At 53.0% G+C, this 121,921-nt stretch overlaps 5 protein-coding genes and 2 long non-coding RNA genes across 14 annotated transcripts; 3 read left to right on the top strand and 4 right to left on the bottom strand.

The window, feature by feature from the left end:
- Nucleotides 1-7,665: 7,665 nt before the first annotated feature.
- On the bottom strand, nt 7,666-11,416 carry LOC122487111. Its single transcript, XR_006298308.1, has 4 exons — nt 11,053-11,416; nt 10,797-10,857; nt 8,536-10,113; nt 7,666-8,167 (listed from the first exon to the last, which is right to left on the bottom strand). It is a non-coding gene; the product is annotated as an uncharacterized LOC122487111 (long non-coding RNA).
- On the top strand, nt 9,561-13,743 carry LRRC25 (leucine rich repeat containing 25). Its single transcript, XM_043587086.1, has 3 exons — nt 9,561-9,666; nt 10,246-11,039; nt 13,305-13,743. The coding sequence occupies exons 2-3, from the start codon at nt 10,255-10,257 to the stop codon at nt 13,441-13,443; spliced, it is 924 nt and encodes a 307-aa protein (XP_043443021.1). The 5' UTR covers nt 9,561-9,666; nt 10,246-10,254; the 3' UTR covers nt 13,444-13,743.
- Nucleotides 13,744-16,999: 3,256 nt separating this feature from the next.
- On the bottom strand, nt 17,000-19,998 carry GDF15 (growth differentiation factor 15). Its single transcript, XM_043587067.1, has 2 exons — nt 19,172-19,998; nt 17,000-17,901 (listed from the first exon to the last, which is right to left on the bottom strand). The coding sequence occupies exons 1-2, from the start codon at nt 19,452-19,454 to the stop codon at nt 17,255-17,257; spliced, it is 930 nt and encodes a 309-aa protein (XP_043443002.1). The 5' UTR covers nt 19,455-19,998; the 3' UTR covers nt 17,000-17,254.
- A 25,391-nt stretch (nt 19,999-45,389) lies between these two features.
- PGPEP1 (pyroglutamyl-peptidase I) lies at nt 45,390-74,735 on the bottom strand. 4 transcript variants are annotated; one of them, XM_043587063.1, is made up of 5 exons: nt 74,608-74,735; nt 72,579-72,631; nt 56,940-57,056; nt 53,703-53,935; nt 45,390-49,807 (listed from the first exon to the last, which is right to left on the bottom strand). In XM_043587063.1, exons 1-5 carry the CDS (start codon nt 74,639-74,641, stop codon nt 49,615-49,617), a joined length of 630 nt encoding a protein of 209 aa, XP_043442998.1. In that variant the 5' UTR covers nt 74,642-74,735; the 3' UTR covers nt 45,390-49,614. The 4 variants fall into 4 exon arrangements, with proteins under 4 accessions (XP_043442998.1, XP_043442999.1, XP_043443001.1 ...); XM_043587064.1 differs by lacking the exon at nt 53,703-53,935; XM_043587066.1 differs by lacking the exons at nt 72,579-72,631; nt 74,608-74,735 and adding an exon at nt 70,054-70,198 and having other exon boundaries at nt 56,897-57,056.
- Nucleotides 74,736-84,332: 9,597 nt separating this feature from the next.
- LSM4 (LSM4 homolog, U6 small nuclear RNA and mRNA degradation associated) lies at nt 84,333-98,198 on the top strand. Of its 4 annotated transcripts, none has more exons than XM_043587058.1 (5): nt 84,333-84,545; nt 89,163-89,204; nt 92,413-92,511; nt 95,503-95,686; nt 97,507-98,198. In XM_043587058.1, the coding sequence occupies exons 1-5, from the start codon at nt 84,543-84,545 to the stop codon at nt 97,596-97,598; spliced, it is 420 nt and encodes a 139-aa protein (XP_043442993.1). In that variant the 5' UTR covers nt 84,333-84,542; the 3' UTR covers nt 97,599-98,198. The 4 variants fall into 4 exon arrangements, with proteins under 4 accessions (XP_043442993.1, XP_043442994.1, XP_043442997.1 ...); XM_043587059.1 differs by lacking the exon at nt 84,333-84,545 and adding an exon at nt 84,836-84,855; XM_043587062.1 differs by lacking the exons at nt 84,333-84,545; nt 89,163-89,204; nt 92,413-92,511 and adding an exon at nt 93,051-93,473.
- An 11,701-nt stretch (nt 98,199-109,899) lies between these two features.
- LOC122487101 lies at nt 109,900-114,658 on the bottom strand. 2 transcript variants are annotated; one of them, XR_006298306.1, is made up of 3 exons: nt 110,999-112,589; nt 110,291-110,661; nt 109,900-110,165 (listed from the first exon to the last, which is right to left on the bottom strand). It is a non-coding gene; the product is annotated as an uncharacterized LOC122487101 (long non-coding RNA). The 2 variants fall into 2 exon arrangements; XR_006298305.1 differs by lacking the exon at nt 109,900-110,165 and having other exon boundaries at nt 110,196-110,661; nt 110,999-114,658.
- A 285-nt stretch (nt 114,659-114,943) lies between these two features.
- Nucleotides 114,944-116,845, top strand: JUND (JunD proto-oncogene, AP-1 transcription factor subunit). Its single transcript, XM_043587050.1, has one exon. It carries the CDS (start codon nt 115,096-115,098, stop codon nt 116,137-116,139), a length of 1,044 nt encoding a protein of 347 aa, XP_043442985.1. The 5' UTR covers nt 114,944-115,095; the 3' UTR covers nt 116,140-116,845.
- The last annotated feature ends 5,076 nt before the right edge of the window (nt 116,846-121,921 follow it).

Raw genomic sequence — 121,921 nt, 5'->3', positions numbered from 1 at the left:
TGTGTCCTGCGCGCGTCCCTCGGCCTTTCTGAGCCACGGTTCCTTGAGTCGTGATCTCCAGCCTCCCCACGAACATGTATTGAGCATCTGCTGTGCGCAGGGCTCTTGTGGGGGCTCTGGGGACCCAGCCAGCACGCTTTGCTGCTGCTTGTGGAACTGAGATTTTGATGGGGAGGGCTGACCGTCAAACGCTGGCGTGTCCGTAGGATAATTTCAAGGAGTACCACATGCTGGGCAGAGGGAGGGGTTCCCAGTGGAGAGGATCCAGCGATGGCCAAAAGGGCCGGGCTCCCAGGCAGGGTGGAGGCGGGCGGGGGGGGGGGGGTGGTGGTGGTGGGAGGATGGAGAGAAGGAGGGAAACGCAGCGCGAGCTGCGAAGGGGGAGGTGCGGCGGGCTGAAGCGACAAGCGCGGTTCTCATGGCAACCGGGACGGATCTCCAAACACAGCCTCGGTGCCCGCGGAAAAGTCCGAGAAAAGGGAGATCGGCCCCACGCGGCGTCAGGGAAGCGGAGCCGCTCGCACATCCAAGCAGGGCGCACTCCTTACAAGAGCAGAACCCACAGAAGGGCCTTACCCCCACCGCACCCAGAAGAGGGAGGGGGTTGGGGGGGGGGAAGGAAAGTTTTCGTGTGTTTTTTTTGTTTGTTTGTTTGTTTGTTATTTTATTAAGGGGAGGGGTGGATCTGAAAGATCTGAAAGCAAAATGTTCAGATTGCAGCACAGAAGTGCAAAGGCCCTGAGGTGGGTACACGGTTAAGGTGCTGGAGGCAGAACGAGGAGGGCAGTGTGGCTGGAACAGGAAGAGGAACCGGATCACTCCCGAGGGGACGGGTTGGGATTCGTTCTAAGCAATAAGGAGCCACGGGAAAGTGTGTAGCCTTGAACGGCAATCCGCAACAGGATTTTAAGAAGCTCCATGGGGCTGCTGGGTACATTGAGATAGCATGGAGGATGCAGAAGGTTGCCCGCGTAAGAAGCCCAGGTAGACAGGGGCCCTGGGCCAATGGCAGACCCGGGAATTGATTGGGGTCCCGGTGGGGACCCGAAGCAGAGAAGACTTATTAAAAGTCTGGTCGGAATGCTAGACCCGCCATTCCTTCATCGGCTCCCGACTGCCCCTGTGTGGCTGTGCGGGGACTGCAGCCTTGAGCCAGTTCTCTGCCTCGGGATCACCACCGGGTTGGAGGCGGTGCCTGGGCAAGCCCGTAGCGGACTGTGCTGGTAGGGCTGGGGCGGGGTGGGAGTGGGGTGTTGAATGGAGGAAAGTCTGTCCCACCCCACTCCCTGCCAGCCCTTCCATTCTTCATACCCGCCCTTCACAGGCCCACCTCCCGGCCTTTGCACGGGCTGTTCCTGCTGCTGCCTGGAGGGCTCTTTGGCTCCTGGCCCTGCCTATTCTAGTTCCTTCTTCCCGCCACCCCCCTCCTCTCCTTCCTTCCCCTCTTTCTCCTCCCCTCCCTCTTCCTTGCCTTCCCTGGCCATCTCCCCCAGATTACTGGTTCAGCACTGGTCTTGGTTGGATTTGTCACTGTTACGATAAAATGATGCATCAAATAATCTGTTGACAGCCTCTGCCTCCCCCCGGATCTGTCCTCCCTGCGGACACAGCCCTGGCGGCCGGTGAATATGTTGCAGAAGTCGCTGGGAAGCCTGGTTTGGGTTTTCCTGATGATGGTTTTTCCTCTCCACTGGAGATGAAAGGAGCACCCCCCCCCCCACTTCTCATTAAAGTGGCAGGCCTTGGGAGGGGCCCGGATTCGGGATGGGGGCTCCTCCCCAGCCGTGCGTGGGAGGCGGGCCACAGCTGGGAGCAGGGTCTGGGCCCTGAGATGTTTCCTCTCAGAAGCTGTAATTATGGGTAATTTTCTAACTGCAACACAAAAATTAAAACCCAAACAACATCGGGAGGGGAGAAGCCACAGCAGCTGGCCCGAGTGCTAGAGCAGGAGTGGGAGTTCTAGCCTAGACCTGGTGGGAGGAGCAAGGCCCCCAACCTGAGCGCTGGGGGGGGGGGGGGGGGGGGGGGGAGTCTCAGGTTTCCTGTACTCCAAGACTGATCACCTGGAGGTAGAAGTCCCCGGATGGATGGAGGTTGGGCCTGGGTTTGAATCCTGGCTGCGCAGGTCCACTGAGAGTCTTGGAACAGGAGGCGACTGAACCCCCCAGCTTGCAGAGCTGCTGCTGAACTCTAGGCAACCGAGGGGACCCAGGATGGCTAGGAGGAGGAGCCTCAAGCAATTCTACAGCTCCACCCATCAGCACCATCCTCAACAAAGCTCTGCCTGAGCCAGTAGGCTGACCTACCTCCAGTGCCTTCCGTGGGCTCCAGTGCCCATAAATTAAGTGCCTGTTCCTTCTCATTGCATTTGAACTCCAGGGCCAAACCAATCGTAAGGAATTGGTGGGCTCAGCCCGGATCAGATCATCCCTGGATGATGCTGGAAAATTCGCCCAGCAGCCTCATTCCCATGTTATAGACTAGAATAGGGCTCTCGGAGCCCAGAGAGCTGCTAAAAAAAGTCACACGGGTGATGCAGAGGCAGCACCTCACCCACTGGCATGGGTCTGGGATACTCACTCTGAGAAACTGGAGGCATTCTGCGGAAACTTCAGGCCTGGGGGGAAGGAGCGGGGAAGAGAGGAATGAAGGAGGGAAGAGCCTGTAGCAGGTACAGAGAAAGTTCCACAGATAAAATTGAGGCTCAGTACAGGGAAGCAACTTACCTGAAGACACACAGCAGAGAGTGGAGAACCAGGTATCTCTTTGGGCAGTAAAGGGGAGGGGTCTTCCCCCCACCCCCCATTTGGGAGTCCATCACTGAATAATAACACTGGGGAATGGATGCTTGCTAAGCACCAGAAGCTGGGTGCCTTGTGTCCACGGTCCTGTTGTATGCATCCAGCTCATCCCCACCCCAGGGCCTTTGCATGGCAGTGCTCTCTGCCTGGGATACCTCGCCCCCAGCCCTTCCCCATGGCCTGCTACTCTTCATCCTTAAGGCCTCAGCTCCCACATGTCTTCTCAGAGAGGCCCTCCAACCCGGGTCACATTGCCCCGTTGGATTTTCCTGAAAACCTTGTTTTTGCACGTTGATTTCCCACATTTTCAGTAACCCATGAGTTCCACGAGGGCAGGGAGTCTGAATGTTTTGCTCAGTGCTTAGAACAAGTCTTGGCACACAGCAGGAGCTCAATAAATACCTGCTGCCACACACATGAATTAAAAATGATCATTGTCCCCTCTGCGCTGGGATCTGAGGCCTTCAGTGTCCTCAGTGAAGTGGTCTTAGCCTGACTGTGACACAGACCATCATTACCATCCTCCCTGGCCAGGGTGGAGTCCAGGGTTCAAAAGGGCCAGGGACCAATTTTCTGCCTCTCTGCCCAGGCCACCGAGGACTTACAATCCCAAGTATGGCCACACGAGGGCAGCAGAGACTCGCAGCACCAGCTCCTAAGGGTCTTCCTCCCCCGCCCCCCTCCCCCCCTCAAGCCTCACCTTGGTGCACCTTTGGAACAGCACTTGAGATCTCAAGCTTCAGGCTTGGAACGTAGTCAGCTTCTCTTGACCTTGCCCATGCCCCCAAGTCGGCTTCCAGATATATATTTACATATTTATGTGTTGAATTATTTCATAGTAAAAAAAAGAAGAAGAAAAATACAGAAAAAAATCACCCGGTTCCTCCACCCCCATCCCCCAAACTTCCCATTTTGAACTCTGCCCTGCATATCTTTTTTTCCCCCTCACTTTATTTTCTCCAGAGGTCTTTCACCAACTTTTCCAAGCCATGAACCAAACCCCTCTACACTCTGTTTAACTTTTTCTCCACTGCACTCCTATTTCCTAATCATTGCACCTTCCCCACGGAATATCAGCTCCTCAAGGAAGGGCAGGAGTTTTGCTGCATTCAGGAGGCACTCAGTCAATATCTGAGGGATGAATGTAATCTTCGTAAAAAATGTAAAAATTAGGGGCGTCTGGCTGGTTCAGTCGGTACAGCATTCCACTCGTGATCTCAGAGTGTGGGTTCAAGCCTCACGTTGGGGGTAGCGGTTACTTAAAAATAAAATCTTGAAAAAGAAAAAGAAAAGAAAACCTAACAAATAAAACGAAATACCCTCCTTAGCCCACAGCCCCAGGCAATCGCTACCATGAACTCAAGTTCAAATCCATGCATCCAGGAGTGACCTGGAGACCTGCAGACCCCGCCAGGTAGACGTACGCGAATGCATCTTGTGTTTGAGCACCGTGCAGCCTCATGGTCAACAACACGGATTCTCGGCTGACCCTCAGTTGCTCTTGAGCCTTGGGCAAGCTACTCAAACACACCATGCCTCAGTTTCCGTGTCTAAAATGGAGCAGGGGTCTTTTCAGTTCCTATGAAGCGTAATGACAGTTCCTATCTCGAGGGGCTATCGTGAAGATTGCATCCTTTTTTTTAAAGCTTATTTTTATTTATTTTAAGTAATCTCTACACCCAATGTGGGGCTTGAACTCATGACCCCAAGGTCAAGAGTCAACATGCTCTACTGAGTCAGCCAGGTGTCCCAATCACTCCACCTATCTTAATTTGGGGTCCCTAAGAAGCAGGTTCTAAGAACAGAATTCAAGAGCATGGACTGTTTAGGTGGTCATTCCGAGAAGCCCTGGTCGAGGAAGAGACAGAGGTCAAGGTGAGGAGAGAGAAGGAGCCCTTCAGGGGGGTACCAACCAGGGGGTTCCCAGGGGCTGGTTTCCCAGGGGGCCCTCAGGGACACAGCCCAGAGCCTGCCTCAGAGATGTCCTAAGTGAGGTAGGAGGAATCTGAGGCATTTATAATCAAGCTCCTCCCTCTGTGGCGGAGGGCTATTCCCAGGGGAGCCCTGTGGCCCAGCAGCTTGGCCTCCCGCAGCCTCCCACAGCCAGACCAAACTTGGCTCTTGCAGGTGGAACGTGCTTGCTGACCGCAGCTGCCTCAGCGATATATTTTTGTTTGCCCCCCCCCCCACTCACCTCACCCCCCCTTACAACAGCATTCACTGACTTCTAAAATTTCACCGTAACCAACATGGCCACGTGACTTCAGACTCAGTCTTTCTACTCATTCAAAATCAAGCTATACCTTCTGATTCAATCTTTGTCCATTCGATGGACCATCATTGACCCCCTCCCCGTCCCCCGTGGGACACTCAGCCAAGTGTCCCCGGTGCTGTAGGCAGGCTCGTGTTCACACCTGCTTCTCAGCCCTTCACAGCCACCCTCTAGGGTGGTTTTCGCTGTCATTGTGGAGAGGAAGCCGAGGCATAGACAGATTAAGGTACTGGCCTTGGGTCACACAGCGGTGAAGTGGCCAAGGAGACCTCAGTCATCGCTTGCTGGATTAACGCCTGGTCCGCGGCCGCCCACATCTACCCACAGTCCGGGCTTGCCCCTAAGTCAGCTTTGCTGCCCCAGTGCAGCCTCTGCTTGTCACACCTGCCTCTCTGGTCCTGACCTGCTGGCTCCAGAGCCCCTCAGACACCTCAAGATCCAGGCCTCTAGATGGCCTCTGCTGCTGGGTTGGGCTGCCTGGCACCCTGCCCTCCACCCTCCCCCAGATGAGACTGGATCTTCAGAGCAGCCAGACCTGGAAGGAAAGGGGGGGGGGGGGGAAGTCTGGTGTTCAAAGGCTGCACTTTGAATACATGGAGATTGGAAATGGTAGGACAGGGGTTAGGGCAAGAGATCTGGGGGCCTGGACCCCAGGGGTGGAGAGAGGGGCAGATTCTGGATAAGTGTGAGAACCCAGGAGCAGGATGGGAGGTGGATAATGGGAGAGAGCAAACCCTTGATCCCACTTCAGCTCCCAGTCTCGGAAATATTGGGGGCAGGGCCCAGGCCGAGGCCTTACCCAGCATAGGTGGGTACATGGGGGTCAGAGGATGTTGGGCAAATATGGCTAAGTTGTGGGGGCCACACATTGGTGGCCCTGGGTCTGGGTTTACCCCCAGGGAACTCTGTATATCTATCTTTGTCTTTAGTGGAGGGTCCTTTGAATTTTTCTGACTATTGTTGGGGGTGTCTGAAGGTCTGTAAAGGTCTCTGGGCATCCCTGGGGTCTTGGGGATGTCTGAGTTTCTCTGGGTATCTCTGGAAGTTTCTGTGGGTCTCTAGGTGTCCTTGAGTGTCTCTGGAATCTCTCTGTCTTGGGCTATCTGTGAGGGCCTATAGGTATTTCTGGGGTCTTGGGGATTCTGAGTTGTTTTAGGTATCTCTGGGGGTTTCTGAAGGTCTCTAGGTGTCTCTAAGGATCTCTGGAAGTCTCTGTGCTGAGAGACTGGCCCCGCGTGGGACTCAGACCTGTTTCAGACTCAGTCTTGGGACATGTCAGCCTGGAAGGAGAGGGAGTATGGAGATGTACCCTCTGGAAGCTTCTGGTCCCCCTCAGGCCGTGGAGCCAGAGCTGCCCTGCTCCCCATAGCCTGGCCATGACCTTCTGGGGCTGCAGCAAGCAGGTCCAGACCCCAAGTCCCCCAGGCCCCAGACCTGTCAGACCCCTGCCATGCTCCAGAACCCAGGACCTCCCCAAATGCCGGGAACCTCCAGACTCCTAAGCCCCAGGACCTAGGCCTCCCAAACTCCAGACCCCTCTAAATGTTCCAGACTCCAGGACCCCCAGGTCCCCCTGACCCACCTCCAGAACCCACTATCCCAGGCCCCACGCCTGACCCTCCCCCCCCAACACCCCCAGCCCTTGTGTCTGGTACTTCCTCATTTTCTCATTTCCTCCTATTCTAAGAGGACTTAGCCCTTAACTCTGCGGATTCCTCCCAGGGTGTGGGGCATAGGGGACATCCACCCCCACCCAGGCCCGAAGCTGGCTGGTGCCCCTCTGTCCCTCTTATCCCCAAAGCCAGCGTGTCTTACATGTGTTTGCTGGCTGATTTCTGTGTTTTGCATGAAAAACCTACGTGGTGAATTTCTCCCTCCCATCTGCCCGCTGCTTCGAGGTAACCACGGGTATGTGTTTTCCGTGTTTCATCCACGGTTTCTCTGGAAGAACGAAACGAAATCTAGTAGTTTACTTTTTTGGCTTTTTTCAGTTAATGTTTTCTCTTGGAGACATCTGCTCTCACCTAGGTCTGCTCCCACCCCCTCCACCCCTCCCCAGGCCTTTGCCACAGTCTGTTCCATCCCCTGGATGCCCCTCTCCCACCTCCTTACTCAATAAGTCCCCCTCATCCTTCTCCCTAAGGCCTCGGCACACAGTAGGAGCTTAACAAAGGTTTGTGGGAAAAATAAATGAGTCTTTGCTTCTCAGTTCATAGAGACCCGTCATTTTGTTTCTATGACTCTGTGGCACCCCCCCTCCAGGATGGATAAATCATTGTTCATCTACCCAATCCCTTAGATTGCTTCCTTTTTTTCTCCCCCCCCCCATATAACAACATTGAGATGAATCATCCTTAACCGCGTCATCTCTTGGCCCTCCCTCTTTGTTAAAATTGTTCAAAACACACTTAACATGAAATTGACCATTTTCACCATCTTAGAGTGAACGATTGCGTGAGTTTTTTGTACGTTTACAAAGTGTTTTGTGAGCACCACCTACCTCTGGCTCCAGAACATTTCCATTGCCCTAAATGGAAACCCCATCCCCCCCGTTTCGCCTCCCCACCCTCACCCCAGCCCCCTGGCGACCACCACTCTGCTTTCTGTCCCTAGGGATTTGCCTGGTCCGGACGTCTCGTATCAATGGAGTCATAGGCTCTGTGGGCTTTTGTGACTGGTTTCTTTCACTCACCCTGATGTTTTCAAGGTTCATCCATGACCAAGGGAGCGTCAGCACTTCACCACTTTTTGTGGCTGAGTAACATTCCGCTGTCTGGAGGCACCACGTTTCGTTTATCCACTCCTCAGTTAGTTCACGCCACTGCCGCCCTTGTCACTTTGTCAACATGAAATATTCAGGACAGTCCCAGCAGCGGATGCTGGGGCAGCAGGCACAAGTGTTTGGAACCCCCGTGGCCTCTGCCGGTCAGTGTGCCTTCCACTGGGACAGCGCCACATGTGATCCTGAAGCATGGCACGGGCTTCCCTGTTTTCCCATAGCCCAGACAGCGCAGAACATCGGCACACTTCTGAATCTTTGCCAGTCTCATAGGGGAAGACAAATGACGCCTCAGAGTTGTGATGTGCAATTTTTCTGTTAGGAAAAAGTACCTTTGGGTGTGTTGGAATGACAATTTCCAGCTCTTTCTAAAAGTCTCGGCTCAAAACCTTTGGCCATCCCTCTGAGTCTGAAGAGGGGAAGGGGCAGAGTTTGAGGAGAGGGGGAAGCATGGGGGAGTGGGGTTCAGCTTCTCACCGTCAAGAAGGCTCTCAGAATTTATCCCACTTTACAGATGTGGAAACTGAGGCACAGGGGGGTTAAGATTGCACAGTGAGTCAGGGTCTGGAAGGGAGTTGAACTGGGTCTGCCTGATGCTAGGACCCCAGGGAGGTGGAAACCCTCTCCTAGCCCACCCTCCTTCATCTACTCTTGTCAGTACACTTTGGGTCTGACTCAGGTACCTGTCTCCTTCTGGAACGCTGGTCTCCTGCCCAGGTTCCCCACCTCCAGACAGCAGGCTCGCTCACTCTGGAGGAATCTTTGGACACAGCACTCCTCCACTGCTCACACATCTTCCTTGGCTCCCCACGGCCCTGGGAATAACCCCCCACTCCTCGGCCTGGCTTCTGAGGCCGGCACTGCCCACTGCCTGCCCACACCACCACTTCCTCCTCTTAGCCTGTCCATCTAGCCACTCCACTCCTAAATGCACAGTCTCAGCCCACCATGCTTTCTCAAGCTGCAGGGCCTCCACGCCTATTGTGACTTCTGCCTGGAATCTGCTATGCATTTATTTCTGCCAGCTACTGTGACTCACCCCCAAGTCCTGAAATCAACATCTCCTCTCCCAGGGAGCCCTCCTCGCAGCCCCCTCCACGGTGGAGGCATCACTGTACAGGAGGAGCAGGAGCTCTGAGTCTGTCGGGGAGGCTAGCAGCTGGGAGAGTCAAAGGCAAGTTTTAGGAATTCTTGGCAAAACTCTACCCACGTGTTGAAGCCCCAATTCTAATGCTCCCTCCTCTAGGAACCCTTACCGGACTCTGTTCCTCCCTCTGACCCTGACCCGACTCCACTGGACTGGGTGTGTCTGTGGCTAGCTCTGTTCTCTCCAAAGACTGGGTTGCTCCACCAGAACCTGGCCATAGCCGAGGCCTTTTGGAAGTCCAGCATGGGTGATTGTTGAATGAATATGTGAATGCATGGCTTGGGCGGCAACCGAGTTGAGACCAGGAAGCGAGCTGATGAGACAGCAGTCATTCGGGGTGTTAATGGGGGACATGTAGTCACTGGGTTCCAGCAAAAGAGAAGCAGGTCGCCCCTCCCCCTCCCGTGAGAATCCTGGGCCTGAGGTCTTGCAGGGGGGGGGCGTGTCTCTGTGTCTTCATTCTTCCCCTCAGCCTTGCACCCGGACACCAGTTCCTCTTCCCCTGAGTCTCTGGGTGCGGATCCTGAGGAGCGCCCGGGACCAGAGCGAATCCGCAGAGGGTGCTGACCGCTTGGGCCCTCTCGTGCAGGTCAGCCACCACGCAGCCGTCCCGCGCCAGAGCCTTCCAGCACCGCCGAGGCAAAAGCTTGGCGGTGGGACCACAAAGGTAGGACGGAGGCGCTAGAACTGGGGTCCGAGAAGGGGCCTCAAACCAAATGGTAGGGGGTTCCCTTCAGCAGCCCCACCCCAGATCAGCCCAAGACTCCCAACACTTCGCAGTTCCGGAAGAAACAATTAGTTGGGCCAGGGGCGGGCCGTTTCCGCGGCAACCGCTTATTTTGCATATGGTCCCGTCTTGGCCAATGAGGGCGCCCGAAATATTCGGGGTGGGGAGGGGAGGGGGAGGGGAACTTAACCCGAAGGGGCTCCACGGGGAGAAGGGGAGGGGCTGATTGGGTCGGGTCTCCTCCTCGCCTTCCAAGACCTTTGGGCCCTGGAATTACGCACCCGTTTCCCAGAGGGGGCGACTGGGGCCAGACAGAGGCTAGAGCCGACCAGAGGGGAGGCACACTAGAGGCTGCATTTAATCATTTCCGAAGGAGCCTGAGTCACTCTGAAATAAGAATAATATTAATATTAACATTGACATTAATATTAACATTGACATTAATATTAATACACAGGCAGTGAGGGTGAAGTGTCCACAGGCTAAGGTCGGGGCTTGGATTCTGGTGTCTCTGCCTAGGTTGCTTGGATGGGGGGCGCCCTGGTGTGGATGCTGTTGTTGCCGCTGCTGCTGCAGGATCCCGGCAGCCAAGGATTGTCATGCAACGTGTCCTCGTGGGACGTGGACTGGACCACAGAGTTCACAGCCACATGCCTGAATTTCAGCGGCCAAGGCCTGAGCCTGCCCCGGAACCAGTCTCTGCAGGCCAGGAACGTGGTCCTTCTTGACCTGTCTGGGAATGGTCTTCAAGAGCTACCACTGCCCTTCTTTGCCCTCCTGGGAAAGCTGGAGGTCCTAGATGTGACAAACAACCCACTGGACCGAGTGGACAGGGCACTGGCCATGCGCTGTAAACTTGACCTGAAGGCTGACTGTAGCTGTGTCCTAGAATCCTGGCACCGGGTCAGACGGGACAACTGCTCTGGCCAGCTGCCTCTGCTGTGCCTGGACACAGCTACTGGTGCCTGGCACAATATCTCTACCTTCCTGGGGGTTGGCTGCCCCCCTGGCCTGTCCGTGATGACCATCGGGGCACTGGTGGCTGGTTGTAGCCTGCTCCTTGGGCTCACCATTGCTGGCCTAGTGCTGGCCTGGAGACTTCGGGGACGCTGGATGGTCAGCAGCCACGACCTGGACAAAACATGGGCTGCTCAGGATGGTTCCAGGTCTGGCTTGGGCAAGCAGCCGAGGTATAGTAGCCGAGGCCTCAGCCCTAAGCCCCCAGAGGCTGTCCTGCCCAGACCCTCCACACCCGACTATGAGAATGTGTTCGTGGGCCAGCCAGCTACCAGGCACCAGTGGGCCGAACAGGGGTGAGTGACTCACATCTGCCTGCAACACTCTGGAGGCAGACGGCCGGGATTCAAATCCCCGCACCGCCTCTTGTAGGCTGTGTGATCTTGGGCAAGTAGTTTCACCTCCGGGCCTCAGTTTTCTCATCTGTAAAATGGGGGTAATAAACAGCCCCCACCTCATGGAGTTGGGATAAGAACTGAGTTCCCGTATCTGAGACACGTTTCCCCCTTCGTGACCTGCAAACCCAGTTTCTGGCTATCATGGATGGGGAGAGGGGAAGCGCGTGCTGAGGCAGAGTAGGGGCTTTGCAGTAGCAGTCAGTGGCCTGGGCTCAGTTCCTGTGTGACCCAAGGGCTGTCTCTGAACCTCTGTTTCAGTCTCTGTAAAATGGAGACAGCTCCCCTTTCCCCATCTGCCTTTGGCACATGAGATGCTAAGAAAGCTGTGTCCCTCTCCCCACCCCCCCCCCCGACCCAACAAAGCCCTGTCACCTTCAGATCTGGCTGGACTTAGATGGGTTCAACTTTTCCAGGTTGGCTGAGGGAATGAGGGAATTTCGGGCGGCAGCACCAGCAGGGGCAAAGACCTGGAGGTGGAAGGGAATAGAGCATCTTCCGCGAATCGGTTTTGCGAAAAGCAAGACATCAAGAGCGGAGGCTGGAGGGGGCTGGGAGAACCCCAGCAGGAGTGGAACAGGATCATGGATGGGTTTGGGCAAGGGAATCCACAAAGTGGGGAGGCTGCTGGGAAGCTGCTGGTGAGAGATGAGAGAACATGCAAAGCAGATGCAAATTTGGCTCAAAAGCAGAAGTGGTCCGTGGTGGGGAGCTGAAAGGCACTAGACTCCATAAGGCAGCTCATGTTCTGATGCTCGCCTCTGCCTCACTGTCAGCAAAATCTCAGGGCCAGTGTCCGCCAAAAACATTGTGATGCGACCCAAATGATATCGGATGTGTCATTCCCACCCTACGTTTTAGTTGTACAGGCGGAGGCTCTGGGAGACAGGGGCATGACTTGCCCAAGGTCACACAGTGAGTCCAAAGCAGGGGCAGGAAACAAATCCTGGCTCTGAGTCCTGTCTCTCCCACATAAGCATTTATGTATTTTGAGGGATTCATTCTTTTTTTTTTTTTAAGCTTATTTATTTGTTTTGAGAGAGAGAGAGCAAGCAGGGTAGAGGCAGAGAGAGAGAGAGAGAGAGAGGAGAGAGAGAGAGAATGCCAAGCAGGCTCAACCCTGACAGCCCAGAGTCCAATGCAGGGCTTGAACCCACAAACCATGAGATCATGATCTGAGCGGAAACTTGAGAGTTGAATGCTTAACTGACTGAGCCACCCCGGCGCCCCTGGAGTGATTCATCGTAAAGCATGAATGACTGATAGACACAACTTGCCCAAAATAGCCTTTGTTACAAGAGGTAACAAGGAAGTATCCCCCAGGGGCATCTGGGTGGCTCAGTTGGTTGAGCTTCAGACTTCGCCTCAGGTCATGATATCATGGTTTATGAGTTCGAGTCCCGCATCGGGCTCTGTGCTGACAGCTGGGAGCCTGGAGCCTGCTTCGGATTCTGTGTCTCCCTCTCTCTCTCTGCCCCTCCCCCGCCTGTGTGCATGCACACACACACTCTCTCTCTCCCTCTCTCAAAAATAAATAAACATTAAAAAAAAAAGAGGTGCCCCCCCCCAACCTGGGATAGGGTTCCAGAAGCATGTTCCAGAGGCAGGAAAGTTCTTCTCTGCAGGTCTTGCCTACCATAGCTAGACATTGCCAAGAAACTGCCTCCTCCTCTATGGATCTGGGACTCCGAGATTTATTTCTGTACCGAGGCCACAAAGTCAGTTGCTTCAGGAAACCTAGTGAAAACATTTCCCATTTGAAGGGGCACTGGTTTGGCTTTAGCCACTTGTGTCCGTGTGGCTGGTGCAGCTGGAACTTCTGACTTTTCAAGAGGAAACTGAAGTCTAGATTTAATGGAAAAAATGAGCAATGATCTCAACTTTAAGGGGGAAGACGATTTGACCATGGGCTCGAGGTCCTTATGCCACAGCATTACAATGCTAAATCCACGGAATCTTCCCTGAATCTCTGGCCCCCCCCCCCCACCTCCTTTCCTCAGAGAAACTTGAGAGGCTGGGAGAACACTGCCCTGTGCCTCAGTTTCTTCGCTTGTAAATACTAGGGGGCGGGGGGGAACTCAGCTGCCCAGAACTTTCTTTGCCTCTCAAAGCTGACGTGCCTGCACCCTGAGTCCTCCCTCCCCTCGCATCTGTTTGTCTCCACAGGGCCCACCCATCAGAGGATAGCGACTTCTACATGAATTATGAGGGCCTCAACCGTGCCTCCCAGCCTGTCTACTGCAATCTGCGGTCGCTGGACCGAGCCCCACTGGACGAAGAGGAGTATGTGATCCCCGGGCACTGAGTCTTTGACGCCCTGAACTCACACCTGCTGCCTTCCAGCTGACTGGGAGCATTCTGGCTCTTCCCTGGCCTCTGTTTTCCCACCTGAGGAATGGGGACAGAGAAGGACCGTCCCTAAAGCCCCAGGGAGGCTCTGTAGCTCCCTCTCCAGCCCCCGCTCTGCTTCTCACCTCCCGCAGCTGCTGGAAGGGGAAGAGGAGAGGCCCTGGTATGGGGACAGGAGGGTCAATTTGCGAATGCCACTGTCACCCTCCTGGGAGAGTACTAGACGTGCTCAATAAATACTGCAGGGCTGACAAGGCTGCTGGCTCAGGGTGAGTGGGTTCCTTGAGGTGGGGATTTCCTTAAGCTACCCAAACCAGATCTCTGAGACTCCTGAATTGTTCCCCACCCTTGGTCTCTCCCCTCTGTCCCTCTTAGGCTGCCTTCCCGGGTACCTGATACCCAGGCTCAGCCCCCAGGGCAGCCCATACCAGCCCCAGAGGGATCATTATAACTTATGAAGGGTACTGTGTTCCTCCCCTGCTCACATACCCTCCATGGATTCCCCAGGGCCCCCAGGACCTCAGCCTGGGGGTTGAGGCCTGCGTGATCCTGCCCTGCCCAGCTCACTGTCCCCTCCCATCCCTCTGTCCTCTGGTATAGGCCTCCTCACCACCAACTCCACCTTGCTCCTGAAGTTGTCATTTGCCCATGCCATTCCTTTCACCCAGGATGCCATCCCCTTTCACTTTGTCGCACTGTTAAATATCTTAATACAGGTGCAGAACTCTGGTCTCTGGGTGTCAGGGGGCACGGGTCCAAGTCCTGACTCTGCCATTAACAGGACCTCAGTTCCCCCATCTGTACAAGGCAATTAGAGTTAGTGTCTCTGCAGCTGTTGTAGCTTGAATATGCTGAGATATCTTAACTCACCCTGCAAGGTCAGGCTCAATGCCACTTCCTCTAAGAAGGCTTCCTTGGTTTCTTGTCAGGAACTGAGTCTCAGTGTCTTTTAAGAGTTTGTTCAAATTCTCATGCCTCAGCTGGGTGTCCTGTCAGCTGCTTCCAGCCTGGCTCCTGCCAACCCTCCAATCTAGGGGAGACAGCTGGACACAGGCCCCCTCAGTCCTGAGAGGTCAAGCCTGGCCTGGAGGGAGGGATGGGGTCAAGGGCCCCAGAGGGAGATGAACGAAGGAGCTGAGAAAAGGCTGCGTATAAGAAGGGAATCCGGAGTGGGTTTTGAAGAATGCGTTAAGTGTTTGAGAAGTGGAGAGGACACGCGTACTGGGTAGGGGGACCAGCCTGACAAGCAGCAGCCTAGAGGGATAAAAAGGCCCACGGGCAACACAATGTTCAGCAAAGGCAACAGCTGTTATTTGGGGAGAGGCTCAATACGGCATCTGCTGGCTTTGGGTGACCTTGGTATTCATTTTGAGGCTCCCTTGGGTTCCCCAACACTTGGGAATGATCTGGGGCGGGAGAGGGAAACTATGAGGGTCTTTACTACCTTAATTCCCTGCATGCCCACCCTAGACACTGTTCAAGTGGCCACTCCTGTCCCCAGTCATCTTTCTTGCCTCTGGCACGAATCAGATCCCAGCCCTCCCCAGCTCCTATGTCTAATTCATGGCTCTTCAACTAGACCCACACCTTCACCATCACCCATGAGGTTTGGTGGCTTCTACCCCCCGCCCCCACCTCTCTGGCCCCATCTTCAACAGTTTTGCTGTTGAACACTGAGCTTGTTTCCACCCCAGGGCCTTTGCACCTGCTCTTATGCCACAAATGCTTATCCTCCGACTCTCCCGGGTCCTGTTCTTCCAGGTCTCAGTTCATATATCATTTCCTCAGGGAGCCCCCCCCACCCCCTCCGCCGACCATCTAAATCACCTCGGACTCCATTCATTAATAGATGGGCCTGGATTGACTTCTCAGCACAATTCTTCCCACCGCCCACTACTTTCTCATTATTTTTCTTTGCACTCACCTATCTTCCTCACTCGACTGAGCTCAAATGGGATGCTTTTTTGCCTGTCTTGGTATTTCTGTGTCCTCAGTGCCCAATCAAGGCCTGACACAAAGTGGGCATTCACTGAATACATTCAGGGGCACCTACAGTCACCCAGGTCTGCCTCTGGGTGGCAGCATTCATAGGGGACACACCTCACTCACCGCTGGAAGTAGGCACTCTCTTCCCCGGGCCCCCGTAACGTTTCCTATCAGAGATTCTCAGGATGGACAGGCAGTTGGGTGTGGGAGGGGCCTGGATTTGGCACATCTTGGGGATTCCAAGATCCTAAGTAGGAAGACTCATAACACTGGAGATGCAGTGTGCATGAAAATGTTCCTCACAATGTATTTATTTCCCCATTTTTTGTTTTTCACTAGCTGCTTGGAGTAGATTTTCCACTTGGTGCAAGGCACACAATAACAGAGTGTCAGAAAGGCATGCCTGTGGCTTGGATAGTAGAGAGTGGGATTCTCTCAACTTCCTTTTTAGTGTTTTGCTGTTTTGATAGAAAAGAAACCACTGGTCTGCTTGCTGCAGCCTGCCTAGTCTACGGGGAGGGGAGGGATGGGGTCTGATGAGCCTACCGCCTCCTGAAGACTGGTGCCTGGCGATGCCCACTCAGGACTGGGGCCAGGCGTTAGCCTTGTCAGGCTGGCCACCAAGCTGCGTCCTCATATAGCTTCCAGAGCCAAGTCACAGGTGATCCTGCCACTGGAGGCCTGGAGAGATTCTGAGGGTTCTGGGGACTCCAACACTGTGGCCGTGAATGGGAGAGTGGACTTCCCCAAAGAGCAGCTTGCCCACCAGTGACCCGGGTTAGTCTTGGGGAACTGGGGTGGTGAGGGATGGCTTCCCCAGGATACTCTGCCCTTCCGCAGGAGGTGTTACTGGAAGTGGAACCCAGGCGGTGCCAGTGATAGTCGAGGGTGGCCACGAGCAAGACACTGCAGGGGATGGCTGCCATGCTGTTGTTTGTGGGCTGGTGGAAACCAAGTGCAGGCAGAAGCCTGGGACTCCCGGCCGCCTCTGCCATGCAGGGTGCGGTCCTCCCCACCCCCCGCCCCCAGCCCAGCTCTTTTTATCGGAAAGAATAGAGGTACCCTTAACATAGAGTGATGTGCCACAAATAGAAGTGATGGGGCTCTTCGAGGTCAGGGACGACATCACACACAATATGCCTGATTGCAGGCGGATGGCTGCCTGTGTTTGGAAAGGGGACTCCAATGCAAGGAGAGCCAGCAGGACAGTGATAGAGAGAGGACCGTATCACCACAGAAGCAGGAATACTGAGAGGTGAGATATGGAGGGAGAGGGACACCCAGCAGGGTCTCAGAAACAGAGGAACGAGAGACAGAGAAGCACAGAGACAGAGAGAAGGGTGTCTTTGAGGGGCACTGGCGTCATGAGCACCATCCAATTGCTTGGCATCCCAGAACGCCCCACCACCCGTTCCCTGAGCAGTTCCACTCACCCTAATACCAGGTCCCCTGTGAGAACTGAGCTCAGGGGGCGGAAGGTTCTTCCCAGGGTCACCAGCTCCATCCTGGACGACCATCGGGGCTCCGGTCAGACAACTTCATTTTTATTACCACGGTTTTAAATAAATGCACACCGTCAGACCAGCCCCTCCAGTCCCCAGGCAGATCACCCCAATAAGTTAATAATAAATACAAACATAAATACAGCGGTCTCCGCCGGACGGGGTAGATAGCAGTGGTGGGAAATCGGGTATCTCAGGACCCACAAGCCCCTTCGACAGGCAAGGACCTCTGAGGTCACTTCCACTGCGCACGAGCCGTAAGCGAAAGACTAGGACCGCTCATAGGCAGTGGCAGTCCTTGGCCACGAGGTCGTCGAAGGGCGTAAGCGACACCCGACCGTCGCTGTCTTGGTGCATGAGCACCACCGGCTCGTAGCGGGCGGGCACGCAGCACGGCGCCGGCGTCGCGTCGGGGTTCAGGCCGTGCAGGCGCGCCTGCATCTGCGCGTGCGTGTTGGCCGACCGGAACTGGCTCGGGCACGCGCCGATACACATGCGCACGTCCAGCTCGCGAGGCGCCACCACCCAGTTGGCCCATCCCAAGTCCTCGAGCGACGCGCGCAAGCTTTGCAGGCGGCAGCAGCGCCCCGCCCCCAGGGGGCAGTCGTCCTTGGAGCGCGCATGCGCGTTGCGGCGCCCTCTGGCCGCGCGTGGCCGCCAGTGCAGCTCAAGCTGGGGACGTGCAGAAGAAGGCAACGCCGCCGGCAAGCGGTCCCTCTGAGGCAGCAGTCGCAGGTGGAGGGTGGGCGCCCCGGAACCTCCAAGGCTGAGCTGACGCCGCAGCGGCCGCGTCACGTCCCACGAGCTCAGCTCCGTCGGGGACAGCCTGAGCAGCGCGCGATGCAGGCGGAAGGATGCGGGGAGCCCCTTCGTCAGGTCAGCCCGGGCGATGCGCAGGTGCAGGTGGCCGCCCAGCCCAAGTCGCACTGAGGGAGAGAAGAGAGCCAGTCAGTCAGTGACGGGCCTATGTGCACCAGGCGCAAGTGCCCATTTCCAACCCCCACACCAACCTGGATCCTACCTCAGGGCCTTTGCACTAGCTGCTTCCCCTTCCCGGCACACTAGTCCCCTGAATCTCAGCATGGCAGGCTACGTGTTCCTCCAGCCTGCCTAACATAGGCACTGCCCTATTTTCTTTCATTGTGTATCATTTCATCTCCCCTACTAGAATCTTAGTAGGAGTTTCAGTCTCCCCGGTCACCACCATGCCTGGTACACAGTGGGGTGCTTGGTACGTACTGGCAGGAATTCATGCGGATCTGATTTTGAGAGGCACTAAGAGCCAAACAGTGGTTCTGCCTCCTCTGGAAGTCAAAAACGTTTTATTGAAGGGCTACTAGGTGCCTGGGGCTGGGGCTACAACAACCAGCTACTGTGTTTTCAACTCTCTGGATCTTGGTTTCCATGTCTGAGAAATGAAGGGTGCCTGGCTCCCCAGGATCCTCAGGTCCCCAGGCTGGTACAGGTGTTGGGGATAGGGAGCAGACTAGGGTTTGAGGGCCCTGGACTCAGTCACCAGGCTCACAGAGAGCAAGAGGCATACCTGGAGTCTCACAGCACACGTAGGGTTAGGGTGGGATAATAGCGCCCCCTTCTGGTTTGACGCTCTTTCCCTAACCCCTCCCAGTTAGCGCAGCCCAGATCTCCTTCCGCCCTCTCTACCCCCTAGAGCCTCCGTGGAGGGGGCAGAAAATACCCCCCCCCCCCAAGGCACCTGCTACGTGAGACTTGAGCAGTGGCTTGTCAAGGGATTGCATCAGACTGGGAACCAGTACGGGCAGATTCGGCCTATCCCTGGGCTGCGCTCCTCTCGTCCCCGCCCCTGCATCCCTTCTCCTAGATTGCGTGCCCTCCCCCACCCCTAAATCCAAGGACAGGGACCCCACCCCGCACCCGATTTTGTTTCTGGAAATTCCAGGCTCTGTGAGTTTTCAAGAGACTCGCTGGGCCTCAGTTTCCCCATCTGCGATCTTTAACATCTCACTTTGGCCACACCCCGCCTAGTCTTGACATAAACCCGGCCACCACCTTCCCCCCCCCAACCCAACCCCCGAAGCCCCTAGGGGGGATGTTCTTGTCCGGTTCACAGATAAGGAAACTGAGGCTCAGTGGCAGGTCTGGGTCCCTGTGTCTCAGAACCACTGGTTAGATGACGGTGGCTGCACAGGGGGCGCCGGTCTCCTAGATTTCACTCACGCTTTGGAGTGAGTATCCGGACTTGGGCTTCAGAGATGACTCGGTCAGGGTTTGAATCTTCCCAGCTTTGGTTCAACCGCAACCTGGTCTGCAGGTGTTCGTAGAGTTTCCGAAACTCCTCGAATCTGGAGACATCCGTACCGGAGCGAGCTTCTGAGGGTCCCGGAAAGGCCGGGAGGTGCTCCTGGGCCAAAGACAGGGCACCTCCCGAAGGCAGCCAGCAGAGCATCAGCAGCATCAGCAGCATCAGCAGCATTGGTGGTGTGGGTCCAGGCCCAGGCATGCCTGTGCTAGCTGAGCTCTGAACTGAGACACCGGACGCTGCTGGACTGGCCTTTATAATCCCCGGACTTTGTCCGCCCCCGCCTGCCTGGTCCCTTCCGCTCTGGGTGCAGAGTAAACACTCCAGGGACCATACATGGCTGAGTCTTGGGCTGCTTTTAAGGGGGAGGCCCTTCTGGGGAGTTCTCCTGGGGAAGTGGGGGACGCCCTCCCCCCCCCCCCAGAAGCCTCTTTGAGCCTCAGTATCCTCTATGAGATGGGGACTTCCTTCCAGCTTGGTGGACTGGTGAAAAGAATGCTTTTGTCAGAAAAAGACTTATTTCTATGTGCTCCACTCCATAGCAAGCCCTTAAGAGGAGGTCTTCTCCCTCATGGGATTTTCTCTCTCCCTTCCTGGTTAGGGTCAGAGGCTCCAGATGCTGAAAACCAAAGGAAGCAGAGGAGAAAGAGCCAGGAGGTACAACCTTAGGCAAGTCACTCCCCTTCATCCCACTTCTGTTTCTTCATCCAGAAAACAAGAACTGAGACTTTCACCGGAGAGAAGTTCAAATGGGGCATAAACGACAGGGCCAGACCCATAGGAGGTTGTGTGATTGACTGAGTGTTTTTGCAGTCCCTGATCCTTAGGGGGAACTCCTGCTCGTTCTTCAAAACCCTACCCAAAGAGCTCCTCCTCCAGGAAGCCTTGCCTACCATTACCTTTCCAGGCTCAGCTGCACGCTCCCAACCCCCATCCTTCAGCGCAGACCTGACCTCACAGCACTGGGAGTATCTGTGCTTGGCTCTGTCTGCCCCAGACTGGAGGCCCTTTGAAGACTTAGACAGAGATGAAGCTACTCTGGGGCCCAGTCCAGAGTGGAGGGGGCAGGGAATTGGAGGGCTGTTATCAGGCCCGCCACCAGATGGCAGAAGGGCAAGGGGTGCCCTAGGAAGACCCAGGCCTTCCCCTCAGACCCTTCTCTGGCCCCAGGCACTGGCCCCTGTGCCTGTTTCTTGGCCACAGGGAAGATGGGCAGCAGTTGAGGCAGATCGTGGGGATGTGTAAAGTGTGACAGCGTGTGCAGGCAAGAGGTGACAGGGGCTTGCTGCGGGTCACACAGCAAATCCCCACACTGCAGGAACACGGTCGGGCCTCCCCGCCACCCCCAACATGCACCCACTGGCTGTGTGAGCCTAGCCAAGGCTCAGCAACCCCCCCCCGCCCCACCTCCGCCGAGTCTCAGTCTCAGCCTCTCTGCAGTGGGATTACCGCCCAGCTATGGGTCTCAAGTATCCCTCTGTGATGCCCGGGGCATTCAGGTGCTTAGTAAGCAGACCGGCTCCTGCCACTGTCACTACCATGTTGACAGGGGCTGTTGGGAAGATGGGCCTCTTGCCCCACCAGCTTGGCCCACACAGTAAGAGCTCAAAAAGGGTCCTGGACTGACTAGACAAGGGGCTGGGGCCACTGTGCGGCCGCACTGCTATGCCCTCCGCAGAGGCCAGGCGCCGAAGGTGAGCCAGAGTGCTGAGTAATCCTAACGTGGTAAGGGCAGGTCAGCAAGGGTCACCAGTGCCTAGGTCTGACCTCACCTGGGGTGGGTGGGGCAGAGGGGGCGCTTTCAAGATCAATAATGGTGAGACGCCAACTTTCACCAGAGTTCACGCTGCAGGCACCGTTCATGCACTTTTCTCTTAAGGGAACCAAACCAGGAGGGGCAAGTAAGATTGTAGGGGGCAACTCCACACTGGAGACCAGCCTTTGGCTGACTGTTTTCCTGGCATTTCTAAGCCTGTGATAGGATTCTGAAGTTCCCTCTGTCTAGGACTGTTTTCCTTCCTTCCTTCCTTTGTCTCTCCCCACCCCCCCCCCCCAAATTTAAAAGCCTCATAAAGAGTTTTTCCTGATCCAGGTCCCAACAGACTGGACATTTGTCAGCTCCAGAGAAGCTGGCCTGGGTTGACATTCTGGCCCACTTCTCCCTGGCCATGACTTGTGGGACAAGGCATCAACCGGCAGGGCCTCGGTTTCCCCATCTGTAAAAAGTGGTAATGGCATTCTGAGTCAGGGCTGTGGGGAGAACACAGAGGGAGTGGGGATTTTTGCACACGCTGTGGGTCAACACGGTCGTGATTCAAAGCCTAGTGCCACCCACTTTGCTGTGTGACCATAGGCAAGTACTCAAACTCTCTGTGCATAGAACAAAAGCAGTGTGGGTTGTGAGGAAGAACATTAAGTACAGAAATCTTACCATTCTTAACTCAGCAAACTCATAAGAGCCAACACAAACTGGGCACCAGGTCACACGCCAAGGACAGAGATCCTTGTGAATCAGGGCCCCCTCTGCCCACTGATGCCCCCAGGCAGAGGACAACCCTGGTGGAGGCTAACCTCTCACGAAGACGTGAGAAATCACCTATTTAAGCTGTTTTATTTGCCTTCCGGGGTGTCAAGGTTGGGCAAAGTCCAGCAGACCCTGGGGTCCCAGGCACAGGGGCTTCAGACAAGGCATTCACAGGAACTCTGGGCGTCAGGAAGAAGATGGCCAGAGGATGTAGGGCCCAAACCCTCCTTTGGGGACAAAAGACACAGTCACTTTCAGCAGGAACGGTTTGTCCTAAAGAGAGATTTCGAGCGGGATAGAAACCTGAGACGTGAAGGGAGCCCCAGAAACATGCCAGGTACCCCCAAGGCAAGCAGAAAGCCACCTCTGCTCCCCCAAAGCCAGATGATGCCTCCTGTATTGTCCGGGGAAACTGCATGCCTTGGGAGCAGGGAGCCCAATTCCAAACCGACTTCCTCTGGGATTTCCTCAGGACAGAGTGTGTCGCCACAAAAGCCACTTGCCCCAGACCCCACCCCTTTTGAACCCTTGGATGACCCCAACCCAAGCAGTGGGGAGCCGGCCCCCTCGCCGAGCCTGGGGTTGCTTCTCTCTTTCTCATCGTGTCCCCTTTCTCTGTGCCCCATGTGTACTGGGGAGGCAGGCACTTCTGTGGGTCTCTGGGTAGCTGAAGGTAGGTTTGATGAGGAGAGGAAGAAAGAGAAATGAATTTGGGGGAAGGAAGAGCAGCTAAAGGCTGGACTGTTTTCCCTCATGATCTGTGAGTTCTCAACCCCCAGCTTGTGATAAATGAGCCTCAGTTTCCCTGTCCGTAAAAGGTGGTAATGGCACCCCCCATCGTCTCTTCACAGGGATGTAAGGAGGACTCATAGGCAGGGGGGGAGTCAGGGGACAAGGTCTGTTGGAATGTGCACTCAGGATCTGTTAGGAATTAAGTTTCAAGATGTGGACATTAGCTAGTGCCTGCCTCACCCTCCTCCTGGGGTGCCCCAGGAGGACCCAGGCCTTCCCCTCAGACCTTTCTCCACTGCTGAGGACCCCTGGCCCCAGGCACTGGCCCCTGTGCCTGTTCCTTGGCCGCAGAGAAGATGGGCAGCTGTGTGAGGCCGACCGTGGGGACGTGTGAAGTGTGACAGTGTGTGCAGCAAAGGTACAAGGGCTTGCTGGGGATCACAAAGCAAGTCCCTGCTGGGGGAGCAGGGCCAGGCTTCCCCCAACGCCCAGCATGCACCCACTGGGGAGACTGGGTTTCCCCTGAGTCTGTCTCAGCTTCTGTTTCTTGGGATTACTGCCTGGCTTTGGGAGGGGCCCAAAGTGTCCTGGGTGATGTCCCCAGCCAGCAGGAGGTGCTTAAACTTGCTCCTGCCACCGTCATTTCCAGCCTGATTGCAGCTGGGCAGGAGGTTGGACCCAGCCTCTTTCCATTCAGACCCATTTGCTTTCTAAGATTAAGGAAACCAGGGTCGGGGTGCCTAGGTGGCTCAGTTGGTTAAGTGTCTGACTCGTGATTTTAGCTCAGGTCATGGTCTCACAGTTTGTGAGTTCAAGCCCCACATCAGGCTTGGTGCTGATGGCAGGGAGCCTGCTTGGGATTCTCTCTCTCTCTCTCTCTCTCTCTCTCTCTCTCTCTGTCCCTCCCCTCCCCTTCAAATAGATAAGTAAACTTTAAAAAAAAAAAAAAAAAGAGGGGCTCAGTCGGTTGAGTGTCTGACTTCAGCTCAGGTCATGATCTCGTGTTCCGTGAGTTCAAGTCCCGCATCGGGCTCTGTGCTGACAGCTCAGAGCCTGGAGCCTGCTTCGGATTCTGTGTCTCCCTCTCTCTCTGCCCCTCCCCCACTCATGCTCTGTCTCTCTGTCTCTCTCTGTCAAAAATAAATAAACATTAAAAAAAAAAAAAAAAGAAAAGAAAAGAAAAAGAAGTCCAGGGCCCCGGGGACAAGTAAGGTAGGTAGAGTAATAGGGAGCCATCCTACCATGGGATTTTGCACATGTCTCCACCGGCCAGGTAAGACTTCCCTGTGTCTTGTTAGAATGCCTGGGTCCCCAGGGGCACAGAAGTTGGAGGCCTGGGAAGATTTCTTTGAAGACATCTCCACTCACCACCTAGCTCTCCTGGGAGGCCGTATGAGGCTCCACGGAAAATTAACAGCTCAACATTTCCAAGCGAACAATTGAATGACGTAGCATTTATGCCATCATCACCTCGGTTGGTTCCAGAACATTTCCATCACTACAAAAAGAGACCTCGCTCGTCCCCATGAGCAGTCGGTCGCTCCCCATGCCCCTCCCCGAGCCCCTGGCAACCACCAATCAGCTTTCTGTCTCCATGGATCTGCCTGTTCTGGACGGTTCATATTAAGTATATACTGCACCCAATGTCCAATGTGATGGGGCGGGGCGGGTAGGGTTCCACACGCCGACAATTCTCCAACACAGGTGGATGTCCTACAGGTCAACTTAATTCTGACACTACCTCCCTGTGGGAGATCCCACAGATTAAGGGTTCAGTCCTCCACTTCAGATGCCCCTAGCAAGGTTGTTAATTGTGGTCCTTCTAGACTGGCTATAAATCACAGGCTCCCAAGACCCCCTCCTTGGGTTCAGCTCCTTTGCTAGAGCAGCTCACAGAACTCAGAAACCCATTTACTCACTAGATTACTGATTTACTACGGAGGATATAAAAGAATACAAATCAACAGCCAAATGGAGAGATGCATTAGGTGGGAAGGGGTGCCATCTCCCTAAATCTCTATGTTGATCAACCCGGAAGCCCTCCAGGGAACCCTGCCCTTTGGGTTGTTATGGAGACTTCATGACGTAGGCATGGTTGATCAAATCATCGGCAGTTGGGGGCTGACTCAACAACTTCCAGCCCCTCTCCCCTCCCCTGAGGTCAGTGTGGCTGGGACTGAAAGTTGAACTCTCTAATCACACGGTCAGGTGCCTTCTAAAAGGCACGCGTATAGCTCTTGAGGCACCTGGCTGGCTCAGTCAGTAGAGCATGTGACTCTGAATCTCAGGGTCATGAGTTCAAGCCCTACATTGGCATGGAGCGTTTAAAAAAAAAAAAAAAAAAAGACACGTTTATAGCCCTCATCACAGGAATTCCAAGGGTCAAAGACCAAACACATATTTCTTATTATAAGTGACAATATCACATATATAGGTGAAATCATACAACAGATGGTCTTTGGTGTTTGGCTTCTTTCCTCAGCATGCTGTTTTCCAGGCTTATCCACGGCGTGGCGTGTGTCCTTCATTCCCTCTTATAGCTGAGTGATATTCTATTGTATGGATGGACCACGTTTTGTTCATCTACTCACCCATTCATGGTCATTGGGATTGTTTTCACCTTTCGGCAGCTTTGAATAGGGCTGCTGTGAACAGCCCTACAAGGATATACAAGGATTCAAGGACCTGTTTTCTTTCCTTCTTTCTTTTCTTTTCTTTTCTTTTCTTTTCTTTTCTTTTCTTTCTTTCTTTTTTCTTTCTTTCTTCCTTTCTTTTCTTTCTTTCTTTTCTTTCTTTCTTTCTTTCTTTCTTTCTTTCTTTCTTTCTTTTCTTTCTTTCTTTCGTTCTTTCTTTTTTTAAGTTTATTTATTTATTTTGGGAGAGAGCACACAAGCCGGGGAGGGGCAGAAAGAGAAGGAGAGAGAGAGGATCCCAAACAGGCTCCTCACTGACCGTGCAGAACCCAACGTGGGGCTCGAACCCACAAACCGTGAGATCATGACCTGAGCTGAAACCAAGAGTTGGATGCTTAACCGACTGAGCCACCCAGGCACCCCTTGAGGACCTGTTTTCAGTTCTCGTGGGGCTATGCCCAGAAGTGGAACTGCTGGGTCACATCGTTATTCTGTGTGTTAACTTTTGGAGGAGTGCCCGGAATATTTTCCACAGCCTCGGCCGTTTTCTTTTTAAACTTTTATTGAGATACGACTAACATGAAGCAGAAAAGAAGTCATCTTAGTGTTCAGCTCAATGACACTTCCCATACAGTAGGCCTGCGGGGCGACTTCCCAGATGAGGTTCCAGAACATTCCCAGCCCCAGGAACACCCTGGATGACCGCGATGCCCACTTCTGTTACGATGGCTGAGTTTGCCTCTTTTCCAACCTGATATAACGGAACCAGCATTCTCTCTTCTGTCTGGCATCTTTCACCCAACATCACTTGTTCTTCATCTGTCAGAAGATAAAGACTTGTTCTTTATCTAGTTCACCCCTTTTCCTGGCTGCTTAGTAGCCCACTCCAGAAGGGAGTGGAGCTGCTGGCTCGTGAGTGGGCATCTTATCACTTTACAAGCAGAACCACTAATTAGTTTATTTATTCCTGGAACTTCCCAAGGGGACACAGCACCACCGAGGGCCTGGGGGATGCCCAGGGGCAGCGAAGGGGAACATTAGCTCCATGGTGTTTCCAGTTCACCAAACTCTGGGATGAAGGCATCCGGGCCATTCTGGCTCCCCTTCAGAAAATCGTTAGCTGATGACCTCATGGCCAGCCCCGTGGCCAAACTGGGAGGGGCGGTGGGGCGGGAGGTAGGCAGGCAGCCATCAATGAGCTCAGTGGGCCAGGGCCCTGCATTCCTCTCTGGCAGCTTCCATGGGTCCCCAGGGGCCAATCCAAGGTAGAAGTAAACAGCATGAAGGCCAGGGGTCAGGCCGTTCCGCCACCTGGCTTGGCCCCAAACCTCCCAGAATTTTCCCTCGCCACCACCTACTTTTGGCCATGGCCACCCTCATCAAACACACGCAACACACAAGAAAACACACACCCACTTTTATTATTTGTTTCTCATGACATGAAACAAACACAGTCACGGCAGGAGGTCCGGAAGAGGCCAAAAAAAAAAAAAAAAAAACCAGTTATTTTAAAATTTCCTATGAGTTTGCAGGACAAGGAGAATTGCTATCCTATTACGTGAGCTTCCTTCCAGGCCAGTGGGTGCCTGTGTCATCTAGAGGGTCCTCCAGGCAGCCTGGGTTTAAATGCTGGCTCAGCCCTTGAGATGCCCAGCAGATTCTGAAGCATTGCTAATCTCTTCCAAACACTGCTTTCTCAGCACTACCCCCTTAAAGGGTAGCACTGAGTAGATGGGCCTTAATCGGAGCTATAATCCCAATGTTTTAGATTTAATGGCCTCTGTTAGTAGAGGTGGTTGGGCAGCAATCTCTCCACTTCAGCCAGAGTTGGGTTGAAACACGCCCGGGCAAGTTTGCTCGGAAACAGTGTCTCCTTCTGACAAACTCCTACGTATCTGTTCAACCCCAGCTTTGATGTCCTGCCTCCCATTAAGCACTCCCTATGCTCTCCCCAGTTTCCCTGAGGCTGAGGGGCCTCCCTCTCAGGGTGCCATCCTGCCCACCGAAGACTAGGGTATCTGGTTCTGGCCCTGTGCCCCTCCGCAGACCAGCACCTTTTCAAGGACCAGGCCCCACTATTACTATGCTGGTTTCCTAGGCTGCTGTAATCAAGGACCACAAACGGAGAGGCTTAAAACAACAGAAAATTATTGTCTCGCAGTTCTGCAGGCCAGAAGTTTGAAATCCTGGCCTCTCCCAGTGTTTGTGGCCCCAGATGTTCCTCATGGAGGGGCCAAGGGCAGGCAGCCCCAAGATGAGCCGCTTTAGCATGCACCCTATTTTGAGTTCAAAGCAATCAGAGCCCAGCAGATTCGGGACAACCTCTGTACCCCCCACTCAACTACCTGCTTGTGCTAGGAAGAGAGCTATTCCCCAAAATTCCTCTTTACCTAAGAAACGTATCTACATAACAGGGTGGTGTTTGTTTTATAAACACCTCCTCTTACCCTCCTGCTAACGGGTCTCCCTTCCCTTTTCTCCTCAGACCCCTACCCCTCTCCTGAGCTCATGCAAGCATCGCGTTGCCTCACTGTCTTTGGAAGTCCCATATCTGTGTGGATTCCCCAGACATATGCATGCTATTACATTTCATTTTCTCCTGTTAATGTCTCATGTCAGTTTGATTCTTAGTCCAGCTACGGGGACCTTGAAGGGCAGAGAGAATTCCTCCTCCCCAATACTTGGCTTGTGGCCGCATCGCTCCAATCTCTGCTTCTGTCTTTACATGGCCTTCTCTTCTCTCCTCCTCCCCCTCTAAGGACACCTGTAGAGTTAAGTCCCACTATAAATCCAGAATGGGCTCATTCCAGATCTTTAACTTAATCACATCTGCAAAGACCCTTTTTCCAAATCAAGGCACATTCACAGGGACCGAGGGATAGCTATCAGATCAGGCGTGGTCTGGGAAAGTCCCTGAGGGCCACCCACAGCAGTGAATGGGGGTGGCGAGGGGTTGGCATCTTCTGGTACCTTCAGATGGGAAAGATGCACACACATTCTGGGAGTATATAATGGGCTTGCGGTACTCGGGCCATTGTAGGACAAACCCATGCTCAGGGAAGGGAGACTCAAGTTCAAATCCAGATTTTGCCACTTCCTGGCTGTGTGGTCTTAGGCAGGTGTCTTGGCCTCTCTGGGCCAGGCTGCTCCTCTAATGTCCTCAGCCCTGGACAGGCCACGGCTATGAGGATCCACAGGTCTTTCTCCTTGCTTCTGATAAGGGTAATTTGCATACCTGGACCCACAAAATAGAAGCCACCCCAGTGTGGGCCCTGCCCACATCATAAATCTAAACCTAAATCACCTTGGGGCGTCTGGGGGGGCTCAGTCGGTTAAGCGTCCGACTCTTGATCTCGGCTCAGGTCATGATCTCAGAGTTTGGTGAGTCCAAGCCCTACCTCGGGCAGCACGGAGCCTGCCTGGGATTCTCTCTCTCCTCTCTCTCTGCTCCTCCCCCACTCATGCTCACTCTCTTGCTCTCTCTCTCTCTCAAAGTAAATAATTAAACATTAAAAAATAAATAAATAAACCTAAATCAGCCTGTCCTTATAGGAAACCTAACATACACCAATCACAATCTTCCCGTTCAGCATTAGCTAGCTCACCTTACCCTAGAAAATAAGACCTGCTAACCTTGTAAGGAAACCCCTGACCTCCTAGTCAGCCATGTCCTGCTTCTGAGTCACTTCTAAAGCTCTGTAAAATCCTACATTCCTCAGGGGGTATGCTACTCTGCCCATGAGACATGTAGTCTCCCATGGATTCGTGGATTGTTTTCCCTTGAAGAAGGGACATCAAACTCATTGCTAAATTGTATTGCTTTTGCCATTTGACAGTGCTCACATGAGAGGTGCGTTACTGTTTATTTCTTTTTGAGAGAGAGAGAGACCGAGCATGAGTGGGGGAGGGGCAGAGAGAGAGGGAGACATAGAATCCAAAGCAGGTTCCAGTCTCTGAGCTGTCAGCACAGAGCTGGATGCAGGACTCGAACCCATGAACTGTGAGATTATGACCTGAGCCAAACCGACTGAGCCACCAGGCACCCCGAGAGGTGCTTTAGAGAAACCCATCTACTCATTCATTCGCTCATTCATCCCACAAATACTGCTTCGGCATCTGTCATGTGCCAGGGCCTCCTTTCAAGTGGAAAAAGAAGACTCTAGGTGTGATGGGAGTAGAGAAAAAAACCGCTAGCAGGGGACACAGCCTATTCAAAGGCCCTGAGGTTAGAGACTCTCACACAGACAGTGTGAGAGTGAGAGTGAGACAGCTGGAGGTGACAGCCGGGCCCTGGAGGTTGTTCTCAGCGGATGAGCCTGTTTGAAATCCTGGTTTGGCTTCTCCACATCTCTGTCACCTGGGCAAGTGAGCTCTTCACACCCTGGATTCTTTTTCTTTCTTGTCAAGGGCAGTTTTCCTCACCCGGAGAGGTTTATTTGCAGCTTTTCGGGATCAAGATCCGATTTACAAATCTGTAAGCATGTAGATTCACCCCCAAAAAGTACCCGATCGATGGCAAGGGCCATTTCTTGAGCAAAGTCAGTTTTATTGTTAAAAAAATTTTTTTAATTGTGTAAAAGACACGTTACATAAACATAACCATTTAAAAATGTGCGATTCAGTGGGTTTCATTCATTCACAGTGTTGTGTAACCATCATCGCTATCTAGTTCCGGAACTTCTTCATCACCCCAAAAGGAAACCCCGTCCGCATTAGCAGTCACTCCTCACCCCCCTCGCCCCTGCCCCTGCCAACCACCAATCTACTTTCTGTCCCTATAATTTTGCCTGTTCTGAACGTTTCATATGAGTGGAATCATAATATGTATATTTTAGCAACTGTGAATAGAGCTGCTATAAACACGCATGTACGCGTTTTGTTTGAACACCTGTTTCAGTTCCCTTGGGTCTATACCAAGGAGAGCAGTTGCTGGGTCATGTGGTAAGTTTACGTTGAACTTGTTGAGAAACTGCCAAGCCTTCTCATCTCAGTTTTACTTTTTGTTACAAAATATTTCAGGTCTACACAAAAGTATCAATAATAAAGTAACAAACACCCACCTACCCACTACCCAGCTAAAGAAAGAAACATTCCCCAAAGAGTTGAACACCTTTTATACCCTCCATCGTCCATCCATTATGCTGTCCTTTCCAATCCCAGGGAAGTCTCTATCTAAAACTGGGATTTGGTCATCCCAATGCCTATTATTATAATATTATATATATTTTGAAGGGGTAGGCATATTTAAAACTTTTTCAGCATGGGGCACCTGTCTGGCTCAATGGAGCGAGTGACTCTTGATCTTGAGGTTGTAGGTTCAAGCCCCACATTGGGTATAGAGATTACTTAAAAAAAAAAAAATCTTTAGGGGATGCCTGGGTGGCTCAGTCTGCTGAGCATCCAACTCTAGAATTTTGGCTCCAGTCATGACCTCACGGTTTGTGAGTTGGAGCCCCGCATTGGGCTCCACGTTGGTGGCTCAGAGCCTGTTTGGGATTCTCTGTCTCCCTCTCTCTGCCCCTCCCCCACTTGCTCTCTCTCTATCTCAAAAAAAAAAAAAACACATTTAAAATAAACAAATAAATACATACACACATACATACAATCTTTAGGGGCACCTGGGTGGCTCAGTCAACTGAGTGTTGGGTTCTTGATTTTGACTCAGGTCATGATCCCTGGGTCATGGAATCAAGTCCCATGTCAGGCTCACACTGGACGTGGAGATTGCTTGGGATTCTTTCTCTCTCTCTCTCTCTCTCTCTCTCTCTCTGTCCCTTTCCCTCACTCATGCTCTCGCTCTCTCTCTAAAATAAAACAATAAATAAAATAAAATCTTTTTTCTCTTTTTTTAGTTTTTTTCTTTTTGAGAGACAGAGAGAGGGTGCGAGCAGGGGAGGTACAGAGAGAGAGGGAGACACAGAATTCAAAGCAGGTTCCAGGCTCTGAGCTGTCAGCACAGAGCCCGATGTGGGGCTCAAACCCATGAATGTGAGATCATGACCTGAGGCCAAGTCCAGCACTCAACTGACTGAGCCACCCAGGTGCCCCAATAAAATAAAATCTTAAAAAAAAAACTACCAGCAAAATGGTGGGATGGACAGATCCAACCTCTCCCAAACCCCACAAGAACATCAAACAAACAGAAACTATCAGAGTTGATTTTGTCAGAACTCTGGAAAACCATCAAAGGTTTGCAGCAACTAAGCAAATGTTGAAGAAAAGAATTAAAGGGCAATTCGAAAATGGTAGGAAAGCTTGATGGTATTTTTACTTGCCCTTGCCCCATCTCCTCCTCAGCTCAGCAGTGATGGTTTAACAGAGACAACCTGTGTTACCAGTGCTGGACCCTGGTCTCTAATTCTGGAGGAGGCAGAGCAGATCTCGTTCACAAATTACTTTGTAGGTCTGTTCTAACCTACTCAGGGCTTCTTGAAGGACTCACACAAAATGCTCATCTCTGAATTGCCTAACTCAGAGCTCAGGCCAGAAAAGTGGCAGGCGTTGCTCAAAAACACTGCAAGATGAATTAACAAACTGCAAGCACCTAGGGTAAAAGATTGTGGTCAAAACGTATTTATCACTCATCTAAACCCCAGGAGGAAAAGTTGGGGGAGATTCTTTGGGGAATTAGGACATTCAGAGCCTCCTTTTATATGGAGGGAATTTGGAAAACTATGTGTATGGTCCAGGGCTAGTCTTATGCTCAGAAAAGACCTGAGGAGACCCTAAGCTTTCATCTCAGGCTGATCCCCAGACTCAGTACAAACCCAGCTTAATGTTGAGGCAATGCCCTAGCACAGAACCAATCTGAAAATACTAGGAGAGGTGGATTCTTTTGTTGTTTTGTTGGTTGTTTGGTTGGTTTTGGGTTTGTTTTTGTTGTTGTTTTTATCTCCTGGCATTAGAAGAAATCTCTGTCAAGATATTAACTGAGCCTTGGGAATGTAAGCTGGTGCAGCCACTCTGGAAAACAGAATGGAGGTTCCTCAAAAAACTCAAAATGGAACTACCCTGTGACCCAGCAATGGCACTACCGGGCATTTATCCAAGGGATACAGGTATGCCGTTTCGAAGGGACACGTGCACCCCCATGTTTATAGCAGCACTAGCAACAATAGCCAAAGTATGGAAGGAGCCCAACTGTCCATCGATGGATGAATGAATAAAGAAGATGCGGTATATATATACAATGGAATATTACTCGGCAATCAAAAAGAATGAAATCTTGCCATTTGCAACTATGTGGATGGAACTGGAGGGTATTATGCTGAGTGAAATTAGTCAGAGAAAGACAAAAATCATATGACTTCACTCATACAAGGACTTTAAGAGACAAAACAGATGAACATAAGGGAAGGGAAACAAAAATAATATAAAAACAAGGAGGGGGACAAAACAGAAGAGACTTTTAAATAGGGAGAACAAACTGAGAGTTACTGGAGGGGTTGTGGGAGGGGGGATGGGCTAAATGGGTAAGGGACATTAACGAATCTACTCCTGAAATCATTGTTGCACTAGATGCTAACTAATTTGGATGTAACTTTAAAAAAATAAAAAATAAAACAAGTTAAAAGAAAAAGAAAAAAGATATTAACTGAGCTTGAGCTAAAAGAACAGAGAACTCAGGACTACACACAACAAAGAATACAGTCCTTGCTTAATATAGTTTGGAAAAGTGCCTAAACAAATGAAACAAGACAACCTTCAACAATTTAAAGACAAAAACAAAAACAGCAAGCCCTTAGGAAGAGGAGAATCTGGTTTCTACAGTTACCACATTATAATGTTCAAATGCCTAGTTTTCAACAAAAAGATCACAAGGCATAAAAGGAAACATAAAATTGTGTCCTACTCAAAGGAGAAAAATAAATTAATTTTCAAAATTTTATCTTATTTCATGTTTAAAAATTTTTTTAACATTTTATTTTATTTTTTGAGAGACAGAGAAAGAGACAGAGCATGAGCAGGGGAGGGGAAGAGAAAGACGGAGACACAGAAACCAAAGCAGGCTCCAGGCTCCGAGCTGTCAGCACAGAGCCCGACGCGGGGCTCAAACCAAACTCACAAACCATGAGATCATGACTTGAGCCAAAACCAAGACTCAGATGCTTAAGCGATTGAGCTGCCCAGGTGCCCCTTTAAATTTTATTTTTAAGTAATCTCTACACCCACTGTGGGGATCGAATTCACAACCCCAAGGCCAAGAGTCACATGCTCCACTGTCTGAGCCAGCAAGGTGGCCCTCAAAGGGACAGAATAAATTGACAGGAATGAAGTCACCTCTAAGGAAGCCCAGACATCTGACTTACTAGACAATAACTATAAAACAACTATCTTAAACATGCTCAAAGACCTAAGGGAAACATGGAAAGAGAAGTAAAGGAAGTCAGGGAAATAGAGTATGAACAAACTAAGATAATCAATAAAGAGATAGACATTATGAAAAGAAACCCAACAGAAGCTCTGGATCTGAAAAGGACAATAACTGAAATGCAAAATTCACTAGAGGCCTTAACAGAAGATTTGAACAAGCAGAAGAAAGAATCAACAGACCTGAAGATAGGATGATTGAATTTATTATGTCTGCAGAGCAGAAAGAAAAGAGAACAAAGAGTGAACGGTTTAAAGGCTCTGTGGGACACCATCAAGAGAATCAACATAAGCATTATAGGAGGCCCAGAAGGGGGAGAGTGTGTGTGTAGAGAGAGAGTAAAGGGCAGAAAGAATGCCTGAAGAAATGATGGCCAAAAACTTCCCAGATTTGATGGCAGATACCAATCTACACATCTGAGAAGCCCACATTGACACATTGTAATGAAACTGTTGCAAGCCAAAGAGAAAGAGGAAAATCTGAAAGAACCAAGAAAAAGCTACTCATCATGTACATGCTCAGTACATCCTCAGTAAGATTGACAGCCTGACCAAGAATTCTGTAGCCAACAGGGCACCTGGGTGATTAAGCATCTGTCTTCGGCTCAGGGTATGATCCTGTGGTTCGTGAGTTAGAGCCCTGCGTCCGGCTCTCTGCTGTCAGCACAGAGCCTGCTTCGGAACCTCTGTCACCCAGCTCTGCCCTCGCCCACTCGCACACGTGCACGCTCTCTCTGTCTCTCTCAAAAATAAACAAGCATTTTAAAAAATGCTAAAGTTGAAATAAAAGGACACAAGACGGTAATTCAAAGCCATATCTAAACATATATACATCAAACAACAGAGCTCCAAATTATGAGAAGCAAACATCGACAGAATCCAAAGGAAAAACAAGCCGTTCTACAAAAGCGATGGGAGACTTCAATACTCCACTTTTAATAACATCTAGAACATCGAGACAGAAGATTAAGGACATAGAGGGTTAAACAACACTGTAAACCAGCTAGACTGAAGAGACATCCATAGAAAATTCCATGAAAGAACAGCAGAGTTACACATTCCTATCAAATGTACATGCAATATCTTCCCATATAGGCCAGATGCTAGGGGAAAAAGTCTTAAAAGATTTTAAAAATCGAAGTCCTACAAAGTGTCTTCTCCAACTACAACGGAATGGAGCTAGAAATTAATAATAGGAGGAACACTGGAATGTTTGCAAATATATAGATATTAAACAACACAATTTTAAAGAAACTGTGGGTCAAAGAAGAAATCACAAAGGAAGTTGGAAAATATCTGGAAACAAATGAAAACAAAGCATACTAAAAGTCACGGGATGCAGCAAAGGCAGGGCACACGTGAAACTGACAGCTATAAATGCCTACATTGAAAAAGAAAAAAAGATCTCAAATGAATAACCTAACTTTACACTTTGAGGAAGTAGAAGAAGAGTAAATTTTTTTTTTAATTTTTTTTTCAATGTTTATTTATTTTTGGGACAGAGAGAGACAGAGCATGAACAGGGGAGGGGCAGAGAGAGAGGGAGACACAGAATCGGAAACAGGCTCCAGGCTCCGAGCCATCAGCCCAGAGCCCGACGCGGGGCTCGAACTCACGGACCACGAGATCGTGACCTGGCTGAAGTCGGACGCTTAACCGACTGCGCCACCCAGGCGCCCCAGAAGAAGAGTAAATTTAAATCAAGGCTAGTGTGAGGAAGGAAGGAAGATTACAGCAAAGATAAAGAGTGAATAGAGAAAATAGCATCACTGGGAATCAATGAAACCGAAAGTTGCATCTTTGAAAATATCAACAAAATCAACACATTTGTAGCTAGATTGACACAGGAAAAAGAGAGAAGATGCAAATCATTAAAATCAGAAATAAAAGTGGGGACATTACCACTGACTCATAGAAATAAAAAAGAGGGGCACCTGGGTGGCTCAGTTGGTTAAGTGTCAGACTTCAGCTCAGGTCATGATCTCATGGTTCATGAGTTCAAGCCCTGCACCAGGCTCTGCACTGACAATGGGGAGCCTGCTTGGGATCGTCTCTCTCTCCCTCTCTCTGTGCCCCTCCCCTGCTTGTACTCTCTCTGTCTCTCAAAATAAATGAGCTTTAAAAAAAGAAATAAAAAAGATAAGAGAACGCTATAAAAAATATGCCAACAAATTAGATAACCTAGATGAAACAGACAAATTCCTCGAAACACACAAATTACCTAAACTGACTTAAGAAGAAATGGAAAATCTCAACAGACCTATAACTAAAGAGATAGAATCAGTAGTCAAAAAATTTCCAGCGAAGAAAGGTGCAGGACTAGAGGGCTTCCCTGGTGAATTCTACCAATCATTCATTAAATAGTTACCCTTGATCCACATGGGGGTTAGGGACATTGACCCCCCCCCCCCATGGAGTCAAAATTCAGCATATAACTTGTTTTGAAATTTTTTTAATTTAAAAAATTCTTTTAAGTTTATTCATTTTGAGAAAGACAGAGAGAGTGAGTGGGGGAGGGACAGAGAAAGGGAGAGAGAGAATCCCAAGCAGGCTCTGCACTGTCAGCACGGAGCCCGATGAGGGGCTGGAACTCCCAGAAGGCAAGATCAGGACCTGAGCCGAAACTAAGAGTCAGCCGTTTAACTGACTGAGCTACCCAGGCGCCCCCAGGTATAACTTTTGAGTCCCCACAAATGCAACCACTAGTAGCCTACTGTGGCCCAGAAGCCTTACCTATAACATAAGCAGTTGACTAAAACTATTTTGTTCGTTATATGTATTATTTTATATTTTGTATATGTATTAAATACTGTATCCTTACAATTAAGTAAACTAGAGAAAAACGCATTAAGAAAATCATAAGGAGGAGAAAATACATTTACAGTCCCACACTGTATTTATAAAAAAAAAAAATCCATGTATACACCTGTGCAGTTCAAATCCATGTTGTTCAAGGTTCAACCATAACACCAATTCTTATCTAACTCTTCCAAAAAATGGAAGAGGAAGCAACACTTACAATGAAACCAGCATTACCCTGATAATAAAGACTGATAAATACGTTATAAGAAAAGAAAATTACAGACTGCGAGGGAATAGAAAAAATACGTATTGGTCTCTGCCCTGGTTCCTGGCATAGAGCCCCTGAAGCCTTTGTAATTTCCTAAGTGATAAAAACACTAGGAGCATCTTTTGTTATAATATTTGGTCTTTGACCCTAATTCCTGGCACAGGGCTCCTAAAACCCTTGGAATTTCCTGGGCGATAGGAGTGTCTTTTGTTGTAATGAGGCAACTCTGGGTGGGCTCTTGGATGGGGACTGGTCACCAGAAAGGCCAAGCCATGATTAGAAGTTTGGAATTTTCAGCCACACCCCCTATTCTTCAGAAAGGGGAGAGGGGCTGTAAATGGAGTTAATGATTTATCATGCCTACGTGATGAAGCCTCCATAAAAATCCCAAAAGTACGGGGTTCAGAGAGCTTCCGGGTTGGTGAACATGTGGAAATGCTGGGAAAGTGGTGTACCCAGAGAAGGCATGGAAACTCCTTGCCTCTTCCCACATACTTACCCTACAGATCTCGTCCATCTCAATGTTCACCTGTATCCTTATCATATCCTTTTATAATAAACAGGTAAACAGTAAGTAAACTGTTGTCCTGAGTTGTGTGGGTCATGGGAACCTCTGATTTGTAGCCCGTCTATGAACTTGGACTTGCTATGGGCATCTGAAGTATTGGGCAGTCTTATAGGGCCAAACCCTTAACTGGAAGGATCTGACACTATCTGCAGGTAGATAGTGTCAGAACTGAGTTAAACTGTCAGATACCCGGCTGAAAATTGCTTATTGTGGCGTTGCAGAAATTGTGTGAGTATGGTGGTAGTTGTGTGAGAGTGAAAGAGAAACAAAGAAGGAGGACTGAAGTATTTCCTTAAACACAGATCAATATCCCTTAAGAATACAGTTGTAAAATTCCTAAACCAAAAGCTAGCAAACTAAATCCAAAAGGATATTAAGGAATGCCTGGGTGGCTTAGTCGGTTAAGCATCTGCCTCTTGATTTCAGCTCTGGTCACGATCTCACGGTCATGAGATTGAGCCCTGCGTTGAGCTCCAGGCTGGGCACGGAGCCTCCTTGAGATTCTCTCCCTCTCCATCCGCTCTGCTCCTCCCCAACTTACATGTGGGTACTCTCTCTCTCTTTCTCAAAAAACAAAACAAAACAAAAAAAAACCAAGCATATTAAAAGGATTACACACCATAACCAAGTAGGATTGATCTCAAGAATGCAAGGATGGTTCAACATAACAAAATCAATCAACATAATACATCATATTAATGGAACAACAGAAAAAATCACACAATCATCTTTTAAAAAAAATTTTGGTGTTTATTTTTGCTTTTTTTTGAGTATAATTTATTGTCGAATTGGCTAACATACAGTGTGTACAATGTGCTCTTGGTTTTGGGGGTAGATTCCTGTGGTCCATCGCTTACATATAACACCCAGTGCTCATCCCAACAAGTGCCCTCCTCAATGCTCATGACTCGCTTTACCCTCCCCCCACACCGCCCCTCCATCTACCCTCAGTTTGTTCTCTGTATTTAAGAGTCTCTTATGGTTTGCCTCCTTCCCTCTTTGTTTGTAACTATTTTTTCCCCATCCCCTTCCCCCATGGTCTTCTGTTAAGTTTCTCAAGTTCCACATATGAGTGAAAACATATGATCTCTATCTTTCTCTGACTGACTTATTTCACTTAGCGTAATACCTTCCAGTTCCATCCATGTTGCTGCAAAAGGAAAGATTTTATTCTTTCTCATTGCCAAGTAGTATTCCATTGTATATATAAACCACATCTTCTTTATCCATTCATCTGTTGGTGGACATAATGTTTGTTTATTTTTGAAGGAGAGAGAGAGAGAGAGATTGAGTGGCAGAGGGGCAGAGAGAGAGAGAGAGGGAGACACGGAATCTGAAGCAGGTTCCAGGCTCTGAGCTGTCAGCACAGAGCCTGATGCGGGGCTTAGACTCACAATCTGTGAGATCATGTCCTGAGCCAAAGTCAGATGCTTAAACGACAAAGCCACCCAGGCACCCCCACATGACCATCTTAATGCCAAAAGGCATTTGGCAAAATCTAGTACCTTTTTGTGATAAAAACTCTCAGAAAACTAGGGATAGAACTTCATGCACATCATAAAGGACATTTATGAAAAACCCATAGCTAACTTCCTTCTCAATGGTGAGAGGCGAAAACTTTCCCCCTAAGACAAGGAACAAGACAAGAAAGTCTACCTTCACCATTGCTACTCAATGTCATGCTGAAAGTTCTAACCAGAGCAATTAGACAAGAAAAATAAATAAAAGGCATCTAAATTTTAAAGGAAGAGATAAAAGTACTTCTATTCACCAATGACGTGACCCTTATAAATAGAAAATCCCAAGGAATCCATGAGAGAGGTAGAAAATATTTGCAAATTATATCTCATGAGGGTTTAATATCCAAAACATACCAAGAACTCCTACAACTCACTAACAAAAAGACAATCTAATTTAAAAGTGGGCAAAGGACATGAATAGATATTCCTCCAAGAAAGATATACAAATGGACAATAAATGCCTAAAAAGATGCTCAACATCAACGGTCATTAGGAAAATGCAAATGAAAACTACAGTGAGATACAATTTCCCACTCAGTAGCGTGGCTAATATCAGAATAATGGGTGGGTGTGGAGAAGTTGGAACCCTCTTGTGCCACTGGTGGGAATGCGAAATGGTGCAACTTCTGTGGAAAACAATTTGGTGGTTCTTCGAAAAGCTAAACATAGGGGCACCTGGGTGGCTCAGTGGATTCAGTGTCTGACTCTTATTTTTTTAATGTTATTTTTTTTTTTTGAGAGGTGGGGGCGGGGGGCAGAGGGAGATAGACAATTCAAAATGGATTCCTCAGACAGCAGCGAGCCTGATGCAGGGCTCAAACTCACAAACTGTGAGATCATGACCTGAGCCAAAGTTGGCTGATCAACTGACTGAACCACCCAGGTGCCCCCAAGTGTCTGACTCTTGATCTCAGCTCAGGTCTTGAACTCAGGGTTGTGAGTTGCCCTCCATCTTGGGCATGGGGACTACTTAATAAATAAATAAAAGGCTAAACAGAGAATTACCATATGATCCAGCAATTCCACTTCTGGGTGTATATCCAAAAGAATTGAAAGCGGGGGGTGCACCTGGGTGGCTCAGTCCATTAAGCATCCGACTTTGGCTCAGGTCATAATCTCACGGTTCATGAGTTCGAGCCCCACACTGGGTGAGCTTGAGCCCTGCTCCGGGCTCTGCACTCTCCCTCTCTCTCCCTCTCTCTCTGCCCCTCTCTCACTCGTGCTCTCTCCGTCTCTCAAAGATGAATTAATTCTTTTTTTTAATTTTTTTTAACGTTTATTTATTTTTGAGACAGAGAGAGACAGAGCATGAACAGGGGAGGGGCAGAGAGAGAGGGAGACACAGAATCGGAATCAGGCTCCAGGCTCTGAGCCGTCAGCCCAGAGCCTGACGCGGGGCTCGAACTCGCGGACTGCGAGATCGTGACCTGAGCCGAAGTCGGAGGCTTAATCGACTGAGCCACCCAGGCGCCCCAATTTTTTAAGAAGAATTGAAAGCAGGGATTGGAACCAATCCTGCACACCGATGTTCACTGTAGCGCTATTCACAATAGCCAAAAGGCGGAAGCAACTCAAGTATCCTTCACTGGCTGAAAGGATCAATAAAATGTGGTATAGCTACACAGTGGAATATTACTCAGCCATAAAAAGGAATGCAGTTCTGATCCATGATACAACTTGGATGAACTTTGAAAACATGCTGAGTGAAATAAGTTAGACAGAGACAGACAAGCATTATATGATTACACTCACATGCAATATCTGTAATACGTGCGTTCGTAGAGACCGAAAGTAGATTAGAGGTTATTACCAGGGGCTAAAGGAAGAGGGACGGGCATGAGGAATTATTGTTACAGAGTTTTTGTCTGGGGCTGATGGAAAAGTTTTGGAATTAAGTAGAGGTCGTGTGTTGTGCGTATGCAACCTTGTAAATGGACCACTGACCAGTACACTTAGGAATGGTTAAAATAGCACATTTTACGCTCTCTATATTTGACCACAATACAAAAATGCAAATTAAAAAAAACAACCCTTTATTAACATTGGTATCACACTGTTTATCCCCCTTTGCAACCTGCTCATTTTCACTCCATGTTCAGGAGATTTGGAAGTCTGGCTCATCCTTTTTTGGTGCTTATAGTGCTCCACGGTATTATGCCCCAGCGCTTTTCTGGGCTCCCACTCCTCGTTATGATAAGCCAGGCCGCTGGGAAGACATGCGCTTCAGGTTTTTCTGGGATGCACACCAGCAGCAGAATGGCCAGGTCGGAGGGTCCAGCCATCCCCAACTGCACTAGCCAAATTACTCTTTAACGTGGCCGGACGGATTCCCACGCCCATCACCAGTGCACTCCCAGCGACCTCTGCCCATTGTCTCTAGAGCCTGCCTGCGAGTCTCCCTAGGGGTGAGGAGAGGTCTCCGAGTGATTTTTGCTCCCAACTAAGGTTGGGCTTCTATCTTTGGTTGTCCTGGTTCACCTTCCCTGAACTGCCCGTTCATGTCTGTACTTCATTGAGTGTTGTGTCCCCAAATGCACATCCACCTGAACCTCAGATTGTGACTTTTAGGGTCTTTGCAGATGTCATTATTTACATTAAAATGAGGTCACGTTGGAGTAGGGTGGTCCCTAAGTCCAATGACTGATGGCCTTATAAGAAGACCACGTAAAGACAGAGGCAGAGATCCGAGTGATGTGGCCACCAGCCAAGGGCCATCAGGGAGTGCTGGAAGCTGGCAGAAGCCAGAAGAGGGGGTCTGGGACCAATTCTCCCTCACGGCCTCCTGCTGACATCTTGAGTTGGGTCTTCTGGCCTCCAGACAATAAAAGAATAAATTTCTGCTGCTTTAAACCACCCAGTTTGTGGTAACTGTTATGGCCGCCCCATGAAGCAATGAATGTCATCCGCCCATCTTAATATCTGGTGGTTTGGGGAGCACCTGGGTGGCTCAGTCGGTTAAGCATCTGACTCTTGGTTTTGGCTCGAGTCGTGATCTCGCAGTTTGTGAGTTCGAGCCCCACGTCAGGCTCTGTGCTGGAGCCTGCTTGGGATTCTCACTCCCTTTCTCTCTGCCCTTTCCCTGCTCGATCTCTCTCTCTCTCTCTTTCAAATTAAATAAACATTTAAAAAATATGTCTTTTTTTCCCCTTCCATCAGCGTGTCTTCATATGTTCTGGAAGGTATTCTCGGCCAGTGAAATGCATGGCACGTATCTTCTCTCAGTCCCTGGCTTGTCTTTTCCATTTCTTTATGGATTTTTTTCATGTCCAAAAGCACGAAATTGTGATTGACTCTAATGTACCCCAAACCCTCCATTTATTCCTTTTTTTTTTTTTTTTTCCCCTTGTCAAGGTCAGGTTTTCATTTGTCAGGAAGTTGACTGGTGAATGATTCTCCTCTGTGATGCTTCCAGCCTGACCTCTCTTATTCTGGGTTTGGGCCTCTGCCAGCCCCTCCCCCTTGCCCCCCATTAACTCTCCCTCCGTGGGTTAGGAGTGGTGAGGACAGCTGAGCGTGAGTCAGCCCGGCCAAGCTGCCTGGGGCGGAAGTGGTTAGCTCAGCCCCTGGGACCGGCTGTGCGGGTTCCTGGCCGAGGGGGGGGGCTATGGACAGCCTGAGCTGGGCAGGAAGCGGGTCAGCTGAGGCAGCAGGCTTGGGGACCCCATGTGCTCACTGCCCGGAACGTTTGGCCCGGGGAGCCCCGAGCCTGCCCTCCCTTCCCCGCGCTCCAGCGCCCAGGTTGGCACGTGCGCTGGCTCCTGTCATGGTTCTGGGAGCTACGATGGGCATTAATGGGGCACCCACTCGGTGCCAGGCCCTGGCTGAGCAGAGACACACAATCCTGCCACATGAAGGTGGGTGAATGTTAGCACGGGGGAAACCGAAGCCCAGAGCAGGGCACCCTGTGCCTGGCTGGGACACACAGCACCCAGCCAGGTCACCCAACACCTCAAATCCTTTTCCTTGGCTGGCTCGGGACCCCCTCTGCCCCTTGAGTGTCCTCACAGGAGTTTGGAAGAGAAAATGTCTAGGGACTTCCCGTATTTTCTCTGCCTGTTTCTGAATCTCTCCCTTGCTCTCTCTGCATTTCTGCTTTTCAGTCTCTCAGAGTCTCTATCTTGGCCTCCCCACCTTCCCCATCAGGACCACAGTGTGTGTGGGGGGGAGGGTGGTTGTGGTGGGGCAGCCTGAGCCTGCCCCTCCCCCTTTCCAGGGACCTGGACATGTCAGGGCAGGTCTGAGACACTCCTTGTAGAAACTGCTGAATGCATGATGGCAAGCTGCCAGGGCAGAAAGGAAGGGGTAGGAAAGTTAAAGAGGGTGTGGGGGAAGGACTTTGGGATATCCGGCTCAGCACTTCACCCTCCCCCCTTACCCCTAGCCAGGACTTTCACATACAACGTGTCCCAAGATGACCTTGGGTTTTGAGGGATGCATAGGAGTTCTCCAGGTATAAATGGGGGCAGGAGGGCTTCCAGGCAGAGGGGATAGCTTGGGATTGGTAGTAACCAGAGAACAGAGGTTCAAATGCCCAGCAGAGGAGTCAGGCTGTCTCCTGGAAGCACAAGAGAGCCATGGAGGCCGTGAGAGATGGGGAGGGGCCCCCAGCAGATCCCCAGAATCAGGTGGACGAGAAGGATGAGACTGGTGTCCAATGGTGAGGGAGCATAATGCAGGCCAAGGGCAAAGTACAGGCTAGCAACCCCCCCTTGCTCTGGTGGGACATGTGTGATATTCCTTGGACACTCCCGGCTACCCAAGAACAAAGGAAAGGGGTTTATGTGCTTGCCGTGGTGATGTGGGAGAGCGACCTTCCTCTAGGAGCTCAGCTGCCTCGACGATGACACTTTGCTGGGGGCAAAAGACAATCTTGGCTTAACATTATCCTGACCCCCCCCCCCCCAGGATCCTGTGAGTCTGCTTTAACATATAAAAATTCCTTTGGAAGCTTCCTTTATCTCAACTCCCCCAAGATATATGCTGGCAATCATACTCCAAGCATACGGCCCTCTGATATACATCTGAAGGGTCTCATGACTGAGGTTTTACTAATCGGTAACAAATGACGTTTTCCAAACAACACCGAGGCCCTCCAAGGCCCTGGAAACCTTGCTTCCAAAATACCTTAGAGATTTGCTCTATCCCTGACCCCCTCCCAACCCGAAGGTCTATAATGAGTTACCCATCACAATCCCAGTACAGCTCTTTCTGCCCACGGGTCCTGTCCCCGTGGTTTAATAAAATCCCCTTTTTTGCACCAAAGATGTCTTCAAGAATTCTTTCTTGGCTGTCAGCTCCGAACTCCCCGTCACCCCAAAACCCCATCGTCCAAGCCCCTGTTCTCCAAGTAAGACTGAGAATGTCCAGGCGAGAGCTGACGGAAACTATTGAATGGGGCCAACAGAGACTTCTCCAAGCCTTACCCTCTAATGAGCCTCCCCTCATATGCCTTGACCGTTCAGCTCCCTGTATGTCCCCCATCACTGCCGGATTCCCTGCACCGTACTCCCGGCCTGGAAACTGCTGGATCCCTGGTGTGTCCCCAGCCCAGGCACCAATGCACAGTAGGCACTTCATAAGTGACCGATGTAGCCACAGGGAGACAGGGCTCCAGCGGTAAGGAGCAGGTGGTGTGAGGGTCTGGGCTAGAGAAGGAAGCTGGCCTTCCGGGGCTTGTCTTCCGCTCCCTGGAGACTCCGGCGCCTCCTTGCGCCCCCTGCTGGCCTCGAGATAGAACACTGAGCATTCACCCCTTTCCCACCTCCCCCTGTAGTTTACTGCACACGTATTAAACGCCTGGAGCCGCGCTGGGTGCAGAGGACACTTCCTCTGAGGGTGCAAAGTCCCTGTGTCCTCAGGGACTTCAAGGAGGTGCCCCCTCCCCCGGGACCAACATCCCCCAAGACAAGTCCTTTTGGTTTCAAAAATCTATTCTTTGGGGGAGCCTGGGTGGCTCAGTTGGTCGGTTAAGCATCCAACTTTGGCTCAGGTCATGATCTCACCATTTGTGAGTTCGAGCCCCGCGCGGGGCTCTGTGCTGACAGCTCAGAGCCTGGAGCCTGCCTCGGATTCCGTGTCTCCCTCGCTCTCTGCCCCTCCCCAGCTGGTGCTCTGTCTCTGTCTCTCAAAAATAAATAAAAAACACATTAGGAAAAAAATTTTTTTAAATCTATTCTTTGAAAGCCCCTGACCCTGGAGTGGCTTCATTCCTTCCGAGGACAGACATAGGGGAATGACCAAGCCCTGTCTCTGGTTCAAACTACTCAGTGCCAGAGAAGCTGGCCTGGGTTCACTTTCCTGCCTCTCCTCTCCCTGGCCATGACAAGAGGCTTCACCTGTCAGAGCCTCAGTTTCCCCATCTGTGAAGGGTCGTAATGGCACCCCCACCACAGAGTTGTGAGTGGGAATATTGCACACGCCGGGAGTCTAAACGATCATGACTCAAACCCCAGCACCACCACACCCCCTTGCTGTGGAACAGTAGGCAAGTTACTTGATCTCTCTGTGCATCAGAACAGAGGCATTGGGTTGTGAGGAGGGAGACCATTCTGTACAGAAACCCCCTCATCATTATCCACTCAGCACACTCACAACAGCCGCCACAAAGTGGGCACCAAGGACAGAAATCCCAGTGAGTCAGAGCCCCCTGTGCCCACTGATACCCTCAGGCTGGGGATGACCCCGGTGGCTGCTAACGTCTCACAAAGACACACAAGAAATCACATATTTCAACTGTTTTATTTGCTTTCTGGGGTGTCAAGATTGGGGTGTCCCAGAGCCCAGCCCCCAGCAAAGTCCGACAGACCCCTCCCCAGACAGGGGTCCCAGCCAGGAGGGTTTCGGACAAGGCACTCACAGGAACTCTGGGGGTCAGGGAGAAGCCACCCCGAGGGTGCAGGGGCCAGGCCCACCTTGGGGGACAGAAAATGCAGTTACCTTCGGTGGGAAAGGTTTTTCCTAAAGAGAGATACAGGATGAGATAGAAACCTGAGATGTTAACGGAGCCCCAGAAACATGCCAGGTACCCCTAGGGCGGGCAAAAGCCAATTCTGCTTCCCAAGATCCCGATGTAGCTTCCTTGGCATCTGGGGATGCCACACGCCCGGGAAGCACAGAGCCCAATTCCAAACTGGCTTTCTCTGTGATTTCCTGGAGACAAAGTGTGTCAGTCACAAAAGTCACTCGCTCCAGACCCCACCTCTGCAAATGGCTCCGGTGACCCTGGCCCGGGCCCTGGGGTCCAGAGCCTGGGGTTACTTCTCTCTTTCTCGTCTCGTCCCCTTTCTCTGTGCCCCGTGTTTATTAGAGAGGCAGGCACTTCTGTGGGTCTCCAGGCAGCTGAAAGGAAGGCTTGGTGAGGAGAGAGAGGGGGAGAAATGGGTTTGGCAGGAGGAGCAGCTCAGGGCTGGAACAGGTCCCCCAGAGACCTGGGAGCCCGCGACACTCAGCTTGTGACAACTGCCCATGAACCGGAGGACAGAGTCTCTTAGCAGAAATGTTCAGCATCCACCCGAGATGTGGATGTCAGCAAATGGCCTCCCACCCCAAAGAGCCATGCTGCCATGGGTGTGAGGGGGTCCGTGGCCTTTAATGTGCTTCCGCACCACAAAAATAGAGATGTTCTCCCTCCCAGCCAGCAGGCCCAGGCCCTTTTGAGGCACTTGTGCCTGGAGAAGGGAAATGCACTCTGGGATATAAAAACAAAAGCCCTTTTCGGCTTCCCGGAGTCAATGGATACAGTGGGGGATCCGTGGCCACGAGGAGCCACCTGGCAACGCGGTGGCCTGCCTCCGCCTGTATGACCACCGACGTCCCCACACCCGGCTGCAGGCTCACGCGTGCGCTTTCGAGGGTCTCGGGGTGGAGGCTGGGGCCATGGAGAAGAATGGGGCTTTGTCCCACTCTCCCCAGAGGGGACTTTTGGGTTTAAACACTCCAAGGGGTGGAGAGGTCAAAGGTCAACAGTCTAGACAGTGGCAGCAGAAAAGAGGCTGGTGGGGTGGGCGGATTTCCAGGAGCAGCTCCCCTCCCTGGCCCAGTCGCCCTCGGGGGGACACAGGCATGCGGGTGCGTGCACACACACACACACACACACACACACACCCCAGCGGGCCTGGCTTCCTGGCAGAAACTCCTAAGGCAACAAAAAGGCATCCTGAATCTCCTCTTCCAGCCATCCCCCTGAGCAGGCCCTTTCTGTTCCAGAAGTCACTGTGCCAGCAAAGAGCAAGGCAGCGGAAAACTCTTTGCCTTGCTGAAACTATCGCAATCTGACATTTCCCCCAAAGACCTGGCACCACCTGGGAAGCCATGACCTCCGTCCCCCCCCCACCTGGCCCTGACCTCTGTCCCCCACCTGGCCCCGTCTCTCCCAGCGGCCAAGGGACCTTTGGCTGTTCCTTGCCCAGACCAGGCGGGCCAGGTGGTACAAACCCAGGCCACCGACTCAAATTCCTGCTTCTTGCCACCTTTCCTTCTCTCCAACCACGCCTTCTTGTTTCTTTTTCTAGCTACACCCTCAAGTACATACCACTGACCTTCCTTTCGGTGAGGAAGGGGGAGCCAAAGGGGCTGAGAGAAGAAGAAAGGTATGAGGTGCAGAGGCTCTGGCACCTTAAAGGACATGCCATCACCAGACACCCAGATGACTGTTGCTGTCCCCATCCCCCACCTCGGCACCCCGCCACGGGGGCCCAGGGAGAGGCGCCTCCCCACTGACCCTACAAGATTCCCCCAACAGCCTTCCCACCACATCCCTCTGCCCATCTTTCTACCACTAACACCTGCCGCACCCACCTCTCAGCATCTCCCCTCCACCCGCGGCTAAGCCACTTCACAGAGCCATCCCCCTGCCCCATTCTGCGTGCCCCCCTCCCCCTGAGCCTCCGCAAATGATGAGGGAGGAAGAACGGGGCTTGGTCCTCCCTTCTCACACAAGGACCTTTTAGTCCAAGGCCCGATAAACGCGGACAGACACGCCACGGAGGGAACAGGTGAGTCTGCCCCAAACTGGACGATCAAAGAGCTGGCAGGAAGTGGCTGAAATGTCCGATGGCTGTCTGATTAAATAAGAAGGAGCGAAGTGCTCTGCCTCGTGGACAAGGAGAGAACTCCAGCTGGACTGGATGAGAAAATCTAAAGCCATTGCCGGAACACAAAAATGACGTACGTACACTCAACCATGATCGGACAATAAGTTACACCTGTAACTTTCTGAATCACGTGGTGCTTCACACAGAGAAGGGTGGAAATGCGGAGTTTGGGGATGGTGCGTCTGGGTTCCAGGGGGTATCCAGCTAAGCGCAGACGCGGCTCATCTCCAGGAACGCCCCACCCCTTCCCTCCCCAGCTTGCCTGGGTTCGTTTCCTCCCCCGACACCTGCAGATCGGACCTTTGGGGAACCGAGCTAACCCACGAGCCTCGAGCTCCCCATATTCGGAAGCGTCGCAATTTCTGCTCACAGAATCCCACGCTGCAGATTTCTCGGGAGACTACAAGCTCAGACGGGGGACGCGAAAGGGACATTTCTGGTAGAAGGCAGGCGGGCATGGAGAAAGAGCCCCAGTCATCTCAACCTGCCAGCCATAGTCCACACCCATTGCCAAGTGCCGGCCCCAAGTCACCCACTTCTCTCCACTCCCCCCATCCAGAGGAAACCCAGGACTCCGAACATGCATTTAACTCGGAAACCCATCAACCCGGTTTCCCAGCGACACAGCAGCTCAGCAGAGGCAGGACCTCCCCTGGCCATCGGAACAAGAGGGGAAGAAGGTGAAGGCTGAAGAAAACAAAACAACACAAAACAAAGCAAAACCCTCATCTGTTTTCAAAAGAACTGCATGCTGGGAAACACCGACACGCTCCAACACGGCATCAGATTCCAGCACACCTCACACTTAGGGGCATGATAAAACCACACAGTCCCCCAAAGTAGTAGATCCCTCCCCGAATGGGTGTTTTCCTCAGTTGGCTTCCTGACTGCTGTGGCCGTTCTCTCCCTCTGACCGGTAATCAAGGTCCAGCTGGGTGGCGTTACTCTCACCCCCGGCTGGCAAGTTCAAAGCTGCCAGGGAGTGAGATCAAAATTTACTCCTGAGTCCTGGGCGCGGCTCCAAAACCATCTACACAAAAGCCCCCTGGCTGCTTCGCCACCCTCGTGCTCAAACACGCCAGCACACAAGGAGTTCGGCAAACTCCGGCCCCCAGGCCCCATTCTGCCCCCACCGCCACGAGGAGAGCAGTAAGCTGGTCCCCAGCACCAAGTCCGCAAAAATCCAGGCCAGATGTGGGGTGGGTTTGCAGCTGCTATAAATTTTTACACATTAAAAAAAAAAACAAACAAAAAAACCCAGTCATGTGCATGTCAAAATGACAAGGTCTGCTTTCCACTGGCAGCCCCGCTCCAGAGTAAGAGAGACAGAGAGAGAGAGAGAGAGAGAGAGAGAGGAGAAAGAAAAAAAAAAGCCCCTGCCATATCCCAAGGCAGCCCTTTCCAGGGCTGTCCAGGCTGTTGGGACATGAATCAGGGCAAAGACATTTCAAGGAGTTTTTAAGTTTGGGAAAAACCAGTCATGGACGGGGGGGAACACCGGATCCCTTCACCGGAGACTTAGACAGGCAGGTGAACAGGGGGCCCCAGCTGCGGGATCAAAGAGCAGAGATCCACTCGGCCAGGATTCCCCGTGGAGATCGGGACCCACGGGCTTCCCGGCCACCGTGGCGGTGTCCCCTAAAGCAAAGGGCGATGGAGGAAAAATCTTCAGCCACCCCTTGCAAATCGACCAGCCCTTTTGCGGAGAAAAAGGAAGAGGTGTGTAAGTCGGAATATTGATCCAAATCAGATCCCCAGCTGTCAGGCGTATCCTCCTTGGCCAGGCCCCGGAAGGCAGCTGTCCCTCCCAGGGTCCCTAGTGGGACGAGGTCTTGGGAGGCCTAAGAGGCTCTCAGTGTTTGTGGCGACAGTTGATTTTGCCTTCTGACTGCTCCAGGACGTCCAGCATCTCCTCGATGATGGCCCGCAGCGCCCTGCCCAGCTGGTCTGCGTTGTACGGCTTGCCCAGCGGGGGCACATGAACGAAGGCTGAGCGGCCATGACTCTGGTACAGAGAGGTGTAGTAGGTGAAATCGCAGAGGTACCTACGTTGCAGGGCATGGCGGTGGGGGGGGGGGGGGGTGGCAGAAGGGAGACCAAAACAGGGACAGAGAGTCAGTACACAGACTAACAGGACAGCCTCCATCCAGATCTACCGTAAGACCCCCAACCTCGCCAGAAAGCCACAGGATGGAACACCAACTGCTTCACCCTCCCCAGGCTGGCAAAAACGAAAAACCCCGATAACCTCGTGTGCTGGTGTGTATGTGAGGAAGGAGGCAGCATGAGATGCTACCAGTGGCGATGCAAATTGCCCCAGGGGGAAAATTGGGCAGGCTAGCTAGTACATCACAAATGCCCAGACTTCGTGACATATTATTTCTGGTTTTTGGAATCTATCTTCAGAAGCCCTTGGCATGAGGGCACAGGAAAGACCAACAAGGCATTTGCTGCATTGTTAAGTAGAAAAGTCGAAAAATGGGAAGTAACCTGCCCCGGTCTGAATGTCCAGCCTCAAATTCACTGTTGAAGCCCCTAACTCCCGATGTGATAGTCTTAAGAGGTGGGGCCTTTGGGACGGGAGAGCCCCCAGAGAGCTATCTCCCTCCTCCTGCTGCAGCACGAAGGGGGCTGCAGCCCAGAGGGAGGTCTTCATTAGAACAGGACCGGACCGGTGCCTTGATCTTCAACTTCCCAGCCTCCAAAAGGGTAAGCAATTACTTTCTGTCGTTTATAAGCCGCCCAGTATGTGGTATTTGGTTGTAGCAGCCCAAACAAGCCAGGGCGCAATCTAAACGTCCGCTGACTGAAGAGTGGCTTAATAAATCGGCTCATCCACACAAGGGAATACTATGCAGCCATCTACAAGGCACACGGTGGATCCAGAGGGAAACGGAGAATCCACCAGGACCCGTGCCGCGTGCCCACGAGTGAAACCGACGAAGGGACATCTCAAGAACATACACATCACGTAACCCCAGCCGCATAAAAGCAAAACAAAATAGGACAAAAGCCTAAACTGGAGGACCAAGTGTTCACGTGCCCTCGATCCCTGAACAACATGGCTTTGAACTGCAAGGGTCCCCTTACACGAGGGTTTTTTTTCCAGTAAGCCCGGTGCCGTAAATGCATTTTCTTTTCCTTATGGTTTTCTTTTGTGGTTGTTGTTTGTTTTCACTTTAATTCCGGTTAGTTAACATACAGCGTGATACTAGTTTTAGGCGTACGATATAGTGATTCAACAGTTGCAGACAACCCCTGGTGCTCGTCATGACAAGTGCCCTCGCTGCTCCCCATCACCGACTTCACCCACCCCCACCCCTCCCCTCTGGGCACCACTGGGGTGTTCTCTGTAGTGAAGAGTCTGTTTCTCGGTTTGCCTCTCTCTCTCTCTCTCTCTGTCTCTTTTTTTCCCCTTTGCTCATTTGTTTCTTAAATTCCACATATGAGTGCAATCACATGGGATTGGTCTTTCTCTGACTGGTTTATCTTGCTGAGCATTATACTCTCTAGCTCCATCCGTGGAGTTGCAAAGGGCAAGATTTCGTTCTTTTTATGGCTGAATAATATCCCAGTGTGTGTGTGTGTGTGTGTGTGTGTGTGTGTGTGTATCATATCTTCTTTCTCCACTCATCAATCAGTGGACACTTGGGTTAGCTCCCATTTCCTTATGATTTAAAAAAAAAAATTTAACATTTACTTATTTTTGAGAGACAGAAAGAGGCATAGCATGACCGGGGGAGGGGGAGAGAGAGATAGATACAGAATCGGAAGCAGGCTCCAGGCTCTGAGCTGTTTGTTAGCACAGAGCCCGACGCGGGGCTCGAACTCACGAACTGCAAGACCGTGACCTGAGTTGAAGTTGGACGCTCAACCGACTGAGCCACCCAGGCGCCCCTGATTTTTTTTTTTTAATGTAAGCTCTATACCCAACGTGGGGGCCTAATCCCACTACCCCGAGATCAAGAGTCACACAGTCTACTGACCGAGCCAGCCTGGAGCCCCTCCTTATGAATTTCTTAATAACATTTTCTTTTCTCTAACTTACTTTATTGTAAGAATACAGCACGCGCACACACACACACACACACACACACACACACAACATACAAAATGTGTGTTAATCAACTGTTTATGTTATCAGTAAGGCTTCTGGTCAACAGTGGTCTCACAGTAGTAAAGTTTGGCAGGGGTGGGGGGAGTCAAATGTTATGCAAATTTTGTATGCAGGGGGGTGATCAGCAGCCCTACCCCCATGTCGTTCAAGGGTTACCCGTCTACGGAAAGGTGTCGGTGCATAGGAAGTTTTACAATTTAAGTCTCAGCTTTAACAGAGGGATCGCTAGGGAGAAGGAGAGAGGGCAAGAGAATTTTTCCCAGTGGGAACACATGAGAATATAGTCTGGAATTATCTGTGCCATTTGGAATTAGTTTTAAAAAACAGAATGATGGGGGCGTCTGGGTGGCTCAGGCAGTTAAGCGTCTGACTCTTGGTTTTGGCTCGGATCGTGATCTCAAGCAAGGTTCGTGAGTTCGAGCCCCGCGTCGGGCTCTGCGCTGACAGCGTGGAGCCTGCTCTGGATTCTCTGTGTCCCTCTCCTTCTGCCCCTCCCCCGCTCGCTCTCTATCTCTCTCTCAAAATAAATAAACCGATAAACATTAAAAAAAATAAAAACAGAACGATGGTGAATTCGGTTACTCCATCCAGTCTACTGAATCTGTCACCTGCTGCCTTTGGGCTGGAGAAGTGTACAGAGTGTTGAGAAATGGAGACACCTAGTGCTGAGAGGGCATTGAACAGAGGGGACCTAACTTGGTCCAGGAGATTGCAGAGGCACCCCCCTCCAAGGAGGCGACGTGCTGGAGCTAAAACCTGAAAGACACCTTATCAGAGGGAGGTGAGATCTGCACATGAGGGCAGAGGCCATATCATGTGCAAAGGCCCTGAGGCTAGAGTGAGCGTGCTGTGTTTGAGGAACTGGAGGAGGCTGGCTTGTGTGGCTGGCATGCAGTGGGGGACAGAAGAGCGAAGGCAGATGAGAGTGGAGAGGTGGGCAGGGGCCAGACCACACAGAACCTATGGACGGTGGTGGAGACAGCTTGGATTTTATTCTAGGTGCCGTGAGAGCTGCAGGAGGGATTAAGCAAGGAAGGGAACACCATCAGACTTAAATTTATAAAAGAGCTTGTAAGAGGCTGAAGAGTTTCTTCCCGGAATGTATGTTCACCCAGAACCTCATTTGGATATAGGGGTTTTGCAGATATAGTTAGCTAATATGAAATCATACTGGCCTCAGGTAGGTCCTATATCCCATGACTGATGTCCTCATGAAAAGGTCATGTAAATACACACACAGGGAAGAAGGCCGTGTGGAGACGGAGGCAAAGATCGGGGTGATGTGGCCACAAGCCAAGGAACCCCAAGGGTTACCTGCAGACCAAAAACCGGGAGAGAGGCAGGGAACGGATTCCCCTTCAGGGCCTCCAGAAGGAGCAAACGTTGCCAACACCTTGATTTTGGACTTCTAGCCTCCAGAACTGGGAGACAATACGTTCTTGTTGTCCTCAGCTACCAAGGTGATGGTTTTTGTTACAACAGCCACAGAAAACACAAACAGAAACCAACCGCTTGGAGGAAGAGGACCCTCAGGGCCGGGGCAGAGGTGGAGGGAGGGACACCAGGGAGGCGGCCGGGGCAGCAGCGTCCAGGTGGCAGATGCTAACACCCAGAGCAGGGGAGAGGTGGGCAGATCCACACATAATGAGTCCCAGAAGCAGAATCCGTGGCACCTGTCATGTGCACGTACTTAGCTCTGAGCCTCGTGAACGGTGAGTGCTCAGCCCACAGAGGCCAAAGTCAACGCACTTGGCTTGTTCAACGCCAGCCTGGGCCGGTGGAGGAGGGAAACCACTGCTCGCAATCACCCCAAGGTGCCCTACCTGCCGGCATCTTGGGAGATGGTCACTGACACATCCAGGCCCAGCGTGGTGACCCTCTTACACACAGCATCCATGTCGATGATGGAGTCAATGCTTTCGGGCCCGTCCTCCACGCAGCACTGGGAGCCGGGGCAGAAGCGGCAGTTGTCCAGCCCCTTGTAGCCCTTGTTATGCCCGCACTTCTCCAGTGTGACCGCGGTCGCCATGCCCGACACCCCCACATGCACCACGAGCTGCAGACAGACGGGCAGGGCCATGAGACTGGGGGTCCCCCCCACCCCAGGTGCAGGAGAGGACAGCATCCTCTCGGGGCTCTGCCTGGAGTTACGTCGTTTCTGGCCTCTTGCTGCTGGAATAGACCACGCAGTCGGCCCCACACAAAGGTATAGGCCAAGCGAAACACGCAAGGCTGTAAAACACGCAAGGGTGTTCGTTGCAACTGTGTTAATACAATCAAATACCAGAAACAACCTCCTTAGCCGTTAGTAGGCGGTTGGCTGGACATGTTACGGAGTTAACATACCAAAAGCAGTTCTATACAGGATGACCTTCAAGACATATTGCCAAATGCAAAAAAAACATGGTGTAACTTTCAGGGATCGAAGCGAAAGAGGTAATAACCTGTCAGTGATCACGTCAGGGTTTTGCATAAAAATGAGAAAAAAGTATGAAAGCACTAGCATAATAATAGGAGGGCAGTCATGTCAATTACTAAAATCTACCCAGCCGGTTAACGTGATATAAGGGAGGATTTCTAATGACCTACATAATAAAATGCTCACAACAAAATATTTATAACAAGCAGGACACCAGATTAAGTACAGTCGAATTTCAACTATTACTTATTATTTGTGTATATGCTTACACCCAGAGAGGGCACTGTAAGAAAATATATAAACATTTATTTTTTTTTATTTTTTAAACTTGGAAAATGTTTATTCCTGAAAGAGAGAGAGCAAGGGCATGAGCAGGGGAGGGGCAGAGAGAGAGGGAGAGACACAGAATCGGAAGCAGGCTCCAGGCTCCGAGCTGTCTGCACAGAGCCCGACACGGGGCTCGAACTCGTGACCCGTGAGATCACGACCTGAGCTGAAGTCGGACGCTCAACTGACTGAGCCACCCAGGCGCCCCTGTTCTTATACCTTTTAAGTGTGGCTAGTAGAAGATTAAAGTGTCCAGCAGAAGGGAGTGATGATGTCTAATGGGCCATAATGCTGGAGAATCTAACTCTTTGGAGTCTCAAGGTTAGTTGATTCACTACCGGACGCCCCACATCTGGCACTGTCCTATCTGGAGTTCCATAAATTGAATATTGGTGAATGTGAAAACAAAGCAGCAGCTGTTGTATAATGAGCTGCAAGGTGATACCCCCCCACCCCCGCCGCCGCATGCAAAAAAAAAAAAAAAAAAAAAAAAGCCCTGTCCTAATTGCCTGGAAATCTCGACTGTGACCTCATTTGGAAAAAGGGTCTTTATCGATGTAAGTGAGTAAAGGATCTCTTGACGAGATCTTCCTGGATCATCTGGGTGGGCCGCAAATCCAATGACAAATGTCCGTAAAAGAGACACGTGAAGAAAAGCCAGAGACAGAGAGGAGGAGAAGCCCACGTGACCACAGAGGGAGAAGCTGGAAGAGACCCCAAATGACCCTCCCCTGAGAGAGAGTATAGCTGCTGAGGCCTTGACGTTGGATTTCTGTGCCTCCGGAAACGTGAGACTACATTTCTGTGGTCCAAAGTTTACGGCCAATTCTTACAGCAGCCGCAGGAACCCAGTCCACGCAGGTTGTTGAAACAGCACATGCGTGTGCATACTAACACACATGCACACGCGTGTGTGCAGATACGTGTGTGAGTGATAAAATGGCAATAATCATGGTGCCACTTGACCAGGCAGGGGTGATTCTCTACGGTCGGAAAAATTTTTCAAAACATGTTCATGCTTTAGGGTATTTTTATTTGTTTAACTAGAAAAAGGCAGGACTGCACAGAAAAAGCAGAAGAGGGGGGCGCCTGGGTGGCGCCGTCGGTCAAGCGTCCGACTTCAGCCAGGCCACGATCTCGCGGTCCGGGAGTTCGAGCCCCGCGTCGGGCTCTGGGCAGACTGCTCAGAGCCTGGAGCCTGTTTCAGATTCTGTGTCTCCCTCTCTCTCTGCCCCTCCCCCCGCTCATGCTCTGTCTCTCACTCTCTCTCAGAAATAAATAAACATTTAAAACAATTTTAAAGAAAAAGCAGAAGAAAATGTCCATTGACAGAACCTTTGGTCATGTGTCACTAAGCCTCCAGGTCCCCCTCTCCCAAGGGACAAAGTCCACTTGAGACTCGACAGGAGGGCTCATTAGGAAGGAAGTTTCCACTGGACGGCCCTGGAAAATCTGCAAGGCAGGCTAGTGTGGGAAGCTGGGTGGGGCGCCCACGGGCGACCAGTTACCTCACTTCTCAGAGACACCACCCAGGTAACTTCCCAGGCAACTTCCACTCCTGACCCCTTGGAGTCACATGTGTCTGTGGTGGGAGAGTGTGGCTCCTTCTTGTCTGGCCTCCATTACACCGCATCACAGCTCCCTCCCATACTCATGGTCCCCTTGTGGAACCCCCTTTCAAGAGGGTCGGAGAGAGGTGAGACCACCCACTGGCCACCAGAGGAGGCATGTGACCAGGCTTCACGAATCAGAGCACTCCTCCCTCTAACCCCCAGCCATAGTGATTGGCTCAGGGACTGGCAGGGGACCCCGGTGGCCAGGGAGAATCAGCCATGGACTCTGGGCAATTATCAAGAGGAAAGATGTTTTCTTTCCGCTGAGGGGCTGAGTCGGTAGGGTAGGGGCCAGCAGCCACCTATCTTTGCCAGAGCAAAAGCGAGGCACAAAGCAAAGCTGAAGGGCCAAGAGGGATGGCTGATAACACTGGGCGAGTGCCTGGATCAAGCTATACCTGAAGCTTACAAGCGTTGGTGCTTAAGCTGAGTTAAGGTGGGCTTTGACTGTCACCTGTAACTAAATGGGTCGTGAGTGACACAGAAGTCCAGAGGGACGGAGCCAGGCTCTGTGGGGTCGCAGATGTTTGTACTCCTCCCTTGCATCCACGGGTAACCCGGGAAAGTGTGGCCCTTTGGGGGACAAGGCCATGGGCATCGGCCATGTGATTGAAGCAGGAACAAAGCCACACAAATCATCCACGTGCGGGGTGCCCACCTGCAGGTCCTGATGAGGAAGCACCTGCCTTCGCCCCACTCACCTGTGGGCTGTGCTTCTCCCACAGGGCAGGGATGAGCCTCTGGACCGTCTTGTACTCGACTGGAATCTCATACACATGTAGGTCCACGCTGTCGCCGAGCCCTAGCTTCTCCAGCTCCTGGATGGGAGACGAGAGGGAGTGTTGTGGCATTGGGTGAGGGCTGCAGGGTTAATGCGTTCCCAGGGGGTAAACTGACCCGTCCTCAGAAAGCAGGTGGGGCTCCAGACTCAGTGCGCAGAGTGGAAGGAAAGGTGCTCGCGCTGGCCCAGCCCCAAAGCTCCTCCCTCGCTCCCCTCCCCGCTCCCTCTTCTCAAACTCTCTCTGCATCTCCATGGGCAGCAGCGTAACGCTGCGGCCTTTGAGGCTGGGCGCCCCGGTTTGAACCCTGTGTGATCTTGGGCAACTTACTTAACCTCTCTGAGCCTGTTTCCTCATCCATAAAATGGGGGTAAAAAAGTAGCTTTTTCACAAGGTAGCTGTAAGAATTAAACGAACACACACACGCTAATAGTTCCAAGAAATGCTCGGCACGTCGTATGTGCTCAGATAATGTCGGCTCCCATTACGACTATCGTCTTTGTTGTTTGTTACTATACTTTCCCCTTCATTATACCTGATGAGAATTATTTGTAGACTTGACGCATGCCACACATAGCAGGATCTCAGTTCACGTCCACAGGTGGACCCACCCCCTTGGGGACCCTCTAACAATCTTGAGCATGAGGTGGCTTAAAAACATCATGAGGGGTAGGGGCGCCTGGGTGGTGCAGTCGGTTAAGCGTCCGACTTCAGCCAGGTCACGATCTCGCGGTCCGTGAGTTCGAGCCCCGCGTCGGGCTCTGGGCTGATGGCTCGGAGCCTGGAGCCTGTTTCCGATTCTGTGTCTCCCTCTCTCTCTGCCCCTCCCCCGTTCATGCTCTGTCTCTCTCTGTCCCAAAAATAAATAAACGTTGAAAAAAAAAACAATTAAAAAAAAAAAAAAACATCATGAGGGGCGCCCGGGGGGGCCTAGTCGGTGAAGCGTCCAACTCTTGATTTCGACTCAGGTCATGATCTCACGTTCCTGGGTTCGAGCCCCGCATGGGGCTCTGGGCTGACAGCGCAGAGCCTGGAGCCTGCTTCCGATTCTGTCTCCCCCTCTCCGCCCCTCCGCTGCTCGTGCTCTCTCTCTTTCTCTCTCAAAGAACAACAAAGAAACATTAAAAAAAATTTTTTTTTAACTGATACTCTGAATAATGAATAATGACCACTGCAGGATGGTTTCCTATCATTCTCAGATCGCGTGCAGTAGTTGGAAAACGCTACCACTGGTGGATGTGGGGTCCCAGACAAAGCCTTTTTTGCATGCCCTTGGCTTCGCCGAATTAATTCATTGCGAGCGAGTTCTTGCATCCCCTGAAGTGGCTTCAGGGCTACTTTATCTGGTTGCCTTGACCTTGCTATCCACGCTGTCCCAACTCCACGGCTCATTTGACCGCAGTTGCTGGAGAGCATCCAACACCTGGAAAGGCAGGTCCCTTCTCACCGACAGAGAATTCCCAACTGCCCCCCCCCCCAAGAGGGTGCGTCAAGGTCACCTGGAGACAAGACACCAAGGGGGTGGCGGGCATGGTGTACTTGTATGGGAAATCTCATTTAAGTTTATTTTATTCATTTTGAGAGAGAGACAGACAGACAGACAGACAGACAGACAGAGAATCCAAAGCAGGCTCCGCACTAATAGCGTGGAGCCCGACATGGGGCTCAAACTCACAAACCGTGAGATCACGACCTGAGCTGAAATCAAGAGTCGGACGCTTAACTGACTGAGCCACTTGGGTGCCCCAAATCATTGGGTCTTCTTTCATTTATTTATTTATTTATTTATTTATTTTTAAATTTTGAGAGAGAGAGAGAGAGAGAGCGCATGCGCGCGCACAAGTGGGGGAGGGGCAGAGAGGATCTGGGCAGCTGATCCCTCACTGCCCAACGCGGGACTCAAACTCCCAAATGGTGAGATCATGACCTGAACCAAAGTTGGACACTCAACTGACTGAGCCACCCAGGCGCCCCCCCATGTGGGGGGAGTCTTAAACTCCAGCACAGGGATGGGGTGCCTGGGTGGCGCAGTCGGTTAAGCGTCCGACTTCAGCCAGGTCACGATCTCTCGGTCCGTGAGTTCGAGCCCCGCGTCAGGCTCTGGGCTGATGGCTCGGAGCCTGGAGCCTGTTTCCGATTCTGTGTCTCCCTCTCTCTCTGCCCCTCCCCCGTTCATGCTCTGTCTCTCTCTGTCCCAAAAATAAATAAACGTTGAAACTCCAGCACAGGGGACTGAGACCCCATCCCTGTCACCAAGCCCAATGATCAGAAAGAACCTCCCCACCCCCACCCCCGGAAGAAGTCCCAGGGCCAGACAGAGGGCAGATCTGCCCGCTCAACACTGGTGCACAGGTGGAGCGCAGGCCGCTGCTGGGGCAGGTGGTTGCGAGGTGAGGGGGTGACATTTTGGGTGAAATCCATTTCAAAACATTTCACATATCCTTAAGGGAAACTTGGCAGCATATTTCATTTCTCTTATTATAATTTTTTTCTCTCGGTCATTAGTATTTTTACTCTCACGTTCCCTTTTCATCTAAGCCTCAACTTCCCGGACTGTGCAATGGGATCAAGGGAGACATTCTCTAAAGGGTGTGGGGATTGGGAGACGAAGCAGGCACGGAGCTCGCCAGCGAATTGTCACACCGTCACGCCCCCCACCCCCCCCACCCCCCACCAGAAGGCTTTACGTCCTGAGCCCTGTTTCCATTCCCACAATTTCATAAACACTCACCCGCCTGCTACGTGCCACACACCCGGGGGGATTGTTTTGAATGGCCACACAAACACGGACAGACGATCCTTCGCTTGAGCATTTTTCATAGTGAAATGAACGCTCCCAACGATTACTATCGGTAGGGCTCTCTCATATTATTCCCAGATCTCACTCGGGGGTTGAAAAGGCTACCCCGGTGGATGTCAGAGAGTCCCATGGGTGGGATTTATGGGATACGCCAGGTTTTGTTTGGCAGTTTGGAGACTCAAACCCCATGGTCTCCCACCCTACGCTGCCCAATGGCTTGCCTCCCAAGGCGAAATCTAAAATCACATCACACCCTTCCCCTGCTCACTCTGCTGTGTTTCCTGCCACACCCAGCATAAAAATCCTAACTCGCGCCATCATCCACGAGGCCCATAAGCCAGACGCTGCCAATTTCCTTGCCCTTCTCTCCCCTCTCCCTCCCAACCCTCCCCACCCCCCACCCCCATTTGGCTAACTTCACTCCAGCCATGTGGCCTCCCACATACCAGACTCACTCCTGCCTCAGGGCCTTTGCACTGGCTGTTCTCACTACATGCAACATTCTTCCCCTTACTTTCCCGTCAGTCAACTCTCTCCTTAGCCTTCATGTCTCAGCCTCCTGACAAGCACTTGACACTTTTACAAGCACCCCTTTGCACACTCCCTCAGCCCCGCAGAATGGTGTCCTTTGTACAGCACAGGGCACGCACAAGGTAGGTGCTTGCGAATACTGGCTGAGCAACTGAGCAGCTCAAGCATAGACCGAAATAAATATAGACCTAAGTGCCTCACTTTCCTCAACTACAAAACAGAGGTTTGGACTAGCTGCTAGCTGGGACCCTCTCTTTTCTTTCCATCCTTTCCTACACTGAAAAGCAGCTCCTGGGGGGGCGCCTGGGGGGCTCAGTTGGTTAAGCATCCAACCCTTGATTTCGGCTCAGGTCATGACCTCACAGTTCGTGGGATCAGGCCCCGCGTCGGGCTCTGCGCTGACCGTGCAGCGCCTGCTTGGGATTCTCTCTCCCTCTCTCTCTGCCCCTCCCCTGCTTGCGAGCTCTCTCCTCAAAATAAATAAATAAATACACTTAAAAAAAAAAAAAAAGTAGCTCCTGGGACACCTGACGGGCTCAGTTGGAAGAGCATGCAACCCTCGCTCTTGGGGTCATGAGTTCAAGTCCCATGTTGGGTGCAGAGATTACTTACATAAGTAAAACTTTGAAAATAGGTAACTAGGGGCGCCTGGGTGGCGCAGTCGGTTAAGCGTCTGACTTCAGCCGGGTCATGATCTCGCGGTCCGTGAGTTCGAGCCCCGCGTCGGGCTCTGGGCTGATGGCTCGGAGCCTGGAGCCTGTTTCCGATTCAAGGTGTCTCCCTCTCTCTCTGCCCCTCCCCCGTTCATGCTCTGTCTCTCTCTGTCCCAAAAATAAATAAACGTTGAAAAAAAAAATTTAAAAAAAAAAGAAAAGAAGTAACTAAAAGTACCTCCTCAATAGAAGAGGTAGAGACGGCCCGAGCATCCATCAGTGGATAAAAGGATGAAGAAACAAAATGTGGTCTAGCCACACCGTGGAATATTATTCAGCCACGAAAAGGAACAGAGCCCTGACCCGCGCTTCAGTGTGGATGACCATGAAAGCACATGCGGACTGAAAGAAGCCAGACACAAAAGGTCACACGGTATATGATTTCTGTCTATGAAATGTCCAGAAGAGCCAAATCCACAGGCACAGAAAGTAAATTAGTGGTAGTCAGGGGCTGGAGAAGGGCGGATGGGGAGTGGCTGCTGATGGGGACGGGAATGTTCTGGAACCAGAGACAGGTGGGGGGTGTACAACATTGTGAACATAGTAAATGCCCCTGAACTGTTCATTTTAAAATGGTTAATTTTAGGTTATGTAAGTTTCACCTACATAAACAAAAAGAGAAAAAAAAAGTTTCACCTACATAAACAAAAAGAGAAAAAAAGTCAGGGGCACAGCCTCCAGAGCCGGAGGCTCTGGCCACGTTTGCCCCTTCTTCCTACCACTTACTGGCTGAGAGACCTTCGGCAAGTCATTCACCCTCTCTGTGCCTCAGTTTTCTCATCTGTAAATGGGATTAACAAGAGTACCCATGTTATAGGGAGGAAAAATACAGCAACACACACACATAAGGCAGAGTCTAAAAACTGCTCAAAAGATGTTAACTTAAATTGCATTTTAAAACATGTATGTGGGGCGCCTGAGTGGCTCAGTCGGTTGAGCGGCCGACTTCGGCTCAGGTCATGATCTCATGGTTTATGAGTTCGAGTCCCGCATCGGGCTCTGTGCTGACAGCTCAGAGCCTGGAGCCTGTTTCGGATTCTGTGTCTCCCTCTCTCTGACCCTCCCCCGTTCATGCTCTGCCTCTCTCTGTCTCAAAAATAAATAAATGTTAAAAAAAAAATTTTTTTTTTTAATAAAACATGTATGTGCTTCCTTTAAAAAAAAAAAAAAAGCGCCATTTCTTCCTGGCTAAAACAGAGCCTCCAGAATCAGATTCCCCGCCGCTCCCCCCAATCTGGAACAACTGGAAACAAACAGACAAAATGTGTAAAATAACACTTTTCAGACACGGAGGCATCAAAGCTGGGGTTCTAGAAAAGGTAAGAAGGCTACAGTTTGCAGAGCAGAGTCCTAGAAAGAAGATAGCTGGGGGGAGGGGGGGAGGGGAAAGGGAGAGCCTGATCAATGCAGACATCTTTTGAGAGTTTGAGAACTTAATGGGCATATAGGTGTGCCAAGACCAGGGACTGAGCCTCGAAAGGAGCAGAGGGTGTGAATCAGCCAGAATGGAAAAACTTCATAAGGAAGTAGAGAAAAATTAGCCCCAGCATAAAGACTATTCTGGTCCTGCCTAAAAAAAAAAAAAACAAAACAAACAAACAAAAAAACAACAACTTAACAGCAAGGCTGGAAAGGATCAAACTGTTTCCAGCAACTTAACCGTATCCCAGAGCAAAGCTCAAGAATATTTCGAGGAAATAAAAAGGCATCCAGCGGGCCACAAGGTAAAATTCAGGTCTGGCAGGAAAGTGAAACTTACCAGACAAGCAAAAAAAAAAAAAAAAAAAAAAAGGCAGTAAACTAGAACCCTTAATGAAGAGAAAAATCAATCAACAGAAACAGTCCAGGAACAACAGAGATGGTAGAATTAATTAGTAGATAAGGACATTAAAGAGCAGTTTTTTTTTTAAGTTTTTTTTTTTTATTGGGGCGCCTGGGTGGCTCAGTTGGTTAAGCGTCTGACTTCGGCTCAGGTCACGATCTCACTGTCAGTGAGTTCGAGCCCCGCGTCGGGCTCTGTGCTGACAGCTCGGAGCCTGGAGCCCGTTTCAGATTCTGTGTCTCCCTCTCTCTCTGCCCCTCCCCTGTTCATGCTCTGTCTCTCTCTGTCTCAAAAATAAATAAATGTTAAAAAAATAAATAATAAGGTTTTTTTTTCAATTTATTTATTTTTGAGACACAGACAGAGCATGAGCAGGGAAGGGGCAGACACAGAATCCGAAGCGGACTCCAGGCTCCGAGCTGTCAGCACAGAGCCCGACGCAGGCCTCGAACTCACGGACCTCGAGATCGTGACCTGAGCCGAAGTCGGACGCCTAACCGGCTGAGCCACCCAGGCGCCCCAAAGAGCAATTTTTTTAAAAATCCATACAGATCAAGTTTGAAGACCGAAATCAAAACCTGCTTTTCTGATCTCTGACTCAGCACATCCTAGAGGCAGGGGAAAAATTTGAGAATTTATAAATGAATCTTCCCCTAGTCCCTACGAAGAGACCCACTGAGCTCTTTTTTTCCTCTGAAAAACAAATTCAACAACACCAAAATCACAGACAATAAAACCAAAACCGAGAAATTCGATTTGATAAAAATGGAAAACTTTTGTGCACCAAAGAACACAATCAACAGAGTGAAACGACAGCCCATGGAATGAGGGGAAACATTTGCAATCACGTATGGGACAAGGAATCAAAATCTTGAAGATATAAAGAATGCCTACAACTCAATAACAAGAAGAACAACAAAATTAACAACACAGTTTTAAAATAGCCAAAGGCCTGGGGCGCCTGGGTGGCTCAGTCGGTTAAGCGTCCGACTTCGGCTCAGGTCATGATCTCGCGGTCTGTGAGTTCAAGCCCCGCGTCGGGCTCTGTGCTGACAGCTCAGAGCCTGGAGCCTGTTTCAGATTCTGTGTCTCCCTCTCTCTCTGACCCTCCCCCATTCATGCTCTGTCTCTCTCTGTCTCAAAAATAAATGTTAAAAAAAATTAAAAAAAAAAATAGGCAAAGGCCGGGGGCACCTGCCTCAGTCGGTTGAGCATCCGACTCTTGATTTGGGCTCAGGTCATATGATCCCAGGGGCGTGGGCTCAAGCCCCATGTCGGGCTCTGCGCTGAGCGCGGAGACTGCTTAAGATTCTCTCTCTCCCTCTGCCCCTCTCCCCAGCTTGCACACCCTCTCTAAAATGTTTTTTTTTTTAATTTAAAATAAGCAAAGGATATGTATAGACATTTCTCCAAAGAAGCTATACGAATTGCCAATGAGTACATGAAAAGATGCGCAACATTATCAGTCGTCAGGGAAATGCAGATCAAAATCCCAACAAGGGATCCCCTCACACCTGTCAGAATGGCTAATATCAAAAAGACAAGACATAACAAGGGTTGAGGAGGACACGGAGAAGCTGGAGCCCTTGTGCACTGCCGGTAAGGATGTAAAATGGTGCAGGGTTGCCTGGCTGGCTCAGTCAGTGGAGCACGTGACTCTTGACCTCGAGGTTGTGAGTTCAAACCCCACCTTGAGTGGAGAGATTACTTAAAAATAAAGTCTTTGGGGGCGCCTGGGTGGCGCAGTCGGTTAAGCATCTGGCTCTGTCTCAGGTCATGATCTCACAGTTCGGGAGTTCGTGCCCCGCATCGGGCTCTGTCTCTTCCTTTGATTTTCTCCCTTGATTTTCTCCTGGATTTCTTCCTTGATTTTCTCTCCGTTTTAAAAGGACAAAGAAAGAACAAGGCAGGAAGCCAGGGTCTGTATTAACTGCCTTCCCTTTGGCTGGCTTCCCCCCCCCCCCACCCCGCCCCCAGGGCGCAGGCACTAAAGGCATCTGCGATCGTGTCCACATCAGGCTGGGGGGTGGGGGTGGGGGTGGCGCTGGTAACAGGAGGGAAAATAGCTGCTCTTCGGCTCCTGTCCCTGAGTCAGGAATCTGAGCACTCTGTTCCCCATGCCCCGGACTCTCCCCCTTGGAGATTCAGCCTTTGGCTCCTTGCCAACCGTGCTTCTTCACTGGTTGAAAGCTGGGAACTATCCCGATTCCAATTTTAAACCCTGCAGAACTTTCTGGAATTCCTCTCTCTGCCTTTTCTCCCCATCCCGATGGGGAATCTAAAATCTACAGGTGCCTGGGGCGCCTGGGTGGCTCAGTCGGTTGAGTGTCTGACCTCGGCTCAGGTCACGATCTCACAGCTCTGTGGGTTCGAGCCCCGCATTGGGCTCTGTGCTGACGGCTTGGAGCCTGCTTCGGATTTCGTGTCTCCCTCCCTCTCTGATCCTAACCCACTGGCGTTCTGTCTCTGTCTCTCTCAAAAATAAATAAACGTTAAAAAAATTTTTTTTTAATCTACACATGCCTGGGTGAGTCGGTGGGTTAAGTGTCTGACTTCAGCTCAGCTCATGATCTCGCGGTCCGTGAGTTCGAGCCCTGCCTCAGGCTCTGTGCTGACAGCTCAGAGCCTGGAGCCCGCTTCGGATTCTGGGTCTCCCTCTGTCTCTGCCCTTCCGCCACCCGTGCGTGCTCGCTCTCTTTCTCTCTCTTAAAAATATATAAACATTAAAAAAATTTTTTTAAATAAAAAGAAATGGGTGCACGTAAGGGTGGGTGTGTGAGCCGATGCATCGTTGCTTCCCCCCCCCCGCCCACTGACAGCTCACAAGTAACGACACCCCAGCAGTACTGAGCAAACCCAGCCCCTAGCTCCTGGTTTTTAAATGTTATTATTGAGGACAGAAATGAAGGCTTTTTGTTGAACTTGCTGATTCCAAGGCCGGAGCAGGGAAAGTACATGGGCGAACCTGGAGTTCCCACATGACCCATCAGTCCCCCTCCCAGGTCTATGTATACCTAGGAGAAACGAAAACCTACGTCCTCACAAAAACTTGTATGTGAATGTCCATAGCAGCATGATTCACGACAACTAGAAGGTGGAAAAAACCCAAATAGCTATCAATGATTGAATGGCTAGTCAAACAGTATGCCCACACAATGGAATATTATTCAGCCATAAAAAGGAATGAAGCGCGGACACACTACAATAGGGAAGGACTTTGAAGACGCGACACTGAGGGGCACCTGGGTGGCTCAGTCAGCTGGGCGTTTGGCTCTTGATTTCAGCTCAGATCATGATCTCACAGTGTGTGGGTTCAAGCCCCGTGTCAGGCTCCTTGCTGACAGTGTGGAGCCTGCTTGGGATTCTCTCCCTCTCCCTCTCTCTCTGCTCCTCCCCCACTCTCTCTCTTTCAAAATAAACAAATAAAAATTTTTAAAAATGCTTTAAAAAATACAAAATAAATTAAACGGGATGCTGCGTGAAAGAAGCCAGACATAAAAGGCCACATGATGTATGACTCCACATAAAATGTCCAGAACAGGCACATCCATAGAGATGGAGAGTAAATTAGTAATTATCAGGCACTAGGAAAAAGGAAGAATGGGAGAGTGACGCTTAATGGCATGGGGTTTCTTTCTGGGGTGATGAAAAAGTTCTGGAATTAGATAGTGGTGATGGTTGTACCAGGAGGAACTTTATGGCACATGATTGTATTTCAGTAAGATTATATCTTGGTTTTTTTATTATCTTTATTATTTTTTAATTTTTTTTTAAGTTTATTTATTTTTGACAGAGACAGAGTGTGAGCATGAGCTGGGGGGGGTGCAGAGAGAGAGAGAGAGGGAGACACAGAATCTGAAGCAGGCTCCAAGCTGTCAGCACAGAGCCCGATGCGGGGCTCGAACTCACGAACCGTGAGATCATGACCTGGGCCGACGTCAGACGCTTAACCGACTGAGCCACCCAGGCGCCCAATCTTGATTTTTTTTAAAAAAAAGGACACGAAGCACTTGACATCCAAGACTCAGGTAGAAATCAGAAAAGAAAATAGAAAGAGATGTCCGGTGAAATGCAATGAAGGATCCTGGATGGGCTCCTGGTACAGGAAAAGGACATGAGTGGGAAAACTCATGAAACCGGAACAAAGTCCAGAGTTTCCTAATAGTGGTGGACCAGGGTTGGCTTCTTCATTTCGAGAAATGTAGTAGTTATTTAAGATGTTCACACTAGGGGAAATCAAGCGAGGCATGTGCAGGAACCCTTTGTATTATCTGTGCAATCTTTCTGAATTCGTAGGTTAGGTTCTAAAATTATTCTGAAATAACTCATTTGCAAAAATTGACGCTGGAACCAAAAAACCAACCAGACAAAAAAAAACAACAAAAAGCGACGCGCTCGGAGAATGATGGGGACACACAAAAAGGGCACCGGAGCCAGCCTGGAGGGAATGGCACGAGCCAAATCTGAGACAATCTGAACACCAACAATTTGAACATCGAAATAAAGACCGAGAGTGAGCAATGGTCATATCTTGAGGGCAGTAAGTCCACGTGGATACAAATAAGCTCCTAAAAGCAGGAGGCCAAAAAAAGTGTCAAAGGAGGGGCGCCTGGGTGGCTCAGTCAGTTAAGCGTCTGACTTCGGCTCAGGTCATGATCTCGTGGTGTGTGGGTTCGAGCCCCGCGTCAGCTCGGAGCCTGGAGCCTGCTTCGGATTCTGTGTCTCCCTCTCTCTCTGCCCCTCCCCCCCGCCTCTCTCTAAATAAATAAACATTAAAAAAAGTGTCAAAGGAAAGCTGAAACTAGAAAACTGCCATTTGGTAGCCATCAACTAAAATAAAAACTGATTCAGGCAACCCTCACCAGGGGAGGCTAAAAGTAAGTCCAAACAAGTATTCATACACTACAAAGTATCTCACGACAGGGTACTTTTTAATGACAAAGGGCAAGATCATAACATCATAGGAGAGAAGCCCACCAGATCTCATCTTTAGCAAACGATCGAGGTCAACAACACCAGTCACAAGACACTTCAAACTCTGGTGACTCCCAATACAATGCACCAAGAAGGACACAACATCGCTTCTGAGGACCTCCTACCAAAACCTGCAGCCTCCGCGTAATCAAGAGGAAACGTCAAACAAACCACACCGAAGGACGCTCTCCAAAGAACTGAGCGGTTCTCAGCAAGTGTCCTGACGTGAGACACGAAGAAAGACCGAGGAACTTTCCAGATTACAGGGGATTAAAGAGGTAGAACAACTGAACACAATGTGTGATGTCGAATTTTCTTCTGCTGTGAAGGACATGAATGAGGAGGCTGGCAAACTCTGAATAAGGGCTCTAAGTTGTAGCATTGCATCTATGTTAAAGGAGTCTGACTTTAATCATTGTGCTGAGGTTGTGTTTTAGGAAATGCACGGTGAATTATATAGGGGTCAAGGGGGTGTCATGTCTGCAATTGACCTCTAAATGACTCAGGGCAGGGACGCACCTGGGTGGCTCAATCCATTAAGCGTCCAACTTGGGCTCAGGTCGTGATCTCATGGTTTCTGAGTTCGAGCCCCACGTCGGGCTCTGCGCTGACGGTGTGAGTCTGTCTGTGATCCCCTCTCCCTCTCTCTGCCCCTCCCCTACTTGTTCTCTCTCTCTCTCTCTCTGTCTGCCCCTCCTGGGATTCTCTCTCTGCCCCTGCTCACTTGTCCCCTCCCACCAAAAATCACCTTTACTTGTTTGGTTCCAGTTGGGGAGCTGTCCACAGGCCAGGGCACCCACAAGCCCAGACACGTGTACTTGGGGAAACCACCTCTGTGGGCAGGGGGACAAAGGATACTAACTCTATTGGTGACCAACCCGAGAAACCTTCTCTGGGGCACCATAACCCTCCTGGTGGCCACCATGACATGTGATGACAGCAGGCCCTCCCTACGGATCCTCTCTGCCCGGCAGGACGGGCACTCTGTTCTGAGCAGCGTCACTTGCCTAGATCAACTCAAGGGCTGTCTCCACTGGGTGATGTTTCTTGAGCATTAGTGGGATGGCCACATGCCCACATCGGTTCTCGGTGGTAGGAAATGAGTTGGCCTCACCAAGGAGCCGTGGAATGACTCACTGCCTTCTTTTTTCAATTTTTGCTTTTTTAAGGAGGCTCCATGCCCAACGTGGGGCTCGAACTCACAACCCTGAGATCAAGAGTCACATGCCCTACTGACCAAGCCAGCCAGGTGCCCTGGGAGGAGTAGCCTTCTTGCCCTGATCTTTGCTCCTCCTGTGCTCTGGGTCATCACCTAGCCCCCGCCCCCTCATCTGGGGGGCAAAAAAAATCTAAACTAAGAAAGCTGCCACCGAAAATATACCACCACCTCCACCCACCCCTCCACAGTGCCCCTGCCGTTTCATTCTTTGGGAGCAAACCCTGAAGCCCCTCAATGCCAAGGTCAGTGGGAGGAGGGGGTGAGTCGGGAAAAGAGCCGGTCGCCCTCCTGCCACCAACTCAGGCTAAGCAAAAGCAGCCGGCCCGCGGGGGACACAGAGGCTGTGCCATCTCGTTCAGTCACAGTTTGAGGCTAGCCAAAAACTCATGCAAGGTGACTGAGGTCAGGACGGCAGCTGCCTCGGGGGCAGGGCGGAGGGTGCTGGGGAAGCGATGCGGGGCAGGAGGGAACATTCCAGGTTGCTGGAAATGGGTCACAATGTTGACCGAAATATCCCTGACAAGGGTAGAAATACTCTTCACTGAAGTGTTAGGGGCGCTAAAGATCTGTAGTGTCGCTTTATGCAAGTTATTCCCCAATTTTAAACAAGGCAGTGGCGGGAGAAGGAGCGGCTATATAAGGCTCATCCGAAGTGATCAGAAGCGGGTGGCCTGTAATCTAGCTGAATTCTTTGCCTCGGGATGCTTTCTGTCCCAGCAGGGCTGGACAGTCCTCCTGGGGGAGGAGGGGAGCGGCAAGCATACCCCAAGTCCCACGACACCGCGGTGAGCGTGGCTGCTGAGCACACACCCGTGAAACGAACAGGGCTCCCGCGCCCCAGACGGCGCATTGTCTAGACCCCAGTCTACCTGACAAGACCCCGCCGCGAGGCCGCATCTGACCGATTCCCTTGACCCCACGACAAAGACCCCCTTTGTTCCCTGGTTAATATCCTTAGCAGGTCTGTCTAGACTCACTGTGGCAGTAATTGTCCCGTGATGTCACCAGGACCTGTGACCCAGCTCCTCCTCGTGGCGCTTGGGCAGGGAACACTCCAGACGGCCCCAAGCCAAGGGGGTCCCGGCCCTTGACACCCACCTGAGCCTCCTAGGAAGAGAGATCTGCAGCCAGTGTCCCACACCCGCCACCCTAGACCCAGGGGGAGACAGGACACTCCAAAGACTAAGCCCCTTCTGTGAGAGGTGCTGAGGGGCAGCGCCACCCTGGGGAAAGATGAAAAGGGGGTGCCCTCCGTCCCCAGCACTCCCACCTCCCCATTGTGGCTTGTGGGAAACAGTTCACTCTCCACTAGAGCACACGTTCACCCAAGGCATGCAGAAGGAAGGTCAGATGAGACAGACGGACAGAGGAGGTGGGGGGAACAGCGGCGAGAAGAGAGTGAAAGACAGAGACAGAGACAGATGTACAGAGAGACAGATGGAGCCATAAGGGGAAAGAGGGAGAGACCAGAGGGAGTCTGAGAGACACAGAGACAGATAAAGAGAAGGTGAGAGAGACAAAGAGAGAGAGACAAGAGAAGTTAGCTGGTCCCTGGGAGAGAGGAGGGGTTCTTTCTACAGATGACAGCTTGGGCTTCTGAAAAGTCAGTAGGGCCCGGAAGTTAACTGCTGCTCAGCCCGGGGAACAAAATTTCCATCTTCAGCTTGAGGGGACTGACTCAGAACTCAGGTCTGGATCACAGCAAGAACATGCCGAGGCACATTTTCTTGAGGGATGGATTCCACCCACCCAACGGGACACCCTCTGCACGGGCAAATCCGTTTCACCCAGGTCAATTAAAACACACCAAGGGGAGCTCCCAGCCACCCCACGGAAGGAACCCGCAGACACTGTGCTGTGCAGAAGGTACCCGACCCGAGTGCAACTGCATTGGTGCCGAGTTCTAGAACAGGTGTCACCCACGGCGGCAGCGGGGGCGGGGGAGTTGGGGGGGAGTCAACAGAGAGGTTTACGCCTGGGGGGAAATAGCTAGGAAGGGGCACAAGGCTCTTCTGCGAAGAGAAGGGGGCTAGGAATGTTCTAGATCTTGATCCGGACGCGGGTGACGCGAAGGGGCACGTGCGGAAAATTTCGTGGAGCTACGCCGACGCGTTCCCTCAAAGTATGTACAAGCAACTACAATTTTGTGTTTGTTTGGGTTTTGTTTTAAGGGAAACGCTCAGATCTGGGAAGGTTGGCATCTTTTTATCCAGGGAATGGTGGAGAAGCCTCTCTTCTTGTTTCCTAAGCTTGAGGAAGAAAACTCAAAGTCCTCCAGAGGCCAGGTCTGGCAAGTTGGGCAACCAAAATATCAGGGGGTATTTCCCCTCGGGCAGCGGGATGAAAAGCGGCCGTCCCCCACCATCCACATCCCAAAGCCCGGAGGGATTTCCAAAGATTGTTTAATTGATTTTTCTCCTATTTAGATGCAGATCATAGTGTCTGGGGCCCAGGAATTCAGACACACGGCTTTGTGTCCACTCAGCCCCGTGAAGGCTCCTGTCTGAAACTCGCACAAAGCCAGACACACAACGTCCTCAGAAACACGCTGTTTCCTTTTTGTCTGGGGCTCCAGGGAGCGGGTGCAATGGACAGGGCCCCGGACACGCTTCCATCTGCAGGGTCCCGGGGACCCCGTCCCTCTGTCCCGCTCAGAAGGTGGGGCGCACATTTTTTGAAAAAGGAAAGTCGCCACGATTTTGAGGTCTATATGAGGGGTGGCATAAGAGGTGGGGGGCCCCCCCAACTAGGGGTTGATGCGTTGAGGTTTTAACTTGGATTTTTCTCCAAAGTCAGGGCTCTGGAGTGAAAAGCAGGGGATGCTTTAAATCAAGCAGCTAATGGGCTAGGATTAACATGAGTTTGGCTCCGGTCTCTGCAGATCTGATTTATATAAGGAGAAAACGTTTCTCTCTTTCTCTCTCCCCATTGTTCCCGTCTGTCTCTCCAAATGCCCCATCTGACAAAGAAACTGGAAGGCTTGCAGGCTAACAACCTGTTCAGGATAGTGGGAAAGGCACCCCCCCCCCCCCAATATGCAGCCTTCTCCTCCCCCAGCTGCTGGGAGGCAACAGTGAAGGTCATTATATCCTCTCAACAAGGTTAATACATCCCCCCCCAACATCCCTGCCTGGTCACCCCCAAACCTGGTTGGGGCATGGGGCACCTTTGAGGCAATGCCATTCTAGTTTCCTCACTGTGTGACCTCAGATAACTCTCTCTGGGCCTCAGTTGCCTCATCAGTAAAGTGGGCACACGAATCAGTGCCCCCAACCGTGCAAGGGGTTGTGGGGGAAATTCAGAGTGCTCGGTGCAGAGCAAGCCTACAGGTGCAAGTGACAGTGGTTCCCATGTGGAAAGAAGAGTGTATCGGGAATAAATGTTTTGCAGGAAACTTCAAGGGAGACGTTCTCTTCATAGATTCCTTCCCTTCTTTGGTGCCATATATCTCCAGGGGGACCCCAGCCCCAAGCCTGATTCCTACCCTCCGGATCTGAGTTACCTGGACTGCAATCCAGCTGGCATTCACAGTGTGTTCCCCAAAAGGGCCAAACCCTGCAAAAAAAACAAAACAAAACCAAAAATCACCACCCAGTGATCTTTTCTGGCCTGCCCAAGGTCAGGCTGCTGCCCCACCTGGGGGAACAGGGATCTTCGAGAGCACCTGCCACGTGGGACAATGTCAGGGGGCCTGGTCCTGTGTTCTTGGGTGCACCCAGGGGCCTTCGGAGCACCCCCTCCTTTCTCTGCTCTTAACCGCTTTTAACTGTCCTTTCTTGTCTTCACCGTCACCTGACTTTTGTGCCCAGCAAGGGGCCAGTGGCCTCCTTTTGCCCCAGAAAGGGCTGGCCTGTTCCCCTCGCGATTTCCTCCACTATCCCCGACCCCCATCTACAATTTTCTCGCCGTCTTTGTGCAGAGCCTCTGGGCTCCGTGAACCACCACAAAGTAAGGAACAGCCCTTAAGGGATGCGTGTGGGTGTCTCCCAGGACAGACTGACGGGACACCACCCTGCCACCCTCCTGTCCACTTGCTCAAACTCCAGCCCCACTTACAAACCAAGAGAGTCCACCTGAGGATGTGCTAAGTGCTCTGCACGCACTGTGGCACTCGGCCTCACCGCAGCCCCCTTTCAGCCAAGGCTGCTTCCTGGGCCCCTTTTACAGGAGGGAGACTAAGGCACAGAGAGGTGAAAACAGCTGCCTAAGGTCACACAGCCAGAAGGCAGAAGAGCTGGGATTTTAAACCAGATTCATGAGAGTCCACAGCTCTTCTACTCTGATCACCCTGTCACCCTGCCTAAAAATGAACACCCCCAAGAAGACTGAGGGTCCCAGGTGGTGTCAAGCCCCCCCCCCGGAAGGGATGCTGTGTCCTGGAACAGCAGGCTCCCCCCCCCAGTGGGGGCAGGATTTCTCTACCCCCTCTCTCCTCCTTCCTAGACTAAGTATGAGTCTCAGCTCAGCCACCTACAAACAGGGTGACCTCTGTGAGCCTGTTTCCCCTTTGCCAAATGGAGATAGTGAACATATCGTGAACTCATGCAAGGAAAAAGTCCACTCCGGTGGCTCCCTGCATAGCGGACACTAGAGGAACAAATAACCAGATACAGGAGGGCTGCGCGGGGGGGGGGGGGGGGGGGGGGGGGGGCAGTGACCGTCGCCCCAATTACACACATCTGTTGAGTGAGTGCCTTCTTCTATCTTCCTGAGAATTCCAGGCCCAGCCTCACCCTCCCGGGTCCACAAACCACTTGCGTGAACCTTAGCGGGATCTCCTACTCTGACCCCTCCAGACAGAGGGTCAAAATGACCCCCCAGCCAGAGGCCCGGCGGAAGTTGACGCCCACGTGGCCCTGAGGCGGAGTCTCCTCGAGGAGGAACAGTTAGTTTCAGGGAGTTGGTGACAGCGGGGAGGGACTCGCCCATAAACAGCCCGGGGCGGAAAGATTTTTGACTGAGCCGGTCCTGGCGACAACAGGGAGAGCGGCTACCCGCTCGAGGTCCCCCGACCTCCACCTGCTCTTGCCTCAGGAGAGCAGCCCCCTCTTAGCGCAGGGCTGGGGGAGCACTGGCTGCCAGGAGGTTCATTTGTCACTGGGGCACTTCCTGCCCGCAAATTGGCCTTTGTCCCCTGGGGCCGTGGGTGGGGACAGGCCCGACCTCGGGAGGGGCAGGGATAAGTCCAGTCCTGCCCACCAGCCGGGCAGACAGAAGACAGTTGCCCAGAGAGCCACTGTCCTCACCTGGGGGAGGAAGGACGTCCGAGGGGCCTGCTCCGCGCTGGGCACTTGACCGGACCCCCACGCCCTTGCCTGCCCCGACCCTTGACAGTGGGAACACAGGGGCGCTCCTTCTTCACTTTCTACGTGTTGCGCGGACTGAGCTGGGCGATGACATCTTCCAAACCTAAGACGACTTCTAGCACCTGCCCCGCCCGGCCACCGCGCCCCTCCCGACCCCGCCGGCTCTGGAGCCGCCCGACCCGCCCCTGCCCGCGGCCGCTGTCACCGCGGCCGCCATCAGCGTACCCGTCACCACCACCGCCTTCCTGGGCTGCTCCATGACGGGCTCAGGCTGCGCCTCGGACCCGCTCCCGTCGGGACTGGCGAGTCCCGCAGCCGCCGCTGCCCCCGCGGCCCGGATCCCTCGCCGCCCCGCCCCCGGCCCCGCCTCCGGCCCCGGCCCCGCCCCCGGCCGGGCCGCTCGGCGTGCGCGCCCCCGGGTGCCAGACGCTGCGTGCGCGCCCAGAGCGGAACACTCACCCCCGGAGCGCTGAACTCCCCGCCTTCCCCGGCCTCAGTGTCTCCACCTGAGTGATGGGGACAGTTCGTCCTGTGCGGCGTGGCCGCTTGAACTCACTGAGCGCCGCTGTCTGCTCACTGCTGTGAATTATCTGGCCCCCCTCCCCGCCACCTGCCGGTAAGGCTCCGTTAGTCGCTGCGTTTTACAGAGGAGGAAACTGAAGCATGGATCCTAAGGCCACTCGACTAGAGCCTCCTGGAGTCCCAGAAGCAGCCTGCGGGCCAGGAGGTTGAGAGGGGGGACGAAATAAAGCGAAAGCCCAGCACCACAGTGCGGCGGCGCCCAGAGGTCCTCTGCAGGCTCCTGTGTTGCAAAGAAAGAAGGTGATGTGGCTCCGCAGACCTAGGCTTCCCCTCTCTCCATCTCCCCAACACTTACCCCGCTTCTAGCCCCAACAACCCTCCAAGGGCCTAGCAGAGTCCCACCCCAGGGCCTTTGCACTTCCTGTTCCTGCTGCCTGGAACATGCCCTGCGGTATCTGCGAACCTAGTTGCTTCTCTTCCTTCAGGAGTCAGCTGCACCTCACCTCCTCCTGGGTGTTCTCTTTGCCCTCCCTGGCTGAGAATCCCCTACCCGGCCCCTCACCCTCTGTGAGCAGGTCTATCTCCTTCCCTTGCTTGCTCTTCGTCCACAGTCCATGATAGACTCTACTTTTCTGATTTATTTCCCATTTCTTCTGACATAGGGATTAGAACTTCCAGGTCAGGAGCTTGCCTCCATTACAGCCATGTCCCTGCACCCAGTATGTGCCTGGCATACTGTAGGTGGCCCACTAATGATCATCAGAGACCAGGATTTCTCCAAAAACTGCCAGAGAGAGAAAGCTGAGTTTCTGGCCCCATCATCAGAAAACAGGGCTAGACCTTGGACTCGGGTCGCTGACATCTCATTCCAAGCAGCCTTGGCACCGGATTAGCTTGGGTGCTGACTCAAAGGCCATCTGCCTCTGGCCCCAGCCTCAGAATACCCAGGGCAGAGCTCCTCGGACTGGCCTGGAGCCCTGATTTGCAAGCTCAGACCAGAGGTCACATACTCAGTGGCTATTTTGGTCTCTGGCAGCTTCAGGTAGAATTCAGAAAATCTGAGAGCCGGCTTGCACCAGCTGTGCGAACAAGAGCCAAGCCAAGTGGGAGAAGAGAACAGAACAAAAATCGCCCCACGATCACGTTTCATAACTCAAACATTGTCAGAAGCGTCTGCACATGTTGCTAGAAGCCAAGGTTGTGAAGGGAGGGAAGCCACATCACTTGCCCTCATCCCAATGTACAAAAGGAAGGACACCTGTATAACATCCAGAGTCAGCGCTGATGGGGAGAAACTGAGTCACACAGTACTGCTGAGAGCGAGTGGAAGAAAGGCCCGGCAACACCAGGGGATAGATGAAGAGGCAGGGAGAAATGGAGGGCTCCTTAAAAAAAAAAAAAAAAAAGCGGGGGGGGGGGGGTGGGCAAGATAATTACATTGGAAAGCCAAGCCCTAAAGCGCTGCTGTGGAAAAGCTTGGCAGTTCCTCAAAAAGTTAAGCCTAGGGGCGCCTGGGTGGCGCAGTCGGTTAAGCGTCCGACTTCAGCCAGGTCACGATCTCGCGGTCTGTGAGTTTGAGCCCCGCGTCGGGCTCTGGGCTGATGGCTCGGAGCCTGGAGCCTGTTTCCGATTCTGTGTCTCCCTCTCTCTCTGCCCCTCCCCCGTTCATGCTCTGTCTCTCTCTGTCCCAAAAATAAATAAACGTTGAAAAAAAAAATTAAAAAAAAAAAAAGTTAAGCCTAGTGATCATAGGACCAGCAATTCCACTCCAAGGTATAAACTCAAAATAATTGAAAATAGGTGTTCAAACAAATAACTTGCACGTGATTGTTCATGACAACGTTATTCAATTGCCCGAAGGTCTGCACAAACAAATGTTCATCAATTCATCAATGGCTGAACAGGGAAACAAAATTGGCCCATCCATGCAATGGAGTATTACTCAGCCATAAAAAGGAATGAAGTTCTGATCCAGGCATGGATGAATCTTGAAAACATCGTGCCTGGTGAAGGAAGCCAGTTACAAAAGGCCACGGAGGGTATGATTCCACTTATAAGGAATACCCAGAACAGCTCTGTGCTGATGGTGTGGAGCCTGCTGTCAGAATTCTCTCTCTCTCTCTCTCTCTCTCTCTCTCTCTCTCTCTCTCTCTCTTTCTCTCTCTCTCTCTCTCTCTCTGTCCCTCCCCTGCTCATGCTCTCTCTGAAAATAAATGAAAACTTTAAAAGTAAATGAATGAGGGGCGCCTGGGTGACTCAGTCAGTTAAGCGTCCGACTTCGACTCAGGTCATGATCTTGCGGTTCGTGAGTTCAAGCCCCACATCAGGCTCTGTGCTGACAGCTCAGAGCCTGGAGTCTGTTTCAGATTCTGTGTCTCCTTCTCTCTCTCTGACCCTCCCCCGTTCATGCTCTGTCTCCCTCTGTCTCAAAAATAAATAAACGTTAAAAAAATTTTTTTAAATAAATAAAAATAAAAGTAAATGAATGAACGAATGTTCAAAAGTAAATGAACAAACAAACGAATGAATGAATGAATGAATAAGAAATGTCCAGGGGCGCCTGGGTGGCGCAGTCGGTTAAGCGTCCGACTTCAGCCAGGTCATGATCTCGCGGTCCATGAGTTCGAGCCCCGCGTCGGGCTCTGGGCTGATGGCTCAGAGCCTGGAGCCTGCTTCGGATTCTGTGTCTCCCTCTCTCTCTGCCCTTCCCCTGTTCATGCTCTGTCTCTCTCTGTCCCAAAAATAAATAAACATTGAAAAAAAAATTAAAAAAAAAAAATGTCCAGAACAGGCAAGTCCATAGACAACAGAAAGCAAATGAATGGTTGCAGGGGCTGGGGGAGGGGGGAGAGGGAGTGATTGCTAACAGGGATGGTGTTTCATTTTGGGGTGATGAAATGTTCTGGAAGTAGATAGAGGTGTTGGTTGTACAACACGGTGAATGTATTTAGTGCCAATGAATTGTACACTTTAAAATGGTTTAAGGGGCTTTATGTTATGTGCATTTTATCACAAAGAAAAAGAAAAGATGAGGGGCACCTGGCTGGCTCAGTCAGTAAAGCATGAAACTCTTGATCTCTGGGTGGTAAGTTTGAGCCTCAAGTCCAGTGTAGCGTCTACTTTAAAAATAAACAGGGTCACCTGGGTGGCTCAGTCGGTTAGGCATCTGACTTTGGCTCAGGTCCTGATCTCTCGGTTCGTGAGTTCAAGCCCCGCATGGGGCTCTGTGCTGACAGCTCAGAGCCTGGAACCTGCTTCGGACTCTGTGTTTCCCTCTCCCTCTGCCCCTCCCCTGCTCTCACTCTGTCTCTCTCTCTCTCTCTCAAAAAAAAAAAATAATAATAATAAAAATAAATAAATAAATAATAAGTAAACATTAAAGACTTTTGAAATAAAAACAAACAAATTAATAAAATATTTAGAAAGAAGAGGAAAGAAATCCAGCGGAGAAGAATCTATGGAATAAAAAGCAAATGTTCAAGAAAGAAAGAGAAACACAAATGTGTTTGCAAATGCAGAAACTATCTCAGGAGGGAAAAACAAGAAATTGATGCTAGGGCCTCTTGGGGAGAGAACCGGGATGGGGGTGGTGTGTGAAAGTGGGATAGAGGGGGAACATCGCCAACAGCTCTTGCACCCCCAACACACATCACCTACAGGTTTCTGCTGTTGTCTGAAATTAGAGTGTTTCTGTGAAACCTTTAGTAAGCAGAAATGGCAAAGAAGCATGTAAATTAATATGGAGAATTTTCTTAGCATTCCCAGACCCCCCAAATAACCTCTTAGGCTTTTCTGATACCTTAGGACACATCTCGTTTGTGTGTTTGTTTTAATGTTTATTTAAATTTTGAGAGAGAGAAATAGAGATCCTGTGCACAAGGAGGGGAGGGACACCGGAGAGAGAATCCCAAGCAGGCTCCACGCTGTCCGCACGGAGCCTGACGCAGGGCTCGAACCCACAAACTGTGAGATCATGACCTGAGCGGAAGTCGGAGGCTTAACTGTCTGAGCCTCACAGGTGCCCCAGGAGGCATCTTGTTAAGGGAATGAATGACTCAGTCGATCGATCGGCCAACCAACCAATCAAAATAAGACACAGACGCCCACAGCCACAGGCAGGTGCTCTGGTGGCTTGACGTTGTGACGCTGGGTGTCGTTCTCGGAGAAGAAGCTTGGGGCTTCCACTCCTGCTGCCCGGGATGCACGCCGCCTCTATAAGGACTCGCTGCGGAACAGTCGCTAAACCTTCCCATTTCTTTCGGTTACGGAAAATGGGTACTAAGGAGTAGGTATTTCATAAAAGCAAGTGGCATAACGTGAACTTTTGAAAAGTTGGGGATACCTGTACTCCAAAATAAATCCAACACGGACACTTTTCCTTTTAAAAAAATGCCACTAGAGTTTTGGGTGTGTGTGGGGTGTGTGTGTGTGTGTGTGTGTGTGTGTGTGTGTGTGTTAATTACACCTAACATAAATTTTACCATTTAAAAAAATTTTTAACATTTATTCACTTTTTGAGAGGCAGAGTGTGAGCAGGGGAGGGACAGAGAGAGAGGGAGACACAGAATCCAAGGAAGGTTCCAGGCCCTGAGCTGTTAGCACAGAGCCCGATGTGGGGCTTGAGCTCCCGAACCGTGAGATCACGACCCGAGTCGAAGTTGGACGCTTAACCGACTGAGCCACCCTGGCGCCCCTAAATGTTGCCATTTTTAAGCGTACAGTTCAGTAGTGTTAAAAGTACGTTCAGGGGCGCCAGGGTGGCTCAGTCGGTTAAGCGTTTGACTCTTGAGTTCGGCTCAGGTCGTGATCTCACGCGCGGTTTGTGGATTCGAGACCCTCCTTGGGCTCTGCGCTGACAGAGCAGAGCCTGCTTGGGATTCTCTCCCTCTCCCTCTCTCTCTGACTCTCCCCCCCCCCCTCAAAAAAATAAATAATCATTAAAAAAAAAAAGAAAAAATTAAAAAGTACATTCACACTTTCTTGCGAGTGGTCCTTAGAACACTTTTTATCTTGTGAAACTGAAATTCTGTCCCTATGAAACACTAACTCTCCATTCTCCTGCCCCAGCCCCTGGTGCTCACCCTTCTACCTTCTGTCTCTATGAATATGACTGCTTTAGGGACCTCATATAAATACAATCATACAGCCTTTGTCTTTTTGTGACTGGCTTATTTCAGTTAGCACAGTGTCCTCAAAGTTCCTCCGTGACGGTGACCGTGGCGTGTGTCAGACTTCCTTCCCGTTTAAGGCTGATAATACCCCATTGTATGAATACGCCGCATTTTGTTTCTCCATTCATCCCTTCGTGAACACGTGGGCTGCTCCCACCTTTTGGCCGTCACGAAGACAGCAGCTGTGAACACGGGTATACACGTATCTCTTCGACAGGCTGCTTTCGAGTCTTTTGGTCACTCAGCTTCTATAACTTCTCTTTTTGAAGCAGCTGAAGGCTAATATAAAGTTGCAAATATAGCATTTCCGTGGACCCTTCACTCGGCTTGACCCAGTAAAATGGTCCATCTTACTAAACTATTGCCAAACCAGAAATTGACGTCGATACGATGTAATGGACTCAGTACCTCCCTCACCTAATTTCTCAGAGCTGTTGAAAAACCAAGTTTCGTTTGTGAAGAATTGTTTCCATGCATTAGCGTGGATGACAATGTGGTCACACAGAATAAGGGGGAGTCCTTTTATTTTTTTTCCTTAATAGAATGGGATATGTGTCTTTCCTTGTTGTTCATGACCTGAGCAAGTCTTGAGGAAGACTGGCCCGTGTCCTGTGGGGTACCCTCCATCTGGGTCTGTTTGATGTTCTTCCTGTGATTAGAACGGGGCTGTGGGTGTTTGGGGGAGACCGGAGAGGTGAGACGCCCCTTTCGTCTCATCGTAGCAGGGATCCCTAACATCCACACAATTTCTCATAGTGGTGTCATCTGGGTCTCCTGTGGCTGCCGTAACAAATGACCACAAATTCGGTGGCTTAAAACAACGCAAATCTCTTCCTCAAGGTTCAGGAGGCCAGAAGCACAAAATCAAGGTGTCCCTAGGGCCATCTTCCCTCTGGAGACTCTAAGGGAAGATCCTTCATTGGATCTTCCAGCTCCTGGGGATTCCTCGACCTATGGTTGCATCACCCCAAACTCTGCCTCTGTTTTCTCTGTGTCTCAAATCTCCCTCTGCCTTTCTCTTACAAGGACATCAGTCACTGGGTTTTGGCTCCACCCTAAACCCCTGACAATCTCATCTCAATACCCTTAACTTGATTAAATGTGGGAAGCCTCTTTTTCCAAATAAGGTCACATTCCCAGGTTCTGGAGTCAGGACTTGGACGTGTCTTTAGGGGCCTGCCATTCACCCCACTGTGTGTGGCAACTGTCACATGTCTCCACCGTCAAGTCACTATTTTCCCCTTTCTCTGCTCTGTTCTTTGAACGTGAGTCACGGAGCTCAGCCCACCCTTGGCGATGATGGTGAGGTTACACATAATTTTTAATGAATGGAAAATATTCTGTCTAGTGGGTGAACCGTAGTTTATGCAACCAGTCCACTGCTGTTAGACCTTGATGTTCATTCTGTTAGTTTACAATTGGCAACGTTGCTGCAACAAGGCCTTGGCATAGAGTGGTTCCCTTCCTTTGCAAGATCTCCTTGGTATAAAATTTCAGAAATGGCTTACTGAAGGACGCGACACGTCTGTGGATTTTGAGACATAATTGGCCAACAATGCCAATGTTTTCCCCACTCGAAAGGAAATACATGTGTACAAGTGTCACCACCACTTTGACAGCATGGGGTCTTACAATTCTTCAACCCCCTCCCCCTTTTTTAGTGTAGGGTAGAGTGTTTTTGTTAATTTGACAGGTAGCTTGACCTTTACTCTTTAGGTTTCTGCTGTCAGAAACACAACTTATAGTTATTTTATTTTTATTTGAGGGGTGGGGTGCAGAGGGGGAGAGAGAGAGAGAGAGAGAGAGAGAGAGAGAGAGACGATCCCAAGCAGGCTCCACACTCAGCACAGAGCCCAACTTGGGGCTAGATCCCCACCCTGGGATCATGACCGGAGCTGCAATCAAGAGTCCACCACTCAACAAAGACACCCAGGCGCCCCCAGAAACACAATTTAAAGGAGACTGGAAAAAAAAAAATAGCATTATTGGTTCAAGGGATAAGGAAAGAGGAGGATTTATGAAGCATCAGGTACATACAGCTGGATCCAGGATTAAATACGGCCAAGATTCTGAAGTCGAGATGGGGAGGTCTGTACTTGACTCCCGCTCGGGTTCTGCCGGTTCAGAACCATCCCAGGGGAGCCTTCTGATTCGTTGAGCCTGGGTCACGTGTCCTTGATGAACAGCAGGAACTTGGCTGACAGCGGTAAACAGGGGCCTACAAGTCAGAGTTGAGAAAGGCTTAAGTGGGCAAGCAAGCAATGACAATGTGACACAGCCCAGGTAGTGAGTCAGTGCCAGCTACTGAAGTTCAAAGTGTAAGAGAAGGGACGATTAGATTTGGGGGGCTATCACGGAAATGTTCGCAGAGCACCTATACATTAGTGCGCCTTATGCCAACTGCCGGGGACCGAGTCCAAACTCCAAGAGAATTAAGCAGTAAAGGACAACATTTTGGGCTCAGTGGAAAGTCACACTCCATGGCTTCAGGTACAGCTGGATCCAGGGGCTCACACCATGCCTCCTTCCCCACATGGTCGCTCTTGTGGAGGTTGGATTCACCATGCAGAGAAAGCATCGTCCAGAAAACCAATCCTAGTCTTAAACTATGTCACTTTCAACAACCTCCATGGAAAGCTCTCTTGGCCAGCCTCAGCGTCCCTCCCAAGAGAGATCCTAATGAACCTTGGCTGGTCACATGCTCCTCCTTTAACCAATCATGATGGGCCAGGGGGATGGAGCCTTCTATTCTGACTGGCCATCCCTATGTTAAAAGGGCCGACAACAACTGCAGTGACTGCAGTCTGCCACACGGGGTCACCCAAGCAGAGTTTTCAAGGATGAACAGGCGTTTGCCAGTTGGGCCAAAGAAGAAACTGCCAAGTACAGAAGTCGAGGAAAATCAGAAAGGAGTGTACCAGCCTGTGATTTTCTTCCTATTTCCACCACCATGCTGATGCCGAGACAGTTCATGGTACCGCAGTTTCTGTTGTTTACCGTAATCAGCCTTTTTAACATTGGCAAACAAGGCTTGGCTTGTCATTCTAATCCCTCTAACCCAGTGGCGTATCACTATTAGTCACCTACCAGTGTCCTGCACACAACCCAGACCCCACCAGCACCCAGGCCTAAGCCAATGCTAGAGAAGGCTTGAATATATACCCCAGCTGCCCTGACCCTAGGTGGGATCACTATTAAGACACCAGCTTTTATGCTGTCTCCGTGAGGTCTCCAGCTGGACTGACCCCCAGTTGCTAGACTACTGCATTGACTACCCATTGGTGCCCCCTGCAAGGATCCTACCCTCCCTTTCTCAGCCTCCACCTCCAATAGGGGTTTCCTGGGGTCACCCTGTTGATAGGCTATGTGCCCTGGAGTCTTCAAGGTTGGTTTCTGGGGGTGGAAGGACCCCAAGCTAAGGCTTGAAGGACAACTGTTGATTCAGCGCTCCCAGGTGCCTGGCACTTTATGTGGCTTCCATATTTTTTCAAGCCACACAGTAACCCTGGTTGGTAGAGATGATTATTTCGGTTTTTAAAGAGGAGGGGAAAGGGAATAACATGCCTGACTCAGCTCATTTATAGCAGCGCTGGGCACCCAGATCTCCCTCCCTCACCAGGTCCTAGAGGGGAGGTTTTAATGGGAGGTGGCTCGGCCTATGTGTTCCCATCTTTTTCTGCTCAGGTCTCTGAGGCCTGATGCAGGGGAATTTTTATTGAGAACGTGAGCATCAAGGCCTCCCCAAGCAGGCTCCAGGAAATATAGGGCCTTCTTAGCTGGAAGAACTTGGCCCTGGTCTTGGTAAGAAAGGCTCTCATGCCAATGCTGACACTCAGGACACCTGGAAAAGAGTAGTCACTGGAGGAAGGCACCTACTGCTCACTTAGAAGCTTGAAGGTCAAAGCAGAGGAAGGAACCCTTGATGGTCACCCAACTGAGGCTCAGAAAGGCACAGTCGGGATTCCAACCTACCAAAAGACGTGCCTGGGGCGAGGCTCAACTAAAATAACTAAAATCTGAAGTGTAGGAGCCCTAAGGGAGGCATTAGACACAACCCAATAACCACGAAGCCTCAATTTCTTCCTTCGCAAATTGTGGCACTATCCGGCTTTGCCCACAGCGCGGAGCCCAGGAGAGCAACGAGAGTTTCACCTGCGCATGCGCCCTTACCCACAAGGCCACTGGCGCTGGCGCGCGTGGCTCCGCCCCTTTTTCAACACTCACGTCGACACTTTACGGCCCTCTCTCGTAGTCCTCCAGCGAGAACACAGCCAACCTTGTTCCTCTTGTCTAGCCGACCCCTCCCTACTCCACGTTGATTGGTTGCTCTTCCCTCGAGCCCCGCGCTGACTGGCTCACGTCGCTGCCACTTCATTTCAGCTTAGTGGCGCGCGGCAGGGCGGCTACCGGCAGGAGCGTGAGCGGCGGCGGCGGAAGTGGTCGGCTAGCCGGCTCCCCGCCGACACCATGGTGAGGGCTGCGCGGCTGCGAGGTCTCTCCGGGAGGCGGGGGACGCGGCCGCCGAGCGCCTTCGGGGCGGGCGCTGAGGCAGGGGCGACGCGGAGCTAGCGTGCAGCCAGGGCCTCGATTCTGCCCCCCGGCCGCAGACGAGCGCAGGGAGGTCTCCCAGGGCACCCAGCACGTCGCTCTCAGGGAATTTAGGATTGGACGAACGTGTACTCATAATACGTCTGCCTAGCTGCAGTCTTCCCACCTTGCAGATGGGGAAACCGAGGCCTGAGAGAGGGGACCCGGCAAAGGGTCCGGTGAGCGCCTTAGAGTGAGTTCGGGCAGGGAGTGGCTCCAAGTGCATCCGACCTAATCTAACTTCATGTATTGGAAAGGTGGAGCGACGGGGGGCCGATCTGAGTTCTCAAAGTAAGCCAGTTCTGAGATTTTCAAGACCTACAAGGTTCTTAGAATGTTAGCACAAGGCTTCTGTGCCACTCGTTTTCAGGCTGAAAAAAACAGGCCCATAGAGGAGATTTGTCTTCTCCCTGGATCACACAGGGTGTCGTTTCTGGAGAAAGGGCGTTTTGAACCACGAGTGGAATCACTGCACCCTCCCAGTTCACTGAAGGAGAAACTGAGGCCCTGACCGGAAACCTCTCCAGAACCATGCTGCTCTCGCGTCTGGAAGTTCTGGACTTAGGCCAGAGAGTGCCTGTGCCTTCAGTGTATAGACAGGGAGGTGCGCCTGGCTGGCTCAGTTGGTAGAGCATGCGACTCTTGATACTGGGGTTGTGAGTTCAGGCCCTGTGTTGGGCGTAGAGCTTACTTAAAAAAAAAAAAAAATGTGTAGGGGTACTTGAGTGGCTCAGTCTGTTGAGCGTCCAACTTTTGATTTTGGCTCAGGTCATGACCCCAGGGTCATGGGATGGAGCCCCGTAGCTGAGGATGGAGCCTGCTTTGGATTCGCTCCCTCTGCCCCTCTTTTTGCATGCTCGCTCTCTCCTCAAAAAAATAAAAAAATTAAAATGTGTGGACAGGGAAGCAGGACCACACAGAAATTCAGAGCCAGGCCTCCTAAGGAGAGTGCCTAGCCCATCAGCACCAGTCACCCTGAGGGTTAGGGAAGGCTTGCACTAAATACTGCTGGCTGTTGCAGAAATTGAGAGAAGGGAGTGTGTTCCTCTCTGCCGGAGGGCAGAATTGACCTGAGGGCATGGGCGGAACCAGAAGTTTCCTTCCTCGCTAAGCTCCCTGGAGGCAGGATCTTTGACTTTTATCCCTGATAAGTTGTTGCCTGAGCCTAGAACAGTGCTTGTGGAAAGACTTATTTTTTCAGCCTGAAGAATGTTCACGAAGGGACAAGGCGTGACACACTGCCAGTTCCCTGTGGTCATGGTGGGGCCGAAAGCAGGAGGTCTGGAGGGTGGATCCATGACAGCTTCCTGAATCGGGAGCCTCAGGAAGCTGTCAGGTCTAGCCTTAGATTGGTTTAGACCTGAGAACCAGACCCCAGACATTCTGAAAAAGCCTAGAGGAAGGGAGGCTCTTTTCTGAAGCTTTTGACTTTCCCAACTCCAGGTGGCCTTGTCTCCCCCAATGGTGTCCTGCCCTGTGCCATCTCCCTGGTCACCTTCAAGAACTTCTTCCCCACCGAGTCTTTTAAGTTCTCAGGGATCTTCCCCTTCCTCTAGCCTCTGTCTCCGGCTCAGTTTAGGGATAAAGATCTGGAAGATGGCAAGATGTGGACACTGCTCCCGGCCATTGCAGCCTTGGGGGGACTGTTCCGATGCTACCCCTCCCCATCTGAGCCTCGCCTTTTCTTATCTGTGGGGTGGGGTGGTTATTCCACCCACACCGCTTGCCTCCCTGGATGATGTGTGCATTTTCTTGTGTATTTGTTCAGCAAATATTTACTGAGTCCCTCTCAAGTGCCTGGCTCCAAGCTCGGCACTGGACAAAGTCCACACCCTCTGAGTTTTCCAGTCTAGCCAGGGAGACATAATAAACAAGATAATTAGAGACTGGCTCTGTCCTATAATGGAAGCAGCAGTGGGTGGCCCAGGTGGAAATCTCAATCCCTAGACGAGGTTATTATGAGGGCTTGGCCAAGAGCCTTAAGAAGTGATATGGGAGCAGCTACCGCCTGGGGAAGGACAGCTCAGGCAGAGGGAACCTGGGGGACAAAGGTCGGATAGCACAAATGGGTGTGGCTTGTGAGAAACCGAATGGTCCAGTTTGGCTGGAGCTGGCTTGGCCTTGTGACCTGCCTGGGGCCTGGATGTGCAGGGGAGTGTTGGGAGCAGGTTTTGGTGCCTTCTGTGTCTCAGACGCCTTCTCAGCTGCTTTGTGAATAGGGCACTGCCAGTGACAGCCGAGGAAGCCGTGGCTTCTCCAGGGCTGTGGTGCCAGTAGCCGGGACAGGGGAAAGGCCAGCGCCGGCAGAGAAGCCTATCCCTGGGTGGCTCAGTTAAGTGTCAGGCTCTTGATTTCGGCTCAGGTCCTGATCTCACAGTTCCGTGAGTTCGAGCTCTGTGCTGATTGGGATTCTCTCTCCTTTCTGTCTGCCCCTCCCTGCTCACGCTCTCCCTCCCACTCCCTGTCTCTCAAAAATAAATAAATAAACTTAAAAAAAAAAAAAAAAGCGGGGCACCTGGGTGGCTCAGTCAGTTGAGCTCAGGTCAGGATCTCACGGTTTGTGAGTTCCAGCCCCACATCTGGCTCGCTGCTGTCAGCCTGTCAGTGCAGAGGCTGCTTCGGACCCTCTGTCCCCCTCTCTCTGACCCTCCCTGGCTTGTGCTTTCCCCAAAATAAAACAAATTAAAAAGAAGCTGCGTATGCCATAGGAGGACCCCTGTGGGTCCCCTGCTGACGGACATCAGCTTGCTTTCATGGGCTTTACCAGGATCTTGCGGTGTGTCCCTGGAAGGTCCTTCCTGCTCTGGCCGCTGGTCCCTCATCTAGAGGGGCCTTGGCTGCACTTCTCTCTGCCTCTCAGTGCTGAGGCCATCTTCTATGCCTTCCAGGGCCAGCCTGGCCCTGCCCCCTCAGGTAATCCGGGAGGAAGACCCGAGCGTGTCACCCTGGCCCACGTTCCCATTTTGGACACGAGATAACAGGCTTGCCCAGGAAAGCCTGGGGCTTTTCCACTGTAAAAGGCGACCGAGGCTCGCGGCCCCCACGTGGGAGTCGGAGCCTCCTGTTTTTCCATGGCTCTCTGCACCCGGGCACCATTGCACATGAGGGCACAGGAGCTGCAGGTTGTCTCTTTGGGGCCCCAGCCTGCTTGCCCGCCCTCCTCTCAGCAGCCACCTCTTCTCCACGTGGCCCCTTCTTCTCTTGCCCTTCCAGGAAGCCAATACAGGAAGTGGGCTTGGGCCTGGCTTCCTGCCGGCGCTGGACCTCCCCTGGGCAGCCCTTCATAGAGAAGGTCTATGGGATGTGGGAATCCCCGCTCAAGTCTTTCCACTGGGGCCCCCCTGTGGGGGTTGAGGGCCATTTCTGGCCTCCGGTCGCCACCACCTGGAGAAGCAGCTGCCCTGCGTTGGGAGGGTGAGGGCAGGCTGAGACTCCCCTGCAGAGAGCTTCTGGGGGGCAGGGTGACTTCGGATTCCAGAACTGCCAGGGCAGGGTACAGTGAAGCTCCCGTCCCCTGCGCTGAGGCAGTGTCTCATCCGTGGGACCCTCGGTCCGGAACCTTCATCTGGCCTTGCCAGCTGGCTTGTCATTGAATCCCGGACCCAAGCACTGCCACCCGAGGTCACCCTCCTGGAGACCGAGAGGCAGGCCCTTAGTATGTGGGTCGTGATTTGTGCACCCAAAATGAGAAGAGCAGATTTTTTTTCTAATATCTTGAAAACTGTGTGGGTGATATTTCAAAGAGTGCATCTTTTATTTGCCGTCACTTGTAGTAATGACAGATTTTTTTTCTGGAATGTTTCTTCCTCCTACCTGATGGAGTGCTCTCTGAAAACCTAGCTCAGACGTAGCCACCTTCGATCAAGGCTGACTCCCAGCTGCTTGGCTGCCCTTTGAGGCGTGGGCTCGGCATGAACTGCCTTCCAGCAAATGGGGTCAAGCCAGGCTCTATCTCTTACTAGCTCTATAGTGCCCAGCAAGGTCCTCAGTCTCTAAGCCTCAGTATCCCCATCTGTAGAGTGGGTGTGACAATAACCTCACCGAGGATGAAGTTGAAGGAGCTGCATGTATTCACATGGATGCATCTCAGAGACAGCAGTTGAGTAAAAAACGCAACCAGCGGTAGGACCTGTGTGCTGTGATGCTACTGATAAGCACGGAGGGCTAAGCCCTTTCCTGTCGAGGGTGTAAATATATGCAACGTGAGTTGTAAAGAAATGCCCTTGGTCAGCCCCAAGACCAGGTGACTGCTGCCTCTGATCTTGGGCAGGAGGCAAGTGTTCGAGATTTTACCACACCGGGAGGCAGCGTGTGTCCTGGGGTTGGGCAGAGTTGGAAGCACGTGTCTTCTATCGGGGGGTGAGGGATGCATGCTCCCGCACCCCCAGTGCTGTGATGAGCTGGCAGATTTGTGGGACTGGAGTCCCAGCCGTGCCCAGAGGCCAAGGCTCCTTGGTGCTGATCAGACAGACAAGTCACGTGCCTTTGTTTGCCTTACAGCTTCCCTTGTCACTGCTGAAGACTGCTCAGAATCATCCCATGGTGAGTCCATGTGGGTCGGGGGCAAGGAGTTTCAGTGGGGGCCGGCCTCAGAATGGGGGTGGGGATACTGGGCAAAGGGTGAGGCAGACCTGCCCTCCTAACCCTCTTCTGCCTGTGTCAGGACCTGGGTTAGTTCTGCTGCTTATAAAAGTAATACATGCTTATTAAAATGTCAAACACTGGGCCACTTGTGTGGCTCAGGGAGTTCAGCATCCGACTGTTGATTTCGACTCAGGTCATGATCTCACAGTTCATGGGATCGAGCCCTGTGTCGGGCTCTGTGCTGACGATGCAGAGCCTGCTTGGGATTCTCTCTCTTGCTCTCAAAGATAAATAAACGTTTAAAAACCTAGGGGGAAAAAATGTCAAACACCATGGGGCACCTGAGTGGTTCAGTAGGTTAAGTGTCCGACTCTTGATTTTGGCTCAAGTCACGATCTCAAGTTTTGTGGAATCAGGCCCCAGGTCAGGTTCTGCGCTGAGTGCGGACCCTGCTTGGATTCTGTCCCTTTCTGCCCCTCTTCTGCCCCCTACACTTACACACACACATGCTCTCTCTCTCTCTCTCTCAAAATAAATAAACTTTTTAAAAAAATGTCAAACACGAGAGATACATAGAAACTAGAAGCTCCAGGGGCACCTGGGTAACTCAATCAGTTAAGCATTCGGCTTCAGCTCAGGTCATGATCTCATGGCCCTTGAGTTCGAGCCCACATTGGGCTCCATGCTGACAGCTCAGAGCCTGGAGCCTGCTTCAGATTCTTGTGTCTCTCTCTCTCTTTGCCCCTCCCCTGCTCATGCTCTGTCTCTCTCCTTCAAAACCAAGTGAACATTAAAAAAAACCTAGAAGCTTCTTTTCATTAACCTTCCCAGCAAATTAACTATATCTTTGATATATGCACATCTACACTTTTTTTTTTTTTTAAGTAGACTCCTGGCCCAACTGGGGCTCAAACTCACAAACCCAAGGTCAAGAGTCACATGCTACACCTACTGAGCCAGCCAGGTGCCCTGCACATCCAGACTTTTAACATAACGTGTATAAACATGAATGTGCTTTTTAAAAATATACATGGGATCACATAACACGTGTTTTTTCCCTAAATGATTTTTGCCCATAATCATACAGTGTGTGATATATGTCAATATATTCTGTTCTCTCTTTTTTACTGAAATATAATTCATAGACAGTTCAATCCTTTTTTTTTTTTTTATGTTTATTTACTTTTGAGAGAGAGAGTGTGTGTGTGCATGCACAAGCAAGCAAGTAAGGGTCAGAGAGAGGGAGACAGAAGATCCAAAACAGATTCTGCGCTGACCGCAGAGAGCCTGATGTGAGGCTGGAACCCATGAACTGTGAGATCATGACTCGAGCCGAACCTTTTTTTTTTTTTTGAAGTTTTTACTTAATTCATTTATTTATGCAATCTCTACACCCAACAAGGGGCTCAAACTCACAACCCCGAGATTAAGAGTCACATGCTCTTCTGACTGAGCCAGCCAGGCGCCCCTACCATTCAGCCTCTTAACACATACAACTCAGGGGTATTTAGTACATTCACAGTGTTGTAAACAACCAACCACCTCTGTGTAGTTTCAGAACAATTTCATCACCAGGGAAGGAAACCCCATCCCTGTTAACAGTGACTCCCTTTCCCCCAGCCCCTGGCAACCACTAACCTGCCTTCTGTGTCTATGGATCTGCCTCTTCTGGACGTTTCCTAGAAATGGGATCATGCACTGTGTGGCCTTTTGTGTTTGTTTTCTTTTACTCTGCATGATATTTTTCGAGGTTCATCCACATTTTAACCTGTATCAGGGCTTCGCTCCTTATGGCCATGTGATACTCCTTTGTATGGACATACCACAGTTTGTTTATCCATTTGTCTGCTGATGATGGACATGTGGGTGGTTTCTATTTTTTGTCTTTTTGGGGTTGTTTTGGCCGCAGTGACATTTGTACACATGTTCTTGCGTGGATGTTTGTTTTTATTTCTCCTGGGCAGGTACCTGAGTTGATTCTCCCCCCCCCCCCCCCAGTTGATTCTTTTTTAAATGTCAGCATATTTTCAGAGTGATGTGCTACTATTTGTGTTTTCCCAAAACACATTAAAATAGACGAGTAAGGGGGCGCCTGGGTGGCTCAGTCAGTTAAGCGTCCTACTTCAGCTCAGGTCGTCATCTCACGGTTCGTGAGTTCGAGCCCCGCGTCGGGCCCTGTGCTGACAGCTCGGAGCCTGGAGCCTGCTTCAGATTCTGTGTCTTCCTCTCTCTCTCTCTCTCTGCCTCTTCCCTGCTCATGCTCTGTCTCTCTCTGTCTCTCAATAATAAATAAATGTTAAAAAAAATAAAAAACACAAAATAAATAAAATTTAAAAAAAAGAAAGCTTTAAAAATAAATAAAATAAAATAAAACAGACGAGTAAGTAAGCGTTGGATGGAAAAAGACTTTCCAGACCCCCAAAGCTCACACATGTGCCATCAAAGAACACCTGCCCCTGGCACACCTGCCCGGACCAGCCGAGGTGTGCCTTCCCAGCTGTCATGAATCAGTGGCCACTGTTACCCAAACCTCGCTGGTTCCTTTAAAGAAAGATTTGTAGAGGATTTTTTGTAGGTTTGTTTGGTTTTTGTTTTCTGTTTTTTTGTTTGTTTGCTTTGCACAAAAAAATTGGTTTTGGGGCACCTGGGTGGCTCAGCCGCTTAAGCATCCGACTTCGGCCCAGGTCATGATCTCACGGTTCGTGGGTTCGAGCCCCGCATCAGGCTCTGTGCTGACGGCTCGGAGCCTGGAGCCTGCTTCCGATTCTGTGTCTGTCTCTCTCTCTCTCTCTCTCTCTCTCTCTCTCTCTCTCCCTCTCCCCACCTCCCCAGCTCATGCTTGCACTCTGTCTCTGTCAAAAATACATAAACTTTAAAAAAAAATTTTTTTTTTTTTTTTGGTTTCATCATAGAAGTCCGCGATGCCCAGCAAAACATACAGAGGATGTAAAACATGTCGCCTGTAAGATGGGCCACTGAGGCCGGGGGTCAGGGGGTGGGGATGTGTGTGTGTGGACCATGTGAGGCACCATGTGCTGTGGCTACTGGGTCCCAAGAGGTGCTAGGATGTGTCAGAATGAGGCCCGGGCCATAGTCCCGTAGCTCTTAGAAGTAGGGCTGCGCTTCCCTTGGGGCCCGTGGCTGACTTGGGGCCGTTTCTTTCCAGCTGGTGGAACTCAAAAATGGAGAGACATACAATGGGCACCTGGTGAGCTGTGATAACTGGATGAACATTAACCTTCGAGAGGTGATCTGCACATCCAGGGTGAGTGCCCTCGTGCCCTGAGTCTGCGCCCACTGCCTGGGGGCCTTCTGGCACAGCTGGTCAGGCAGGGCCAGGCTCCTATAAGATCTGGGGCTTATAGAGCCTCGGCGCCCTCAGGGGAGTGAAGGCCCCTCCCTGCCCTTGTGGGACGACATCTGCCAGGTCATCCCCCCCGGGAAGGCTATGGAAGAAGTCGGGCTTAGGAAGGGCGGGGCCCGAGTGACTGGTCCAGGTGTGGTGGGGGCAGATGTGCGGGCCTCCAACTCCACCTGGTGCTCCGGACTTTGCACCTAGGGGGACGCTGCCCCCTCCCCCCACCTCTGGTGCCTATCCTAAACAAGAAGGACTTAGGCCTAGGGGGCGCTTCTGGTTACAGATCCCTAGTGTCCAGGTAGGGCGGTGGCCTCCAAGGCAAACCTGACCTTCCTTGTCAGCCTCTGCTGCCTTTGGTCCTGGTTGTGTAGATCTCTCGCCAAGCAGGCCAGGGCGATGTGGCCATGGGATGTCCAGGCCACCAGGGGGCGAGGGCAGCCCTGTGGCCCTGTGGACTAGGAAACTTGTTTACCTCCCAAGGCCTCAAACCAGGAAGTACAGGGCCAGGAGGACCCCTGGATGGGCCAGGACTGGAGGTCTAGGGTCACAGGCCTCGCTAGCCCTCAGGATGACCCACAGAGCAATGAGAATGATGATAGTGGTGAAGGCAGGGATCTCTACTGCTAACCTGTGTTGGGGTTTGCCAGGGCTTTCCTTCTACCTCGATTCCAGTCTCCATCCCCCTTTTGGTAACAGCCCCCTATGTTACAGGGGAGGAAGGTACAGGGGGACCATCCAGAATGGGGCTGTCTTGAGCCCGTGGGCAGGTGCCCTGAGGCTTGCCATCCCAGAGTACAGCAGAGCACTAGGCAGCCCATCTTGCCCCTGGGCCGTCCTCCTGGATGGTTCACACCCCGGCAGGCAAAGTGGTAAGTGTGACCGTCTCCCCTCACCTGTGTGGCTCTGTGCCCTGCTTCTTGTGATGGTACATTGTGGGAGGTGTCCCGCTAGAAACTTTCTCCGGGTTTTCGTGCCGCTCTTCTGGCAGCAGGTGTCTGGGCAGTTCCAGTGTGGCTGTAGCAGACGCTGTCACAGTGCATAGCCGAGCACGTGGCCAATAGGTCTGTGTCCACTGCTGGGGCCTGGAAGCAACCGCCAGTTCTCAGGGCAAGGTCAGCCTTGACCTCCACCGCCAGCAGAGACTGGACCTGTGGGTCCTCCTGGGTCGTCCTCCCTTTGTATCTACTGGTTGGAAAGAGAGGCCGGTGTGAGGTTCAGTGTCACTTGGGCTCTCCGGCATCCTCATCTGTAAACAGGTGGTAGCAGCACCTCCCTTGGGCAGCAGGCAGCATGGGCAGGATACAGACACCCCAGGGGCCAAGAAAGCACTGGAAAGCTAAGGTTGGTTGGAGGGTGGTTTCAGCTCAGGCTGCTCAGCTCTTGCCAGGGAATGCAGAGTAAGCTCTGGTTCCTGCAGGGAGTGTGCTGGGCCCAGCCCGTCCCTGGCTAAGGGAAAGCTGAGCCCTGAGCAGTCAGTCCCAGCCCTGAGCTTCCATGGAATCATTCTGTTTCTGTCAGGCTGTACTTTGCATCCCTGCGGACTTGGCCCCTGGCCTACCTTTCCTGGGAGAGGAGTGCCCCGAGACCTCATGGGATTCCTGTGCGGGTTGGGGGCTTGTGCACACTCCTGGGAAGAGTTGGCCCCCAGACATTCCTTTTGGCCCTTAGCTTTCCATTTGTCATGTTGAGTACTTCCACTGGGCCAGACCGGCCTGACCCAGGCACTGCTGGGAAGTGTTATGCATGAGGACTGGGGGTTTCAAGGAGGCTGGGAAGCAAGGCCTGTCGGGGGTCAGAGTTAGCCAGACATGGAAAAGTGGGAACAGCATTTGCAAAGTGCTAGAGGCAAGAAGCCCACTGTGTGTTCCAGAAGTTTCCATCTGGAAGGCACGTCATCGAGAGCTGAGAGAGGGCAGCCAGGGTGGGGCTAGATCTCAGGCCCTTGGGAGCCACACTGAGGAGTTTGGACCTTGTCCTTGGGCCAAGGGGGCCCTGATTGGGTTCTGAGAAGGGAAGTGTCTTGGTCTGATTTCTAGGGATGTGCAGGGAGGAGAGGGCTGCCAAGACTTCTGGCTCAGGGTACCAGGGGTGGGGCTGGAGAACTAATCTGAAGGAAGAGGCCCTGGGCTCCTGCCCAAGGGCAACAGGAGGGGGTGTGGAGCAAGGCCTTGTGCTGGTCACAGGGTATGGGGCGGGGAGGGGGGGGAGGCAGTTGACATCCTAGGACCTGCAGTGTTGGCATTGCTCCGGAGTCTGTGACTTTGCAAGCCTCCTAATCTCTCCAGCCTTAATTAGCTCCTCTGAAAACTGGCATCATTGGTTGCCGCCTCTGGCCAGCCTTGCCACCCCCTCCCGCCCTCTTCACCGGTCACACAGAGTCTCTATCCCACTTACTTTGTCCCACACCCAGCTCAGAGCCTGTCAGGAGACATGTGGATGAATGAATGAGTCAGGGCAGGAGGAGAGGGTTCCAGAAGGTGGGTTCTAGAAGGCTGGGGGCAGGAGAGTGGAGGGGCTGGGCCATGGCCAGGCTGTGGCAGTGCCTGGTACGTAGGGCCACAGCCTTCTCTGGGCTGTGGGCCGCAGGTAACAAACCCTGTCCCACACTGGAGGACAGGTTGAGAATGAGGAAGCTATCTCATGTGATCCCCTGACTCTTCCTGTATAAAGGGATACCAAGGGTCTGGAGAGATTCCACTGGAAGGCAGCTCCCCCACCCCCACGTCAAGTCCAGGACTGAGAACTACGCAGGGGTGATTGCAGGTGCAGGGAGGCTAGGACTGTGGCCCAGGTGGGAATGGGGACATGAGGGACAGATGTGCCCTGGCCATCTGCACCCCCTCTGCAGGGACTCCCCCCATGCTCCCCAGATCTGAGACTCCCCCTTCTCTCACACAGGATGGGGACAAGTTTTGGCGGATGCCCGAGTGCTACATCCGTGGCAGCACGATCAAGTACCTGCGCATACCTGATGAGATCATCGACATGGTCAAGGAGGAGGTGGTGGCCAAGGGCCGTGGCCGCGGTGGCCTGCAGCAGCAGAAGCAGCAGAAGGGTCGAGGCATGGGGGGTGCTGGGCGAGGTAGGCCTTTCTCTCCCCTCATTCCCCCCGACCCCTCCAGCCGGCTAGGCCACGGGGTCTGCCCGGGCCTTGCCGCTGAAGGGTGGCTGCAGCAGCACGTGTCAGCCATCCCGTCCCAGTGTTGACATTCTCGGGTGGTGCCGTCACGGTGCCACAGGCCTGGCTCTGAGCCCCCTACGTGGAGCTGGGGGTCATGACTCACAGGGCTCTCCTGGTGCTGCTGTTTGCTGCCTGCCCCAGCCCCACAGGCCCAACCCAAGGAGCATCGTGTAGTCCTGGTGGGTGGTGCTGACCCCCCTCCTCCCCGACCTGGGCCCTTCTGCCCGGCAGCAGTCATCGGTGCTCCCTTAACTCTGGGTCCAGCCCAGCCGACTGATGCGGTGCCTGTGCTGACCTGGGACTTGAGCCCTCGTCTGATGCCCACCTGTGGGTCCTGGCAGGTGCTCTGGGCATGGCGAGGCACCTCCCCAGCTTCATGTTCCCCTCTGCAGAGAGTCTGGGGGCCCCTGCCTCACCAGGCTGCTGGTGAGAATCCCAGCTCAGGGCCTGGCGTGAGACCCTTCCCTGCCGTCTCTCCTTTATACAAGGAAGAGTTCATGCCTTTTTGACGGACTCCCCTCACCCTACCCCCAACCCCGGGATTATAAATCTGGCTTAAAATTCAATTTGTTGTGCAGTTAGCTGGGGCCTGAGCCCAGAGGCCATCTGCAGACCCCCCACCCCCCACTCACTCCTCTTGTTGGAGGGCCCTGGCTTTGTCTCTTCCATCTGTAGGGGCCTTCTGTGTGCCAGGCCTAGGTCCCCCCCACCCACACACCCCGGGGGCTCACAGGCAGAGCCAGGACGGACAGAGTCAGCCCGGAGCCTCGAGGCTCCCGTGATCATCAGGAGTGAGCCAGAGGGAGGAGGCGGAGAGGGCACTCCAGATGGAGGGTTACCGAGGCCTGGGGGTGAACTGGGCCTTTTCCATACCTGGGGGCTGGCTCTTCGTGCTGGGGGCCACCACTGTTGAGTGAGCTGCCCAGAGGAGCAGAGACCGAGGGAGGAGTAATTCCTTGGGCCCCTCTGAAGAGAGAGGCCATGGGACCCTCGGCGGCAGCTGGAAATCTCACGGTGTGTGGCAGAGCTGGTCTTGCCCGTGAGAGGTGAGGAGAGGCAGCTTCTGCGGGCATTGGCGTCAGTCCCTGTAGGGCCCGCTGTGGGTTTGTGGCGGAAGGGGGACTGTGGGCACCTTTCTGTGTCCCCATGCTGCCCTGGTCCTTCCGGGTCCTCCCTGGGTGGGGTTGTGTTCTATCCCTGACTACTCAGCCTCCTACACAGCTCCTACCTCGGGCTCCACATAAAATGTCTTAGAAACACAGCCCCATCACTGGCCAGCGGGGATTAGAGGGCAGAGAACTCCCTTATCCCCGCCCCCAGGCTGGACACACAGAATCTCCCAACGGTTTCTCTCCTGGGCCAGTGGGTGTGGGCGGTGCCGGGAAAGAGAAGCCTGGGTCCTCAGAGCTGGGGGCCTGTGCCCCTCCCCCTGGGCTGAGTGCTGTCCCTGTTCGGGCTCTCGCTCCCCTCCTCCTGGAAGCCATCTGGCTCTGTCCTTTTGATGACTCCCCCCTACCCTGGCCCCAGGCCCTCTCCCAGGAAGCCCGCCCCAAGCCCCCGTGTGACTGGGAGCTGACCTCTGTCCTCCCTGCCATCCCTCGTACCCCTGGGGAGCTGGTCTTGTCCCTCGTCAACACTGAGAACTTTCTGGAGCACCACCCCACATCTCAGCTGGACTTCCAGACCTGGGTCTGCTGCAGCCCCCTCCTCTGTTTTCACAGGTGTGTTTGGTGGCCGGGGCCGAGGTGGGATCCCAGGCACAGGCAGAGGTCAGCCGGAAAAGAAGCCGGGCAGACAGGCGGGCAAACAGTGAGCCGCCCCTCGTCCCCCCGAGACTGAGCTGCCCCTGAGCATCTGTTGCCGCTCCCTGGCGCTGCGGTCCTGCTCTCCGATTCGGGAGCGTGTTCAGAGCAAAAAGCAGAGGCAGGTGTTGGGGAAGAGCCCCCGTCCCTCCCCGTCTGTCATTTTGTGATCCTTTTTACGTAAGTCCCCCCCCACCCCCACCCCTTTATTTTTTAAAGCCAGCAGTTCTACAGTTGGATATGTTATTTGGTGTTTTGGGTTCTGTGATGCCGCAGCTGACTCGATTCCTGGAAGATTCTGTGTTTAATATGTCTTTAAAGCCCTCGCTCTTGTTTTGAGGGCGGGCGCTTTCCAAACAGGCTTATTTTGCATTTTGAGTTGGATCCTCCTGTGGTGAACAGACCGGAGGTTTTTATTTTAAGCTGTTTGCACGGAGATTGACAGCCTTGGGAGTTTCCTGAAACACGGACCTCAGAACTGCCTTTTGAAAACAAATACGTAGGAACGTATGCTGCCACAGAAGCTGTTCCTGGGACGTTGCTGCGCCCTGCCCCTTTGCCTCCTCCCTCCCTGTTTGTGTTACAAAAATAAAAACAAATACAACTACCAACTGCAAATTCCTAATTCCTTTTGAGCCATTGGGCACATCTAGAGTGTGGTATCCTCAGGAAATCACAGCCCCATAAAAGAAGTTTCCTTTCGAGGGTTGCTGCCTGTCTCGCCAAGGGGAAGTATTTCAACAGGACACTGGTTCCGTGTCCCATGATGTCCTTTTAAGAAAGAGGTGGCTGTTGTCCGGGCGGTGGGAGTGGCCCTCCAGCACCAGGTCTGCCTGTCATCCCTGGGCCCCTTTGCAGAGAGAGGTGATGCGGGGAAGCGGGGGGGAGGGGAAGTCCCAGGGAGGAGCCAGCGTGATGCCCACGCAGCCCATCCTTGCCACCAGTGTCCTGCCCTCCGCCCCTGCTTTGTAAGCACCATTCACACCAGGTTCACTGAGAGAAGCTGTGACGAGCGGCTGCCTCCAGCAACGTGCGAGGAACCTTGTCATGAGGCTCTTATCTCCTCTCCCAAGTTGGGGCACAGACGTGATCTGCCTGGGATGTTGAGCCAGCACTTTTGTAAAATGCTTCTGTGCCATTGTCAGCGGACTGATTTTCCTTGTTGTTACAAGTGAGGGGAACCGCGGGACAGCCTGGTGCTGGGAGGCAAGACGGGGCACCAGCCGCTTCCCACCAGAGCGGGTTCTCATCGTCACCGTGTCGAGACCCGTTCTCGGGGGTGATCAGCATCCAAGGTGCTGCCTGAGACAGAACTCCACTGGTTGGAGCTGCCGAGGGCTAGCCAGGCAGTCTCGCAGGTAGCCACATCCGAGACTCCTCAGCCCGTCTCAAGATGTGCTCTTGCCCTGCCCCAGGCCACCACCATTGCTTTTCCCTCGGGCGCCCCTCGTGGGACCTGCTGCAGCCCGAATATGTGTCAAGTGTCAAAGCAGCACTCTGGCGCGGACGGGGGACAGGGCATGGAGGCAGAGTGGAACCCGGGGGCGCCTGGCAAAGCCCCAGGCCCAGAGAGATCACATCCCTCGGAGACGTGGGCTGCGGGCTGGGGGTGGGGGGTGGGGGCAGGAGCCAGAAGGACCAGTGGGAAGGGAGATGGCCGGGTTCTCAGCTCCCCTCCCCCATGGCCCCGGACTCACAGGCCCATAAAAGCCTGTGGGGCCCCGTCTGGAGAGGCTTTGATGAAAGCTGGGGTCAGGTGTCCAGCAAGGCTGCGAATGGGAAGCCCTTTGGAGTCCCCGCCCCTTCCTGCTTCTGGCAGTTTGGTTTTTCCTCCCCTAACCTAGCCCTGCCCCCGACTAACGAGAACGCCTTTCACAGTTCAGGGTCTTGGGCCCAGGCTCTCCCTCCCCCCCCCCCCCCAACGGTTCTGCACTGGGGCTCAGCGCCGGCACCGGAGCCAGCCTGCGTAATCGCGGCTTCCCGCGTGTGTCGCCAGACGTGCCAGCCAGCCCTGACCTTTCCAGCCAGGCAGCCCGGGCTTGCAGCCCAGTCCCCTCCTCGCCCTCCCGTGACGTGAGCCGCCTCATCAGCCCAGTCCGCTTAGGTGCAGTGGGTTTCCGGAAGGTTCTGTCTTTTTGAGCTGGCTGTCGGGACGGCCCCGTTTTTCAAAGCTTCCCGGTTGGTTTCGAGAAACCAGCCTCAGCCCCCTCAACAAGAAGAGAAACCAAAAGAGCCCGTCTAGATCCTAAGCAGTGGGCCTCGATTTTTCCACGCCTCTGATGGTTGTCGGCTGGGACCTGAGCCCTCGTCAGCTGACCGGTGCGTGACTCGGGGCAAGTAAGACGCCTTCAACGTAGGTTGTTCCCGGTTCCCAAGAACCAAGGACCTCCTACCCCTGGCGTTTGCTCCAGTTCCCATCTGAGCGGAGGTGTGACTCAGCCTGGAGCCCAAGCCCTGCAGGGCCAGCCTTGAGGCCCTGGCCCCTGCTTGCCTGACTTGGGGCCAAGAGTCCATCTGGGGGACACGGATGCGGCCAGCAACCTGAAGCATCCGTCCCACAAGACGGCAGCAGGCGGGGGGAAGGGGGGGCATCTCTCTTGCTTCCTGCGCCACCCCTGTCTGCACACACCCCCCCCCAACACCTTCTCGGTGGGGCCTCACCTGCTGCTTCAAGAGCAGCTCCGCGGGGAAGCCCTTCCCTGTGCCCGCCGTGTCCACGGGAGCGTGATGACAAGTGTCCTCCCCACCCATCCATCTGGACCCTAGGGCCCCCAGCCTGTCCTGGTATCAGCAGTGTGTGTGTGTCCAGTGGCTCAGTGAGTGCCCTGCTGTCTTCCACTGTCCCTCTGAGGACACCCGGCCAGTAAGGGGTATAGGAGTGGGGCTGATGTCCGCTCACAGGACCTCTGGGAGAAGCTGCCCGCCTCAGTGGAGCAGGGGGCTGGCCTGGAGGCGGAGGAACTGGGGCCACCACCCCGTCCCGGTTGCTGGACACTCAGCATGAATGAGGCAAAGAGCCCTGGCCCGGTGGCCCTTACCTTCCACAGAGTGAGCGAGCAACAAACAAGCCGAATGCATCAGCGTGGAGAAAAAGAAAGCAGGAGTGGGAGAAAGGTGGTCAGGGCAGGCCAGAGGGTGACATTCAAGAAAAGGAGGAAGCCAAGGGAGCGAGCCATCGAGGGGAAGAGCATTTCAGACAAGGGGAAAGGCCTGTGCCAGTGCAAAGGCCCTGCACAGAGTGGTGACAAGAACAAAGTGAGTGGGTAGGAAGTGGGGCAGGTGCAGGCCCTGAGCAAGATGGGAGGCACAGAGGGTTCTGGAACAGACCGAGACAAGAGCGGAAGTCAGGAGACTAGGAGGAGGTTGGTGCTGGGGGCTCGGCCCACAGTAGAGGTCACAGACGTGGTAAAAGAGGGGGCGGGGGGGGCGCCTGGGTGGCTCAGTCGGTTAAGTGTCCGACTTCGGCTCAGGTCATGATCTCACGGTCCATGAGTTTGAGCCCCGCGTCGGGCTCTGTGCTGACAGCTCAGAGCCTGGAGCCTATTTCGGTCTGTGTCTCTCTCTCTCTCTGACCCTCCCCCGTTCATGCTCTGTGTCTCCCTGTCTCAAAAATAAATAAAATGTTAAAAAAAAAAAAAAAGAGGGGGCAGGCGTGCCATGAGGGCCCAGGCAGAAGGGTTCGTCTTTCCTTAGGAACGCCAGGATGCTGGGATTGAAGATTTCCAGAGAGGAAGGGGTGGCCTCACCGAGGGAGGCATGTTCAAATCCACTCCCGAAGGTCAAGAAGCCACTGTCCACGGGAAGAGAGGAGGGAACAGGTGGAGGGAACCACAAGTGAAAAGCCCCCCAAGCTTATGTGGCTTGTCACGGCCGGGCAGAGATGAGGTCAGGAGTTATCAGACCCCGGGCGCCTGGGTGGCTCGGCTGGTTAAATGCCCAACTCTTGATTTCAGGTCAGGTCATGATCTCTCATGGTTTTTGAGTTCGAGCCCCTCGTCAGGCTCTGTGCTGACAGTGCAGAGCCTGCTTGGGATTCTCTGTCCCTCCCTACCCGCCCCCACCCCCACCCCCAGCGCATGTGCTTATGTGTGTGCTCTCTCCCTCTCTCTCTAATAAAATTTTTTTTTGAAAAAGCATTAAAAAAAAAAAAAAGGAGTCATCAGACCCAAGCCGTGATCCTAAAAACAATCCAGTGTGTGCCAGGTAGCTCCCACACTCAGGCACAGAGAGGGTGAGCCACCTGCCCCCAGGTCACACAGCTCCAGAGGCTCCTCCAAGCTCCTCCTTCTGTTGCCTCCTGGAACTTGGAGGATCCGTTTACCTTCTCCTAGTTTAGCTGTGTCAGGTATGGAATCAGGAGACAGGAGTCGTTTGGGGTGGGGGCGGGTGAGGTTGGCACCTGCTTTAAAACTTATTCCCCTGACTGTAGCCTCCACTGATGGACTGGGTTCGAGATACCCCAAATGTTTGGCAAGGGTTACCCCACTGCGCCTCCACTTCCTTACTGGTCACAGGGGATCACAGTGGCCTCTACCTCACAGGGGTTGTCGGGACGATTACAACGGGAAGGAGGCTTGGTATACAGCAAGCGCTCCATACAGACTTGCATGCGGCTCAGAGGGGAGCTTCACTCTTCACCGATCACCTGTAGAGTGTCGGAGACTCCTCCTGGGACCCTCTCCGTCTCTATAAGCCTTGGGCTCAGCGCGAGCAGCTCACTGGGGGGACCCTGGTGATGGTGCCACATGCTTGGCTTGGCTAGGCCACCGTCCTCCTCGCCCCGGAGGCCAGCACTGATTGCCTGGCCCAGGCTGGTGAGTGGTCACCTGGAAGGCCCCCGGTCCTGCCCTAAGAGCCCCCTCCCAGTCTGGGTCCAGCCACCCAGCGGTGACTCACCCTTGTCCGTCCCGCCTCCACTGGAACCAGGCACCGAAATAGTCACCCTGCTCACCCTCGGGGAGTGGCCGTGGAAATATTTCAGGGCTGCATTCAGTGCCTAAAAATACTCAGTGTGTCCTCCTGCGTCTTCCCCTCCCTCATTCCCTTCTCTGTTCCTTTGAAAACCCTCCCTGTAGCCCCCCCCCCGCCAGGGCCTGTCCCTCCACACTGTGCCCCTCTGGCATGTTGAGTATCCCTGGCAAGCAGGGCTCGGGGATGTCCCTAAATGCCCAAGTGCGTGTGGATGATGGTGAGGTGGCCTCCCTCCCTCCCTCCCACTCTCCCTGTCGCCATGGAGAGCCTCGACATGGTTTCCTCAGAAGCTTCTGGAAAGGCTGTCTTTTCCACAAACCCCAGAAGACTCAGTTCCTGGAGAGGGAGCCTGGGGGCACAGCAGTGCTGTCCAGGGAGATCTTCATTACTCAGCAACTTTCCTTAAAAATTCAAAAAATGGTTCTTGCTGTTTGTGTTCATGAGACAGCTGGAAACAGGAGAGGGCTCCCCAGCTGGATGGAATCCATTGCCTCTGCTGCCCACTTGCTGCGGGACCCCACTAGCTTGGAGGTCCTTCTCCCTCCCCCCCACCCCGGAGAGTGCAGCCTGACCCTCCAAAGGCAGGGGAATGTCCTCAACATCATCCCTATCCACCAAGCACTCTGACCTTTCCAGTGATTGGAGGAGGGGGGGGGAGGGGGCAGGGGGACGGCAAATGGTTAGACTGCAGCTCAGACCCCAGAGTCTGATCCAGCTCCTAGGTTCCCCGAGGCCTCCAGCTAGATGGAACAGCAGGTGTGAAGGCTCAAGGGCAAGAGCATGCTGGGCATCTTGAAGTTGCAGTAAGCTGATCATTATTAACTGAAGTACACACTTTATTCAGATTTCCTTAGTTATCACCCAATGTTCGTTTACAAATTATTACTGATGTAAGATTCACTCACACAAAATTAACCATTTTATTTTATATTTAATGCTTATTTATTATTGAGAGAGCGAGACAGAGACAGAGACCAAGCGGGGGAGGGGCAAAGAGAGGGGGACATGGAATCCCAAGCAGGCTCCAGGCTGACAGCAATGAGCCTGATGTGGGGCTTGAACTCGCGAACCGCGAGATCATGACCTGAGCCAAAGTCGGACGCTCAACCGACGGAGCCACCCAGGCACCCTGAAATTAACCATCTTAAAGTGGACGATTCGGGGCGCCTGGCTGGCTCGGTTGGAGGAGCACGCGACTCATGATCTCGGGGTTGTAAGTTCATGGCCCACACTGAGCATAAAAATCCCTTAAAAATAAAAGTAAGGAAAAATAAAAAATAAAATAAAGCGAACGATTCAGTGGCATTTAAAACGGTGTTGTGAAACCGTCACCTCTCTCTAGTTCCCGAACATTTTCATTACCCGAAAAAAGAAACCCTGTCCGGTTACCAGTCACCTCCCACTCCCTCTCCCCTAGACCCTGAACAACCACTAATCTGCTGTCTGGGTCTATGGATTTGCCTGCTCTGGACATTTCATATAAATGAAATCATACAACAGGTGGCCTTTGTGTCTGGCTTCTTTCACTGAGCACGACGTTTTTCAAAGTTCATCCACGATGTAACTGTGTCAGGGCTTCATTCCATTTTTATGGCTGAGTCGTATTCCATTGTATAGCCGGATCATATATTGTTTATCCTTCAGCAGCTCATGGACATTTGGACTATGTTTTAAAAAATTTTTAATGTTTATTTTTGAGAGAGAGAGAGAGAGAGAGAGACAGAGCGTGAGTGGGGGAGGGGCAGACAGAGAGGGAGACACAGAATTCGAAGCAGGCTCCAGGCTCTGAGCTGTCAGCACAGAGCCCGATGCAGGGCTCGAACTCACGGAGTGTGAGATCATGACCTGAGCTGAAGTAGGGAACTTAACCAACTGAGCCACCCAGGGCGCCCCGCCCCTCCCCCCCCCCCGGACTATTTTTAAGGAAATGTTAGTTGAGCACTTACTCTGTGCCAGGCACAGTTCTAAGGACTTAGTTCCTACTCCCAACCCCCTCTATAAAGTCTTACTTGTGAACACCATTCCCATCTGTCCATTTCACAGCAGGCAAAATGAAGGCAGAGACAGGCAGACAGGACACCAAAGGAACCAGACTCTCTCTTAAGTCTTTATACTCTGGAGATGGGCGTAGAGACAGATAATAAGGAAGCCAAGAAATAAACAAGATAAATGCCAGGTAAAGACCTTAAGGGTTTTCCAGGCAGGGAGAAAAACATGTGCAAAGGCCCTGAGGTGGGAATAAGCTGGTGTGTTGGAGGAAAAACACAGAGGCTCATGTGGCTGGAGTGAATAAATGAGGGGAAGAGAGGAAAGGGGATACATGGTCTGGGGGTGAGGGCCTGGGGGTGGGATTGGGGAAGGGTCTGGGCTGTACTCTGGGATGGGGAGATAGAGTCTGAAACAGATAGTGGTAGAGGAGACAGACTGGGAGCAGGAGGGAGAGAAGGGGCCTCAACTTCCCAAGGCCTTGGCCCAAGAAGCCACAGAGGCCTCATCATCGTCACCTGCATCGCCCCAGCCCAGATCCTTCTCTGATACCTTGAATGCTGGAGGAGAGGATGACTGCCCTGTGCTGAGAACAATGTGGGCGCACAGTAGGGGCTCCATAAATATTGGGTGGATGGGTAAATAGAGGGATGGACAGATGAGTGGGTGGGTGGGTGGGTGGATGGATGGATGGATGGATGGACATATAAACAGATGGATGGGGAGATGAGTGTCCTGAAGGAGGAAGATGTGGTACCCAGGTTAGTGTGATAAAATAGCGTCTCCTACCTTCCAGCAGGTGATTGGGTAGGGGTGAGTGGAGAACTTCATCCAGCCATGCTGGGGTCTCACCCACCCTTCTTCAGCTTCAAAAGAGGTCCCCCAGAGTGGAGGCTGGAGGGTGGGGGTTGGGCAGGGTGCCATGAGCCCAGGGGCGGGCTGGCGGGTACTAGATGCTGCTACCTGCCTCTGCCTCTGAGTCAGCGTCGCCATGGCAACGTGGGCCCTGCCGGATGCTCCTCCTGGCACATCCCCCATCACTGCAGCCACCGCCATGCCTCCTTGAAGGGGGCAGGCGCAGAGGGGGCAGCTATTTTTATGCAGGCTCAAGGACCACACTGTTCACCTTCCCCTGTTTCCCTTAACCCAGTCTCCTGATCCTCCTCCTTTCTTGCAGAGCTTGTAGCCAAAGGGTGAGAGGGCTGAGGGCGGTTGGAGAGCCAGCCCCAGCCGAGGAAGGGTCTCTTTGCTCTGCCTGGGAGGGGGCCAGGGAATGTCTCCTGAGGCGGGTAGTGCAGGTGAAGGAACATTATGGGCACGTGTTGGGAGGCTGGACCACAGGAGGGGCAGAGCTAGGTGGGAACAGGAAGACAAGCCAGAGCAGGGAGCCACAGAGGGTGAGAGGAGGCCAGGGTGGCACCCGCGGAGGACAGAAGACAGGTCCCTGTGGCTCTGGGCAGCACCTATTCCCCCCGAGACTCCTCTGCATCCTCTGAAACATGGGCACTGGTGGGGAGACTGAGGCAGGGAGGGTTGTCACAGGCTCCTCCTGGGCTGGCAGAAACTCCAATGAACTGCTGGTGACCTGGGTGTCCCTGTTTCCCCTCTCCTCACCCTACTCTAGGCCTGCTTCTAGATTCTCCTCCAGCACATCATGCATTCCTACCTCAGGACCTTTGCCTGTGCTATTCCAGCTTTCAGGAGTCCGGCCTTCCCCGCTCCCCCTCATGGTGCCCCCTTGGTCCACAGATGTCACTGATCCTCTGCACATCCCCCTGAGAGCTCTTCATAGCTCCTGTCACTGCTTGACGTATTACCCATTTTTTCAGTTGCTCGCACCCCAAGAATGTTGGGCCCCTCTCAAATCTCTCGTTTACCCAGCTCCACAGTGGCAGTAGTCATCGTGCTGAGGGACAGGGGTCCCAGGCAGTGGAATGGTTGTGTCTGGGTCCTGTCTACCTGACCCAGAGCTCTAAGGACAGGGTGGGAAGGTGAGGTGACCTACAGCTCCCTGGTCAGGGTTGACCCTCAGTTCAGGCAACAAGGCCCTGTCAGAGGTCAGCGAATGGTGGGCAAGCCAGCCCAGGGCCAGGAGCCAGTGAGGGGGCGCTTGCCCTGTGGGCCTCCAGCTCCTGAGGTGGCCTAGGAGTCCCCTATCACCACACATACTGATGGTTCTCAGGGCCACTGCGTCCCCCCCCCCCCCCAGTCCCAACCGTGCCAGCCTGGGATAGTTACTCTGTTTTCCTTGTAGATATTTAGAGGGCCACCTTCCCTCCCTCACTAGTTAGTTCTAGTCCCCAGCCAAGGACGGAGAATCCCATAGAAAATACTTGAGTGTTTCTCTCTTCCTCTTCCTGCTGCCTCTAGCCTTCTCCAGCTGGTGTCTCTTCTTAACTCATTTGTCTCACTCTCTCTGGGTCTCTGGCTGTTTCTGTCTGGCTCCAACAGACTTTTCCTCCCTCCCTCCCGGCTCTCTCTCCCTCCACCTCCTTCTGCCTTTCTCCCCCCTATCTCCCTTTTCTCTCGGCTATTTCTAGGCCCTGGCCCTCCTATCTGGAGGCCCTGATTAATAATCGGGTCTTGCCTAGAGCTTCGGGGCTGGCCCCTTAGCCTCGATTTACCCGTCCGTCAAATGGGCTTGTCCTGGGGCCTTAAGCCAGGAGCGGAGGGGGGCTGAGCAGCGTTCCCGCTTCCCCTCCTCAGCCAAGGGAAGCCCTCCTGGGCCCGGCGGGAAGGGGTTAACAGCGAGCCGCCCCCTCCCCCCAGTTCTGCATTTAATTAGCGGCCCGGCGGGGCTCGGAGCGGCGCGGGGCCTGTGGGGGGAGGGGAGGGAGATGGGAGGAGAGGGGAGAGGGTTAGAAACCGAGGGAGTGGGACGAGAGTGGGCGGAGGTATAGAGGACAAAAGGGGGACCGGGAGCCAGCCCTGGATTCGAATTCGGCCTCGCTGGTGTCCCCCCACTTGTCTCTCTCGCCTCTAGATTGTCTCCCCCGCCCTTCGCCAAGGCAGGAGCTGTGAGCCCGCGGTTAAATGTCAGCTTTCCTCCTTTGTCCGGTTGAGGAAACTGAGGCCCACGTGTCTGCGGTGACGCTTCATTGGGCGGTTTCGTAGGGACCTGTCTACCTGCCGGAAAGCAAACAACACACAAAACCCCAGTTCGTCGCCGCAGCCGAGTGACCCTGGGGGCTGTCGCGGTGCGGGCCAGCGCGAGCGAACGACTGGGAGAGGGTGACGGTGTGGGACACAGGAAGGGCTGGGGCTGCGAGACGGGGCCCTGGAGCCCTGGGGCCCAGCTTCAGTCTCAGCTAGGCCACGCGCCTCCCCGGGCCTCAGTTTCCCCCTCCGGTCCCCAACGTCGGGGACAGCTGGAAGGCGAACCCTGCCTACCACCACACCCACGACTTCCAGCTCTGCGTGGGGCGCGGGCGCCGGGCCCGAGTCTACGCGGCTCCGCCTCGCCTTGACGTCGGCGCTGACGCCACCCGCCCCCCTCGCCACTGGGTCCGGCCGCGGCGCGGGGTGAACTGTGCGGCGTCGGCTGGCCGCGCGGAGGCCCTCCAGATCCCTCCTCCACCCCCGCCAGAGGAGGGGCCGGGCTGGGGGGACCGACGAGGGGCAGGTCCTGGGCAGGCCCAGCCGCCCGGCGAGGCGGGAGGTCCCCACCAGCCTCCAGGCCTTTGCGCCCTTCCCTCCGCCTGGAATGCGCCTCCCGCCCGGGTCCAAGTCCGTGTTTACGGCGACATCTCTCCCTCCGGCCCGGCCCTGACCCCTCCGGGCCTGGGAGTGTCCTTGTCCGGCTCGGTCTCCCCGGGCCTGGGGCGGGGCCTCTCACCCAGCAATCCATTGTTCCAAGGTTGAGTTTCTTCCCCCCCATTTTTCAGATGAGAACCATTCAAACCCAGAGAGCTCAGGTCACCCAGCGAGGGGCCGCCCCGCGCTGGCCGAGCCCCAGCTCTTGCGGCTCCCCGCCCCCACCCCTGTGGGCACCCCCCCCCCCCATCCATCCTCGCAGCGGGGGAGGGGACCCTGACCTGCAGTCCCCGCCCTGCCTCAGGGGAAGTGAGAATGGGGGGCCCTCCCCCGCACCCTCACCACTTCCTCCAGAGGAGAGGCGGTGGCGAAGGAAAGGGGGAGGCGGGCAGGCGAGGGAGTTTACGGTGGCGGCCTCAGGTTCCGATGGGGGGGGGGTTGTGCCCCCCACCCTCGGGAGACGCAGGGCTGGCGTTTGTGTGTCTCGCGTGTCGGGGCGCCCCCCAATCCTGCTCCTTCCTTGGGGCCCCTTCCTAAGCGACTGAGACTGCCTGCTCCTCCCCACTCCGGCGGCCCCGCCCCCACCGCTTCCCCGCTCTCTCCCTTCGTCTGGCCTGGCCCCCCTTCAATGTACTCCTCCGCTGGGGCCCCGCTCCTTTACTGGGCGACGATCAGGTGCCGGCCCTCTAGGCCCCGCAGGCTTGAGGTCCAGTTCCAACTTTCCTCTGCCCCAGCCAGGCCCCCTGAGCTCCAGCCCCTCTGCCTGGGTGAACGAGGCCACCTGTATTCCAATCTGCCCTCCAACATGTGGAGCCATGGTTTGCTCCGAGCCTCAGTTTATCCATCTGAAAAATGTGGACAGGTGGCCTTACTTGCAGTGCTGGTGGGAAGGTATCACGGGAAAACGTGGGGAGTGGGTATCCCATCTCGGCAGCATGGGTGCATCCGGTCATTCGTTAATTCATTCATCCATTCATTACTTCACCAAACCATCCGTTACATCATCCACTCGCTCACTCATTTACTTATTCGCACTCATTCATTGATTCACACATTGCTTCCCTCCCCAGTCCCTGGGCAGCCTGGGAAGGGGCCCATAACTCAGCACAGAAGGACGTCAGGGGCCACAGGACTGTGGGTGGGGACAGCCCCAAAGTCTTTAGGCGGAAGCTTCCACTTAACTGAGCCAACCTGAAGTCTCCCCAGAGAGGCCCCAGTGGGGTCCCACCCCCAAAGGGCTGCTACCTGCCATCACCTTCACTTGTACCTGGAAACGGGTCAGTAACTCACAGACACTGGAAGGCTGTTGGTGGATGCAGGCAACCCCCACACGTAGTAGGTGCTCACTGCCAAGGCTTAGCACATCACTGCCTATCTACTGTGTGCTGGGCCCCTAGGGGACAAAACTACCCTTGTGGCCCCTCCTGTACTCTTCTTGGCTTGGCTTGGGGATTCTCTGCCTTTAGTGCTTTCTGGATATTTGGACATTCCCACTCTGGGCCTGGCCCGAGTGTCCTTGAGGAGGGAATGCCTGGGTTTTGCTCTCATTTCGTCGTCTTTCACTTTCCTTCTATTTATGGAAGAGAAACTGGTTTTCCATTCTTGGTGGTGACATGAAGTTTCCCTTTTGAAATATATTTACCCAAGTAAAAACAGAAAAAGGGGTCGACTTGAAGGAGAAAGAGTGACATCAGCCTAAAGCATACTTCTTCATTATGGTGGTTCTGTCCTGTCTTCTATTCGAGGATCAGCTTAGGAGGTGATGAGGGATGATGGAAAACCCTCCCCCGGCACACAGAGCCGGGACACACAGTGGGTGCTCAAGAGTGGGTGGTGGAAGGGGTGATTGAGGCTGATGGTGCTTGAGGCTGGCCAAAAGAAAAACAAAATCAAACAAATCAGCTTCTGAAGTTGCTTTAGTGAAGTCCGACCCACCACCCTCTGACCCCCAAACCTTCTGGTTTCTTAAAGTCTGCCTGTGAAAGGGCCTAACCTGGGCCTGGGTATACAGCAGAGTTCCCTGGATGAGCGCAGGAATCTAGCAGGGAAGGTGTTGTGAGGCGTGGTTCTCTCCTTGAGCCGGCGCCCTTCTGGGCTCACCCAGGACAATCAATGAACCCTGGACTTAGACTGAGCCGCTCTTCCCGGCCTGCCTACGAGAGGCTGTCGACACTGCACCCTCGTTGGAGTCAACTGGGCCACGGGTCGTAAAGCAAGCTCTATCAGTCTGGTTCCACCAGTGGCGAAAAGGCGCTGAGGACGCGTCGGTTTCCTCGTCGGTAAAATGGTCTTGTGAGACTGGAGAGCGCCAGTGCCGGCCCAGAGGACAGGGTGTGGATCCCCTCCCTGCGACTGGCCAAGCACCTGCACAGGACGGGGGAGGTGACTGTGGTTCCTGCCCCTGGCGAGGGCGGAAGCCAGGCTGGAAGGGAGGGGAGGGGCCGCCGCCTTGGCCGGTAACCTGATCCTCAGGAATGCGCCGGGGCCGACGCGCCCCCGGCCCAAGGCCGGCGCCCCTCCCCCGGCCCCCTAGCGGGGTCCCGTCACCCGGGGACTGCGATCGCAAGCCCCGCCCCCACCAGCCGGTGGGTCCTAAGTGTCGGAGGACGTTCCCCATAAACTCTACCCAGCCCCGCGGTGTCCCGAGCGCCGCGGGACCTTCCCCGCGTACCTCCCCATGGAGAGGTCCCCTCCGCCTCACCCCTTTCTGCTTCCTGATTAACTCCTTCTTTCTCTTTCTTTGGGGCTTTCCGTTTCATCGAGTAGATTTTAGTTCTCTGGGTCTTCAAGTAAAGACCAAACATTAAACCGAGTTGCAGGTCGCTTTAAACAAGAAGGGTAAACCCTTCGCTCTCGAGAAAGAGGCGCCAGAGCGGCAGAGATTAGAGCCGTGGCTGGGAGAGGGGTGGGGGTTAGTTTCAGCTTCCGTTCCAAACGGGGATGGGTGGGTGGGGGTAGGGGTTGGGGATTCTTTCGACCGGGTGGGTCCCGCACCCTCCCTGGACGCTGATCTGGGAAGTGAGATAATGTCCTGAGACTCCTGGAGGGGCTGGGAGAGGAAGGGCGAAAATGCAGAGTCCAGGCTGAGCCCTGTTACCGACTTCTCCCTCAATCCCATTTTTTACAGCCACTTCCACTACTCTTGGGACAAACACCACCGGGTTCTGTAGAAGTCCGGCACCCTTGCTTTCCTTCTCTCCCTCTGGCTTCCCCTGGCTCACCCAATCCAGCACCACCTGCCTCTCTCCATCAATGTGGCCAGCTGGTTTCTGCCCCAGGGCATTTGCTTTTGCTGTTCCCACAGTCTGGGATGTTGGGCCTTCAAATTAGCTCAAGATTTGCTCCAGCTTCTCCTTCGTTCAGCATCACCTCCCAGGGTGCCCCTCCCAGATCACCCAACTCTAAAACATACCCCCGTCCATGGAGGGGGCACCCTTCAGCCTCCTTGAAGCCGTGTTTGACAGGTTCCTCTTTCAGACCGGGTGCCGGGTGAGGGTGTTTGTGTCACTCGTGTGTGTCCCCATCGCTTGGCTCACAGTAGGTGCTCGGTCAGTATCTGTCGAATGAATGAGAGGAGAATAGGAGTTACCCCTAGTTCACTGTATATGGCTGGTTGATGGATTCAGGCTTCCTATTGAACTGCCTGATGAGGTGGGGATAGGATTGGTCCCAATGGAAGAGCAGCATTAGGGTGTCCCAGAGGGCTTTCTGGCTAGGAGAAAGGAGAGGGTAGGAAAAGGTGTTGGGTCAGAGGGAACAGCAGGTGCACAGCAGAGGAGACTGAAGGAGCCAGTTTTTCAACTCCTTGAAAAGTGGGGCTGGCAGAGTCTGCCCAGGGCAGCTCCCCATACCTAGAGGCCAAGACAGGTCCTGCCTGCCGAGCTTACAGGACTCTCCCCTGCCCCATCTGGGGCAGACAGAGCCCAATACAGATGGTGGACGGGCTCAGCCAGACGGTGGGGGGTGGGGGGTGGCTTAGGGGACTCCTTGAGGGTGTGGATAGGGAAGACTTCTTGGAGGAGGAGACAGTGGGTTTTGAAGCAGGAGTAGCAATTTGCCTGTTGGATAGAAGGGCACTTCTGGCTGAAGGAGCTCCAGACCAAACAACCATACACAGTTAAGGCTAGCCTTATAATAATAACATAAAACAATTATAGAAAGCACTTATGAGCTCTATTCCTTTAAATCCAATAAAAACCACAATATTTTTTGAGGCACCTGGTTGGCTCAGTCAGTAGAGCATGTGGACTCTTGATCTCAGGGTCGTGAGTTCTAGCCCCATGAAGGGGGTAGAGTTTACTGAATAAAAAAAAAAGAAAAAAGAAACAAAAATCACAATACTCTACGAGGGAGGTGAGATTATTCACTCCATTTTCATGAGGAGGAAACTGAGACTCAGAGAGGTGAATTGCCTTGGGTTCCCTGTGCCTCCATTTCCCAAGGCCTGTTTGCTGGTCAGTTTTTCAGCTCAGGTAGGTTCTGCCCATATTTCACCAGACCATTCACCCACTTATTAAGGTCAAGGCCCAAGGTCAGGGTGGAGGCTATCTAGGCCACCCACTCATGTCCTGCCTTGGAGAGAAGCATGGCCCCATCTCCTCCAATCTAGCCCCATTGCACAGGCCCAGAGCAGGGTCCCAGGGCAAGGCTAGCAACAGGCTGGGGACAGGATCCCCTCTCATCAAGGGTCCCTTTGCCCAGGCTGGGACCTGAGAGGACAGGTCTGGAGGGCACAGAGACCTACGTGCCTAGAAACACACAAATGGACACATACGTATACACAAGTATACATATATGTGTATACATACAGGCACACAGATCTACGTGCATGAACCCACACTGGCACATAGACACCTGCCCTTGTGTGTGAACACACCTGAGTACACTGACCCATACACGAACGCAACACAGGCACAAACAGACATTTGTGTGGATGTAGACACACTCACACCCCTGGGCCACTGCCCACCAGGGCAGGCCTCCTGCTCCTGGTGACAGTTTCCTTCATGGCCTTCTTGCTCCAGAGCCCAATCAGGGGCAGGGCCAGATGAGGTAGGGAGGTAGGAGACGAGGGTTGGGGACTGGGAATGTTCATGCCCACAGGTGAGTCAGACAAACTGAGGCCAGAGACTGCCACAGCAACTGGGCCAGGCAGCATTCTCCTTCAACACTGAGCCAGGTGCTGTGTTGGATGTTGGTGACCAGCAGGTTCGGGATAGATAAAGGTCCTTGCCCTCCGGAAATTTATGGTCCATCCTGTCATTCTGAATGCTTCCAAGGATATAATGGAAATACAGTGAGTGGGAGTGGCCTCTCTGAGGACATTAGGATTTGCAGTGGGGAAGGGAGCACGGGCAAAGGGCATAGTACATGCAAAGGCCCTGAGGCAGCTACGAGCTGAGAGGCCAAGGCTCAGAGAAGGTGAAAGTGAAAGGTCAGAGGGAGTCCGTGGAAGAAGGGTCCTTGGAGCCTTCACAGTCTACCTGAGGGGTTGTGTGCAGGAGCTGTCAGCCAGACCTAGATGTCCCAACAATCCCTAGGGAGTGTTGGAGAGGTTGCCCTCTCCCCACACCCTCATATTCCATCCCCAGCCAGTCTTTCAGGAGGCCTGTTGAGCACTGACAATAACAAAATAATAATAAGCAGGTAACAATGACCAGATGGGCTCCTGCCTTAACATTCCGGAAGGGAGAGCCGCTGAGGAAACGGGGCGAGGGGGGAGGGGCTATAGTCCATCACCCTCACCTCGGGACCCACAGCAGGCCCTGGCAGATGCAGGGTAAAATTGTAGGCGGCTGCCCAGGAGCAGGAGGCCCAGGAGGCCCGGGTTCTACCAGGTGAATAAGAGATCAGGCCTGGTCACAATTTAGTAAGCCCCAGTTTCTCAGTCTGTAAAGTCAGGAAGTTGGACTCCGTACTTTTAGACTCCTCAGTGAAAAGTATCAAGATCAAAGAAAGCGCTTTCAGCAGCTTCCAACAGTTCTCCTCTCCCTTCCCTCGTCTTTCTGGGGCAAACACATCACTGGAGATTTGGGGTGGGGGTGAAACAGGCAGATCTGGCCAACACGCCCAGGAAGCCACCGGGTACAGCTCCCTAAGGCCTTCTGCCCCCAGCCCGTACAGAGCCAGAATAGAGGAGCGGTAAGGAAGGCACTTGTAGGCGTAGTGGAGCGGAGGGCGCCAGGGAGTTATTTATCCATCCGGGCCCCATCCCCCCGACCGGTCCCCGGAGGCCGGCACCGCCCCCGCTCCCGCCCCCGCCCCCTCCCCCTCCCCCTCCCCGCCGGGGCCGCACGCGCGGATGCGGGGCGGGGCCTTGGGGCGGGTAGGCGGCTGGTGGCCGGGCTCATCACGCCACCCGGGACGTGCCTTGGCGGGAGGCAGCGCTGGGGGCATTGGTTGTACACTGTGCTCCCGGGGCGGGGTAACCGGGTCCGGGCTCGGGGTCCGCCCCCATGACGTCAACCCACAAGGCAGCGCGCTGTTGTGCGGTTTACCGCGCGTCACCGGGGCAACGGCAGCTAGGGGGGCGTCAATGACTTGGCCCCACCCCACCATGCAAATGAGCGACGTCACCCACGCCCAATGGCGAGCGGGGGCAGTGAGCTCATCGCGCTGGGCCGAGGCTATAAGAGGGCGCGCGAACTGCGCGGCGTAGGAGCCGCCGCCAGCGGAGGGCCGGGCGCAGCGGCCTCGGCCGGGGCGGGCGTAGGGCCGAGCGGACGGGGGGGCGCAGGCCCCCCGGGCGGCCGCGGCCACTCCCCCCCCCCCGGGCCGGCGCGGCGGGGGAGGCGGAGGATGGAAACACCCTTCTACGGCGATGAGGCGCTGAGCGGCCTGGGCGGCGGCGTCAGTAGCAGTGGTGGCGGTGGTAGCTTCGCGTCCCCGGGTCGCCTGTTCCCCGGGGCGCCCCCGACGGCGGCGACTGGCAGCATGATGAAGAAAGACGCGCTGACGCTGAGCCTGAGCGAGCAGGTGGCGGCGGCGCTCAAGCCGGCCGCCGCGCCGCCCCCGGCCCCCCTGCGCACCGACGGCGCCCCAGGCGCGGCGCCCCCCGACGGCCTGCTTGCCTCGCCCGACCTGGGGCTGCTCAAGCTCGCCTCGCCGGAGCTCGAGCGCCTAATCATCCAGTCCAACGGGCTGGTCACCACCACACCGACGAGCACTCAGTTCCTCTACCCCAAGGTGGCGGCCAGCGAGGAGCAGGAGTTTGCTGAGGGCTTCGTCAAGGCCCTGGAGGACTTGCACAAGCAGAACCAGCTGGGCGCGGGCGCGGCCTCCGCTGCCGCGGCCGCGGGAGGACCCTCGGGCACGGCTGCGGGCGCCGCGCCTCCTGGCGAACTGGCCCCGGCGGCAGCCACGCCCGAGGCGCCCGTCTACGCGAACCTGAGCAGCTATGCGGGCGGCACCGGAGGTTCAGGGGGTGCTGCGACAGTCGCCTTCGCCGCCGAGCCTGTGCCCTTCCCTCCGCCGCCGCCCCCAGGCGCGCTGGGGCCGCCCCGCCTGACGGCGCTCAAGGATGAGCCGCAGACGGTGCCCGACGTGCCAAGCTTCGGCGAGAGCCCGCCGTTGTCGCCCATCGACATGGACACGCAGGAGCGCATTAAGGCGGAGCGCAAGCGGCTGCGCAACCGCATCGCTGCCTCTAAGTGCCGCAAGCGCAAGCTGGAGCGCATCTCGCGCCTCGAGGAGAAAGTCAAGACGCTCAAGAGCCAGAACACGGAGCTGGCGTCCACGGCGAGCCTGCTGCGCGAGCAGGTGGCGCAGCTCAAGCAGAAGGTCCTCAGCCACGTCAACAGCGGCTGCCAGCTGCTGCCCCAGCACCAGGTGTCCGCGTACTGAGCCCGCGCGCGGGGCGCATGCGCGGCCCCCCTCCCCGGGAGGCGGGCTTGCGTGGGGGGGGGGCGTGGGCGCCCCGGACTCCGAGAGGGCGCGGCCCCGGGGACACCCCCCCACCCCGAGGGTGCCAGGATTCCGAGAGGGCGCGGTCCCTGAGGACCCCCCGAGGGTGCCCAGGACTCGGAGAGGGCGCCTCAGACTCGACAAGCTGGACCCCCTACTCCCGGGGGGCAAGCGCATGACCCCCCCCGCCCTCGCGCTGCCTCTGTTCCCCGAGCGCGGCCACCCAGTGTTGCACAAACCCGCGCGCCCCGGCCGCCCCGTTGTACACACCGCTGCCGAAGGGGGCTCCGAGGGGGCGCAGCCTCAAGCCCTGCCTTTCCTCTTACTTTTTTTTTTTTTTTTTTGCCTTTGGAAGAGAGAAGAACAGAGTGTTCGATTCTGCCCTATTTATGTTTCTACTCGGGAACAAACGTTGGTTGTGTGTGTGTGTTTTTTCTTGTGTTGGTTTTTTAAAGAAATGGGAAGAAGAAAAAAAAAAAAACTCCCTTCCCTTTCCTCGCTCTTGCTCCCCCCCCCCTTCCGTCTTTCCGACACCCCTCCTCCCGCCCTTTTTGTTCTGTTGTTTTGTTTTGCTACGAGTCCACATTCCGGTTTGTAATCCTTGGTTCGCCCGGTTTTCTGTTTTCAGTAAAGTCTCGTTACGCCAGCTCGGCTCTCTGCCTCCTTCTTCCCCCGCCGGGGCCTGTCGGGCTGGGCTGGGCCTGGCCCGCACGCTCCCCTTCCCCCTCCTTGCCTCCTTCCCCTCCTCCCTCCGCCCCTACTTCGGAGGAGAGCCGGCGTCCGGGCGGGGCCTTGCACATCTGGCGCGCAGCGAGCGCCATCTAGGCGCGCCTAGGCTTGGGGCCGACTCATGTCCAGGTTAGGTGGGGGACACTGGGATCTCCAACAAGCTTTTGGAACTAATGGGCCCACGGTTGTCTCCTTGGGGGAAGAGACACCAAGATGGAAAGAGGACAGCCCAGTACTGGCAGGCAGGAAAAGGCAGCAACTTGAACCTCTGGGCCTCTGTTAACCGTGTCTGTAAAATGCGCAGAACAGTTGTAACATTGTCCCGCAAAGTTGGAGGAGGAACACTTTGTTCACAGAGTGGTGCTTGGCTACAGGTGGTGCTCAGTGTAACCTCTTATCGTTGTCCCGTGGATGGGGATGCCATCTCAGAACCAGAAGAAAAGTGGCCCGGGTGGGGTCTGACGGGCAGTCTGCCTCCAGGACTGGAGTTAGAGCTACATTCTGTGCCATCGTCCTTTAAGGGCATTGACTTGGAGTCAGGATTTTCCAAGTACTCCCTGAAGACCTCTCCCTTCCCAACATCCTACTCTCCCATTTTGAGGAAACTAATGTTAAGAGAGATTGAGTAACTTTGAGGTCACACAGCCTGAAGTTTTCGGGAGACTGCAGGGACATGCGGACCTCACCTCCAGAGCCTTGACTGCCAGGCCGCCTTCTTCGCCTGCCTGCTCTGGCCCGTGCTGTTGTGTGGGCAAAAGACCCTGGGTTTGGGGCTTCTGCTTCACTTGGGGCCTGGAGGGACCTAGGCACAGGGCAAGTCAAGCTGGCGGTCGTGTGTTGAGCGCCAGCTGTATACCCAGCCCTGCTAAGGAAGGCAGATGAATTGTCCCTGTTTTGTAAATGGGGAAACAGGTGCAAAGAAGGAACAGCACATGCCCACAGTCCCTCTGCCATTGGAAGGGTGGGACTCTTCCTTCTGATCACCCCGGCCGCCCACTTTTCAAGGCTTCGGGAGCTGCTTTGGGGGTTGGTTTTTAACCATGTGACCTCCTCTGGAGCACCACCTACCTTCAGGCAGACGTTTCAGGAGGGGGCCCGGGAGCGAGAAAGAGGCTGAAGCTGAGTTGGAGGTGTCTTGACACAGAGGGGGCCAAGAGCCATGTTTTAGGGGCAGAGCCTCACTCTTCAGGAGACGGAGCCCTCACTTGCCAATTTGCCACTGCGTGACCTCAACCAAGTCCTCTCCCCTTCTCCCCTCTACCTTCCGTGCTGTGAAATGGGTATGTTCATGCCCAGGTAACATCTCCCATATCACTTTGGGGGAAGAATAATAACGATACTCAAGTGTTTCCCGTGCAGCCCCCAATCTACAGAGAAGGGGAGGCCCAGGAGGTTGAGAGATGTGCCCGACACCCCCCTGAACTGTTTTATTCCTAATCCTGACGTCAAATGTGTTGGGGGGTTTTCCCCACACCAACCAATTCGGTTTTCTAGACACCAGGTGCCCTGCAATTCGGTTCTGACATTACCTGGAGTTAGCACAGACTCCACAGGTGAAGGTCCTAGTCCCACAAGACCATCCCCGTTTAAGATGCCAGTTACGGGGCACCTGGGTGGCTTAGTCGCTCAGGCTCGGGTCTGGATCTCACGGTTTGTGGGTTCAAGCTCCGCATCGGGCTCTGTGCTGACAGCTCAGAGCCTGGAGCCTGCTTCGGATCCTGTGTCTCCCTCCCTCCTTGCCCCTCCCCTGCTCATGCCCTGTCTCTCAGAAATGAATAACCATAAAAAAAAAAAAGATGCCAGGTGCAAGCCCCAAGTTGTCACCTGGGACATCTGAGCAACCAGCTAGAAACCAAGGGTTTCCATGACCCCCACCCCAGTTTTTATAACTTGCCAGAACAGCTCAAAGAGCCTAGGAAAGTGCTTTATTTACTATTACTGGACTATTTTAAAGGATACAACACAGGAAGAGCCAGGTGGAGATATACAGGGCAAGATACAAGGGGAAGGGGGGTGGAGTTTCCACGCCCTCTGTGTGTGCCACCCTCCCGGTACCTCCGCGTGGTCACCAACTAAAAAGCTCTCTGAACCCCAGTGGTCTTTTTCCGTAGGCATGATGGTTACATCATTGACCTTTGGTGATTAGTTCAATCTCCAGCCCCTCCTCCCTCCCAGGAGGTCTGGCAGGTGGGGCTGAAAGTTCCAACCCTCTAATGCCTTGGTCTTTCTGGGGACCAGCCCCCATCCTGAAGCTATCTGTTAGTCCCCAGCCATCACTCATCTTTTAGTTTACAAAAGACATCACCCTCAGAGATTCTGAGAGTTTCAGGAGAAGAGTGCCAGGGACCAGGGACGAAGGCCAAGTATATCTTACTGTATCCCGCCCCTGCTAGATATGCAGAGCAGGGGCTAGAACCCTAGACCCTTGCCTGGCTCCCAGGAGCCTTGGGTCTAAGTGGAGGCCCTATGTTTTCACCAGCATGTGACACGGGGGCTTTGTTGGAAACCACAGATCTGACCCCATACTTGAAAACCTTTCTGGAAAAAAAAGTCCTTGAGTGCATCTGGCCCTGGAGAGGTCAGTGTCTCCCCAGGCACCCCCCCCCCACCCACCCAAACTACTTCTTTCTTTTCTGGCCTCAGGGCCTTTGCACAGCTAGGAGCCTGATAACACTTCTTCCCTCAGCTACCCAGCTGGCCTTGGAAGCTGTTCCCCAGCAACCCCCAGGGAAGCGAGGCAGAGGCTGCTGGGCCGGGCTGTGTGGCTTTGGCAGGACCCTGCTGAGCCGAGGCCAAGGTGTGTGTCAGCCCCAGCCCCGGCCAGCAGTGTGATTCACACCGGGCATCAGCCCAGCCCCAGGAGGTGAATGGGGACGGTGGCCTCACTTTCCCCTTCAGGACTGTGGCTCAGAGTCAATACCCGGTTTTGCCAGGCCCGTATGGGGACCCCAAGGGACCCAGGGCCTAGCTTCACTCTAAGGAGCCCCTGTCCTCAGAGCCAGACACAGACAATCCCTGGCCTTTTACAACAGCAGTGTCTTCTTTGCTCTGGACCCCTCTTATGGCTCCCCAGAACCTTCTTGATAAAACCCAAACTCCGTACTCCTCTCTGACTCCTCCCTATTCAGTTGTCCTCCACCTCCGGCCCTCTTCTCCCTCGCCTCCAACCACATCAGCCTCCACGTTCCCTAACCGTGCCTAACTTCTTCCGCCTCAGGGCCTTTGCCCAAGCTGTGTTCTCCACCTGGGATGCCCTTCCCCCAGCTCTCCTGTGACTAACCCCTTCTCCTCTGGGACTCAGCCCATCCACCCCCTCTTTGATTCCTTCCTAGCAGTTTCACACCCCCAAGTTATTTGAGTTGTTTGTGTCCCCAGACCCAGATGAGGTCCCACTACAAACTTAGGTGCTCAACAAATGCCCAAGGTATGTGAGACTGAGTCTGCCTTGAGACACATGTAGGGGAAGAATTCGGGCTCCCCTCTGTGCTCAGAGCCCTAATTTTCTGTTCAGGACAGGCAGGAAATATGTGGAAACCACCATAACCCTCAGCCCTGATCTAGGTACTGCCCCCACACTGGGTCTGCCTTCTAGAACCCCCTTTCCCCAGGAGGAGCTGGTGGGGATTGGCTGGAACTTGGCTGTGAGTCACAAAGCCATTGTGGCACCAGGGCCCCAAGGCTGGCCATTCGGGCTGGTCGGTTCAGCTTCAAGGGCAGGTGAGTGGGGCTGGTGGAGGGTTTGGTGGGGGGGGGGGGTAACACGGAGACTGGGCTGTTCTCCCCTGGCCTCCAGCATCCTCAGAGTCCCCTTGGACTCTCCAGGCCACTCCAAGAAGTGGGTCAGCTTTTCAGTCCCTCAGACCAGGGGCGCTCGGCGCCCCCAAAAACCTGATGGTGGGTTTGTCTGCCTGGGGTCCCAGCCTGGGGAGCCTATCATGTTTCTTGGGAGGCCGGGAAAGTGGTCTTAGCTTGCATGACAGGGAAACTGAGGCTCAGAGGGGTTTACTCAAAATTTCCAACCCAGCTCAGCTTACATGTCTGGGGGCCCCTTTCCTTTTTCCTGTCCCCTCTCACTCCATTGTCTGTTCACTCATTTTGACTGAGCTCTTTGAAAGGGCTGACCCATATGGCTGATGAAACCCCAGACTCTGGGATAGGCCGTTTCAGATCCTGAAGCTGCTCTCTCCAAGTTCTGAAGCTTGGGCTTCATCCATCCATCCATCTCTCTATCCATCCGTCCATCCATCCGTCCATCCATCCATCCACGCATCTATCCATAAACATCTATTGAGCACCTATTGTATGTACTATTCTAGGCACTGGGGGTTCAACAGCAAAGAAAATAGGCAGACATCCCTACCCATGGGCAGCTCATAGTTAATTGGCGGGGAGGCAAATCAGAAATAACAAAGAAATAAGAAATGTGGTATATTGGCTTCTCCGGGCCTCAGGTTTCTCCTCTGTGAAATGGGGACAATGTGCCCACCTCCAGGAGAACCAGCCTTGGGCCCATTTGCCGTTATGATTCAGTTCACACTGATGCTTGTCCTGAAATGGGCCCAGCCTGTCCTGGGGCTGGGGTGAACACCGGGCTGGGGCAGGACATTCAAGCCATTACATAGGTGACGCTACAACATTCATTGTGAAAGGAGGCAGCGCGTGGGTCTTTGAAAACAAATCTATTTCGATCATCTCTGTCTTAAAGTGTTTGGTGTATTATATCAATTACTGATATGGCTGAATTTAAGTCTTCTGTTGATGGGCATTTGGACGGTTTCTGGTTTGGGGTGAGTGTAATGAACACGTGGACCTCTTGAGTGTAAATGTCAGGGTGGAATTGATGAATCGCCTGCAAGATACCGACAGTTTCCCCAAGTGGTCACGCTGTGTCCATCTCTTAAATTTGAGCCCTTTTTGTGGATCTGGACACCTTTCTGATGGCTGGATTGCATACCGCTGTATGAATGTTCTGAGTAAATTAAAACAATTTTTT

This window comes from Prionailurus bengalensis, chromosome A2, assembly GCF_016509475.1.
Source record: "Prionailurus bengalensis isolate Pbe53 chromosome A2, Fcat_Pben_1.1_paternal_pri, whole genome shotgun sequence".
NCBI classification, from domain to species: domain Eukaryota; kingdom Metazoa; phylum Chordata; class Mammalia; order Carnivora; family Felidae; genus Prionailurus; species Prionailurus bengalensis.
Note: the sequence above shows the minus strand (reverse complement) of the source record. Positions and strands in the feature narration are given on the sequence as shown.

What these genes read in the sequence shown, in the direction of transcription:
- LRRC25 (XM_043587086.1), top strand. Translation starts at nt 10,255, where the DNA reads ATGGGGGGCGCCCTGGTGTGGATGCTGTTGTTGCCGCTGCTGCTGCAG. An exon ending in CACCAGTGGGCCGAACAGGG is followed by an intron (nt 11,040 to 13,304) that starts GTGAGTGACTCA and finishes TTGTCTCCACAG; the next exon opens with GGCCCACCCATCAGAGGATA.
- GDF15 (XM_043587067.1), bottom strand. Translation starts at nt 19,454, where the DNA reads ATGCCTGGGCCTGGACCCACACCACCAATGCTGCTGATGCTGCTGATG. An exon ending in CCGGATACTCACTCCAAAGC is followed by an intron (nt 17,902 to 19,171) that starts GTGAGTGAAATC and finishes TCTCTCCCTCAG; the next exon opens with TGCGACTTGGGCTGGGCGGC.
- PGPEP1 (XM_043587063.1), bottom strand. Translation starts at nt 74,641, where the DNA reads ATGGAGCAGCCCAGGAAGGCGGTGGTGGTGACGG. An exon ending in CCAGCTGGATTGCAGTCCAG is followed by an intron (nt 57,057 to 72,578) that starts GTAACTCAGATC and finishes TCTCCCATCCAG; the next exon opens with GAGCTGGAGAAGCTAGGGCT. An exon ending in ATCTCCCAAGATGCCGGCAG is followed by an intron (nt 49,808 to 53,702) that starts GTAGGGCACCTT and finishes CCTGCAACGTAG; the next exon opens with GTACCTCTGCGATTTCACCT.
- LSM4 (XM_043587058.1), top strand. An exon ending in AGGTGATCTGCACATCCAGG is followed by an intron (nt 92,512 to 95,502) that starts GTGAGTGCCCTC and finishes TCTCTCACACAG; the next exon opens with GATGGGGACAAGTTTTGGCG. An exon ending in CATGGGGGGTGCTGGGCGAG is followed by an intron (nt 95,687 to 97,506) that starts GTAGGCCTTTCT and finishes CTGTTTTCACAG; the next exon opens with GTGTGTTTGGTGGCCGGGGC.
- JUND (XM_043587050.1), top strand. Translation starts at nt 115,096, where the DNA reads ATGGAAACACCCTTCTACGGCGATGAGGCGCTGAGCGGCCTGGGCGGC.